Raw genomic sequence first — 144179 nt, 5'->3', positions numbered from 1 at the left:
AACCACGAGTTCTGTACCACACCGTCCAATCACGTATGGTACAGGTGCCTATAGTACTCGTAAAGTGACATTATTCCACTGTTCAGCGCCAAGCCATGCTTCAAAATAGAAGGCCTTAATACGTCAATGTTTAGCGACTGTATTGACAAAAAACAATCCAAAGGCCAGGTATAGCCCGGTCCCAAGTCATTAACCAGCTGCCTGGCCTCGGCGTATTTCTCATATAGAGATTCTTATGCTACCCTCAAGATGCCAGACATAGTCCCAAAACAAAGTATTAATCAGTACCCGGTGCCAAATCACGCATAGAGTACAGGCCAGCACCACATTAATACCCAGTGCAAATTGCACATTAAAATGGGAAGGCAGTTGTCTATAGTTGCCCAGACCCGGGTGTGCAGCCAGCAACCTTACCTTGATAAGATAAGATGCTTCCGGTCTTCAAGCATACAAAGATTCAAACAGAGCACCATGTTTGACCGTATTTAAAATGTAACTAATAATTATTTCTTGTTTGACAATCGCTGGTTCCAACAGACACAAGGGAAGGCACATGGGATCGCAATAAGCTCCAGGTTTGCTCCCTCTTATTCCTGCCTCTTTATGGAGTGGTATGAGAGGGAGCATGGCTGGGGCACAAGGGCCTACCCCTGGACTAATTACATTGTGTTCTGGGGGAGGCACATTGACGATGTTATCTGTTTGTGGTCTGGAGAGGAACAACTGCAACAATACTTCTCCTTCGTGAACAATAATGTCTTTAGAAAGGAGACAGCATGCAATGGGATCTTGCATGCTTCTAGCGCTCATCCTAGTTCCGTTGTTAGTAATATCCCCTTTGAAGGGATGACACAGGTCAGGCAATATTGTAGCGAAGAAGAGACATTCAATTCCCAGATTGCCACATCTAAAAGTAGATTTGTCAGAAGGGGATATGACCATAGGATTCTGGACAGAGCGGAATCCAGAATCCACCAGATAAACAGAGATGATACAGTCAGGGTTAAACCAGCAAGTATGATGGTCTGTACAACTAGCAACAAGGCTAGGTCTATTACCGAGTATACGACACATAGTAGCAAGATTTTCAATATCTTTTGAAAGAACTGGCATCTCCTAACAGAAATCCCTGGGCTCAGGGGTGTTATTGATGACAGATCATCAATCACGTATTGGAGGGGAATGTCACTGAGAAATTCTCTATGCCCGAGCTATGTTGTTACACCTAGAAACAGAGAAACCTTGTTAGGACAGAAGCCGAGTTTCTTCACATGTGGTATGTGCAATGTCTGCCCATGGGAAGGAACAAAACCAAGACTTTTAAATATGATTTGTCTAAGCTGTACACAATTGGTCACTTTTTAAATTACAATACCACCTATGTGGTTTATGTATTTGGCTGTAGGTGTGGTATTATCTATCTTGACAGCACAATTCGCTATCTTAAACTAAGAATACAGGAACATAGAAGGCGTTGATTAATAGGAATGAGAGATTCCCTGTTATAGATCATTACTACACTAAGCATCCGGAGGATCTTCCTTTCTCGTTTCATGCAATTGATCACGTCCCTATGAACAGAAGGGGAGGTAATAGGGAACGTTTACTGAGGCAGACTGAGTTCTAGTGTATCTGTCGTCTTAGGGCTACCCTTTTGGGACATAATACTGATGGGGAGATGCACTATTTTCTGTAAATTTGTTTACATGCTGAATTAGCTATACTGATGTGTTTACATGGTACTGCCATATCTAAGCTGAGCACATTATGGGAGAGATATATATCGGCCTCTCATCATAGTCGGTTATTATAATAACTGTCCTTCTAAATGCAGTACAAGTGTATAGCATACCTGTTATACAATCTAGGTTATTTAATTCCCTCTAGTATTTTTAATAATGGTCTCATAATTTGTCTTCATTTTCTCCACTTCTCTTTATTCTTTAAACCCTTGTTTTCTATTTGTTTTTCTTGACTTTTATTTATTTTCTTTTATCATTTTCTCATAACTAATGTGTTCAAGCTCTATGCATGAGAGTCCAACGAGTGATGCCTCACAGGGATGAGTTTGTACCATGTTCATACTGAATTTTTGGTGGCAATATAAATTAATTGTTTTCAATTGAATGCATTGCTGCTATGACTAATGGGTTGTTGTGCCTGGACAGGCTAGAGGATCCGATAGTAATCCTTCCCCTATATTAAGAGGTAGTGAGTGACTACTGAGCTGAGCCATCCCTTTAGTCCATTGCGGGTGAGAATGATCACGTAATGACAACATTCATTGTGATGCTGGCGGTGAAGTTTTGTGTCTGATTGTTTTTAATTCATGTTCCGCTGCTACGCTCAACCATAGATTTTGGTAGTGTAAGGGTGTTATTATTTATTATTTAGGAATATCACCATTATGGGGACAGGTTTTCTTTACATTTACTCACAAGGGAATTCAATATAGCATTTGAACATGCTTAAAGATGGCAACCATTCTCTCGCTGCCGCTTTAAGAATCAGCTATTTTCGTTCTACCACGTGATGACATCATGCATTGCGACGCCGTTTACGTTTTAAATACAGTCAAACATGGTACTGTGTTTGGATCGTTGTGTGCGGGAAGACCGGAAGCATCAAGGTAAGGGTGCTGGCCGCACACCCGGGTCTGGCCAACTATAGACAACTGTCTTCCCCTTTTTAATGTGCGATTGGCACTGGGTATTCATGTGGTGCTGGCCTGTATTCTATGTGTGATTTGGTGCCGGGTACTGGTTAATACTTTGTTTTGGGACTATGTCGGGCGTCTTGTGGATAGCATTAGAACCTCTATATGAGAAATACGCCAGGGCCAGGTAGCTGGCTAATGACTTGGGACTGGGCTATACTGGGCCGGTGGATTGTTTCTTGTCAATACAGGCCCTAAACATTGATGTATTAATGCCTTCTATTTTGAAGCATGGCTCGGTGCTGAACATTGGATTAATGCCGCTTTGCGATTACTATTGGCACCTGCACCATACGTGAATGCACGGTGAGGTACAGAACTTGTGGTTTGGCTATGCAGATGCAGAACGTATTGGCCTATTACTTTATTATATTTACTTTTATTATTCCTTCTTGGATATTTATGTTGGTCACTGATATGATTCCCACGATGTATGTATGGGATACATTGGTTGTTGTTTTGGTTGACAGGCCGATGTTTGCTTTTCTCGTAGTAGGTATTGTGGGATACATAAGTACATGCAACTTTTTTTTATCGCTGCAATTTGGATAATTGGGTTATTTATCCTTCTACTAGGATTGGACGGGAATTTTCTTTCCCCTATTGTGGGGTTCTAACGTAAAGAACGACACATGCAGACTAGGTACATATACTTTTTCATGCCTTACTCTTAAGGTAGGATTTCTTTCCCCCGTTTTTTGTAATCTGTCAAACACATCGATGTTGTGACTGTTTTTATATTAGGAAAATCTCTTTGGTTGACGAGTCCAATACTTGATATGCACGTTCCTTCTCCCATACATATGGCTAATATTATGCAATTTCATATATTAGGATTTTGTACGTAGTGTATTGACGCCTAATTGAGAGATTGTGGACCTTGAGCGTGGAATTAGTGCTAACATTTAAGGTGAGGATTGTGGTTATTTGTAAATTTGCTATATAGTTAACCTTTATTTTGTGATCCTCTGGGATGGGCAATTGGACTTACTGTCCTTTTTGTCTCTGATTCTGCGTTTTTGTAATTTTCCCGTCTTTTCTCTAGCATCTTTGTAATTTTTTTAATTTTTGTCTTTTGCTCTTCATGGGTTCTCTCTTTGCTTTTTACTCAGTTGATGAAAGTTTAAGGTCATTTTTGAAATAATAATATCTGTCCCACTCTGCTGTTTGTTTCATAGAAGTGTCTTCGGCTACACGTACATATTTTAATTGAATATACGTCTGAAGTACATGTCTTTCTATATATATAGTTTGTCTTAGTGAGCTGTTTTGTAATCTTGTAACATTGTATGGTGGTGTAATATAGATGTGTGTGTCATTTTACACGTTTGTTTTTAAACAGTGTTTTTTAAATGTTATTGATATGATTTATGTTATATTTTGTATATATGTTTTCAGCCCTGATGAAGTTCCCCCAGTGCAACGAAACGCGTTGGCTGATGTCCATCTTTTACTACCAACTGTAATAAAGTGATGTTTTGAATATATTGGACAAAATCGACTCTATCCTTGGAGCACCTTCCACTTTCTACAGAGGCTGTTTATCTGGTTACCAGTGGAGTTTTCCAGCGGTAAGCTCTGGAAGTGTTTGCACAGGACTCTTAATTTTCATGAAAACTGGGGTGATGTGCTGAACCTTTGGTCAGCTGTTGTTGGGAGTGTCTTTTTGTCTCATCAAAAACTGTGTCATGTTTCTATAAAGTTTTATTAATTCTTTATGATATATAAGTAAGTCTCCTACTGGCATTGTATCAATGTCAGGGTGTGGTTTGTAGGCCACTAATCCCGGCAATATTGCTCCGTCTCCTCTGAGCGGACCGAGTCTTACTCTTTTTCTTGTAGGGGGGAGCCCGCCTTTAAACCAGTATAAATGTTCCTGGTAAGTTAGTGGAATTTCAATGTCCCCATATGGACTATATGTGTTTGGTATGTCATCTTTGAAATAGAAATTAAATGTTTTAGTTTGTGGATTTGCCTGCCGGAATCTAATCCATGAATGGAATACTTCTGTTCTATACGACTGGTGTGCCTCAATCCCGAATGTCAAACCGTATGCTGCTAGTTTTAGGGTGATGCCATTTATAACATTCTCTGCAATTGTATTGCATCAGCATTGTCTTCTTCTAATGAGAAGTTTAGAGCATTTCCTTGCACATCCTGCCCAAAGTCTCCCGTTTCAGTCTTTGATTTTAGAAAGGAAAGCTTTGCAAGGGAACTGAGGTAAGGTGTTATGCACAATAGGAACAATATATCCTTCAAGCTTGATTAAACCAACAGCCAATACATAGGATTTTTACCTAGTCAGCTGTAATGGAATTTGTTCCCTCCCACTCCAATATGAGTAGGGTCTCTGAGAATAGCACGATTGAACTACTCAGTTTCGACCGTTAAATAAGTGCCTAACCAACTTTAGCAGTGCCATGTCATGTAGTTCTTATAAATCTATATAAGATCTGCACGTTTGGAGAACATACACTGCGGGCCTGGTGTCTGAACTAATTCCAGTATGTATGCCAGCTAGTTCACAGTGCCACTAAAACTCCTCTTATCAAGGAGAGAATAGTTGTTGCCAACTATCAAACATGACAACCCTGATCCCTCAGAATCGTGGAAACAGGGCAATACTTTTAGGTTAGTTACTTAGACTCAGAGATGTACACAGAATAAATGGTATGGACGTTTTCAATAAGTATTTATTGAACATTCGTCATTCTAGTGTAAAATAGGTGTGCTGAGACAATCTTCAGACAGTAACAGATATAAATGATTAGAAGCACTAGAAAAGTGAAAGGGTGGTATATCCGTTGCTATAATCATGAATACAGGCAGGTATATGAAATACATGATGATAACATGTGTACTCCTACGATGCAATCCTAACTAGATGTACCTAAGTGTACCTAGCATGTGTTTAGGTGTTAAAGCCAAGAATCCCTCTACGGTCAAGTCAACCCCATTACCTGGAGTGAGAGACTGTTGGACCCCATTTTGGTCTTGAACTGGACACCCCCAAGGGATGTTCAGACCGCTGCGAGCTAGAGTGCCTGCATGCAGGAATCTCAGCGTCTTGTGTCAGTGTCTCGGCATGAAAGTTGTGATCTACTCTGACTATCTCAGCAAGATGTGATGTTTATATACCCGAAGGTATCCCCAGGGGTTGTACCTTGATGTGCCACTGTCAGACTAAGCTAAGGATGACGTCGGGAATGAACCTAGTACATAGTTATTATGCAGGAGATGATAGTCCTGTTGAATTTCCAAGAATCTGAATCCTCATGCATAATGTATGATCCTATTGTTCAAGGAAAAAAAACATGTTCTGTAAGGAGTACTGTAACTAGGTAAAAGGTCAGTCCTAGCAGCCATTATGTATGTAATGTAGGGACAAATATAGGTGAAAGTTGTGATGTTACCTGAGACTATATTGGGGTACCTATATGGAATATAACAGGCCACTGTGGTTGAAAAGATCAGGAGCAAATCCTCAAATAAGTTATCAATCACAGTTTCTATTCAAAGTTCAATCAATAATGAGAGCTTAAGCACATTTTTAAAGGTTTTATTAACGAAAGTTGAGTAAATCATCTTTATTCGATTAGTAAAATATTCAGTTATTCAAAAGAATTAATAATAAAAAATGTGGTTTGATCAAATTATATTAAGACGCATTAAGCATGTTCCATAAAGGAAAGAATCCCTTTCTAAGAATGAGTTGAAAGGGTGTCAGTACAACCCCATAAAGAGTTCAAGGCAGAAAGAGAGTGAGAGTAAGCGTGAAGCTCATAATTATTCAAAAAGTCATTACGATCTACGCAGACCGTCTCATAAATAGAGGATCATGAAACTCTGTAGAGTCTCAAAGCAATAGGAAATAAGGATCAGAAATGTTCAGTGGGATAGCAACCGCAATCATTAAAGAATACGAGTATATCGCACAGCAAGGGTAAAATGGCAGAGAGTCAGCGTTAACCTACTCTAGGAACATGTACTATTATAAACAGTCAAAAAGAAATGTTTCACTTGATGTTGCTTCTTCTCCTCCTCTCACCCAATCGGTTTTGAGTGCTCTTCTGGGAACAGGATCACTCATTTCCTTCTCATGGGATATACAATAGACCACAGACAGTTATCTTCTAGTGTGCAACTTTCCTGTATCAGTTCAAACTACACATGAGACCTTTCAATACACACCTCCTTTCCCACGTATATGCCTACATCTCTATTCTTCAACTAATACAAATTGCATATTAGCTAACAATGGACGATATACAAATCTAAACATCTGCTGGAACGAGAGAAAGTTATAAACACAGAATCTTCTGCCAGAAATAAGACAAATGTTAAAAGAGATCAATTTTTCATTTATGCACTGCATTTCTTCTATGGTTATTTTTCATAATTCTATTTAACGATAAGTTTCACTCAAACATTTCAAAACTTCAGTGTATGAGCAGAAACATGTTTCAGAGCTATGTGAAACATTTAGTAAAGACATGAAAATTGAAATGTCAAGAATTAAACATTTTAAGCATGTTTTAGTGCATCGAGTCAAACTACCTATGAAGCAATGCTGCTTTAAGCATTTTTGAGGCCTAGTATGAATACGTATATCTGCCTAGTACACTTGCCCATTTTTAAACATATTTTTCGATTCACTATAAATTGCATGTAAATTCTTAACATAAATCTAACTCTATTATTTTGCATTTTACTAAAAATACCCTTTCACCTGTAATGCCAGCCTACTCAGGTCAAGGCTCCAAATGTTGGTTTTTCATGCTTTCCAACCCTTCTCAGCTGCCTTTTCCTTGTGATGTGCTTCCCAACTCATGGATCTTTTTTGTTGGATTTTGACAAATACCTAAAAATCGGAAATTCTAATACTTCAAAGCTATGTTGCTCCAAGGTTCTTAATTTAAATGCAGTGAAGAAAAGGGAGTCTTTACCCATGAAGGTGTAATTGTACTCTAGTTGCGTTGGTATAAAGATATCTGACTAAGTAATCAAGGCTCTGAATGAACTTCGATGATGGTGCTCTGGTGCCAACAAGTCCAGTGTATGCGTGTGGACTTTGAGAATTGAGCAGACACGCCTTCAACTATGGCAATAGCAATGAATAAAAAGAAGAGGGATGCCGGCCCGCATAACAATCGCCATAGGATTTCGTTACATTATTCCCATTATCCTCCTTGCTGCCATACTTCAGAGACAGGACAGCCATGACTCCCTTTCAAAGGAGAGAAGTATCCAAACAACCCCACCACATCTAGTCTGTCCATCTTCTCCAGTGAGGTACAGCACAGCTCATTAGTCAAATGATCTGGTTCAGTACTAGAGGTTTTGTTGTTGGACAGGTATATATTTTAGGCCAGTGCTGGTGGAACACATCTACATGTGGTGCTTGGAGGCCACCAAACTAAGTCCACGTCCTACTCTGCACAATAACTTGCTTTGTGTTGGACCCACAATGAAGCACTGATGTGCATCAAAGATCCTTGCCTAGGCACATCTATGGAGTATTCTTGCCAGGGACTTAAACCAATTAGTTGATGCCATTGTGTCCTGTTGTTTCACACACCCTGTAGCTCGTAGATCAGGGCTGGTGCCAGAAAGTGACAATTCAGAGCAGGTGGTTGCCCATTCATAAGACAGAGGCTTGGCACCCTTCTTCTGCCGAAGGTACACTCTGTGCATTGTTTCCACCTGAGGCCTACTCCATCTATGATACCTCTACACCACGTGTGCAACTTCCGTGGGTGAAAGACAGGGCACAACCTTCAGGCCAGGATTGTAGAGTACTTGTGAGAGCAGCCTGATATTCGCGTAAGAACCTGCGAACAGATTACCTTTATCAGTTCCGTTCAAGACCAAGTTTATTTGGACTCCACAGTCCTTAAACAAATAAAGATAACATAAATACAATACATACAATCATAAAAATGTTACATAAACTCAACATCTTAAAATTAAGGATTTAACATACTATACCATATTTCAGGCCTAGTAGTTCCCTTTACATAGCATAAAACAAGCCTTCCATTATTAACTCTGGTCGGGTATCATTTGATTCTATATAGACTCCCCCAGGCATCGGCAATTAATGCATCAATTTACAGTTCTAGATTAACATCCTTCAACCTTCATTTGAATCATATGTCTTTTCTCAGCTGTGCAAACAGGGGAGCATAATAATACTAGACACCTTTCAAATTTTCTTTTGCTCTTTGCATAAACCTCCCCAGGGCACAGGCTGTATCGAAATTCTTCATCTCAGTTAAAAATTCTCCTGCCTCTGGCCTATTAGTTATACTATATATTTTTTAAATTGGACATAAAATCTCCTTACGTAACTCTAAAACCTTAGAACAATCCAATAAAATATGTAAAATATCACATGTTGTCCCTAGGATACAGTTGCACTTCCCATTACCACTAATTATTAGTCTTTTTATCTCGTTATTATGATAGCAGGGGTTAACACCGATTCTCTGCCTTAAAACCTCACTTCTCTAGCGGCGACAGGGCAACCTATCAATATAGGGAAACTGAGCCGCATTTTGCCACGACAAAGCCATAAAACATACAGATTTTTTCCCCATCCTGTATCTAAGTTCCCTCCTATCAACTTCAATTCGTAGAGTCAAGGGGCTAATTTTGAGACACAACACTCTACCTGCTTTAATAATACAGTCTCTAACCCATTTTGCCCATGATAGATCACTCTTAAAGATCTCGTTTCTGCACCATTGGGAAACTTTATTTACATCTTCCAGACCCTGACGCTACCAAAATCTTACTAGGGCCATACAGGCTGTTATGCTCCATGAAGTGATACCTGTTTCGAGCCTCACTGCCTGCACCATTGATTTTTCAGGGCTTTTCCTTCCTCAACATCCCAGCAACATCTACCACTCAGATATAATAGTTCTGCCCCATACAGGAATTGGGGTGGGGCCATGGCTACATAAACCTTTAAAACTGGTCTTTCCAATTTTTCCCCATAAACTCAGTTGAATTGCTTTAGGCTACTAACCGAAGCAGATGTACGTACTTTTAATGCTTCAAAGTGGGTTGCCCAGTTCAGATTTTTCTGAAACCACATGCCCAGATACCTGTATTCATCCACTATTTCTAATTTTGTGGAGCCCAAAAACCAGTTAAACCTTGATCTCCTTCTTCCCATCTTTAGTATCTTAGTTGTATCCATGTTAACTAATAGTTTTTTAAGCATACAGTATTCGTTAAATCTTTTCAACTTTCTTTGTAAACCAATCTGAGTTTGGTCTATTATTACCAAATCATCTGCATATAAAAGGCATGCGATATGTCTCAAATCGAGCTTTGGGCGGACCCCCCTTTCTTTACTTAGCACCGAGGCTAGGTCTACAATAAATAGTGACAAAAGAAGAGGGGCCAATACGTACCCCTGTCGCAATCCATTGCCAAATTCATTCTTCTGAGATAGACTACCCTCTGTGTCCAGAATTATCTGCGTCCAATTGCGAGTATGCAGTACTTGTAACAAATTAAGTAAATCTCTAGGGATGTCGAAGCCGGTCAACGTCTCCCACAGTGTCCCCCGGTCCATCAGATCAAATGTTGTGCGGAAGTCCACAAAGCAGCAAAACAATCTTCCTCTCTGCTCAAAAGACTTTGCCGCGATGGACCAGAGCGCAAAACAGTGGTCGACCATAGAGTGACCCTCTTTAAATCCCCCCTGTTCTGGAGGCACCACGTGTTTACTTTCTGTCCACTCTTTCAGTCTCTCCAGAATTATTTTGTCAAAAACGTTTTAGAATTTATCTAGGAGATTAATTTGTCTATAATTTTTCGGGCTTGTTATGTCTCCTTTCTTATGGATGGATCTTATAACTGCACCTCTCCAGTTTTCTGGAATTACGCCTGTGTTCAGTACCCCTGGAACAGTTTTGAGAAGAAATCTGCCCACCACTAAGGCCTATTTTTTATAATCACTGCGGGGAGATTATCTGGGCCCACAGCTCGCGTCAGGGTTAAATTCGATATTATTTTTTTCACATTACTACCCCAAAAATGTACCTTAATTACTTCTCTCACTCCTGGCCACAGATTAGAGTATGAACTCTCTATATCTTTCCAATTTCCATACATTTCGCCGGGGTATGAGACCCAATCTGCTTCTGGTACCACACAAGACATAGTGCCCAGGGATTTACCTGAGCTTTCTTGAACTACTTTCCAGAGCATTTGATATCTTTGATTCTATCGCGGTTAGAATTTTAACCCAGCAGCTCTCTTTATAAGATCTTTTTTTGTTCCTTACTAACATTTTGTATATTCTCTTTTGCTTTTGGAGTTTAAGGGACAGATCAACATTATACTTAACCCTGAGTCTTCTTTCACATTGTCCAATGCTCGCTTTAGCTTTTCGACACTCTTTGTCAAACCAGTTCTTCACGTTACTTTGAGGGCGGCCTTTCTTTCCACACCCTGGCTTACAACCTTTAAAATTTACTCTTAAACAATCTACGAATTTACTGATAGAATTTTCCAACCAGGTGATATCATAAGCTGGCAGGATATTATCCACCGGGAACATCTGCTAGACTGCTAGTAATTTTCAATGCTTTCCTCCGATAAACGGGATGGGAGGGGCCTAGGGTACTTTACCTGAACCTGTAACACAGTTACTCTACATTTTCCAACTGACCCAACAATTTGTATTTTCAACGGATAGTGATCACTTCCTTCCGCACTTACCACTTCAAAGTGCTTGACTAGGTCAAAATTCCAGGCATGTAAATACATATAATCTATTTGTCATGGTTAGTGGCCTAGCTTAAAAGTGCGTTTTGCTGGTCTATCTGTGTCCAATCTTCCATTCACACGGACCAAACCCATGGCACCCAGCATTTGTCCAAGGGCCACGTCTTTTGCCGACATAGACCCCTTCGGAAATATGGCATCATTTATTTTATATGAGGCCAGCTGTTCCTTGCACCAAGTGTCGGTCCTGTAAGGATTTAACTTGTGGTTAAAATCCCCCAACACCAACAAAACATCATTCTGATACTTATCAGGGACAGATGACAGATCCTCTTTTAGTTTTTACATTTCAGCCTTATAAGTATGGTCATCCCCCCTCTGGATGTAAACATTTAGTATAATTATACCTTCGTATTGAGGGTTGGGGTTCAATAACTGCACTCTACATCCTATTACCCACTTACATTTTACATCCAACAGTGTCACCTTCTTAGCAATCTTGGTTGAGATCAACGTCAATTGTCCTCCTGAGGGTCTACCCAAGCGTTTTCTACCCGCCACATTCATTTGTTGGAAACACCCCTCAGTTACTAGGGTTTCGTTGCACAGCCAGGTCTACTGCAGACATACAATATCATTACTATCAATAACCTCTTTAAAACTCTTCTGGTACACCAAACTATTATAGCCATTAACGTTCCAGGATAGTATGGCCAGGCTGTGCGATGACCCAAGAACCTAGTCTGTCTCACTTAGGGACCCATCTCCCTCATAAGCTGGAGAAGCCAGGGCTCTAAATCTATTACCGGGTAGTAGACCTTCATCAGTTCTCTCTCTTTCCCTGCATCTTATTGTGATTTTGATGTCCCTTTTTTTTATCTCAGCAGGCCTTGATCATCCTAGCATGTCTAAGTTCCAGCCCTGCGTGGTCTGTAAGAAATGGATTCTCACACTTAATATTATGATCTTGAACAAGCCTAATTCCTTCCTTAAATAACTCGAGCTCCCCTTTTATAATTGCTGTCTTAACTAACGCAGAATACAATAAAACCTTGGTTGCTTCCATCCCCTTACAATTTACGACAAAGCCTACCTCTTTAAGGTCCTCTGTACCAATATTCCGTAGGCTAACACATTTAGATAGAGAGAAGAGCAATTGTGAACGATTTAATGGATTTAGTTTCCTCGTTCTTTTTCCTCCTTTACCCTGCGCAATTGCCTCCAAGTAAACCCACAAGATCTGTCTGCCTTTTAACTCCAGCTCTTGGGAGCCCCCCATACAGTTGTAACCTCCTCTACCTTGATGATGATGATTTCACAATAATATTAGAGTAATCTTAAAAGCTTTGGGGATGTATTTAAGAAGGAGTTTGGAGGAGATATTCCAAGACTCTATACGGACCAACTGCGATGCACACAGGAAGGAAGCACTTATTTGTCTTTAGTACTGTTGTGCACCTTTCTTGCTTACTAGAATTCAATCATACATATCAAAAGGATACACACTCAGTTAACAGGCACTGGCAAATCCAATAGGTCTGGCCTATATGAGAGCTATTGGCTTTGCCAATGTCTTGTGTCCATGTTGCACAGCGGCGTGGCTACAGTTCAGCATGGCAAAAAGTTAGTGGCGTGATACAGAGTAAATCGGAGTAGAGGAGAGTGGTGTGGAGGCAAGTCGGTAGAGTGAAATAGAGTGGAGTGGTGTGGAGTGGAGTGGCATAGGAGAGTGGCTTAGAGTATTGCGGCGTAGAGTAAAGTGGTGTAGAGTAGAGTGACGTAGAGTAGAGAGGCGTAGAGGAGAGTGGCATAGAGTAAAGTGGTGTAGAGTAGAGTGACGTAGAGTAGAGAGGCGTAGAGGAGAGTGGGATAAATTAGATTGTTATAGAGTGGAGTGCTATGAAGTAGAGTGCTGGCTGACCCACTCTACTCTTTTATCATAGAGGTCCGCAGTTGGGCACACACTCCCCACTCCTAACATAGCACTCAAACAGCGAAAAGCAGGAAACCAAACCCATGGAAAGCGCAGGAAAATGACAGATTAACGAGCAGAAGTAAGGAGAAAGATAAAACATGGATTAGCAAGCCAGTACGTTTTATAAGGAAATCCTGCAAGTTTTTTTATTTATTTTACCAAATACATGCAATATGCATTAAAAGTTTAAAATCAATAAATCGTAATAATGCAACCTTCTAAAGGATTGGTGCAAATATTCCCAAAATAAAAAAGTAAAAAAATTAACCATTGCAAAAATGCATTTAAAAAACATTAAATAAAAGCAGAGGTTGTCCCACCAGCCTTGGCACTGAAGGAGACTACTTCGACAGATGTGAAAATGTGCACGGCCGTCACTCTCTTTAATTGCAGCCTTAAAGCACTTGCTCCAATAGGTTGACCCATTGCCTGTGCCCTCTGCTGAAGTGGGAAGAACAATAATGTGAATGGCATTTGAGTAGAGCAATGGAAGAAGAGGGCTGGCCGAAAGCCCACGTATTTTTAGATAAATGTATGTATTTTATCATGATTTTGTTTTAAAACCTGAGGTTGGGGAGATATCTAACGGTGTCTTCAAGCCAGACCTCAAACACTAACCATGACTGTTAATGTATGGCAAGAGACCAGCTACCACCACACACTCACATTTTGTGGAGTGATGTAAATAAACATTGCTACAGAGTTTAGTTTGAAGGGGGCCGAATGAGGCGTTGTAAAATGATACTTAGCAGGAGTGAAAGAGGCCCGAGTGAGTCTTGAGTGAGAAAATCCTTCATTGAAACTTGAAGCCACTGAGACTTGTTGATGAGTCTCTGTCCTGACATTCCTGGTTACTGTGTTGGAAAGTTTATGTAGTTTTAGGAACATTTTCAACATTTAGGTAAAATCTGATGCTGTATCCCACAACCCTTCATAAACATAGAGACAGAAAGACACAGGATCCATGTTAGAAATGGGGGTCTCTAATTGGCAGAGGTAGGTTCCTTTGTCCAAATAGGGACCCTTGCTTCTAGTCAGGGTAAGTGAGATACATACTTTAGATAACCCCTGCTCACCCCCTGGGTAGCTTGGCACGAGCAGACAGACTTTTCCCAAAGGCAATGTGTTACGTGATAACACCACAAATGGACACCACACCAGTTTACGAAAAATAAAGTATCTTTATCTAAACTCAACAAGACCAAAACGACAGAAATAAGAATATGACTTTAAAATGGTTTCAAGCAACTGGGTGCATAAAAAAGTAAGGATGTGTGATTTCTCACAAAGTACTTGCCCAAGTGTCAAAATTCACAAGGCCAAACAACCGCAGAGATGGGAAGCATCGAGAAACAAAGAGATGCGTCAGTTCTTGAGACTATGGGGAGGCGATGCAACAGTTCTGCTGCACGCAGAAGTGATCCGTCGAGTCTGGTCTGTAGGGGGAAGTGATGCGTCGACTCCAAGACGATTCTGGTCTACAGGTGATGCGTCAGTAAAACTTGCCGCACAGTTGCAATGCATTGAAATCCAGGATGCGTCAGCGATCCATGCAGTGGCGTTGAGTGGCGCTGTGTTGGTCTCTTCAGCCGTGATCCTTCGATATATCGGTTCTTGCAGCTGCATCAGGCGCTGCGTCAGTTTTGGCAGCGGTGTGGTGATGCGTGGAGATTCTTCTCGCATAGCGGTGCTACATCGGAAAAACAACCGCAAGAAGAGCTATGCGTTGATTTCGTCAGTTCTTTGGGTTTCTTCCAGCTCCTACCATAGGCCCAGAACTGGAACAGGCACCTCCTGGCAGGACAGCACTCTCAGCAGCAGAGTTTATGGGAGCTGAAGGTGAAGTCTTTGTGTCCCTGAGACTTCAGAACAGAAAGCCAGCACACACAGGCCCTTGGAGATCTCCTTCAAGCGGGTTCAAAGCATGGTTCCAGTCTTTGTCCTCTTCTTGGCAGAACCAGCAACTGCAGGCCAAACCATACAGCACAGCACACAGCAAAGGGGCAGTACTCCTCTTCACAGCTCTTCAGCTCTTCTCCTTGGCAAAGATTTGTCTTGAGTCCAGAAGTGATCTACAGTTCTGGGGTTTTAGGGTTAATACATATGCCCCAAAATGTCTTTCTTCTCTTTGTGCAAAGAGCCCAGTCCAAACCAGTTCTGTCCTCACTGGTGCAGTATGACCACAGGGGGTGGAGACAGCAATGTGCAAGGGAGACAGGTCCTATTCAGGTGCAACAAAATCTCCTCCCACTACTCTAAATTCAGCCAATGTCTATTCAGCCCAGGTCTAAGTAATCCAGGAAGGGCCAGGCATACACCACCTCCTCCCCAGTGGCTGTCTACAGTGAATGCACATCCCCAGCCCCTGTCACTCCAAAACGAGACAGGCAATACACATTAGGCAGAGGCACACAGAATGGTTAAACAATAAAATGCCTACTAAGTGGCATTTTCAAAAACATGATTAAAAAAACCATCTTTACTAAAAGATGTGTTATTAAATTCTGAGTTCAGAGAGCCTAAACTTTATTTCTCCATCTTGTCCCAATGAGAAGGTATACTTGGAAGATATTCCAAAGCATTTCCAATTCTATCCTATGGGGCAAGATAGCCTTTCAATAGTGAAAAACGAAATTGGCAGTATTTCACTATAAGAACATGTCACACACACCAGTACATGTCCTACCTTTCACATACATTGCTCCCTGTCCAGGGGGTACCTTGGGCCTACCTTAGGGGAGCCTTACATGTAATATAAGGGAAGGTTAGGGCCTGGCAAGTGGGTGCACTTGCTAAGTCGACATGGCAGCTAACAAACCGAGCACAGACACTGCAGTTGCAGGTCTGATTTACCTGTTAGGGCTACTCATGTGGGTGGCACAATTACTGCTGCAGGCCCACTAGTAACATTTGATTTACAGGCCCTTGCAACCTTTAATGAACTTTATTAGGGACTTACCAGTAAATCAAATATGGCAATCGGGGCGAACCAATTGTAACAACAATTTACACAGGGAGCACTTGCATTATGACACTGATCAGAAGTGGCAAAATGCCCAAAGCAACGAAGCCAGCAAAAACGAAATCCAGCACAGCGTAAAAAATACAGGAGGTAGAGCAAAAAGTCAGGGGAAACCATGCCGAAGATGACAAGTCTAACAATACACTAACCGTCTCTCGCAGACCTCGTACAGTGAAACGTGAAAGTGTTTCTCTCTATTGGTCTTTTAGCATTGGACTTTCTGTTTAGGGTGGCAGAGATGAGAAAGGGTAAACAATTTGGTTGAAATTAACTGAACCGCCTTTATCAATTAGTGTCAGCTTACCTGATGCTCCAAAAGTCACTGCAGTTAATGACACCAGGAGGCCGCCCCAGGAGCACCAGAACACCAGAGTAGAGGCACAACTAAACTGGGAGACTTTCAGTGAGGCAGGACTTCACAAAAGAGCAACAGGAGGAAACTAGGCCTGGGCGGAGTACAGGGAGTTCTGCTGAGCGAAACTAAGCAAAGTGCCAAAATAACTCCGCCGCGCTCCATCGAGTTCCGTAAGTGGCGGATTGTGGTAAGTCATGAGATGCTTAAGCTGATTTTTAGTGCTGGGAGATTGTCCCACACTGTAAAATCAGTGCAAATGTCATCATGTGCAGCGCAAGAGGATGCTGCTTCTTTCAGCCACCCGAATAGATGTTCTACTCGAGCAGCAACTTCCTCAAAGCGAGCAGCATGTTTTTCAACGTGAGCGGTAGCGACCTGCCGTGACTATCTGTATTGAGAAACCTTGCCGGGAGGTGGGTTAGCGTATGATTTTCCTCGCTCGCGCGTGCCAACTTAACATTGGCAAGCCATGAAAGAGGAACTACTTGACTCTGTGCCGCTTTATAGAGTTTTTCAGAACTACAAGGAGCATGGAGTAGGCAAAACTTTGCCTTTGGAGCGGAGTTCACCACCCACCCCTAGATGAAACTGTAGTAGTGGCAAAATTGAGAGACTAAAATGGCCTGACCTTCCAACTTCTGAAGTGGTCAGAGTTCCCTTTCAATGTGCTCTCCAACCCATTACTCTTCTTTGATAGGCTGTGCAAATACCAAAGAATCTAAAATACAATTTGTTTCAAGAGTCTTGCTCCACGGCAGTGCTTAACTTTTATTAAAGTAAGTACCAAAGACCTATTCGGGAGACCCATGCAGTTTGCACCATTCATTGCCCTGCCAGCGCTGTCAATGTCAGTACCAACACAAGTACTAATCGTGGCACTCCTATTAGTGAGACAATTCAAACTATTCCAGACCAGCCAAATCTATAACAAAGAACTTGATGTATGACTCCCCATTAGTCCCCTGTCACTGCGTAGCAGTTGAAAGCAGGTGAGATGATCTGTGGACGGAGGGAGTACATAACATAAAATTATAGATGGGTAAAAAGTGAATTCTTGGGATGCTTTTTCACCTCAAGGTTCTGAGTGTCACCATAGATAACTCAAGTGTCACTCTTGTTGAGTGTTTCTTGTCATTCAGAACTCTCCAGTGAAAAACATTCCCTTAATTCACTGTTACCCATGTATAATTGTATATTTATTGTATATTAAATAATTAAATACTCTGTTCAGGGGCGTTGTGACCCCCCGGCTTTAGCAGCTACATCGGGGGTAGAGTTCTTCATAGGCCTTATCTCTCTGCAGCTCAGCAGAACAAGACTCGTAATTTACCTGAAATCATTGGTGGGTTAGCGAATGAAAGGATGGATGGATGTGTGAGTGAAAGGGTGGATGAATGGATGGCAAGATTAATGAGTGAAAGGATGGATGAGTAAAAGAATGAATGGATGTATGGATAACTGAGTGAAAGGGTGGATGAATAGCCGACAGGATGAATGGAAGGATGGATGGATGGGTGAATGCATGTATGGATGGGTGGATGGTTGAGTGAAAGGGTGGGTGGCTGAATGGATAGATGATTGGATGGGTGGGTGGATTGATGGATGAATGGATATGTGTATGGTTGAGTGAAAGGTTGTTTGGATGAGTGAAAGAGTGGATGGATGGATGACTGAAAGGGAGAATGGCTGGGTGGATTTGCAAAATGATGGATAAATGAGCGAAAAGATGGATGAGTTGTGGATGAGTGAAAACATAGATGGGTGAGTGAAAGGGTAAATGGATAGATGGATGGATGAATGGATGAGTGAATGGGTGGAAGTGAGGATGGCTAAGTGAAAGGGTGAATGCATGGGTGAAAGGGAGGATGGACGGATGGATGGAGTGAGTGAGTGAGTGAGTGAAAGGGTGGGTGGATGGATGAGCAAATGGATGAATGGATTAGTGAATGGGTGGATAGCAGCTGGATGACTGAAAGGGTGAATGGAGGGATGGATGACTGAAAGGGTGAGTGGATGGATGGATAGGTTTGATTTATAGGTTTGGTGGATAGGTTTCAATCGATCGATCAGTAGTTTGTAGAGTGCCACTTGCCACCCATGAGGAAATCCAGGTGCTGGCAGGGTTAAGTTGATTAGTGGAATAGCCAGGTCTTCAGGGACTTTCAAAACTTTGGAAGAGATTGGGAGGTCCGTAGATGAAAGGGTAGCTCGTTCCATGTCTTTGCAGTTAGGTCGGAGAAGGAGCGTCCTCCACATCTGCTACGTCAGATGTGGGGGGTCAGGGATAGAGAAAGGGATGCAGAGGGGAGGTGTCTGGTGGGCTGATGGAAGTTCGGGTATTGGTTCAAGTAGGTGGGTCTGCAGTTGGGTACGGCCTTGTATGCATGAGTCTGTAGGTTGAACTGGCCTCTTTTCTGCACAAGTAGCCTGTGGAGTTCTCTGAGGTGGGGTGATGTGGATTCACCTAGGGAGATCCAGGATGAGCTGGGCTTCAGTGTTCTGTTTGGTCTGTAGTCGTCGGAAGAGGTGAGCTGCAATCCCTGCATAGAGAGCATTGTCGTAGTCCATTCGGCCGGAGATGTGGGCCTGGGTGATAGTGCTTCCTGAGCTTTGGGGTAGCCATTTGAATATCTTATGAAGCCGGATGAAGAAGTGGGAGGAGGAGACGGAGGTGACCTGGGTCGTCATGGTTAGCTCGTTGTCCAGAATGATGCCTAGGTTCCTGGAGTGGTCAGTGGAGGTAGGAGTAGTTCTGAGTTCTGAGGGCCAAAAATATGCTCCCAATGGGGATCTTATGTTTCTGGCAGTAGTCTTTCATCCAGTTGGCGATGTCTGTCATGCAGTGGTGGAAGTTGGTCTTGGTGTTGGTGGTGTCTTCGGAGAGGGAGAGGATGAGTTGTGGGGTTGTCAGCGTGGGATATAATGTTGAGTCCATGGGTTATGGTGATGCTGGCCAGAGGTGTCACATAAGTGTTGAAGAGGGTGCTGCTGAGCGAGGATCCTTGGGGTACTCCATAGATGATTTCCTCGGGTTCTGAGGCGAAGGTGGACTTTTTGCATTCTTCCAGTGAGGAAAGAGGCTATCCATCTGAGAGTGGATCCTTTGATGCCTCTGTTGTGCAGCCTGTGATGAGTGTGAGACCATATCGAAGGCTGCCTAGAGGTCTAGGAGGATCAGAGACACAGTCTCTCCTCGGTCGAGTAGGGCCTGGTTGTTGCCAGTACCCGCGATGAGGGCTGTTTCGTGATGTGGTTGCTGCTGAATCTGTATTGGGAGATATCAAGTATGAGGTCCCGTTCCAGATGTGAGGACAGTTATTGATTGTTGGGTATTTAAAAATGTTCTGGCTACTCCCTTGACTCAGCTCACTGATAGACAAACAGCAACACCATGTGGCAGACTGTCATAAGTGCTAGTGTTGATAATTAAGTGTCAGTGCCGAGCACCAGCAAATACTGGCTCAAATTAAGCACTGCTCCAGGGTCCTTAATGTAAGTGCAGTAAAGGAAAAGAGTAGGTTTAGCCATTAAGGTGTCATTGTACTCTAGTTGAGTTGGTAACTATCAAGGTTCTGAGCAAGGAGTCAAGGCTCTAAATGAACTTTGAAGCTGCTCCAGTACCAGCGAGTCTGGTGTGTGCACGTGAAATTTGGTAATTGATGCCCCTTCACCAGTGTCTATAGCAGTCAATCATTCAATCAATCAATCAAGGAATTGTAAGCACACTACTCACCCGTAAGGGTCTCAAGGCGCTAGCAATTAATACAAATAGAGGGCCATCTGTCAATACCATATTCACAATGAGAGTTCATGACATTGTTGTCATTATGGTTCTTGCTGGCATACTTCAGAGACAGCACAGCCGGAATGAATCCCTTGCAAGGGAGAGGTGTGTATTTAAACAACCCCACCACGTCCAACTTCTCCGGCATCTCCACTGCGGCACAACACAACTCATTAGTGGAAGGTTCTGTATTAGTGGTAGAGGTTTGATGAGTGGACAGGCAGGTGTAACACATCTTAAGGGAATGCTTGGAGACCACCAAACTAAGTCCATGTTGTACACTGCGCAATAACCAGTTTTCTGTGCAATTCACAATGAAGTATTGATGTGCATCGAATAACCTTGCCTTGGCACTTCTATGCAGTATTCCTGTCAAGGACCTTGACTGATGAGTTGATGCCATTGTCCAGCATTCTTTCACATGACCTGCAGGTGCTGCACATTTTAAGTTCTTGTCAGTCCATAAGAAATAGTCTTGGCACCCTTTCTCTGCCAAAGGAACACACTGTGCCTTGTTTCTACCTGAGGCCTGCTGTCATATATGAAACCTCTATACCATGTGTGCAAATGTCTTGGGTGAAAGACAGGCTTCAGCCTTCAGTCTAGGATTGTAGAGTGCTTGTGAGAACAGCCTGACATTCACATAAGAACTTGGGATCAGATTACCTTTATAATTTTGCAACAAAAGTAGATTAGTCTCGAAAATCTTGAGTATATAATTAAGAAGGACTTGAGAGAAGACATTCCAAGACTCTATAGGGGCCAACTGTGAAGCACACATGAAGTAAGCACGTATTTGTCTTTAGCGCGGTCATCCTTGCTTACTTGAGTGCAATCAGCCAGAGAAAAAGGATCCACACTCTTTAAAGAGGCAACTCATTCCTCTAGCAGCACCACCCTGGTCACTCACTAGCACGTGCAAATCCCCTTACACAAACACCCCAGCATATATGCACTCTCACTGACATGCACTTGTGCATGCACATGTTCTTACACCCATTAGAATGCACAGACACACACCCAAATACATGCAGTCATGCACAAATGTGCATTCATGCAAGCACAAATACGCAAATAGGCACACCCACTAACATGCACTGATGCCCACACATACACGCCTTCATACACCCACACAGACACACACCACATACATGTGCACAGGCACATTGACACATAGGCAAAAACATGCACACAGATACACACACACACAATGCCACATGCCATTTTCACAACTACAGTTTGTCAATAGTTGGAAGCAGCATGTACTACTTGCGCTTGGGGTTGGCTTACCCTATACAGGTGATGGCTTGCAGTAGCCACTATGCCGTTAGAAACATATTTTCCACTTAAGAAGTAGGTGTCTGCAAAGAAAAACCACTGAGACTGGGAAGAAAGACACCTCCAATGACTCATCTCCTCTTTGCACAATGTGGTATTTCTTTTAGAAATTGGCTTGTCTGATACCTCAGAGACATGATGAAAGTGTATCTAGGTGCATGCAGTTTGAAATCTCAGTAGAGTAAAGAACAAAACAGCACAGAGAGAATACAGAGCCAAAAAGTTCCTAAACCTCAGGAGCAGGATTACACAGAAGGAATTTCTAGAGCTTCTCATTCACATGAGAAGACTCACAATCAGAGAGTAGCAAATAGGGTGCACCTAAAAACTTTGATTTCTTTTCTGAGCAGTCCTTTTATATTGTTGAACAAGAAACAGAAAGTTTGGTCACCATCTTCGACTTGTATCGTGTTAACTTCCATTAATGGCCAGTAGCCACCAGGCGATGGACTCCTGGCAAGCATTGATATTTTGGCATAGAATACATTTGCTCAACTACAAGCAAATCACCATATTGGCATCTTGCAGGAGACTCCTGCAGACATTTAAGAGCTCACCCACTTCTTGCTCGCAACCTCTGAGAATCACTGCAACAAGGGGAGGTGCTTTACTGCCCAAGCTGTCCTTCAAGAAAAGAGGAACCTGTGTGGTCTTTCCGCACTGGACCCTAGGACCTCATAAAAACCCAACATGACGTGGATTCTGTGAGGACAGTTGGAGGAGACACCAAACCTATATGCAGGTGGTTGCTGGGGTGATTGTACACAGAAAACAAAATCAGGTGGTTGTGAGATTTAAACACATCTTTACTTGTGCATGGATATACAGTGAAAAATATTTGAAAAACGTGTGAAATATGAAAAGATAAATCAAAAATACATTGTGATAACGCAAAAATGTATACATGAACTAGGCTAAAATTGCATCTTCACCAATCCAAGATTTTACAAGACCAGAGCATTGTATTCACATTAAGTGCTCTTAGTACTGGAACGTATAAAGGGTCCAGAGGTATCTAATATGGGCTTCCAATATTTTCTTTAGACAAATGAATTTATACGTCCATATTGATACTGGTTGAACTAGGATCTCCTATTGATCCAGGTCTACACGTTTAGAACCCACACTTTCTTTGGGGGTTCTCTTCAGGACCAAGGTTTGGTGAATTCTTAGGGGGCACGAATAAAGGTTTTGATTCCGACTAATCAATTGTCGAGGTTATTAGGGATTTTTACTTGTGCACCAAATCAAAGGAGCAGGACAGGCTTTACTGGATTGATCATGTTGTTCTGTGTGCCTCTGTAAGTTTTATTTGTTTACAAGCAGATAGTGGAGCCCAGTGTGATTCCTTTACAAAAGCTTGTTAGGGCTCCCTCTGGATCATGTCGTCCTCCTGCCGCATGGATAATGTCTGCTGGGGTGAAGCAGGGAAGAAGGCAAAAGTGGAGTAAAGGAGGGGAAGATATGGGCGTGGGGGGGTGGAAAAGCAATGGGTGAGAGAGCAAGTGGAGTGGGCGGGGAGAAGCACTTGGGTGAGAAAGCAATGGGGAATATATGAGGGCAAGAGCAACATGGAGGAGGGCCGGGAGAATCACATAGATGACAGGGAGCAATATGGAGTGCAAGGGTAGAGAAGTACACGAGGGACAACCAAAAAAACATACACTCTCAGTGAAAGCTTAAAAAAAGAAGAAAGTAGTGATTGAAAAGCAAACAGTAGAAGCACAGAGGCCAGCCAATCGAAAGTGATGGTAAAGAGGCACTATTCCATGGGAGGACAAACGCAATATTGACAAGCTGTACACGAACAAAAGGCAGGCAAATGAGAGTGACAGGAAAGCCAATCAATGGTAAGCAATAGACACCCAAAGTATGTTCTTAGTAAGCCCACATGTATGTCTTGCAACAGACTCTGCATTCACTGCCTTGTAGATAAGACCTACAAATTCCACAGCCTCACTCTTTCCACTGGCAATGAACCAATGAAGTGCATAGTTGGTAAGGGCGGAGTCGTAAAAGCAAATAGACTCTGCGTGCATCAGGTCTGGTCTTCCAACCCCTAGTGTTAAGTTAGATGGGTACTCTGAGTGTCAGACGTCCTGGCATGCACACATAACATTTTTCCCTATTTACAATAAAAATATCAATAAAAAATCAAAGCGAGTATAAAACTATTTGGCAAACCACATTAAAAACAGCCCATGCCTCTTATTATAAAAGTACATCTCTGCCCTGGATGGTCCAGTAAACTATCATCCAAACTGCTTAGAACTGCTATTATTGTGTAGATGGACACTTAGTTTTACACAAATTAGAAGCTAGCATTCATGTATGGTTTTATGTAATTGAAGCATATTCCTAGCTTTCAACTCTAAGAATGCCATAGCTCACTTCCTAGGAGAAAAAATAACTGCAACAAGATGTACAGTAGTCGAACATTCCCAGTTCTTCATCCTATCCAGTTTCTAAATAATCAAACATCTCTGTATTTGGTTCATATATGGTCACACACTTTTATAATAAGTAGTGGATATGGCAAGATGATTTGTTGGGTTGGGTATATTTCTACTAAGTGTGAGTAGTACCAATATATTATTGTATCTTTCAGTACCTAACTAGTGTAATGTTCTCCTTGTAAGCACAAACGTTTTTACAGTGGCCACTAAAACCTGTATATTAGAATGGGTCTTTTTATTTAAAACTTATTATTTAAAACTCTCTATAATAATTAGGGACAATGGGCTTGATGTATCAAAATTGTGGTTTGCGAATCAGTATTTGCGATATTTTGTAGTCGCAAATGCAGATTCGCAAAACGCGATGTATGTAGCTTTTAGCTAATTTTTTGCGATTTATTAAAAATCGCAAAATATTCGCAGAATAATTTGCGATTTCTTAAATAGCGAAATTCACAAATTAAGAAATCGCAAAAAACGGAAAAGGAAGTGGGAGTGATTACCTGCACCTGCTTGCCTGAGCCACACCCAGTGGCAGTTGGAAGACTGTTTGGGAGCTGAGCAGACCTGTTTTCCTTGTCATGGAGTCTCAAAATCCACAGGAGGGAATGGCAGGAGAGAAAAGGAAGAGGAAGCACAAGTTCTCTGAAAAAGAACAGGAAATTTTTGCAGCCATGAGTTGCTTTTTGGGAAAAAAGCACTGAAAGTGCCAGAGGCACGTAAAAGCAAAATTTGGATGGAAATTCAACAGAAGGTAAATTCAGTTGGTGTGACCACCCGTACCATCGAGGAGTTGCGCAAAAGATGGTACGACATGCGCCAGAGGTCCAAGGAAAGGGTTGCAGCAAGACTGAAGGAGGCCAACAAGACAGGAGGTGGGACATCTACTGCTGAGCAGCCTACTCCACATGAGGAGCTGGTGGAGGCCACTCTCTTGCCTGAGAGTGTGAGTGGTGTGGCTGAGATTGACAGCTCTGACCCTTCACAAACAGCACAAGGTAAGATGCATGTTTGTATGTTACTGAACTGTTGGGATATGCATGTGCTTTAAAACAGTGCAAGTAAACAGTGGTTTGAATGTGTAAGACCAGGTACACAGATTCACAAACAGTAAGCAATGCATCATGGGAGTTGTAGTTACCCTTTTACATGTTAATCTTCACATTAATGAAGTACAGATTAACATTGTGCTTTTGAAAGTAAGACTGAAATGCAGTAACAAAGATGTTTTATTTAAAATAGAAACACTTTATTAATTTCATAAAGCACTCCATAAAACATACTCATATTTCTCAATCTACATCCACAACACAGGGAAGCCATTCCAGGGATGAAAGTGATGGTAATCAATCACCTCAGCAAGATGTATGTGCTGCGGAAGACAGTAGCAGTGATGACACTGTGTCAACTCCCATTGTCAGGAGGAAGCGCAGATATGTGGCCCCTCTGCCTCCTTTAGAAGATGATGGAATTGAGAAGGTGGTGAGGGAGAGAGTGTTCAGGACACAGTTGTCCCTCGAGTTCCTGAAGAGCAAGCACATGCACAAAGACGGTCACGTGTATATACTGTAGAGAGATCTAGGAGCAGCAGTATTGGACATGTGGATAATCCTACTGTCTTTGCAGGGTTGGCGCAAGACATGCTACATGTGCAGCACCAACAACACAAAGCGCTCCGTTCCATCAATAGACAGCTGTGCAAGTTGAATAATAAACATGATAACTTGGGAGATGGGATGAGAGCAATGGCATCATCAATGGACAGACTGTGTTTGGCTATTGAACGCTCTGAAGAGTCACGCAACAGGGCAGCTCACAGAGCCCATGTCAGGATGCATGACTATACAAAAGCCATCAATAGATTGTGCACCGTGACATCCAATTTAACTAGACGTAGCATTACTATGCTGAGAGAGGTTACTGACTGCACAAAGAAAATAGCCAAAGGCCTAGACAAGGTCATATCTGCTGTTGAACTACTTCAGATAGCAAACTCTGGCGCCAGTGAACTATTTGAAACAGCAGACAGCGAGGAAACCTCCAGTAGGAGCAGTAGCAACCCCACTCCTACATCACAGCTAACACAGCGCAGGAGCGGTAGGAATGCCAGACATTCTGCAACCATGGGGAGCATGGAATCTGTGCAGCGCTCTGCTGAAAGCCGCCAGCGCAAAAAATGATATTTTGCTGATTCTAATTTTGTTCTTACACATTTAACTTTTTGTTTGGACAGTAATAAGATTTGAAATTTGCCCGTGCATTTACAGGTCATGTTGCCTTACATGAATATCATCAAAGATTTGAAATTAAAAACATTCACTTCAAAATCAAATACATGTTTTTGAATTCATTATTGTACCTAAAAATAATTACGTGTTATCTCAGTATGTCTCTGACGGCCAGCAGCAGCGCCTACTCCGGCAGTAGCTCTTCTAGGTGGAGGTATGTCATCATCATCAGATGTGTCTGAGTCACTCACTTCAATTTCAGTCCCTTGTCTCATAGCCATGTTATGTAGCATAGCACAGCTACTTACAATTTTACAGCATGTTCGAGGATTGTATTGTAATGCACCACCACTTTTGTGTATGCAACGAAAACAGCTTTTTAAAATTCCAAATGTCCGTTCAATGACACCACGGGTTGACCGGTGTGCCCTATTATATCTTCTTTCATGCACATTTGATGGATTCAAATATGGCGTCAGAATGAAATCACGCACAGCATAGGTACTGTCACCTGCATGATGATAGAGAAAGAATGAGTGAGTGTGTAACATCAAAGAATAATTGTTGTGTGAATGACTGTAAAATTGTGGTTCATTTACCTAGTAGATATCCCTCTCCAAACTGTCCAGCACTCAGACGTCTATGTATTCCACTATGCCGGAAGATAAAGGAATCATGAGTGCTCCCTGGATACTTAGCCACAATATCAGTGATAATGTACTTTGCATTGCACACCATTTGAATGTTCAGCGAATGAAAACTTTTCCTATTTCTGTACACATATTCTGTGGCTGCAGGTGGAGTGATGGCAATATGGGTGCCATCTATACAACCACGATTCAGAAAAGGGGGGTGGTGATGAACAGAGTGTCTGAATTAAGCAGACCACTCTTACCCAGTCCAAAGATCAGGGCTTGATCCATCACCGTTATTTAGCTCACTGCCCCATCCCAGCTCAGAACCTGGCTATATGCAAATTAGTCTGTCCCTGGCCCAGTGCATCATGGGAACAGGGCAGACCAAACTACCAAGCCAATTCTTCACCATAAAGGAGACAAGCTTCCGGGGACCGGTTTCTGGCATTTCAGCCGTCGTCGGCCCGGCTTGCTTGAATCCTGATGGAGCAGTGAGCAAGGGACTCATGTCTGAGTATACCCTGCCACACCTATAGTGGCCAAAAACGATTCAGAAAAGGGGGTGGTGATGAACAGAGTGTCTGAATTAAGCAGACCACTCTTACCCAGTCCAAAGATCAGGGCTTGATCCATCACCGTTATTTAGCTCACTGCCCCATCCCAGCTCAGAACCTGGCTATATGCAAATTAGTCTGTCCCTGGCCCAGTGCATCATGGGAACAGGGCAGACCAAAGTACCAAGCCAATTCTTCACCAGAAAGGAGACAAGCTTCCGGGGACCGGTTTCTGGCATTTCAGCCGTCGTCGGCCCGGCTTGCTTGGTTCTGAACTGGGATGGTGCAGTGAGCTAAAAAACGGTGTTGGATCTAGCCCTGATCTCTTGACTGGGTGAGAGTATTCTGCTTAATTCAGAAACTCTGTCCATCACCACCCCTTGTTGTTAAATATTTTCTCCACCCTAAGCGTGGAAGGGTATACTCAGATGTGAGTGCCTTGCTCATTGCACCATCAGGATTCAAGCAAGCCGGGCCGACGACGGCTGAAATGCCAGAAACCGGTCCCCGGAAGCTTGTTTCCTTCCCAGTGTAAGAATTGGCTTGGTAGTTTGGTGTGCCCTGTTCCCATCATGCACTGGGACAGGAACAGACTAATTTGCATATAGCCAGGTTCTGAACTGGGATGGTGCAGTGAGCTAAAAAACGGTGTTGGATCTAGCCCTGATCTCTTGACTGGGTGAGAGTATTCTGCTTAATTCAGAAACTCTGTCCATCACCACCCCTTGTTGTTAAATATTTTGTCCACCCTAAGCGTGGAAGGGTATACTCAGATGTGAGTCCCTTGCTCATTGCACCATCAGGATTCAAGCAAGCCGGGCCGACGACGGCTGAAATGCCAGAAACCGGTCCCCGGAAGCTTGTTTCCTTCCCAGTGTAAGAATTGGCTTGGTAGTTTGGTGTGCCCTGTTCCCATCATGCACTGGGACAGGAACAGACTAATTTGCATATAGCCAGGTTCTGAACTGGGATGGTGCAGTGAGCTAAAAAACGGTGTTGGATCTAGCCCTGATCTCTTGACTGGGTGAGAGTATTCTGCTTCATTCAGAAACTCTGTCCATCACCACCCCTTGTTGTTAAATATTTTGTCCACCCTAAGCGTGGAAGGGTATACTCAGATGTGAGTCCCTTGCTCATTGCACCATCAGGATTCAAGCAAGCCAGGCCGACGACGGCTGAAATGCCCGAAACCGGTCCCCGAAAGCTTGTTTCCTTCCCAGTGTAAGAATTGGCTTGGTAGTTTGGTGTGCCCTGTTTCCATCATGCACTGGGACAGGAACAGACTAATTTGCATATAGCCAGGTTCTGAACTGGGATGGTGCAGTGAGCTAAAAAACGGTGTTGGATCTAGCCCTGATCTCTTGACTGGGTGAGAGTATTCTGCTTAATTCAGAAACTCTGTCCATCACCACCCCTTGTTGTTAAATATTTTGTCCACCCTAAGCGTGGAAGGGTATACTCAGATGTGAGTCCCTTGCTCATTGCACCATCAGGATTCAAGCAAGCCGGGCCGACGACGGCTGAAATGCCAGAAACCGGTCCCCGGAAGCTTGTTTCCTTTCCAGTGTAAGAATTGGCTTGGTAGTTTGGTGTGCCCTGTTCCCATCATGCACTGGGACAGGAACAGCTTAATTTGCATATAGCCAGGTTCTGAACTGGGATGGTGCAGTGAGCTAAAAAACGGTGTTGGGTCTAGCCCTGATCTCTTGACTGGGTGAGAGTATTCTGCTTAATTCAGAAACTCTGTCCATCACCACCCCTTGTTGTTAAATATTTTGTCCACCCTAAGCGTGGAAGGGTATACTCAGATGTGAGTCCCTTGCTCATTGCACCATCAGGATTCAAGCAAGCCGGGCCGACGACGGCTGAAATGCCAGAAACCGGTCCCCGGAAGCTTGTTTCCTTCCCAGTGTAAGAATTGGCTTGGTAGTTTGGTGTGCCCTGTTCCCATCATGCACTGGGACAGGAACAGACTAATTTGCATATAGCCAGGTTCTGAACTGGGATGGTGCAGTGAGCTAAAAAACGGTGTTGGATCTAGCCCTGATCTCTTGACTGGGTGAGAGTATTCTGCTTAATTCAGAAACTCTGTCCATCACCACCCCTTGTTGTTAAATATTTTGTCCACCCTAAGCGTGGAAGGGTATACTCAGATGTGAGTCCCTTGCTCATTGCACCATCAGGATTCAAGCAAGCCGGGCCGACGACGGCTGAAATGCCAGAAACCGGTCCCCGGAAGCTTGTTTCCTTCCCAGTGTAAGAATTGGCTTGGTAGTTTGGTGTGCCCTGTTCCCATCATGCACTGGGACAGGAACAGACTAATTTGCATATAGCCAGGTTCTGAACTGGGATGGTGCAGTGAGCTAAAAAACGGTGTTGGATCTAGCCCTGATCTCTTGACTGGGTGAGAGTATTCTGCTTAATTCAGAAACTCTGTCCCTCACCACCCCTTGTTGTCAAATATTTTGTCCACCCTAAGCGTGGAAGGGTATACTCAGATGTGAGTCCCTTGCTCATTGCACCATCAGGATTCAAGCAAGCTGGGCCGACGACGGCTGAAATGCCAGAAACAGGTCCCCGGAAGCTTGTTTCCTTCCCAGTGTAAGAATTGGCTTGGTAGTTTGGCGTGCCCTGTTCCCATCATGCACTGGGACAGGAACAGACTAATTTGCATATAGCCAGGTTCTGAACTGGAATGGTGCAGTGAGCTAAAAAACGGTGTTGGATCTAGCCCTGATCTCTTGACTGGGTGAGAGTATTCTGCTTAATTCAGAAACTCTGTCCATCACCACTCCTTGTTGTTAAATATTTTGTCCACCCTAAGCGTGGAAGGGTATACTCAGATGTGAGTCCCTTGCTCATTGCACCATCAGGATTCAAGCAAGCCGGGCCGACGACGGCTGAAATGCCAGAAACCGGTCCCCGGAAGCTTGTTTCCTTCCCAGTGTAAGAATTGGCTTGGTAGTTTGGTGTGCCCTGTTCCCATCATGCACTGGGACAGGAACAGACTAATTTGCATATAGCCAGGTTCTGAACTGGGATGGTGCAGTGAGCTAAAAAACGGTGTTGGATCTAGCCCTGATCTCTTGACTGGGTGAGAGTATTCTGCTTAATTCAGAAACTCTGTTCATCACCACCCCTTGTTGTTAAATATTTTGTCCACCCTAAGCGTGGAAGGGTATACTCAGATGTGAGTCCCTTGCTCATTGCACCATCAGGATTCAAGCAAGCCGGGCCGACGACGGCTGAAATGACAGAAACCGGTCCCCGGAAGCTTGTTTCCTTCCCAGTGTAAGAATTGGCTTGGTATTGGTAGTTTGGTGTGCCCTGTTCCCATCATGCACTGGGACAGGAACAGACTAATTTGCATATAGCCAGGTTCTGAACTGGGATGGTGCAGTGAGCTAAAAAACGGTGTTGGATCTAGCCCTGATCTCTTGACTGGGTGAGAGTATTCTGCTTCATTCAGAAACTCTGTCCATCACCACCCCTTGTTGTTAAATATTTTGTCCACCCTAAGCGTGGAAGGGTATACTCAGATGTGAGTCCCTTGCTCATTGCACCATCAGGATTCAAGCAAGCCGGGCCGATGACGGCTGAAATGCCAGAAACCGGTCCCCGGAAGCTTGTTTCCTTCCCAGTGTAAGAATTGGCTTGGTAGTTTGGCGTGCCCTGTTCCCATCATGCACTGGGACAGGAACAGACTAATTTGCATATAGCCAGGTTCTGAACTGGGATGGTGCAGTGAGCTCAAAAACGGTGTTGGATCTAGCCCTGATCTCTTGACTGGGTGAGAGTATTCTGCTTAATTCGGAATCTCTGTCCATCACCACCCCTTGTTGTTAAATATTTTGTCCACCCTAAGCGTGGAAAGGTATACTCAGATGTGAGTCCCTTGCTCATTGCACCATCAGGATTCAAGCAAGCCGGGCCGACGACGGCTGAAATGCCAGAAACCGGTCCCCGGAAGCTTGTTTCCTTCCCAGTGTAAGAATTGGCTTGGTAGTTTGGTGTGCCCTGTTCCCATCATGCACTGGGACAGGAACAGACTAATTTGCATATAGCCAGGTTCTGAACTGGGATGGTGCAGTGAGCTAAAAAACGGTGTTGGATCTAGCCCTGATCTCTTGACTGGGTGAGAGTATTCTGCTTAATTCAGAAACTCTGTTCATCACCACCCCTTGTTGTTAAATATTTTGTCCACCCTAAGCGTGGAAGGGTATACTCAGATGTGAGTCCCTTGCTCATTGCACCATCAGGATTCAAGCAAGCCGGGCCGACGACGGCTGAAATGCCAGAAACCGGTCCCCGGAAGCTTGTTTCCTTCCCAGTGTAAGAATTGGCTTGGTAGTTTGGTGTGCCCTGTTCCCATCATGCACTGGGACAGGAACAGACTAATTTGCATATAGCCAGGTTCTGAACTGGGATGGTGCAGTGAGCTAAAAAACGGTGTTGGATCTAGCCCTGATCTCTTGACTGGGTGAGAGTATTCTGCTTCATTCAGAAACTCTGTCCATCACCACCCCTTGTTGTTAAATATTTTGTCCACCCTAAGCGTGGAAGGGTATACTCAGATGTGAGTCCCTTGCTCATTGCACCATCAGGATTCAAGCAAGCCGGGCCGATGACGGCTGAAATGCCAGAAACCGGTCCCCGGAAGCTTGTTTCCTTCCCAGTGTAAGAATTGGCTTGGTAGTTTGGCGTGCCCTGTTCCCATCATGCACTGGGACAGGAACAGACTAATTTGCATATAGCCAGGTTCTGAACTGGGATGGTGCAGTGAGCTCAAAAACGGTGTTGGATCTAGCCCTGATCTCTTGACTGGGTGAGAGTATTCTGCTTAATTCAGAAACTCTGTCCATCACCACCCCTTGTTGTTAAATATTTTGTCCACCCTAAGCGTGGAAAGGTATACTCAGATGTGAGTCCCTTGCTCATTGCACCATCAGGATTCAAGCAAGCCTGGCCGACGACGGCTGAAATGCCAGAAACCGGTCCCCGGAAGCTTGTTTCCTTCCCAGTGTAAGAATTGGCTTGGTAGTTTGGTGTGCCTTGTTCCCATCATGCACTGGGAGAGGAACAGACTAATTTGCATATAGCCAGGTTCTGAACTGGGATGGTGCAGTGAGCTAAAAACGGTGTTGGATCTAGCCCTGATCTCTTGACTGGGTGAGAGTATTCTGCTTAATTCAGAAACTCTGTCCATCACCACCCCTTGTTGTTAAATATTTTGTCCACCCTAAGCGTGGAAGGGTATACTCAGATGTGAGTCCCTTGCTCATTGCACCATCAGGATTCAAGCAAGCCGGGCCGACGATGGCTGAAATGCCAGAAACCGGTCCCCGGAAGCTTGTTTCCTTCCCAGTGTAAGAATTGGCTTGGTAGTTTGGTGTGCCCTGTTCCCATCATGCACTGGGACAGGAACAGACTAATTTGCATATAGCCAGGTTCTGAACTGGGATGGTGCAGTGAGCTAAAAAACGGTGTTGGATCTAGCCCTGATCTCTTGACTGGGTGAGAGTATTCTGCTTAATTCAGAAACTCTGTCCATCACCACCCCTTGTTGTTAAATCTATACAACCAATCGCATGTGGAAAACGTGCAATTTGATAAAAATCCAGTTTAGTCTCTTGTATGGCTTGTTGGGTGTTGGATAAGTAGATGTGATGTTGTAGCCTGGTCCTCATTGCATCCAGAAAGACATGAAAAAAGCGTGACAGAGCACTCTGAGACACCCCACCAACCTCTGCAATGATCCTTTGAAATGAACCAGAAGCCAAAAGGTGCAGTGAGCACAATACCTGCACATGAGTAGGAATTGATTGTGTCCTTCCTGTTTGATGCTCCAAGAAAGGTTTCAATTCAGCAATGAGGTCCAAAATAGTGTGTGGGTCAAGCCTGTATTTTTCAAAAATGTCCTCTTCTGTCTGCCGGAACAGCGTGATGCGCAGTCTGAAGGTTCTCTCCCGTCTCTGTCTCCTTTGTGCAAGGGCTTGGATACGCAGCCTCCTAGCTATCAGGTAAAGTCCCGCCATTTTGAAAGTTAACATTGCACTGTGGGTTTCTTTTTATACTTTCAAACTGGTAACCACCAGCATGTACTTAGTGGTAATTGCGATTTCTTAATTTGCGATTTTCATGTTTTCGCAATTTGCGAATTTTTCATACATCTCTTTGCGATTTCTTATTTTGCGATTTCTAGATTGCGAAATTCGCAAAAGTTGAACCATGCAAAATAAGAAATCGCAAGAATATGAGCAGATTATGTACTTTCGCAAAATAAGTAATCGCTAAAATTGCGATTACTTAATTTGCGATGCGAATTCTTACATACATCCCATTTTCCTATTTTTTAGTCGCAAACGCTGTTTTTTAGCAATTCGCAGCGTTTGCGACTAAAAATAGCTTGATACATCTGCCCCAATATGTCAACAAAGTGAGACAAGAATTCAGAGCTCAAAGTTTCTTGCATGTGACAACACGCGGTGTATCCAACCCTCTGACGTGAACACTGTGACAGGGCATATTTACTCCTCTTCTAATTTTGTCATGTGCTTGCCTGCAGATTTGTCTCTTTCTACTAGAAGGTGTGAAGTCTTAGACACAAACAGAAGTGGTAGCATCATGTTCGTCTCCTGTATAGCCTGACATATTTTTGTTGCTTATATTATGGTAAGTGCTAAAACAGTATGGATACTTACAGTTAGAGCTGATATGTTTCTCTTTTAATTATAGGGGCAGATTATCTACATGTATATTGAGATGACCCATTTAACGCAATTCTTATTTTGTCTTATTGGCATTTTAGGGTCTCCAAACGTATAAAAATGAGATAAAATCGGCGTTCATATGCTATTTAACCACAGATATCTTACCATTAATTGGAGGGCTTTGTGACGAAATTATCAAGCCAGGGGTCACTTTGATTTGCTGTGATAACCAGCCTAAGTCAGGAGCTACTCTGAAGCGTTGCAGAGAAGTGGCCTTTAGCCCGGGACTGCTTATTGTTAGTGGACAAAGGCTGCGATAGAGAATAGCTAAATATCTATGTTTTACTGTGAGATGGTGTGCTGGGCGATTCATCTTGAAAAACGTGATTTTAAGCCTCTTATTTTCTTCTTTTGCTAAGTTTTAGCATAGAGCTTAGAAGTAGAGGTAGGGTGTTAGGATGCTAGGTTTGTTCATATTGTTTTGGTTCGCCATGCCATGCATTACGGTATTTATTTTCTCATTCTGTGGGTCAGTCAAATATCTTTATTCGGTTTATGTGCAAACCATACAAGCATTCTAAAAAACAGATTATGTCAGCAACTGTAAATCCCTAATGTATAAAACCCAATCAAAGCTCATAAATACATATAAAATCAATGGATGAAAATAGTACAAGCTAATTTCATTTTAGCACAATGATAAAAATATACATGATAATAAAATATTAAGTTATTTTCCTCAGGGTTCTTACAGCTGCAGATAAAGAAATAGCAATGTTACAAGTGTCCCATACATCGGTCAGCATTTGCAAATAGAGAAGGGCAGGTCTCACTTGCATAAAACCTTTGTTAATTAAAATTGGAAAGATAAAACGTTTCCTAATGACAGTAATGTGCTCGCAGAAAAATAAGAAGTGTATGATATCCTGTCCTGAAAAGCAATCGCAGGAACAGGGCCCAAGATCATCTACCTTCTTCCAACCTTTCTGTTCACCAAGAAGAAAATGAAATTGATTAAGTCTGAATCTGATCAATAAGAAACGGTGATTGTTGTTTGTGACATAGCCTAAATATGGTTCCATGGATAGTGTTGTTTTGCATAGCTGGTGGGCCCTTACTGTCACCTTTACCAGCTCTCTCTCTTCTCTATCCGTGGTAGCTAAACTCAGGTATGTTTCCTTGGACCATTTTATATCTCCCTTCTCTAATGTTTCTGGGGAGTTATATAATTTTGGTCTACCCAGCTTAACTGATAACTTCTGAACGTATTTGAGACAGGGTATACACAACCCACGATTAGTCTGTGTGGTTATTAATCATGTTTTATTTACAACAAGGGGTGGTGATGGACAGAGTCTCTGAATTAAGCAGAGTACTCTCACCCAGTCAAGAGATCAGGGCTAGATCCAACACCGTTTTTTAGCTCATTGCACCATCCCAGTTTCAGAACCTGGCTGTATGCAAATTAGTCTGTCCCTGGCCCAGTGCATCATGGGAACAGGGCAGACCAGACTACAAAAGCCAATTCTTACACTGGGAAGGAAACAAGCTTCCGGGGACCGGTTTCTGCCATTTCAGGCGTCTTCGGCCCGGCTTGCTTGAATCCTGATGGTGCAATGAGCAAGGGACTCACATCTGAGTATACCCTTCCACGCTTAGGGTGGACAAAATTATTTACAACAAGAGGTGGTGATGGACAGAGTCTCTGAATTAAGCAGTGTACTCTCACCCAGTCAAGAGATCAGGGCTAGATCCAACACTGTTTTTTAGCTCATTGCACCATCCCAGTTTCAGAACCTGGCTGTATGCAAATTAGTCTGTCCCTGGCCCAGTGCATCATGGGAACAGGGCAGACCAGACTACAAAAGCCAATTCTTACACTGGGAAGGAAACAAGCTTCCGGGGACCGGTTTCTGCCATTTCAGGCGTCTTCGGCCCGGCTTGCTTGAATCCTGATGGTGCAATGAGCAAGGGACTCACATCTGAGTATACCCTTCCACGCTTGGGGTGGACAAAATTATTTACAACAAGGGGTGGTGATGGACAGAGTCTCTGAATTAAGCAGAGTACTCTCACCCAGTCAAGAGATCAGGGCTAGATCCAACACCGTTTTTTAGCTCATTGCACCATCCCAGTTTCAGAACCTGGCTGTATGCAAATTAGTCTGTCCCTGGCCCAGTGCATCATGGGAACAGGGCAGACCAGACTACAAAAACCAATTCTTACACTGGGAAGGAAACAAGCTTCCGGGGACCGGTTTCTGCCATTTGCATATAGCCAGGTTCTGAACTGGGATGGTGCAGTGAGCTAAAAAAACGGTGATGGATCAAGCCCTGATCTGTTGACTGGGTAGGAGTGTTCTGATTAACTCAGATACTCTGTCCATCACCACCCCCTTTTTGAAATTATTTTGGCCACCATGAGTGTGGAAGGGTTTGCTCAGACATGAGTCCCTTGCTCATTGCACCATCAGGATTCAAGCAAGCCGGGCCGAAGACGGCTGTAATGCCAGAAACCGGTCCCCGGAAGCTTGTTTCCTTTCCAGTGAAGAATTGGCTTGGTAGTTTGGTCTGCCCTGTTCCCATGATGCACTGGGCCAGGGACAGACTAATTTGCATATAGCCAGGTTCTGAACTGGGATGGTGCAGTGAGCTAAAAAAACGGTGATGGATCAAGCCCTGATCTGTTGACTGGGTAGGAGTGTTCTGATTAACTCAGATACTCTGTCCATCACCACCCCCTTTTTGAAATTATTAATCATGTTTTATGCACTAGAATTTGGTTTTAGAAATAAACATTTTAAACATTGAAACTGTGTTTCTTAGTGCTGTTTTGAGTGTGCCATTTGTTTACGAAAGATGGTTTGGAGTTCCAGTGTGTCCCTGACTAAGTTGGACTAATAGTGGCAAATAAACACTGCCCACACAGTTTTGCTCTGTGGTTTGTATAGTTCACAGTCCAACCGAATTCTCTAGTTCGCATTGGTGCATTGTACACCAACCCTTGGTGCTCTGGGCCGGGGAGGAGGGAGGGACCCCGGGGAACCCCCAGATTGTGACACCTTAACCAACACTTTCTGGGTTTGGCACGCTGAGTGCCTGCTTGGAGACCTTCAAATGGCTGATGTGAATCTTGACGGGACTGTTTTAGACTTACATCTTTCTGAAATCAATAAATTGAGTGTTTTTGTAAGTCAAACGTTTATATACATACATCTTCCGCTGTAGTGATTGCTACATTAATTGTCAATATGATTTATGGAATAAACTACCCCTCACCTTACATCCCCATGAAGAGGAAACACGGCTAAAGGCTGAGTTCCTTTATAAGTCATGGATCTTCCTTTATATGTCAATATCCTTTTATTGTACAACAGAGGGGATATTATTTCTTAAAATACATGGTCTCACATCACCTTTCCACAAACTGTGTAATCCTTGGTGTCTTGCTTTTTCATATGAAAGAGACAAGAGGAAACATTTACCACACCAAAAACAGCTAGTAGTTTCTCATAAAAAGATATGTTATGTTATGTTATGTTAAAATTTTACTTCTATAGCGCACGGCTACTCCAAAGGAGTGTCCCGGCGCTTTATCGAGGCAGCTCAGTATAAAAAACATATTAGAATCAGTTTAATGTAAGTCAGATTAAGCAACGATGTACCCTGAATGTGTGGAAATATGCAGAGGTTCTATATTTGCTGTAAAGACCTATAGTGTGGAAAAAATAAATATGCTGCCACAAATATTTCCTTTTTGCTGATCACGTTTTCTTTTTAGAAAAAATATATCAGAAGTAAAAGTCAGATCATCTTTCCCTCTCTAAACTGCAGCTATAATTATGCTCCCTAACCTGCCTTTCACCTTGGCTGCTGGCAGCAGATTTGTGATGTCAGAAGCAAACTGTAATAAGTTACAATTGATCAGCTATGGGATTTATTTATTAGGTGGTCTAGAGTCTTCACAAGTCTCCTGTCATGAGAATATTATAGATGGGCTTTTATACAGGGATTGCAGTTACCCATGTATTATAATAATATAAATGTACACAGTGGAGGACACTTCTGTCATTACTGTAAGGAAATAAGAGATTTTGGGTCTCACCATTGGCAAATTTAAGACATTCAAGCGATGACTGCAATCGATAAGTTTCAGACAGACATTCACACCATCTTTTCCAATTTTAAAATGGAGATTCAACCAAGCATTCATAGCTTGTGAGAGGTCTGTTTCATATTGCGCTTTTTAAGGAAATCTGTTGCAAATCGATACCTAAATCCATGACTCGAGGAGGCAAGCTGTAACTACAAGATCTGAAGTGCCTTCCACAATGCATTGACAACCAAAATATGTTCCTGTCCTCTTAAATGTAGTAATTGGCTCTGCATTGTAATACAGTCTTTTGATTACTAAAGCATGTTACTGTAAGAATTTGACCAAAAATATTGTAAATGTATCACTTTGTGTGTTGGACCCCTGACTTCACTGTGGGTGTGAACTCTTAAGTCTATATCTATACTCAGTTTATGAAAAGCCAACTTCTTTGTTAGTACAAACTTCCAGTTCATCATCTCTCACTGTCTTCAATGCTCATTTTTCAAAAGACACTAAAAACGTTTCATTGCACCCAATCTCATTAAGCTTTGTCTAATTTTATCTGATTCAGTTTTGTGGATTTCTCTGTAGTGCCAAGATACCCACATCCCCATCTCAGTCTCAATGGATAAACTCTAATAATCCTCTACCACTTAGTATACTTTCTCCTTCAGTACACCATCACATCCGTTCCACTACAACTGCCTTCCTTAGTTCCTTATGCTCTTTGTTATCCTTCATGGCCAACAAGCAATTATACTCCAATCCCTTCTCCAATGTCAAAGCGATACTATTGACATTGTTTCTTAATGCGCACCGTATTTAAATTTTTTATCAAAAATCAGTTTTGAAATTACTCAGTGAATGCCATGGTGTAGTTGCGCTCCCATAAATGTATTGTCATCTCAAAATCCCAGCAGACACTCAGAAAAATAAAAGTGTAGCTCTTTCCAAGGTGTTATCTGAAATCATGGATCTGGAGTCTCTTGAAACAGTAAAAATCCAAACAAGAGGGTCGGAAGGAAGTGTACTGAGAGACTTAATTAATTGTCAAGTAAGTCCATTAACAGAGCCATGCCTGTCACAGCTCACCAGGCAAAGGGCTCAACAGTACCAACAGTTCTCAAGCAATACATGGCACTGCCTTCAGAGTAGACGTTCCACTCCATTTACAGTGTCCCTCACTCATTCTATATCAATGACATATTAATTATGAAAGAAACTGGGGAGAGGAGTTGGCCTACCCGCTCGGGCGGTCGACCTTGAATCTGGGAAACTGGGTTTGAGTCTTGGTAATGACGCTGAACATCCTGTGATTCTGGGCAAATCAATTAATCTCCCTGTGCCTAACAAAAATGAATGTGTTTCCTCATGTAACGTAGGAAACACAAAATAGAGGGGGGATCTGGGAGCTCATAAAAGGTCCAGTGTCCATGCTCCATAAACTGAATATGTATCACCAGGAGGACAAAGTTCCTATGGGCAGTTGCAAAAAGTCGCCCAAGCCCTCTGAAAAAAGAAAAATAGAGAGTGAAAGAATTCCTAGTTCGAGAACCCACTTGGGTAAGTGGAAGATCACTCTATGTCCTCTGCTGCCCTCACACACCCCGAGGGGTGTCATGCTTCATCATCGGGCAGTTGCTCCTCGTAGGGCCGGCGCTGCAATTCCCTACGGGACCCCTAAGGGTCACTTTAACGGAGATCTTTTAAGGACTGCCGGATGGTTTATGTGGATGTGTGGGGAGTGGGTTCTATGTGGAGGGTAACATGGGTGCGTGCAAGTTAGTGAAAACATGAAGGGTCATCATGCAGCAAATTATATAGATGTACCCTAAGCAGAATTAGGCAGCTAAAAAAGTTGTAGCCTTGAAGGCATGCTATGCCCAGGGATCATAAAACAAAGGTCAACATGTTTTGCGCCACTTTCGCCAAACAGGTCGGTGGCGCTTCGTCAGGATCAATTTCTTAAACCAAGTGCACGTGAAAAGATGTGAAGCAAGTTAAAATACCCTCATTATTGGTCTGGGCAATCGCCTGTACACCCTCAGTATGGTTACAGGTCAATGATGAAAAATTCGCTCCAGGTCAGTATCTAGGAAAAGGAAAAAGCCCTTTTACTCTTGCATCTGGTTGGTGGCAATGTCCCACGCCATGGCCTTCTAAACTCTGAACTGGCACCCTTCAAGTAAATTCTACATTCTGTAGCATGTCTCATTCAGGGCCCAAAGTAATATGGCCACATTACCCCCATCCTGAACTCCATTGGTTCACCTTACTGGCCGCACCATCTTTAAAATCAGCTAAATTATTTACAAATCCAACATGATCTGCAACCCAGTTTATCATGCAGAGAATCTCACCATCTCTATTCCCTCTAAACACACTTGCAGTGAGGACACTATCAGATTGGATGAACTGTCAATAAAGAAAAAGAAGGCAGCAGGCATTTTCCATCTATGCACTCACAGTGCAGTAACAGTTCACAAACCAGCCACCTCTCCTTTCACTCAGTGACTGTATGCTTGCCTTTGAACAAGCAGAACATCAGACAGACTTGTGGGGGTCTGACATCAGATCAGTAAGGTCCTGTACTCTATGTTTGGGTAACTGTGAGTGGAGGCACATGACCCAATGACATTAACGGGGATCAGATCCATATTCAGCATGGCACACTGGTTTATTATTTACTTTCTGCTATTATTTTTAATGATCATTGACTTCTGTTGCAGAGTGAGAATATACTAGATTTCTGTCCTGAAGAAGGCCACACAACTCATTGTGGGGTTTTGGACTGGCAGAAACATGTCGACCTTTTCATAACTGCAGGATTAACTTCATATCTTCCTCATGTTTTAATATAAGCGTTGGGGATGTTTAATAAAGTGTTCTTTTATTCCACCAAGACATATGTTTAATCTTTGCATCACCTACACTACACTCTGCCAGACTCATCTACACCCTGTTATCTCGCATAGGGCCCTACCTGTAACAAAAAGCCTGAAGAACTCCTCCCTGAGTGGAAGTTGTAGCTCATACCACTGACATTTGGGATGTAGTGTGAGGAGGAATCCTTTGATAAAGTATGCCACCTAAGGGTCGGTGAGGGTTTCCGTTCATAAAATTGAAATTTTTCTCAAATCAAGACATTTTGCGACTTATTCAGTGTGACAAGTCCTATAGACTTGAAGCATTTCCTTTGTTGTGTTGAGAGTAATGTATCTTTGGTCTCCCACTGGATGCCCTTTGTGATGAGAAGACCCTTTTTAAAAACAGGCACTGACGATCTCCTTTAGGTTACAGGATCAGGTCACAAGGACAGGAACATTATATTTTCAAATAACTGACGGAGAATGAAAAAAACGAAATATAAATACAATATTAGGAATTAAGAGCAAGCAATACATATTTTAATTCATAGAAAACACTCCGCCTGTCTACAAATCAGTAGATAAAAAACACGCAATAAGAAATGAATCTGTTGAACATATTTATTTATTCTACTCAGGAAGTTGTAATAGGGTCATACAGTGTAAGAGGCCTAGGCAGAGAGGCTGAAGTAAAGAGATAGGTTGGTTTAATTTAAAACAATCTTGCAGCAGTGAGCGTTGGTCCAGTCAATGTTAGCGCACTGGCAGTGACAGGTCTGTTGGTCTCTGATGTCCCAGGAGCCACAGGCCATCCCACACGCACAGGCAGAAGGAGTGTAATCTGCAGATTGAAAGGACAAACCTGTTACAAAAGGCAGTCTGAAAGTGGTCAAGATATCTGGATGCTTGAAAAAACGACATAGAATGCTGAATGACAAAAGTGGAGGGTGACTTAAAAATGCTATATATTTGTAACTGCCATTTTCATGGTAGCAGGTGAGGCAGACATTTTTACATCTGACTGTTCTTGGTTTCAACAACTGCATATAGAGCGTGTTGTCTAGAGGCTTGGATGAACTGAATGGATTGCCAGATTGCCGGATAGTCTGTCATCTCGAGGACTGATTAGGCTCACAGATTAACAGAAAAACAAAAATGTTATATGCAGGGTTGGATTGGGATTGAAAATCGGCCCGGGCACGCAAAAAAAAGAAATCCCCCCATATTTGCATAAACACTCCTCAAATGACTGCTTCGGCGTAATCTTATAAAAAAAAATTAGGGGGGGGCGTATGGGGGGAGGAGAGGGGTAAAAAAAAATGTACACGTTAGTTTACACTGCTGAAATACACCTGGGAACAAGTGAGGCCACTTCTACTCAGGCCCCCGTGCCCCGCTCAGCTCAGTATGTCCATACATTAATGGGCCGGCCAGCGAGACAAAGGGAGTGCCACCTCTTGCTAAACGGAGGTGATGAGCTCCCATCCGCCTCTAGAAAGGCCACTCATATACCTACTGGTACGCTGGCTGTTCGAACAATAGAGACAGCGCCCAAATTGCCCCCAGACTGCTCAAAAAAGCAGCCCACAGCAGCACTCGGACACCGGCCCCTCGGGCATTGCCTGAATGCCCGCGTTACCAATCCGACGCTGGTTATATGACATTACAACGCATGCCGTTACCGCACATACTTTTACCACGCTTGCCTTTACCACATAGCTTTTACCACGCATGCCTTTACACCACAGATGCCTTTACCACGCATGCCTTTTCCTTGCATGATAAGTATATTTATGGAACCATTCTGTTTATTCAAAGAGATCCATAGCTTGTCAAACAGCTTAGTTCCTACAACCATTTGCGGGCAACGTATATTCACGGATGAGGTTTGACACAGCTCAGCGCCTACACCCCCGAGGTTGGCAGCGATATTATGATCATATTATACCGAAACAAAATAACCTAGGATAACAAAAGAACAACATGCCGATCATCCCCACCTCCTTCCCTCCCGTCCCCACACCAGTCACCTCTTCTCCTCTTCTTCTAAGCAGGGCCGGCCTTAGGCATGTGCAAGCTGTGCACCTGCACAGGGCCACCAAACCCCAGGGGCCACCACGCCAATATATATCCTTAATATATTAATCCTCTGAGGATGGATACATATTTGCGTGGCGGCCCCTGGCAGGGATTTGGCGGATCTGTTCCACTTCTAAACACCCTGACCCCCTCCCCTCTTTACTGGCCTCCGGGCTCCGTCCTGCCCGGACCCCCTCTTCCGGGGCCCCCTACCTACGCTCCCTGCCCAGGGCCACCATGAGCCTAGAGGCGCCCCTGTTCTAAGCCATATGAAGCATGAGTGCTGATTAAGACGTGTTGTTCTGCGGCCTCCGTAAGTGAAGTGTATTCCGTTTTTTTCTTATCCCTGGGGAGTAGTCGCAGTATTTATAAGTATTTGGGGCACGTGATCTCTCATAATTCTATTGAGAGGATCTGGAGGAAAGGAGCCCAGAGCTCGGCATAGGTCTTCCCCTTGTGTTCTGCAACTAAGGACATGCACTTCATTGTTAGTGTCCGCCAAAGTTTGTGTAGGCATGCAGTGTGGTCTGGAATATACGGGGGTTCCATCGGGCCAGAATTACTTGGCGCAATACCAACATCACTAGTGCAATCTGTCTACCTTTCAAAGAGTAAAGGGGGAAAGTCAAAGGATTTGGCAGCCCCAAAATATAAGCCACACCCCCTCCAGCATCTCACTGAGCGTCCCTTATCTCAGCTATGAATATGGGTCAGAGTAAGATACCAGTATGTTATCACTTTGTAAGCCGATTCTGTCCCTGCTGTGCTATGGGCTGTGTGGTGTGATCTGTAGTGTATGTCTGCCCATTCTTTATCTGAGAGCGCTCGTCCCAGCTCCTCCTCCCATCAAAGTTGTTGTTTGGTTCGCCCTCTCTCCGTTCTTGTGGATAGCATTGCATAAAGCACAGAGATGAGGATTTTATCCTCAGTTTTGGGCATTAGACACTTTTCAAAGATTGTAGGTGGTCTTGAGGCCGCTGCATGCTATTCTGTGGAGGTGACCGAATGACGCAATTGGAGATAATGAAATGCAACAGTCTGTGGAAGAGCATAGTCCTGCCTTAGTTGTTCAAAAGGAATAATCCCATTGGGGTCAAACAGGAAGCCAACTCATTTACACCCCTGTTCTCTCCATCTCTGGAATACTTGCGAGATGCGTCCTGGGGGGATGTATGACGTTACAACGCAGGCTATTACAACGCCTGCCTTTACAACGCGGTTTTTACATCGCAATCCATTACAACGCATAGCGCTTTGGGGTGCTGGATAGTGAAAAGTTTAATTTACTATACCAACTCCAGTCCCCGTGGACACTAGGGAAGGTTTTGAATAGTAAATTAAACTTATTCCCTATCCTAGAGCGCCCCCCAGCGCAATGCGTTGTAATGGTTTGCGTTGTAATGACCGCGTTGTAATGGTAGTGCGTTGTAAAAGTTTCGTTGTAAAGGTTGTTCACCGTCCTGGGGGAAGTCGGGATTGTCTACTATTGGGGACATCAGGGAAGGGAATGTTGTTAGCCCCTTCTTACCAGCTACTGTATCCCACACTTTTAGAGTTGATGAGGGTACCAGGGAGGAATACAATCCCCACGCTCTTTGTTTGCAAGGGAGCCAGACTTCTCACCAGATGTTAGCTCCTGCCACTGTTTAGTCTATGAAGGACCAGTATTTCTCGGATAAAGGGCAGTTCCATTCAATTATATAGTGGAGGTGTTCTGCTTGTAGATATCTGTGAACTAGTGGTAGTCCCTCTCCACTTTCACGCTTGGATTGCTTCATCTGGGTGATCGATAATCGCCGTCTTTTCCCTCCCCAAATAAATGTATTAATTGCAAGTTGTAGAGTGCGAAGAGCTTTCAGTGGCGGGTCCAACGGCAATGTTTGAAAAATGTAAAAAATGTGCAGAAGCACCATTATCTTGACCGCCGCAATCTGCCCAAACCAAGCAAGCTTCAGGCGGGTCTACCCGTTCAGTGCCTTCACCGTTTGGTCCAAGAGTGCTGCGTAGTTTAATGCCAGGGTCTGTGATATGGATGGGGCAATCAGAACACCCAGATAAGGTATGGATTGTTCCGCCCAGGCAGTGGGAATTTTCTCCGAAGACTCTGTTCATGGGCAAGGGGTACAGAGAGATTTAGGATCTGGGACTTGTTTAGGTTGACTTTGAAGCCCAATGTCTTCCCAAAGTACTCTAATTCATCCACCAACGCGGCAAATAAGTCAGTGGGTTTGTCAATGAGAGAATCACATCATCTGCATAGAGGCTGATTTGATGGGTGTCTTTCCCAAATCTGATGCCCTCAATCCGTGGGTCATCCCGGTTTCTTTGTGCCAGCAGCTCCATGTATAGAGCAAAAAGGAGGGGAGACAGCGGGCAGCTTTGTCTCGTGCCATGGGCAATCGGTAAAAGGTCAGAGAATGTCCCGTTCACTTGGACAAACGCTTGAGAGGCATGATAAATGCCACAAACCCATTTTATAAACTTTTCTCCAAACCCAAAATGACATAGCGTATCAAAGAGATATAGCCAGTGAACCCGATCAAACGCTTTTTCAGCATCAATGGACAGGAGGCGTGATCTATGGATACCATCCATGAGATGGAGGAGTCTTTTGGTATTACCACCCCCCTGGCGTATGGGTACAAAACCTGCTTGGTCTGGGTCCACAAAGCCAGCCATCAGTGGATTTAGACGGGTTGCCAGGATCCCGGCGAAGTGCTTCACATCACTTTGAGTAATAGGTTTATAGGACCCACATTCACTATCATCCTTTAAGTGCCTGAGGATCACCGATATTGAGGTTTCTGCCATGGACTCTGTGAGTGAATCTGTGTCAAGGAAGGAGTTAAACAACCGAGTCAGAAGTGGCGCCAATTCCTGGCAGAAGGCCTTATAGAATTGTGCTGGGAATCTATCAGGTCCAGGCGCTTTGTACAATTTTAAGTGAGCAATTGCTGTAACCACCTCCTCGAGTTGTATCGGCAGGTTAAATTGAGTTGCAATTGGGTTCGGGAGACGGGTATTTGGGTTGTCTTTAAGATAAGAATAGGCCCCTTGATGAAGAGAGTCAGTGTTGGAATACAAGATCTGATACAAGTTTTAAATGTTTCCACTATTTGCGAGTTGAATGCATTCTTCCCCGGAAGGCCGTCTAATCGAGGTGATCGCCGCCGCCATCACCTTGGCTCTAAGCCTTTGTGCAAGCAGCTGTCCGCAGCGGTCACGGCTCAAATAAAATTAATGACGGAGTCTGAGGAGGGCATATTCTACCCTATCTAGGTCTAAGCATTTCAGAAGGAGCCTTTTCTTTTCCAGCTCCCCCCATATTCTCAGAGCTCCAGTACATTTGTGGATGGATTCCATCTCTGCTACTTCTTTTCTAAGCCCTGGCAGTTATCTTGGCGCTCATGGTTCTCTGCTGCTGATATTGCAATAAATTCCCCTCTCACTACCAGTTTTAGGAGGGATTCCTTGTGTCATTCATATGGAGGTATTCTATTAGCTATGTGCGCATCTCTGACAGAATTGTCGGGGATTATAGGAGGCCCTCCGGCAGTCGCCATCTTGAAGGGCTTGGCTGCCCAGTCTCTGATTGTACCGTGACCATTGTGTGATCCGATCGAGATCTCGGTTCAATGGACGCGTCCCTCAATCTAGGAATGAGCGTGGTTGGTGCTAAGAAATTATCTAAACATGCATATGTTTTGTGTGCTACTGATTAAAAGGTGTTGTCTCGTACCCCTGGGTGTTTCTGGTGCCAGGTGTCCTGAAAGCCATTTCCTGCGAGCCAGCGCTTGCCATCGGCCGAAAAGGCCCCTATCTGCGTGTTCCGCAGGCATGAGTTGTCCAGCGCAGCATCCATCACCAGGCTAAAATTCTCTCCCACAAGAATTGCTGCATCAGGGGATGCCAACACATCTGAAAGGGCTTTAACAATAAAGGGTTCTTGTTGTACATTCGGGGCATATATAGTAGCTCGAGTGAAGTGTAAGGATCCCCATTGGATTCTAACTGCGAGCAGATGTCCCTTTGCCTCAGATATCATAGCGATTACTTTGCCGGTGAATTTTACTCCTATTAGGATGGTGACACCGTTCTTTTTTACAGGGCTTGAGGAACAGTATTGGTGAGGGAAGCGACGGGAGCGCATGCATGCTGTACCTGTGGACAGGAGGTGTATCTCTGGACAGGAGGTGTGTTTCTTGCAATAGGCATATGTCACCTCCCAAGTTCTCTAGCAGGGAGAGCGGATCGCTGCGCGTTTCACTGGGTGGTTAAGGTCTCGTGTATTGAGGCTTACAACCTTCAGGTCTTTACCTATGGTGTACTTTGCTGTGTGGAAGGGAAGTGCTGCAACTCAAACGGTTTGGAACTGGATAAGGAGCTCATGTGTCCACGCGTGGAGGCCTGTTTCTCTCTCTAAGTTTTGGCTGGGATTGGTGCGGGGGAAAATGAAAATGAGATCTGACCAACAATGAATACAAACCCCCAAAATCCCAAACGATTCTACACAAAAGAATCATACTAATAGCAAGAATTGACAACAGTTTGTCAAGGTGGGTGAGCCCTTGGGGGTTGTCGGCACGTGGTCGTCTGGTCACCTTCTGGGCTTCCATCCACAGAAGTATCATCACAGAGTTCTCCGTAAGTGGCCTGGAATTGAGAAAGTGCCTCCCTCTGAGCCCGCCTGGATTAAGATGACCCTCCATTGATGAAGCCCAGGTCAGGTGCAGACCAGCAGGTCAGGAGATTCAGAGAGAGAGCTAATTATCGCTTCCCTTTCTTCCGCTATAGTCTTCGAGTCTGGTTGAAGGGTGGAAGAGGGCTTCCCAATCTTATGCCAGCGATGATATTTGTTTCTGGAACTCTCTGGGCGTCTGCTCTCTACTTCCTGCACCTTTGATTCTGTGATCCCCAGGACCTCTTGGGCTTTCCTCAGGGAACGGAGCTGTCTTACTTTTCCCTCGTATCGAAAGATGATCCGGAAGGGGTGACCCCAGGAGTACGAAATCCCTTTTTCTTTAAGGTGGGACATAATTGACCTGAATTCTCTCCTTTTATAAAGTGTGGTCATGGAAAGGTCTTAGAAGATGATTGGTGAGTGCTCTCGAAAGGGTAGGCATCTTGAGCACACCGGATAATCGTTTCTTTGACTTGAAAGTCATGTACACATGCTAATATGTCTGCTGGGGGAGAGTTGCTACTTCTTGGCTGGCCTACTCAGTGCACTTGGTCCATCTGGATGTCAGAGCTGTGTTCATTGCCTAGTAGATGACGAAAGAGGGCCTTCGCATTCATCGGCTCTCCCCTAATGCGGACATTATTTCTTCTGGAGCAATTTTCCAGGTCCTCTGCCTGGGCTTGTAGTTCAAGATGCTGGTCCTTCAGTCTAATGATTTATTGCTGCATCAATTTGATCTCCTCGTCAATCCCGGAGTCGCGTTCCTCCAAGACTGTTACTTGTTTTCCCACCTCCTCCAGATCGTGCCTCATTTCCTTCAGGTCGGCCGAGAGTTGTCCCTTCATTTCTTGTAGGTCTTCATGGAGGGACGCGATCAGCGCCGTCATAAACTCTTTCGTGGCTGGGGCATCCACGCCCTCATACTACTCCTGTTGCCCTTCTCCATCTTGAGCTGCCCAGAGGTGGTGCCTCGTCCGGGCAGTTTCAAGAGCATCTCTTTCACGTAGCGCTCCTTTTTCGTCTGAGCCACCACCATGGTGTTTGTCCCTTGATTTGTTTCTTGTGGAGGAGTCCTCAACACTATTGTCAGCAGGTAACCGCTCTACTGGATGATAAGTATATTTAACGTAAGTAAAAACCCGATTTGTGTGTGTATTAATTAATGTAAGCCCCTCTTTTTTAAATTTCTCCTAACTTTTTCTCAGCACTAAACTCTAAAATTTCCTATGACTTCCTTTACAACTTACCACCCCTAAACTCTACATTTTATATTTAATTAAATTGTTTTCTTTTTTTGGGGGACACCTAAGACCCCGCTTTTTTTATTTACCCAATCTCCCTTTACCACTACCCAACCCCAAAACCCTAAAATAAATTTTACCTCCCTTTACCACTACCCACTCCAATCAATTAATTTACTCTTACCTCCCTTTATCACAACCCATCACTAAATCCTAAAATTACCCATACCTACTTTTACCACTGCCCCTAAAACCTAAAATGAACTTTACCCCCGCTACCATTGCCCACCCCTAACCCCTAAAATTACCCTTACAACCCTTTACCACTACCTACCACTAGGTTTAGTCTTGCCATTATTTGTCTAATATATATATATATATATATATATATATATATATATATATATATATATATATATATATATATATATATATATATATATCTTTCAGCAAAAGAATCTTTACACAGCACTCTCCTTGGTGTATATAATTCGCGTCGTCTTTGTTTGGAGAGTGCACATTAAAAGTTAATTGTGCCTGGACCTACCTGGTGTGCCGTTTTTCCTTTCAAACCGAATGTGGAGGTGATTGGGGAACTGCGAAAAGAATATAGTGTGGCGACTGCGGCCACCCACGGCACCAGCGTTGCGAGGCTGAGGATCGCGGAATGCAGTGATGCTTGGGAGATATGTATATATATATATATATATATATATATATATATATATATATATATATATATATGCAAACACTCCCTCCTTTCACCTTAAAGAAGGTTCACTGACACTGGCTGAGTTGCTGTAGAAATCGCTTTAATGGTGAACAGCACGAAGCAAGACGTTACCACAGCCCAACGTTTCTGCCATTACAAGCCTTGATCACGGGCGGTAACTTTCTGTATCAGCAGCCCACGTGACATTTTATCTTCAGCGCGGGCCGTATTACCCACAGAAGTGCGCGCAGGGAAAAGTACATAATTAAATGTGGGCGCCAGCGTTTCCATGTCCGAATGCTGTACTGCATGCCACATTTCTAAATAACATTTCTCCCTTAGCGCAAATTATTTCAGGTAAAGTCATTGCATAGTTCGTTTTATCATCTTTCACTCACTGATTTCTTGGAGCTTTCAGCCTGCAGGTACGGAAATTCATCCTACTGCTCCCAACTTGCCTCACTCCATAACTCCGTCACAGGGGGCAAGCAGGTCAGACTCCAACCAATTCAAATCTCACAAGTTTGCCGAGCAACCCAAGACTGAACCTTGCAGGGCGGCCAGTGAGCCTGGTGCACGGCTTCCAGGTAAAATGCAAACACTCCCTCCTTTCACCTTAAAGAAGGTTCACTGACACTGGCTGAGTTGCTGTAGAAATCGCTTTAATGGTGAACAGCACGAAGCAAGACGTTACCACAGCCCAACGTTTCTGCCATTACAAGCCTTGATCACGGGCGGTAACTTTCTGTATCAGCAGCCCACGTGACATTTTATCTTCAGGGCGGGCCGTATTACCCACAGAAGTGCGCGCAGGGAAAAGTACATAATTAAATGTGGGCGCCAGCGTTTCCATGTCCGAATGCTGTACTGCATGCCACATTTCTAAATAACATTTCTCCCTTAGCGCAAATTATTTCAGGTAAAGTCATTGCATAGTTCGTTTTATCATCTTTCACTCACTGATTTCTTGGAGCTTTCAGCCTGCAGGTACGGAAAGGGGGCAAGCAGGTCAGACTCCAACCAATTCAAATCTCACAAGTTTGCCGAGCAACCCAAGACTGAACCTTGCAGGGCGGCTAAAGCGATTTCTACAGCAACTCAGCCAGTGTCAGTGAACCTTCTTTAAGGTGAAAGGAGGGAGTGTTTGCATTTTACCTGGAAGCCGTGCACCAGGCTCACTGGCCGCCCTGCAAGGTTCAGTCTTGGGTTGCTCGGCAAACTTGTGAGATTTGAATTGGTTGGAGTCTGACCTGCTTGCCCCCTGTGACGGAGTTATGGAGTGAGGCAAGTTGGGAGCAGTAGGATGAATTTCCGTACCTGCAGGCTGAAAGCTCCAAGAAATCAGTGAGTGAAAGATGATAAAACGAACTATGCAATGACTTTACCTGAAATAATTTGCGCTAAGGGAGAAATGTTATTTAGAAATGTGGCATGCAGTACAGCATTCGGACATGGAAACGCTGGCGCCCACATTTAATTATGTACTTTTCCCTGCGCGCACTTCTGTGGGTAATACGGCCCGCGCTGAAGATAAAATGTCACGTGGGCTGCTGATACAGAAAGTTACCGCCCGTGATCAAGGCTTGTAATGGCAGAAACGTTGGGCTGTGGTAACGTCTTGCTTCGTGCTGTTCACCATTAAAGCGATTTCTACAGCAACTCAGCCAGTGTCAGTGAACCTTCTTTAAGGTGAAAGGAGGGAGTGTTTGCATTTTACCTGGAAGCCGTGCACCAGGCTCACTGGCCGCCCTGCAAGGTTCAGTCTTGGGTTGCTCGGCAAACTTGTGAGATTTGAATTGGTTGGAGTCTGACCTGCTTGCCCCCTGTGACGGAGTTATGGAGTGAGGCAAGTTGGGAGCAGTAGGATGAATTTCCGTACCTGCAGGCTGAAAGCTCCAAGAAATCAGTGAGTGAAAGATGATAAAACGAACTATGCAATGACTTTACCTGAAATAATTTGCGCTAAGGGAGAAATGTTATTTAGAAATGTGGCATGCAGTACAGCATTCGGACATGGAAACGCTGGCGCCCACATTTAATTATGTACTTTTCCCTGCGCGCACTTCTGTGGGTAATACGGCCCGCGCTGAAGATAAAATGTCACGTGGGCTGCTGATACAGAAAGTTACCGCCCGTGATCAAGGCTTGTAATGGCAGAAACGTTGGGCTGTGGTAACGTCTTGCTTCGTGCTGTTCACCATTAAAGCGATTTCTACAGCAACTCAGCCAGTGTCAGTGAACCTTCTTTAAGGTGAAAGGAGGGAGTGTTTGCATTTTACCTGGAAGCCGTGCACCAGGCTCACTGGCCGCCCTGCAAGGTTCAGTCTTGGGTTGCTCGGCAAACTTGTGAGATATATATATATATATATAGATATATGTCAATCAGTCATTATACTTATAAAGGGCGCTACTTACCCATGAGGGTCTCAAGGCGCTGAGGGGAGGGGAGCTGCTACTGCTCGAAGTGTCAGGTCTTGAGGAGTCTTCTGAAGGAGAAAAGGTCTTGAGTCTGCCGTAGGTGGGTGGGGACGGTGTTTGAGGTCTTGGCGGCGAGGAAGGAGAAGGATCTGCCGCCGGAGGTCACTTGTTGGATGCGGGGGACTGCGGCGAGGGCGAGGCTGGTGGAGCGGAGTTGGCGGGTGGGGGTGTAGAAGCTCAGTAGGTCGTTGAGGTGGGCTGGACCGGTGTTGTGGAGGGCTTTGTGTGCGTGGGTGAGAAGTTTGAAGGTGAGCCTCTTTTCCACCGGGAGCCAGTGTAGGGGTCTCAGGTGGGGGGTGATGTGGTTGCGGCGAGGGATGTTGAGGATCAGTCGGGCAGAGGCGTTTTGAATGCTTTGCAGTCGTCGCAGTTGTTTGGCCGGGTTGCCTGCTTAGAGTGCATTGCCGTAGTTTAGCCTGCTGCTGACAAGGGCCTGGGTCACAGTTCTTCTTGTTTCGGTGGGCATCCAATTGTAGATCCTGCGGAGCATGCGGAGGATGTTGTAGCGGGAGGAGGAGATGGCGCTGACCTGCTTCGACATGGTGAGGGAGGAGTCGAGGATGATTCCCAGGTTGCGTGCATGGTCTGTGGGCATCGGTGCTGTTCCCAGAGTGGACGGCCACCAGGAGTCGTCCCAGGCTGTGGGAGTGGATCCGAGGATGAGGACCTCGGTCTTGTCCGAGTTCAGCTTCAGTCGGCTGTTCCTCATCCATTCGGTGACGGCTTTCAAACGCTCGTGGAGGTTTGTTTTGGCGTAGTTCGGGTTTTTGGTGAGGGAGAGGATCAGCTGGGTGTCATCGGCTTAGGAGATGATGTTGAGGTTGTGTTAGCGGACGATGTGTGAGAGGGGGTTCATGTAGACGTTGAACAGCGTCGGGCTGAGGGATGAGCCCTGGGGTACGCCGCAGATGATGTCAGTGGCTTCGAAGCAGAAGTGGGGGTGGCGGACGCTCTGGGTTCTCCCGGAGAGGAGGGATGTGATCCAGTCCAGGGCCTTCTCTTGGATTCCGGCATCCTGGAGGCGTGTCTTTAGTCTGTGGTGGCAGACAGTGTCGAAGGTGGCTGACAGGTCCTGGAGGATGAGGGCTGATGTTTCGCCTTTGTTTAGTTGGCTCCTGATGTCATCTGTGGCTGCTATGAGGGCTGTCTCGGTGCTGTGGTTTCTTCTGAATCTGAACTGGGACGGGTCTAGGATGTTGTTGTCCTCGAGGTAGCGGGTTAGTTGCATGTTGATGACTTTCTCGATGACCTTTGCTGGGAACCGGAGCTGGGAGATGCGCCGGAAATTCTTGAGGTCCTTGGGGTCTGCCTTGGGCTTCTTGAGAAGGACGTTGATTTCGGCATGCTTCCAGCTTTACGGGAAAGTGGCTGTCTCGAGGGAGATGTTTATGACCTTCCGTAGTTGGGGGGCGATGGCGGCGTCAGCTGTGTTGAAGATATGGTGTCGGCAGGGGTCTGATGGAGATCCTGAGTGGATGGAGTTCATGATCTTGCGTGTTTCGTCGTCGTTGACGTTGCTCCAGGAGGTCAGGCGGTTGATGCAGGTGGTGTTCGCTGGGGGGGAGGAGTCTGGCATGGTGGGGGTGGTCGTGTGGTTGAAGCTGTCGTGTATGTCGGCGATTTTCCGGTGGAAGAAGGTGGCAAGGGAGTTGCATAGTTCTTGTGAGGGCGGGATGTTATTGGTGTTGGCGCTAGGGTTGGAGAGCTCCTTCACGATGCTGAAGAGCTCTTTGCTGTCATGTGCGTTGTTGTCCAAGCAGGCTTTGAAAGAAGATCTCTTGGCTAATCTGATGAGGTGGTGGTGTCTGCGGGTGGCTTCCTTGTGGGCTGCGTGGTTGTCTGACGTTCGTTCTTGTACCCATTTCTTTTCCAGTTTCCGGCATGTTCGTTTGGAGGTCTGGGGCTCTTCGGTGAACCAGGTGGCTTTCTTGCTGGTGCGGCTGTTGGAGGGTGTCTTGAGCTGGGGGAGGGTGTTGGTGCAGTCGTAGATCCATTGTCTGAGATTGCGAGCTGCGGCGTCTGGGTCTATGGGGGTCCGCTGGTGGGCTCTGGGCGAGGGTGGCTGTCAGCTGATCTTCGGTGACTTTGCTCCAGCACCGGCGGGGCGGCTGTTGGGTGCGGTGGTGTGTGGCGTGCTTCTTGTAGGTGAAGTGGACGCAACGGTGATCGGTCCAATGGAGTTTGGTGGTGTGGTCGAAGAAGACGTGTGGGCTTGTGGAGAAGATGCGTGTGGCCAGCGGCGTGGGTGGGAACAGTGACTAGTTGTCTGAGGCCGAGGTTGGCGAGGTTGTCTATCAGCGTGGTGGAGTTGGTGTCGTTGATGTTCTCGAGGTGGAAGTTCAGATCCCCGAGGAGGATATAGTCCATGGAGACGAGTGCGTGGGTGCTGGCGAGGTCGGCAATTAAGTCGCTGAACTGTGGCTGGGGTCCAGGGGTCTGTAGATGAGGGTTCCTCTGAGTGTGCTGTTGGGGTCGGTGTGGATCTGGAAGTGCAGGTGTTCGGCGGCACTGAGGGTGTCGTCCAAGTGGGAGGAGACCTTGAGGGTGGACTTGTGTACGATGGTAATTCCTCCTCCGATTCTGTTGGTGCGGTCTCTGCAGGAGATCTTGTAGCCGTCTGGGATGGCTATGGCGATGTCAGGTGCTGAGGAGTCGTTCCACCAGGTCTTGGTCAGGAAGGCTACGTCAGGGGCGGAGGTGTTGAGCAGGTCCCAGAGCTTGACGGCATGTTTGCGTGCAGAGCGTGTGTTGAGGAGTATGCAGCGGAGGTTGTTGGGTCCGGTCCTAGGTGGTTGGGTGGTTCTGTCGCAGGTGAAGCTGCAGGTGAGGCAGGAGAAAGGGCCATGGGTGCGTTTTGGGGTGGCCTGGAAGCAGGTGTGGTCTCGCTCGGTGTTGAGTTCGTGGAGAGTGCTGGCGTCGTATCGGAGTCTAGGGATGTGGGGATGTACCGGAACATTATAGTTAGGCTCAGATTTCACATATAAAAAGCCAGTGGAATTCAGCTGTTATAGTTACCTGAGCTAACTATAACTTATGCTCCCCAAAATGCACTGCTTATGACCTCACATATTACATCACTCATGACATGGTCAGTGACCTCACTCATGACATCATCCTGTAATTGTGAGTGTTAAACATATATACTAAGGTACCACAAAAGTTAAATTAGAATACTTTGTGCACTACTAATGAGTGATTCCATTTTTTAACATGTATTATGTGAGTGGGTGTGTGACTGTGTGTATCTATGTGTGAGTGTCTGTCTGGGTGTGTGAGTGGCTGTATGGTTAAAAACGTGGGTGTGTGAGAAGCTGTATGGTTAAATAAGTGGGTGTGTGAGTAGCTGTATGGGTCTGTGAGTGAGCATGTGAGTAGCTGTGTGGGTTAGTGAGTACCTGTGTGCGTGGCTATGTGGGTGGCCAAGTGGGTATGTGAGCGGCTGTATGGGTGAATAAGTGGGTGTGTAAGTAGCTGTTTGGTTGAATAAGTGGGTGTTTGAGTAGCTGTGTGTGTGAGTGAGTGGCTTTGTGAGTAGCTTTATTGGTGAATTAGTGGGTGTGAGAGTGACTGTATGTGTGAGTAGCTATATGGGTGAGTGAGTGGCTATTGGAGTGGGTGCTTGGTTAACTTAGTGGGTGTGTGAGTGGTTGTATTGGAGACTGAGTGTCTGTGTGAGTGGCTGTATGGGTGAGTGAGTAGATGTGTGAGTGCTTGTTTGGATGTGTGTATGGGTATATAAGTGCTTGTGTGGTGTGTGACTAACTGTTGGGAGGCTGTATGGGTGATTGACTTGGGTTGTGAGTAGGTCTATGGGTGAGTGAGTGGTTGTGTGGGTGAGTGAGTGGGGGTCTGAGTGGTTATATGGGTGTGTGAGTATTTGTCTGGGTGAGTGAATGGGTGTACGAGTGGTTCTGTGGATGATGTCATCAGTGATTTCATTTGAGATGTCATCAGTGATGTTATCAGTGGTGTCACTGACCATGTCATGAGTGATGTAATATTTAAGGTCATAAGCAGTGCATTGCGTGGGCACACGTTTTAGTTAGCTCAGTTAACTATAACTGCTGAATTTCATTCATTTTGTACGAGTAAAATCTCAGGTTAACTATAAGATCCCTGTAATCTTCGTGTTTTTCTCAGTGAATTTCAAAGGTTTTTTCATTCTATTTCCTAACTATTAAGTCCCTGTAACCTTTGTTTTTTTCAGTGAATTTCTAACATTTTTCATGGTATTTCATAACAATAACATCCCTGTAATCTGTGGCTTTTTGTAGTGAATTTCTACAGTTTTTTAATGATATTTCCTAACAATAACGTTCCTGTAACCTTTGTTTATTTAGTTAATGTTAAAGTTTTTTACATTTTATTTCCTAACTGTAATCTGTAACCTTTGTCAGTGAGTGTAAGAGTGGCTGTGTAAGTCGGTGAGTGGGGGTGAGAGAGTCCATGTAGGTCCATGACTGGGGGAGGGAGAGAGAGAGAGAGTGAGAGAGAGAGAGAGAGAGAGAGAGAGACAGAAAGAAAGAGAGTGAGAGAGAGAAAGAGAGAGAGAGAGAGAGAGAGGGGGGGGGGAACGAGAGAACACACACACACACTCTGTGGGGCCCGAACCCAGGTCACCACAAGGCAATGTTCTTTAAATGATAAAACATTACTTGAGGAATATCTGTGTCGATCTTTACATGTTTTTAAAATTGTCTTGTGGGGACCTGTGTTTCATAAAGTGTGTTTATATTTTTGCTCACCTCTGCACCTGTTGACAGGAGGCCATACTGCAGTCTTAAACACACTTTGCATTTAAACACATTTTGTTCACCACATGCTAGCAGAGGAAAGCACAGACATTTCAAAGGAAAAGCTGCATAACCCTGTGTTAAAAATATTTTTCATGCAAAGTACACTTTTCCCCATTCATTAAAGTCAATCTTTATTTACATAAAGCTTTTGAATTTAGGCTATTTGTGTCTTGTTAGTGGTTTTATAAATATTGCTAAAAGCAATTTGGGTCACTTTTGAATCCCAGATTACTTCACTATTTCAGTTTCATCTGTATCTGCAATTAAAGAATGATGGTGCACTACACTGTGGTACAATATAAACTGACATGATTAGTTTCTTCAATAAACTTAGAGGCATCAATGGCTATTGTTATATTTGTATGCTTCTATCAAAAATTGAAAGCCTTTGTGTTTCTTTTCCTTTGATTATATATTAATATGCACTTTGGAATACGTTCTTAAGATGATGGCTAGATGAGTGAGTGCCTAGAGTTGCATTGTGCTAACAGCTACATTCTCGCAGACATCGAACTGTAATAATGTTACACCCACTGCAGGGGGAGTTTAATTTTAACACCAAAGGCATGTTCTTAGAAAATTAGTGATGTTCCCACCCTAAATCCTAAAATACCCTTACCACCCAAATACCATATTCACCCTACCCTTATCACCCGAATACCCGAACCCACCCTAAATCCTAAAAATACCTCTGCCACTCAAATACCCTTAACCCACCCTAAACCCTAAAAACACCCTTACCACCCAAATTCCCTTAATCACCCTAAACCCTAAAAATACTGTAGCAAATACCCTCACCCAAAATATATATATATACACACACACACACACACACACTCACACTCTTACCTGGCATATACATACTACTTTGTTGTAAAGGCATGCATGCTAAAGGCATGTGTCTGGTGAAGACTTGCGTGGAATAGGCAATGCCTGGTAAAGGCATTGCACGGTAATGATGGGTGGTAAAGGCATTGCATGGTAAAGGCTGCGTTGTAAAGGTTGTTTCCCCTCAAACTGCATTGCTGTTCAAATTAATTAAATAGTGTGGCTGCTCACTCTGGGCATTTAGAACCATGTGGCAATAGAGGACAACTTATGTTCCAGGTTTGACTTATTTATGAGGCACCCAAATTAAAACTATTTAGCACATCCTACGCCATTTCCCTTGATTTTTTGATATCTTAGCCGAAATGTGCGCAATGTATTTTAAAGGTATTGAAAATGACATTGGTTTTTGAAGAAACCTAGACATGCTAACAAATCCTAATTTTTTTTTAAAGTGTTTGTGAAGAGCGTGGTTTAACTATACTATGGGAGAAGAGTGTATGACAGCGGATAAGGTAGAATGGCTTCTACTGACTACTTTTTCCACTCAGACACTTATCAACACAGGAGGTCTGAGACAAAACCCAGAATATCCTCTCCTCCCTCATTCTTAGGAGTCGCTGGTGCTGCCCCATATGTTAAAATCCTCAAGCTGCATATTGCACCATACATGTCCCTAGCCAAGGATGGAATTCAGTTGGTCCCCAGAAACATCCACCCTCTTCCCTGTGATGTCATGCCAAGCTTGAAATTATGTGATATTAGAGCATATTGATGTGACTTCCTGTGATATTTTAGGGGTTATGTCCTCAACTGAAACTTTAACAGCCAGAAGTGCCTTCATGGTGGACTTATGACCCTTGCCATTCCTCTTTTGGCACCAAATAAGAGACTACTGAGGGCTAAGTGTGGGCCAAAGAGTCATCCATTTGATGTCAACAGCAGGGTAAAGCATATTGCTTCAGTTACCATTGTCATTCAGTGAATCAAACTAAAGCATTTTGATACATGCGAAGATCATCATGGGAAGAATAGTAATTTGTGTAATTTTGGGAATATCATGTAATGCTTATGCCAAAGTCCTGAAATTATGCCATTACACCATTTCGCCTAATTACACACCATTTGCAGTAAAAATTCAAAATGAACCTGCAATTTGCATTTACTGCAAATGCATGCAAACAAGAGAATGAAAGAGCAGCTGTTGTTTGCGGTGCTTATATTTAGGCGTGTCCTCATCCCAAACATTGATGCTTTTTCGCTAACATATAGCGCAAATTGACAGATTTGGATTTTGCGTAACTTTGCATAATTTTGCTGTAATTTTGAGTAATTATGCAACATCAAATTATGCAAATTTCGCATACCACTATTCTTTTATAAACTCTAGGTCAGAGGTTAAGTAACAAAAAAGTAAAAGTTCAGTATACCGTGGGCTGAATTTATTTTCAGCAAATTGTAATGAAAGATTACTGTGCCTTGTGTCTGGTTTGTCTGTGACTGGGTCAAATTCCACAGAAACCCTGCTGTAACGTGTTATACCCTTAATTTCAGACATTAATTTGTACACAAATATATTGTGCATTAGACACACTGCACCAGAGCACACTCGATCACTATATCTGTAATCCAATGGAAATTTTTTCAAATAGCAAGAATTATGGGAACGTCTCCCTTGTGATGTATTTCCAAAAAGTCATTTGGTCCAATGTCCTAAAATTAAGGCTTCAATAAGTACTTCAGCCACACTCCAAAATCAGGTCTTGTAACTTTTATTTCCAGAATGAACGAAGACACAGCAGCAGCCGACGTGCGTTTCGCCTGCAGGGCTTTTTTCAAGGCTCCAAAACAAAAAATACTGTTGATGACTGCAATAGTTGCCGGTGAAAAGACATTCAGTTCATTGAAGAGGAAACTTCTATAACGATGTGAGTATTCAGTTTCCCATGACGAAGCAGGCAGTGTTGAGCTAGTAATGGTGCCCCGGAAACAAATGTGATAACGGGTCTGCGGACAGTGTCACGCAGCCCACAAAGGTCCAAAGTAATGCCAAACAGACCTTGATACGTCCGAAAACCTAAATGACGAGGGAACGAAGGAAACGGACATAGAGTACCATATTAATCACCATCGCGGAATTAAGCAACTCCCAGTATATCCTTAAACTCAAGGATTTTCTTTGCATATGGACAAATCTATATTCGCATTACTTGCAATAGAATCGAATATGGATTTGTCCATATGCAATCGAATATGGATTTGTCCATATGCAAAGAAACTCCTTAAGTTTAAGGATATACTGGGAGTTGCTTAATTCCACGATACTCTATGTCCATTTCCTTCATTCCCTCGTCATTTAGGTTTTTGGACGTATCAAGGTCCATTTGGCATTACTTGGGACTTTTGAGGGCTGCGTGGCACCGTCCACAGACCCGTTATCACATTTTTCTCCGGGGCACCATTACTGGCCCAACACTGCCCGCTTCATCATGGGAAACTAAATACTCACATCGCTATTGAAGTTACATCTTCAATTAACTGAATGTCTTTTCGCCTGCAACTAATGCAGTCATCAACAGGATTTTTTGTTGTGGAGTCTTGAAAAAGCCCTGCGGGCGAAATGCGCGTCGGCTGCTGCTGTGTCTTCGTTCATTCTGGAAATAAAAGTTACAAGACCTGATTTTGGAGTATGGCTGAAGTACTTATTGAAGCCTTAATTTTAGGACAGTGGACCAAGGACTTATTGGAAATACGTCACGAGGGAGAATTTCCCATAATTCTTGCTATTTGAAAACATTTCCATTGGATTACAGATATAGTGATCGAGTGTGCTCTGTTGCAGTGTGTCTAACGTTTGTTCTGGACTGTATAGGTTTCCAGATTAGTCTACACCCTGATGGGTGGGTATTAAGACGCCATTTTTGGAGCACCTCTTACTAATCGAGTTTAAAATTTCTATGTAGACTTAGAATGTCATAAGATGTGCAGACCGAACAGCAAACCCACGTCTTTACTCTCTGTATTATATATATTGTGCATAGTGAGGTCACGATTTCCTGTCCTTCTTGCAACAGAATATTGTCGTACAAACTGCAGTGCTGCGTTGCATGAAGGCCAAAAAAAACTAGCAGCCCCAAATATTGATACTGTCGCCCACAGATGATTACTTTGGTGGCACTCGTCCTAAAATGGGCTATCTGGGTGGAGCTCAGCCTTGTGCAATGTGCAAAAAGAAGCCGCCAATGGAAATTCCTACAGTTAGGCATTTACCCATGGGTCAAATATGTAAGATGTGTGCTTTAGCGTAAAGCTCATACTATATGTAATCATCTCAGTTCATATACCACTTAACCTCTTGCTTTTGCCTAGAGTCTCCTGGTGCAAAGTCAGATCAAGCTACTTGAATAGATCAGGCTTTGCACCATAATCTGTGCGCTGTGCACTATTCTGTCCCAGACATGACTCCTTGGTAGTACATTACCATGATGTTAACACAAATGGATTTTGACATTGTGGGAGGTTCGACTTCTGGCACAAAATATCTTGCTGCACTTGATTATTGCTGCTCTTTGCATTGCGCAAGTAACAGCATGAACCTTTAGTAAAGCTGGTCTCAAGAGCTTGCTGTTTGAAAATGTCTTATTAGCATATTTTGATATTTCCTACGGCAGATATGAATCATATTTTGTAAATCTGTTGGACCAGATCCTTGATCTAATCAACAACATAATGATAAGTCTGTATTCAGCTGCATAGAGGTTTGAAAGACTTTCTTAACCTTTTCGGCTAATGGTGAATTGAACAGTGATATTGAAGCCAGTGGCTGTCTTCCCAAAGTTTTTCTCTATTTCTTAGTAGTTGTTGATTAAGAACCTGTGAAAGTGCCTTGACACCGCTTCAGGTTAGTCAGTGCTATATAAATCGACTTACAATATGATACGATCAACACAGATCTGATAATGACAAATTAGGCAGTTGTAATTAATCTTGTCAACAGACAAATACGTATGTCAAACAAAGAAAGAGTGTCATGCGCAAAGGGATCTCCCACACATATCTTTTAATTATGTCTAAACTGACCAGTGATTAAAATCTTTTTGGTTGGTACAGTTTCAGACATTTTTAACATCACTTTTCACATCACTGTCACAAAATCCAGCTCCGCAGTAATCTGGCGTTGTAGCACACCAGGGAGGCATTTGGCTTCTCCTGGTGGGGCCGATGATGAAGCATGTCACCAACCAGGTTGGTGAGTGAGGGCTTCCAAAAAAACCCCTGAAGGTTTCCACTGCGTCCTTAAGAGGGTTGTTCTTTCAGTCTTTGCTTCTGTGTTTTTATACAGATCCCTTTGCGCATGACACGCTTTCTTTGTTTGACATACTTAACCTGGGGGACTAAGAGTGCCTCCAACCCTCTCTCTCTAATCGTTTCATGATAACAGGACAAATACGTTATGAATTCAGGGTACCACATGAATGTAATATTTTGGGAGGCACTGCCTGTGCAACTAAGAGCAGTGGGGCGGGGCGGGGCGAGTAAGTCGACAAACGACGGAATAGGCAAACAAAATAAAAAATAAATTAAACCTCTTACCTTGCGCTCGCCACATCGCCGACTCGCCGTTGTGGTGAGCACAAGAAAAAGGTTTTATTTTTTAACATTTTGTTTCCCTCTTCCATCTGTTGGTCTGTTGACTGGCTCCCTCCTCCCCACCCCGCCCCCACCTCACCATCTCACCGTTCTTACCTGCGCTTGATGTGCCTGTAAATTGGACAGCAGACTTGTTACAGAATAGCAATTTTTACCTGGTCTGAACTTTCTCTGATTGTACACAATAGAAATTAATATTACAAGCCACTTTTGGTTTGTTTTAGTAATATTGATTACTTATTTTGATACAAAGCCATTTTGCAACAGTAAGTGATTAATAAATATGAAAAGGAAAGACTTTACAAATACTTAATTTGATAATATCTACATCCTGTTTAAACTATCTTGAACACACTTGAGGAATTGCAGATGTTGATGAGAAACGGCAGACAATGGCCCATAGTCCAATATAAATAAAATTTACTATAGCAGGGTAAAACAGCACATTTTGTAAGTATTTTAATTAAGTGTTTAGATTTGTTCATTACATATATAGTGTAAATAAATATGCGCGTTGCCATTGTTAAGTGCGTGGATGTGAGAATCGTGAAATTGATTGCTTACTGAAACAAGCATTAAAAATGCAATAGACATCGCCTTTAATTAAGTTAAAGGCATTTGCTTTGCTACACAATACCATTAGCAAAGCAAATGACTTTAACTTAATAAAAGGCGAGACCTACAGCATTTTCAATGCTTAATCTTTCCTCTCTCGTTTACTTCCTTCCCGCCCTCTTCTGTCACGTACTTCCCCTCGCCCTTCTCACCTTGGTTTCCCTTCCTCCTCCTCCCCCATGGCCGAGTCCCCCGTTATCTCTTATCCCATCTCTGCCCCTCACGGACTGCTTCCTCTGCACTTTTCATTCAGCTTTCCTTGTGATTGTGCTGTGTGCTCTGCCAGCCGTCCGTTTGTGACGGGGAGTCTGCTGATTAATCAATGCCCATCACCCCCTCCCCACCCTTAGAACTTCCCACATCATGCGCTCTCCTTTCTGGTATCACTTCGCCCTGGGTGGGATCTTTAATACCACCAAAGGCTCGTGTCCCTCCCCCACCTCCATTCACATCTACACCCCATGCCAAATGACAAGCGCATCACCCCCACCCCAAGGGAAACCCCCCTTATTCGCTATATATCCGTGTCCCAAATACATTGTCTGGACCCCTATGTACACAGTGAGTTTAGCGGTTATTTGTCTGCACCACTGACCACACTGAGATTGGAGGTTGTGTCTAGGCGCTGGAGGTTGTGTGCCATAGCCCTCTCTGTATACACTGAGTATGGAGGTTGTGTCTGGCCCTCTCTGCACACACTGAGGCCCTCTCTGTACACACTGAGGCCGGAGGTTGTATGTGACCCTCTCTGAAGGTTGTGTCTGCAGCGCAGAGGCCGAAGGTTGTGTGTGACACACTCTACACCAGAGGTCTTCAAACTTTTGTAGGTTGAGCCCCCCCAGCTCACTTTTTTCAGCTGTTGGGCCCCCCCAAAAATTGACAGAAATTTCTGGAATCTGGTACACTACATAATTTACCACCACGCCAAATCCGGGGCCATATCCAGCATATAATGTCCAACATAATAAGAGTGTTTAGTTAAGTGCAGGTTTGTGAGTGGGTGTGCTGAAATGACAGATTATTACATAGCTCAAATCACCATTTTCCTAGATAAAATGTGCGCAAATTGTTTTTACTAGGGTGCTTTGTTTTACACATGACATCGATTGATAACACCGCCAACATAAATGTGACGGGTGTGCCCGTTTTTCGTCACAGACGCTCAATCTGTGGATGGATTTTTGAGAATGAGAAGCGAGTTGTCTGAATGCAAGGTGCATTCCAAGACACTTGAAGTAACTCAGAATGTTATTGAGGGCAGAGTAGGGTTTCAAATGTGTTAAACCATGGGTAGTCACAAATTTTCTCTCGGGGCCAAATTTACAGTGTGGTTTGTGTCCGAGGGCCGCACCGGTGGGGGCAGGGTAAGTGGGGGAGGGGGCAGGGCTAGAGCAAACAAAAAAAACTGAGGTTGAACAGAGGTCCCTGCAGCAGACGCCGTTGTCCACTGAGCCACCAGACCAGGCATACCCACATCTCTCTCTCTCTCTCTCTCTCTCTCTTTCTCTCTCTCTCTCCATCTCTCTCCCTCTCTCCCTCCCTCTCTCCCTCTGTCTCACTCAGACTGTCTCACTCCCTCTCTCTCCCTCCCTGTCTCACTCACTCTGACTGTCTCACTCCCTCTCTCTCTCTGTGTCTCCCTCTCTCTGTCTCCCTCTCTCTCTGTCTCCCTCTCTCTCTCTCTCCCTCTCTCTCTGTCTCCCTCTCTCTCCGTCTCCCTCTCTCTCTGTCTCCCTCTCTCCTTCCCTATCCCTCTCTGTCTCCCTCTCTCTCCTACCCTCCTCACTCTGTCGCCCTCCTCACTCGGTCGCCCTCCCTCCTCCCTCCCTCTGTCTGTCACCCTCTGTCTCTGTCTCCCTCTCCCTTTCTCTGTCTCCCTCTCCCTTTCTCTGTCTCCCTCCCTCTCCTTGTCTCCCTCTGTCTGTCTCCCTTTCTCTGTCTCCCTCCCTCTCCCTCTCTTTGTCTCCCTCTGTCTGTTTCCCTGTTTCCCTCCCTCTCCCTCTGTTTCCCTCCCTCTCCTTCTCTTTGTCTCCCTCTGTCTCCCTCCCTCTCCCTCTCTTTGTCTCCCTCTTTCTGTTTCAATTTCTCTGTCTCCCTCTCTCTGTCTCTCTTTCCCTCCCTCCCTCGCTCTCCCTTTGTCTGCCTCCCTCTCCCTCCCCCCTTTCCCGCCCTCCCTCGCTCTCACTCTGTCTGCCTCCCATTCCCTCCCTCCTTTCCTTCCCTCCCTCGCTCTCCCTCTGTCTGCCTTCCTTTCCCTCCATCCTTTCCCTTCCTCCCTCTCCCTCCCTCGCTCTCCCTCTGTCTGCCTCCCTTTCTCTCCCTCCCTCCCTCTCCCTCCCTTTCCCGCCCTCGCTCTCCCTCCCTTTCCCTCCCTCCCTCGCTCTCCCTCTGTTGCCTCCATTTCCCTCCATCCTTCTCCCTCCCTTTCCCTCCCTCCCTTGCTCTCTCTCTGTCTGCCTCCCTTTCCCGCTCCTCTACTTAAGCACACACAAGCAAGCATTTGCAAACATTTGTTCCAACGGAGACACTTCGGTGAATTGGAAAGCTGAAAGCCTTGCTATATTTAGTACGTAAATATACGGTAAGGTACTTTTAATATTATAATTTAAGAACCCATTCTTGTTAGCTTCCTTAACGTTTTTAAAAATATATTTGTATATTTATCAAAAGTACACTAAAAAGTACATCTATCATTGAGATGCGGGAATTGTTACAGTACTTAGCTGCAACCCTCCAAATAGAGGTGTCCTCAAGGCAGTTAAATACAGCTTTGTTATTGTGCCCATTCAAATGGTGGCCTCTCAGCTGATGCTCCTATTCTGCGAGAGTCAAGCAGCACGGAATGTGTAAATTCGCCCCTAATGCATCTGGACTAGCTTGCCTCAACAGTCAGATGTACACCTTGTAGCACTATCATGGACCCTTGACTTGCTTTAGCATTTCTCACTCTTTTAAGAATGGACTTTGCCTGAAAGCGCCTCAAGGTCATCGTCATTCGTGTGCGCTATAGCCCAGCTGACCCCTCGTAACTTCTGCCAGAGTGCATGATGGTGGTAGGAGGTAACTGAGCAGGTTCACACATCTGCTGGAGAAACGTCCTCGCAGGCTGCAGAGTGTTAGTTTGAACCCTAGCAGGGCCGGATGTGCACCGTCCTCCCACTGTCAGGAAAATTACTATCATGGAGATGCGGGAATTGTTACAGTACTTAGCCGCAACCCTCCAAATAGAGGTGTCCTCAACACAGTTAAATACAGCTTTGTTATTGTGCCCATTCAAATGGTGGCCTCTCAGCTGATGCTCCTATTCTGCGGGAGTCAAACAGCACGGAATGTGTAAATTCGCCCCTAATGCATCTGGACTAGCTTGCCTCAACAGTCAGATGTACACCTTGTAGCACTATCATGAACCCTTGGCTTGCTTTAGCATTTCTCACTCTTTTAAGATGGGACTTTGCCTGAAAGCGCCTCAAGGTCATTGTGATTCGTGTGCGCTATAGCCCAGCTCACCCCTCGTAACTTCTGCCAGAGTGCATGATGGTGGTAGGAGGTAACTGAGCGGGTTCACACATCTGCTGGAGAAACGTCCTTGCAGGCTGCAGAGTGTGAGTTTGAACCCTAGCAGGGCCGGCTGCGCACCGTCCTCCCACTGTCAGGAAAATGACTATCATGGAGATGCGGGAATTGTTACAGTACTTAGCCGCAACCCTCCAAATAGAGGTGTCCTCAAAGCAGTTAAATACAGCTTTGTTATTGTGCCCATTCAAATAGTGGCCTCTCAGCTGATGCTCCTATTGTGCGGGAGTCAAGCAGCACGGAATGTGTTAATTCACCCCTAATGCAACGTTAGAACATAGTGCTACATAAAACTATAATAAATAAAAGCACCACGGACGCTTTTAAAAACAAATAGATAAAAAAACAATGCCATTTAAAATACCAACAACTTCAAACTTTGCTAATGCGAGACCTATTGCATTGCAAATGCTTGTTCCTTCTTCCCTCTGTCTCCCTCCCTCTATCACCCTCTTCATCTCATCCTGCCTGTCTGTGCCCAGGCTGAGACAGCTTCAGGGCACACCCCGCACCCAAGCACTTCACAGGTCTTTAAAAGACCATTTGTATGTTAATGAGGCTTCTGTATTTCACCTCTGGGGACAGACAATGCCAGGCTCCATGTTAACTTTAAATGCTTCCTGTTTGCAATTGGCGCTGTTCCCATTTTTTCACAACCATAATTTGCATTTGGGCTCAGTCACCTAAAGCAGCGCCTCCCACATCACCATGGCTTCTGTGAATATCATCAGAAACCATCACAGACCTCTTTTCCTAAATTAAATGTCCTCGAAAGGCAGTTTTCGGTTTAGCAGAGGAGACTTCCTGCCTCCTTGCTGAAGCTGAATGAATTAACCCCCTCCTGGGAGGGTAAACAGAATAAAAGCATGGGCACTTCGTGCCTCGTCGATTTCCCCTCCCTCCTCCCTTGACTTGCCACAGGGAACAAAGGTGAAAATAGAGAGTAGGTGTGAAATTAGAGAGGAGAGCGCGCCCCCCCAAGGATGGTGTCGCGCCCCCCTAGGGGGGCTCGCCCCACAGTTTGAAGAACTCTGCTCTACACACACTGAGGCAGACTCTCGGGTGGGAGTGGAGTGAGTTTGTTGGGGGGTTGAGTTGAAGTAACCCCCCTCTCTGCCCCTTGGTGCAGCCTGCAATGGACACTGATTGCACAGTGCACGCCTGCACAGAAGTGTCTTCCTCCGTGCTACGATCGTGCCCGCGAGCACGTTAACATGCCCCCTGTGCACACTGGAATGTAACACCTGCCGGCGTCTTTTATTTCCAATCCCAGTGCACAGCTGGTCCCGGAATACCCCGGGGGAAGGGACTCTGGGGCCGCACCTGGTGCGCTTGAGAGGGGACTAGGTAGGGGGGGTGGCTTTAATGGCATGTTGATAGCGCACACCACAAACTGCATCGTCCTCTGGGGTTAATCGCGTTTGTCACTGCCAAACACAGCGGTGCTCACTTTATGAGCTCCCGTGGGATAAAATGCAGAGCTGGCCCGACCAAGATTAGTGTGCTTGGCCCATGAGCAGCTCTACTGTAAATGGAGGCGGGTGTGGGGGATTTTTGGGGAGAAGACTGGGGGGTCAGATGAACCCTTCGGTTCCATTCTCTTTGGGGTGGAGGGGCAAGTTTGTTTCGACAGACATGAGAGACTTCAGTGCAGCCTTACGCGAGTTACACACGCTCGCTCAATCACACTCACTAACTCACACACACTGTGTGCCTTAGAGGAGCAAGTGCATACTTGCAAAATTTCTCATGAAGCCCTCTGCCTGGAAACTGCAGCGCACACAAGTCTTTATAGCCAACTATTTGTATGCAGCAAGTGTCTAGTTTCTGCATTACTTGCCTTGCCAATAAAATACTTTATTATTGTGCTTGATGCAGGCTCGGGCAGCCCCAGAGGTGGGCTGGCTCTTCCAGAGAAGTTATTGTCGCTCGCTAGATCTGATCAGCATGATCACACAATAAACAACATCCCTCAAACAGCGGAAGTTTACTTAGCTGAGACTAAGCCTTCTTTAGCCGAGGTACGAAAAAGATACTTAACTTGAGAGTAAAAATTGGGTCAGTCAACAGTACCGCAAAGGCAGCCGCATGTTCATTTTTGCATCGCGCTTTCACTTTAAGTGAAAGCGCAATGCAAAAATAAACACACAGCTGACTTTGCCAAAGCCGAGTGAGAAGAAAAAAGTGCATGGAGACTAATGAAGGAGAAAGTGTCACACTGCCGGTAAACGATCCAATACCGATAGGCGGGGCCAAAAGGAGACAAGGCGGCAACAAGGAGGGACTAAGAAGCCTCCTTTACAATCAGAAGCCAGCGTTTTGCATGTAAGATGAACTAACCAATTAAAAAGATGGACGGGGCTTCAACTCAGCCTCTGAGAGCTTCGGAATCTGTATTGATTCCAAGAAGCCCTCATATTACGAGGGCAGCGCATGCGCTGCTTTCGCCAGGCCGAGACCTAAAAAGTTAAGCTTTGTGCTTTTCTGGTGTAGTGTGAGGGCGCACAGTGCTCTGCTTGGAATCCTCTGCTATGTTTCTCTTTAAGTTACAGAGTTTCAGAGAAGGAAGCTGAGCTGCGGCTGTGGCACGAGGAGGTGCTGATCCATAACACAGCCAGTCACAGCAGTGGAACCGGGCAGCGGCCGCCTTCGAGTGCCTTTCTCCTGCAATGGTACACATAACTCGGATAGGATTGCATTAGCATCTCTATAGCAGGTGGGCGGACGTCCCATCCCCCAAAGCAGCCCCTGTGTATTCTAGAATCCTCCCCAGAAAGGCTTTAAGAAGCAGTGTTCAGCCCCAGAGTTGCCAGCCCTGGGAAGTGAATGGTGGTAACACACAGAGGGCTCACAGGTGCGCAGTCCCCACCAATCCTTTACACTGTTTAGAAATAAAACATATTTATAAAAGAACTGCAAAGCTGCTCCTTTAATATTCTCTGCCCGATAGGCTGTTTTTCGTCCTTGGATTTCCTACTAAGTATGTTTCTAAATGGACAGAAATATTGCTATGAAATTATAACTGCTTGTTTGGTAAGATAGTTTACACAACTTCATTTTAAGTTCGCCAGTTGTGCACTTAGCAATTTAAAGAGGGCACAGAGGGCTGTCGGTAACCCCAGCAGGAGGCAACATTCTGACATTTGTGCATATTTTTGGTTTTTGTGATCATACACAAGCACTTTGCATCACATCACATTTCCATCAGCCTTGAGTTGAAACGGGATGGTGGCAGACACACTTTAAGAAAATACCTCTTAAGTGATGAGTTCAAGTCAGCATTTTACACAGATTCTCTCATTAAGGATTACTTTTTTTTTAATCCTCCATAATATAAACGCACAATAATACTGTCTCTGTGTTAACTCTATTTTTATTTATTTTACTTCTCAGAATGATCAACAGACACGATCCAGCAGCATGAAGTGTTTATATACTCTGATCGTACCATCTACTACAGCATTGTAACCTGAAGGACAGCTCTACTGTCTGTCTATATGCCCTATATTTCTAGTTTAACTGAGCCCTGCAGTCTTAAGCCGAGGGTGTGTGATGTATGTTATTGGAGGTGAAAGTATTGAAAGTGCAGAGTGCACCTTTGGGATCCTTCATGTGTCGCTGATTATTGTAATCAGTATGCTAGGCTTAGAAAATAAAAACATTACTCAAAGAGGGCAAACAACTGCACATACAGCACCTGTCTATGATGCTTTATTGATGTTACTGAGTGAACAAAACAAAATTTAAACTTTGAACTCCAGCAGGTTAAATCATGTGGCAAATACATTTTAAGTGCTGATTCTCATTTAAAAGTTCAGCTTCTATCGCTATCTGAAGGCTAGGCAATGCAAAGGCAGTGGGGCGAGGGCAAAACAAAAGTGGACCTTTCTCATAAAGAGAATGGTACCTGATTGGGTGACAACAATGACTTGCGTGAGGGCAATGTTAGTGAATCTTTCACGGCAACAGATGTTTGAATGTTTTTATTGAGATTTCAGTAAATTAACAACTTAACGAACCAGGCACCACTAAGTACTCTCAGAGGGAAACATCCTTTACAACGCAACTTTTACCACGCAGTGCCTTTACGACGCAACTTTTACAATGCAAACCATTACAACGCATTGCGCTGGGGGGCGCTCTAGGATAGGGAATAGGTTTAATTTACTATCCAACACCTTCCCTACTATCCACGGGGACTGGAGTTGGAATAGTAAATTAAACAATTCACTATAGGGCGCCCCAAAGCACTATGCGTTGTAAAGGCATGCGTTGTAAAAACCGCGTTGTAAAGGCACGCGCTGTAAAAGCATGCGTTGTAATGTCATACATCCACTCTCAGAATTACAATCATGAATTATTTGTGACAGATGTAATGTACAATAATATAAAAGTAATCAGATCTAAGGACTAGAGGGAATGGGGATACAAGACAATGTGATGGCAAATAAGACGTTACACAGACATTACATCATCTAAGTAACTCCACCATCGGTCCCAGATTTACTCATGTTTCTGTGGAGCGCTTTGTGCTTTGTAGGCCAGTTCCTCTAACTTGGCACAAAAATCCATGTCTCTGGTCCATTGACTCAGTTCTGGGGCCTCTACACGTCATCAGTGATGGGTCGCATCTCTCTTAGTGACCTGAAGGCCGATTGCAACAAAAGCATGGATTTAGTGAGGACCACCATCAGGGCCCAGATTTGCTAACATCTGATGCAACGCAATGCAGAAAGATAACTTGCAGTGTTGCGTCAAATGGAGAGAGCAGGAATGCATCATATTTACAAAGATATGGTGCTTTCCTGCTCTCTCTCTGCGCTTGCGCAATTAGTGCTGCCTAGCTCCTGTGCAGGCACTCTTGTGCCATATTGCAAGGGTGCTTGCGTTACAGGCAGGATTGTCTTTGTGCAGGAAGGGACATCTTTAGGGGCATTTTCTTCGTTCTATGTGTTCTGCAAAATGCAGCACACATAGAAAGTAGAAATAGTTAGGATAAATAAACATATTTCTCCTTGTTACGCCTATGTTCGGATGACATAGCATTTTGACACTTTCCCAGGTTTACTACCATTAGATGCTTGAGAATTCCCACTCTGAGCCCATAGAATGCCTTCCCAACACAGAGTAATACAGGGCGGCGATTTGTGCTGCCTTGAGTTACTTTGAAGTTACTAAGACACTCAAGGTGGATTTGCATGGCTTAGTAAATATCAATTAAACCCTTGCGTTGCTTTGCATCATCTTGTGTTTTGCAATGACAATGCAAGGACTTAGTGAATATAGGCCCAGGTCATCCATCTCACCCAGGTCGGGTTCCCATAACCTCCTTAGTGTCATCAATGGGTCTGGGACATTATTCTCTATCACTCATGCTGATTAGAATTAGCTTACTGCTCTAGTACCCCTTAGGTCACTTTAGCCTTGCTGGGATTAAAATCTCCCGAGTTGCGGCACCTGCTGAGTTAGAGCAGGTCTTACCTGAAGATAGTGAAAAAACTGGGATTCTTTCATAGAAAAGTGTTCCGTGAACTTTTCATAAGATTTGTGTGCTGCATCACCTGGGGAATCCATGTGCCATGCCAGAGTGGGGTGGCTGTGGCATCATGCCAATAGACTAATGGCAGTTGGGAGACTTGCTGAAATGCATGTGGTACAACATTATCATTTAAAAGAGAGAAGTGACAAAATGTATTTATGTTCTTGAGCTTAAGCCTGATGAAGGGTTCTTCCCTATTCCCAATCCGTCAGACATTAATTAGGAAAAGATTGGGATGCCCAAGCATAAAACATCTGCTATGCCCACTCCCATATTGCTGGTGGACTGAGAGTATTTAGCAAATTGCAAGCTATGCTGGGAGTTTGGCTTGCCCATAAGAATTATGAGATCGTGCCTTGTAAATCCACAATATATATTAAACAATATCCCAACTGGTATGATTAGAAGACAATTATAAAGGATATGAAGACATTATCCGGGGAGGCACAAGGAGACTCTATGCATTCATTTTCAATGCTAAAAGCATCAATTTAATTCAACATATTCAAAGATTAAAACAGGAAAGAATTATAGTTAAATATCAGCACTGCAATTGTGAATACACATTTTTCAATGACCCAAGTGTGTACAAGGTGCACGAGTGAAAGGAGTGACACTACGGCGACGCAAGTGACAGAGGGATCAGCGAGGGACGGCTTCAGCCTGTATTTAGGCGCTTCCTTCATAGCGAATTTCTATGAAAATGAAATACTAAATCAATTGTTTAAAGTGTTTTGAAATCCCTATGTTCGAAGTCACTGTAAATATTCTCACTTAACACCTTGCGCCGTCCCTCGCTGATCCCTCTGTCACTTGCGTCGCCGTAGTGTCACTCCTTTCACTCGTGCACCTTGTACACACTTGGGTCATTGAAAAATGTGTATTCACAATTGCAGTGCTGATATTTAACTGTAATTCTTTCCTGTTTTAATGTTTGAATATGTTGAATTAAATTGATGCTTTTAGCATTGAAAATGAATGCATAGAGTCACCTTGTGCCTCCCCGGATAATGTCTTCATACCCTTTATAATTGTCTTCTAATCATACCAGTTGGGATATTGTTTAATATATATAGCTTATTACCCCAATCCCGACCTGGTTGATGGGTTTTCACTCCTGTTGTTTTGAAACAAGATTGTAAATCCACAAAACATCTATGATGGCAATGGGTAGCGATCATTCTGAAGAACATGAAGAAACCATGGCAGGGATATCATTTAAATAAATCTCCTTGACTCATCATTCAGATGGGTATAGAGGCTTAAGACATCAGAATGAATTTCAGCTTTGCCAGGAGAGGGGAGATATTTAGATTCCAGCCCCTGTCGTTACTTTTGTGCAATCTCCATTGCCCTATATCTAAAATAATCACGACAATGTATATTTTGGTATCCACCAAGCGGGGAGGTATTTCCCAGCTAGGATGATGATAGGTGAACTTGCTCCAGTTTACCCTCATACTCGAAGCTTCTCCTTTGACCCGATAGATGTTAGTTAGCCTGAGAATCGAGGTATTGAGTGTACAGACGTAAAACAGAATGTCATCTGCATATAGTGGGAAGCTATCCCTGGATCCATTATCCCATTCGAATCCCAAGACGTGTTCATCCCTCGGGATCGACTCAGAGGGGGGTTTATTATTAGGTAAATAAGAGATAGGAAAGTTGGCAACGTGGGCATGTGCCACTCTCAGGTGCAAAGTGGGTCAAAAGGACTATATGGAACCGAGTCCAAGGGAAAGCATAGCGGGTCTTAATGAAGCAGAATAATCAGGGCCCAAAGTTGATTTTGGATAACATTTGGAACATGAATGGCCAATGCACACTGTCTGAGACCTTCTTTATATCCAATAGTCAATGTTGTGTCCCTTGGGAGGTACCAGACACTGAAAAGCGTAATGTTGAGGCCTCTTAGGCAGTGTTGTGTACGTCTTTAAGACATAATCCAGTTTTGATCCTCAAGTAGTAACATATCTTAGAAACTAATCTGGTAGCTAACCTTTGCTAGGGTTTTAGATTTGAGATTAAATAAAGAGAGTGGGCAGTACGAGGCACAAGAAGTGTTTAGGATTATGGGAATTACAGCGCCTCCCAGATCATAAGTTAAAGAACAAGTAGCACATGTCTTCTTAAATAGTGCCTTGAGGTGAGGGGCAAGCAAGTAGGTACATTTCTGTATAAATCCTGCCTGAATGCCATTCAGCCTAGGGGTTTTCCTGTAATGAATTGCCATTATGGCTGATCAGATCTCCTCCTCAGTAAAAGGGAGATCAAGGGTGGCTTTGTCATAGGAGACTGTGACAACTGTTCATGCAGATCCATAGAGTTTACCACGGTGTTGCCAGTGAACTATCACATTAGCAGGCAGAGTCAAGGAAGGGTGGCGGACGTAAAGTCCCCCACCACCGCAATTGTCTTTGCTCTATTTGCCAAATTATGACTTAGCTAACACATTGATTCTAAACAAAGCATGAGAGATGTTGTTTTCATGAAGTTGTTTTCATAAAGTTTCTTTCAATCCAGCCATGGACTCGGGAGATACCCTTTAGAACATGGGTTTCATTTTCAGATTACGTTGAGGGTAGAAAACAAAGGGGCCATCAGAAGGTATTTCACTGTGAGTTGGAGAATCTATACAATATAAACGGGAGGTGATGGAGTAACTTTGGGTTGAGGTGTGAATGATATGAATGCAAAAACAATGTGCCCAGTTAGGTGGGGAAAGTTAAATGGAATTTAAATATTTGCATCAAGTATATTTGTATTGCATGAACCTATATTCAAAATAATTCAATGTTAGGAATATGAAACTATAACTGCAAAGAAGTTATGGAGACGATGGTCACACCACTGGAGAACTAAAAGGTAATAGTCTATTTTTTAAACCAAAAAAGTGAGGAAAGTTGATTTTAATGAAGAAGACTTGGTGGGTCATGTGGTCCAGTTGAAAGTGAAATGCAATGGCCATTTTTTAAAGTTCCCAGTCGTTTTGTAATTACATATTTTTCAATAGGAACAATGTAAATTGAAGTTTCTTTTATTTTTGTATCTTAGAAGTGTTGCTATCTCTTTTAAATATGAGAATACACTTTAAATATGTTTATATACATACATGTATGCATATAAACATACATATAAATATGTGATTATATTTTAGATAATTGTTTTTGGCATTTATGTTTAACTATTTGAAATAACTGGGTTTAATTTATCGTTATTTCCTATGGGGTTTTATTTACACCCCTGTCTCCATTATTTATATGGAAGGGTGTTATCGTATCTGTAAACAACAAGTGTGCCCTCCAACATTTTTATTGGATTCCTTCAAACAAAGTTAGCAGATTCCAACAAGAGGGGGCCCCAATAAACTAAAATGCATTCCACACAAAGTATGTTCCCAGTTCGATGCTTTATTGTTCTTATTTTTTCATTATTCATATTAACAATGATTTTAGCCAACAAGTGTTTCTTTCTATAGAGGCATAGGAGCATAGGGGTCCCCCACAGAACAGTACCCTTGCCTGAGAGTTCCCGACTGAGTCTGAAGGGTCAGTCCCTCCATGTAGTTCGCAGAGGGGCTCCCTCACACTTTGTTACGCTAGTGGGTGGACGCTACAACTGGCAATGATAGAGGGGATAAGTAACCCAAAGAACAACCGTGCTCTCCCAGAGAGTTTACCATGGTCCAGGCCGACTGATGGTGTGGGACACGTGTGGCTGTCAAAGCACGGAATCAACACTTCATGCATGTGGAGTCAAAGTGCAGATCCAGCTGCTGTGAAGCAGTTGAAGATTACGAAAACAGTGCACAGATCAACACCTAGGCCATACATGAAGGTACTGCGCTGCCACGCAAGATAGAATTGTACATTATACGGAGCTTAACGCTGAAGGCAGATTCAACCGGATGGAGGAAAATACAAATTGATGTTCCAAAAAAAAGAAGTAAATGACTTTCTTTAAAGAGAGTCAATCATACCACAGCAAGCAGTGAAGTGGCTCAGGGAGAAGTGCCTTGGGTTGTGCTTATGGAGCTGTCCATACCCAAAGTGGGTGTCCACAAAGGTGCTGAATGGGGCTCAGAACAACTTCATAGGTCTTAAAGGAATCAAAAGTAATACGACCTTAGTGACAGGTGCTGTAACCCAGAGCCAGCATGAGTTGTATTTGACAGCTGCATGACTACCCTCATAGCTTTTGATTTTGCTGAAATAGGGAAAGATTGTTTCTCCAATGGAGACCAAGAAGAAAGTCACGTTTCCGGTCATTGTCATGTATGATCCTGAAACCAGTACGTCGCAAGGTTTTTGCTCATCTAAATCATCGTCAAAGTGTTCATCTGCTTCCACATCGATTGAAAGTGAAGGAGATGGTTGTGCCATGTTGATGTTTACCTCAGTGAAACGTGTGCATGTTCGACTGACCACATGTGAGATCAGAGGTCAGTCACATACAAATCGACATGGTAAAGCACCAAAGTTATATAAACATTGAACAAAGATTACATTGAAAATAAATGGATGTTCAATACCTTTTATCATCGACAGTAATGCCCCAATAAACATAATGCCTGAAGAGAAATATAATGAACTGTCTCCATTACCCCGACTCACGCCATCCAAAACAAAAATGAATAAATGAGCAGCATTAATTCCCATAAAAATTCAAGGTTCTTTTTTTGCTATGATGAGACACAAGAAAAGGAAGGAGCAAGCACCCATCCATGTGCATCAAGGTACAGCGTTAAGTGTCTGCCTACTCAATTTCAGCACAGCTACTGATATGGGACTGATTTAAAAGAATTCCAATATGAATGCTAATCGCAAAATAGTAAGGCAATTCCCTTCATTGTTTTATGGGTTAGGAAAGCTTAAGACTATTAAAGTCAAATTGCAAATTAATGAAGATATCCATCCTGTTGCTCAGATACATAGACAGAGAGCGTTCCACTTACAAGAAGCTGTTGAAAAAGAGAATTGTTACTAAAGCTTGACATTATCGGGCGTTCTACTGGTCGGATGGCATGGGTTTCTCCTATTGGGGAAGTGCCTAAAAAGGCCAGTGAAGGAGCGGTATGCATATGCGTTGACTAGCGTCAGGCAAACAAGGTAATTGAAAGAGAACGACATCCAGGTCCAATTATTACTGACATGATAACCCAGCTAAACGGTGCAAAAGTGTTCTCTCTCCTTGCTTTAAATAAAGGTTATCATTAGTTGGAACTCAAAGAAGATTGCAGGTGCATTACGACATTTTATACACATGTTGGCCTGTTTCAATACAAGAGACTCAGTTTTATTTTGTCATTGGCTGCAGACCCTTTCCAAGACATAATTTGACGCATCATTCAACCTGTTGTGAGTGCATTCAATTAAAGCGATGACATATTAGTTTTCAGAGTTACACAGAAGGAGCACGATAAAGCTCTCACACAACTATCTCTTTACTTACTGAGGTTTGACATTAAATGCAGACAAATGTGAGTTCCACAAGATGCAGTTAAAATTCTTCGGCCATATATTTTCAGATGCATGGCATGACACCTGATCCTGCAAAATTCTAGGCACTATCAAATGCTGATCCCCACAAGATGTTTCTGTGCTATGTTAGTTTCTTGTCATGGGCATTTACTGTTCATGATACATAAGAGACTTTGCTACTGCAAGTGCTCCATTATCAGAGTTGACAAATAAAAATGATTACATTGAGTGGTTGCAAGAATGTGCAAAAAGTTTTAAGAAAATTAAAGAAGCCATTGAACGTGCTGCTGAAATGGCCTACTTCAAAGCGAAACATCATACAGAGGTTGTTGTTGATGCGGGCCCTGCCAGGTTAGGCGCTATTCTTGCACAGCACAGTGGACATCCAAATGCACGGAGGCACATTATTGCATATGCCAGTAGAAGTTTGTCCCAATCAGAGTGTGCATACTCACAACCTGAGACAGAGCGTGCTTACTCACAACCTGAGAACAAGAGTTTAGCTGTGGTATGGGCTTGTGAATATTTTCATGTGTTCCTGTATGGAAAACCTTTTACATTGGTAAGTGGTCATCAAGCTTTACTGACTATATTTGGCAAACCAGAAGCCATGATGCCTCCTCGCATTGAAAGATGGGGATTTCGATTGCAAGAGTACAATTATACCATTGTGCATCATCCAGGAAAGGATCCGAATCCTGCTGACTATTTTTCAAGAGTGCCTATAGAAGGTCAAAGTAATCCATCCAAGACGGCTGAGGCCTATATCAATTTCATTGTCAAAACAAATACACCTGCTGCCATATCATTAGCCCAGATTAATAATGCCACAAGTCATGGTAGTGACATGCTGAAATTGAAAGATATAATTAATTACGCCCCTGTTATGGAACCTACACACTCTACCCTTCACCAGTGATGGTGAATAGCAAAAATACAAGAACGTTCAAAATGGACTGTCAATAACATAGGAAAGAGTCATGCTACAAGAGTCCTAATTCCGGAGAGTCTGTGACTAAGAATGATTGAAGTTGTTCATGAAAGACATTGTGGTATAGTTGCCACAAAGAGAGCTCTTTGAGTTCGAATTTGGTTCCCATACCTAGATGAGCGAGTCAAAAAGGCACTTGAGGCTTGACACTTATGCAACTGCCTTTCTTCAAACGTGGCTCAACATACGTTGAATATGTCAGAACTCCATAAGCATGCCTGGGAGAGAATAGCCATTGATTTATTTGATCCACTTGATAATGGACATCATTTGCTAGTAATTGAGGATGAATATTCCTGCTTCCTGCTCATAGAATATCAGTCACCCATTACTCTTGAATGAGTCATTGAGCAACTGTACAACATCTGTGCGACCTGGGGCATTTCAGCTATTGTGAAGTCTGATAATGGCTGGCCCTTTCATAGTCTGGAATTCAAGTATTTCCTGCAGCATCTGAACATAAAGCACCATAATAGTACATCTTTGTGGCCGCAGGGCAACTGACTCGTTGAGCGATTTATGAGTACGCTAAAGAAACCGGTACAAGAGGCAATTCTAGAAGGACTCAAGTTAAAAACTCTACTGAATTCTATCCTACAAGCCTATCGTTCAACACCGCATTCGACCACCAGTGAAAGTCATGCGACTTTCATGTTCACGAGAGCAATAACAACCAAGTTACCTCAATGGACCAACCAAGGAGAAAGTAGTGAAAATACCACTTGCGTAAAGGACTTGGTTAACAAGCAGAAAGTGAAAACCTATGCAGACAAGAGGGGACGGCAAAGAACCTCATCTGTCTCCTGTATCCAGAGACTCTTCTCACTTTAGGTGTTTAACTCATTAGTCTCCTGATCAAAGTAGTGAATGAAAGACTGAGTCTGAAAAACCAATGACTGTTGTTTCTTCACCGTCTTTGAAGGTCTCTGACTCTAAAGACAACAGCTCGCAGCAACCAGATCAAGTCGTATAATGAAAGCGTCAAATGAAATACTTGAAGAGATATAAATGTATGTGTGTGTATATATATGCTGATTTGTAAAGAAATACAATGTGTAGGTTTTTATTTAACAGACTGGGAGATGTGGAGTGTTATGAGTTTTTTAATGGAGCCTTTTTGGTTGCTACCAGACTCCATTGAGCTGTGGCGTAGGTGTTAAAGCGAAATGCACTCAAAGCTTGGTTTAGAATGTTGAGTTTGCAGTTACACGCAGATGAATAAAGACGTGTAATATGAAGATCTGTGTGTGGTGTAGTCATAGGGGGATACCCAAGTTGAGGTGGACGCTACAGATAACATGCTAAACCATGTAGAAAGAATTGCTTGGACGTGTTTTGTCTTTGTTTTGATCCTGTGTGGGAAGTGTTTCCATGTTGTGCATGAGGAACACCAATGTGCAGTTATCATGTTAAGAGATGCAGCACTTAGAACTGTGAGGGATGAAGGATTGTGAGAGAGTTTATGGTTGTACCTTTGCTAGCAGATTCGAACAGCTCTGTGGGATGCTTTACTATATTTCTTATGCCCCTAGTCCATTCTGAGATGTTTGTTTAAATTGTATTGTTCTGAGCAGCCATAGGTTAAACAGAGAAATGGAGAGATCTGCTGTGATGGACTTTGCTAATATAATTCCATATCTGATTCTGATTCTCATTGTGAGATTGGATATTGCCCTGTAAATCTGCTTCACCGCATACTTCATTGGGGAATTCCCCAAATCGCCTGGCTATGTAGAGACTCAAATTTCTCCACGGTTTGGTTTGGTGAACTGTGTCCTCAGAATACCCTGATTGTGCTCAAACGGTGTATGAAATTAACACAATAAGGAGGAATATCCAGTTTCTATTAAAATTGGTAATAGAGAATGTAAGAAGGGGCGATCCCCGAGGGTCAGGTTGTGCTCACCCGACCACACCCGGACCCACCTCTCCCACAGAACTTGCCGAGTCTTGATTGTGAGGTCCTCACCGGGGAGGACTTCGGGTCTAGGATCGTACACACTGAGCTCACACCACACTACGAACAGACACCACACCGGTGGGTTGTAGTAACAAGATCTTTATATAAGCAAATAGCGAGGTAGCACTCTTATATACACAGGGGTCAAGGGACCCCAAAGTCTTGGAGGATTCGGGAAGGGGGAAGCGGGACAGTCTTTTAGTCTCTGGGACAGTACGAGGCGTACCCTACGCACAGCTCTCAATCCTCGAGCCGGGGGGTACGGGATGATGGTCGTACTGGCTGCTTCACCTCCGTCGAGTCGGCTCGGTCGTGAAGGTGCTCTCGATGGTCCAGCCGGACCAGAGTACTCCTCGAGCCGCGACGAGGTCAGCAGAACTCGATCTGGAGAAGTTCGTGCGGAGCCGCGACAGCGTCAGCAGGGCTCCGATGGTCTTAGAGGTCGAGCCGCGACAGCGTCAGCAGGGCTCCGATGGTTCAGTTCAGCTTGGGCCGCGACAGCGTCCGCAGGGCTCCGATGGTTACAAGAGGACGAGCCGCGACAGCGTCAGCAGGGCTCCGATGGTTACAAGTTCAGCTCGAGCCGCGACAGCGTCAGCAGGGCTCCAATGGTTACCAGTACAGCTCAAGCCGCGACAGCGTCAGCAGGGCTCAGAGGTTCAGGATGAGTCTTCTTAGGGTCAGCCGCGATCAGATCAGCAGGGCTTCAGGTCCAAGATACAACTGCCCGCTAGTTGTCGGGCGGGCCCAGTTATAGTCCTTCTGCTCTTTGATCTCCGGACCCTCGCAGGCGGAGGTCTCAAGCCCTGGGGGCTGGTCGTTGGCGAGGTCCGGCGGTTGGCTCTTTGATCCCTTTGAAAGATGGGTCCGGGAATTCCCAGACGCCCAGCGGGTCTGGAGCCAGCCCTCGGGGAGGCCAGAGGGGTGATCGAAACTGGCCCACAGGGGAGGACCAAAGGTGTGACAGATACCAGCCCCTCAGGGGAGGCCGGAGGTGCCATCGAAACTCCCTGGCTTATCTCACTCGGGAGCCCTTTACCCCCCAGCCGGGACTGGCGCGCCTTTGGAGGCTGGGTTTCACTGGGGCCGGGGTCACGCTAGGCCCAGGGAGACAGGGATGTCGGGAAGGGAAGATGGCGTCCGTGCCTTGTGGGGCACGCAATGTTAGGCGCTCGGAGCCGGGAGCGGGACGGGGACATGCGGCCTGGTCGTGGGTTTACGGGGGTTCGGGCTCATCGGGGGTGAGACGACCAGGCTGCTGGGGGCAGGCTATTCTTGCGGGGACGCTGTGCAGGGGCTCAGGGTGCAGGCCTACGCTCGCAGGGTTCTGAGGGACAGAGACGGGCCACGCCACGAGGCCGGGTCCAACACGCGTCCCCCCCAGCTGAAGGCGGGGAGAACTACCCATCCTCTTGGGGGTTCTCTTCGCTGAGGTGGAAGAATCGGGACAGGCCGTCTGCGTTGGCGTGGTCAACACCAGGCCGGTGCTCAACAGTGAAGTCCATCCCCTGGAGTGAGATGGACCAGCGCAGCAATTTGGGATTCTCCCCTCTCATCTGCATTAGCCACCGGAGGGGTCGGTGGTCGGTCTGGACCCGGAAGTGAGTACCGAACAGGTAGGGCCTCAGCTTCTTCAGGGCCCAAACCACCGCGAAGGCCTCCCGCTCGATGGTGCTCCACCTTTGTTCTTGAGGGAGTAGCCTCCGGCTAATGAATGCTACGGGTTGGTCTAGGCCGCTCTCGTTCTCCTGGGACAGGACCGCTCCGATGCCATGCTCAGACGCGTCCGTCTGGACTACAAACTCTCGTGAGTAGTCGGGGGCCTGTAGGATGGGGCGGAGCACATGGCGTCCTTCAGCGTTTCGAACGCCTCCTGGCAGGCGGAGGTCCAGCTGACTTTCTTCGGCTGGTTCTTGGAGGTTAGCTCCGTGAGGGGGGTTACGATGCTGCCATGACTCTTGATGAACCGGCGGTAGTACCCCGTGAGCCCTAGAAACGCCCGCACTTCCGTCTGGGTCGTGGGGGCCTCCCAGGCCACGATGGCATCGATCTTGGGCTGGAGGGGGGCTACGAGGCCGCTCCCGACCTGGTGCCCAAGGTAGATTACGGACCCTTGTCCGATCTGGCACTTGCTTGCCTTAATGGTGAGACCTGCCCCCCCTCAGGGCGGTCAGCACCGCCTGGAGGTGCTGGAGGTGCTCGGGCCAGTGGGAACTGTACACCGCGATATCGTCCAGATACGCAGCGCTGAACTCTTCCAACCCCGCCAGGACCTGGTTCACCACCCTCTGGAAGGTGGCGGGGGCGTTCTTCATCCCGAAGGGCATCACCCGGAAATGGTAGTGACCATCCGGGGTGGAAAAAGCGGACCTTTCCTTAGCTCCCTCGGTGAGGGCGATCTGCCAGTATCCACTGGTCAGGTCGAATGTGCTAAGGAAGCGAGCAGCCCCGAGGCGATCGATAAGCTCGTCGGCTCGGGGGATGGGATGAGCATCGGTTCTGGTGACTGCGTTGAGCCCGCGGTAGTCAACGCAGAACCTCAGCTCAGGAACAGCACCGGGGGCGGCTGCCTTTGGAACCAGGACCACGGGGCTAGCCCATGGGCTGTCAGAGGCTTCGACCACCCCGAGGGCCAACATCTTCGATACCTCGGCCTTGATACAGGCCCGGACTCGGTCAGGGACGCGGTAGGCTCTGTGCCGTACCGGAGGGCTGTCCCCGGTGTCCACGTCGTGAACGCACCAGTTGGTGACGCCGGGGGTGAGGGAGAAGAGGTCTGAGAACTGTCCCAACAACTGGCGACAGTCCTCACGCTGCTCTGGAGAGAGGGAGGAGGAGAGATTCACTCCCTCTACGGAGCCATCTTTCTCTTTCGTGGACAGGAGATCGGGGAGAGGCTCCGTTTCTTCTTCTTCCCCATCGTCCGTGGCGAGGAGCAAACTCAACTCGGACCGGGCGAAGTGGGGCTTGAGGCGGTTCACGTGAAGGACCCGCAAGGGGTTCCTGGGGGACTCTACATCGATGAGGTAGGTCACTTGACTCTTGCGTTCGATCACCTTGAAGGGCCCTGTCCACTTGTCTTGCAGGGCACAGGGCTCTACGGGGGCCATCACCCAGACCCGCTGTCCGGGCTGGAACTCGACCAGAGTGGCATTCTGGTCATACCACCGTCTCATTTCTTCTTGACTGGCCTCGAGGTTTGCCTCGGCCAGCTCTCGGAACTTCCTCGTCTGGTTCCGGAGGGCCAAGATGTATCGAAACACATCGGGAGGGGGCTCTGGGGCCGCCGCCTCCCACCCCTCCTTGACCAGGGTGAGGGGTCCCCAGACGGGGTGCCCGTAGAGCAGTTCGAAGGGGCTGAACCCCAGGGACTTCTGGGGGACTTCGCGGTACGTGAAGAGGAGACAGGGGAGGAGGACGTCCCACTTATGTCTCAGGGGCTCTTCGAGACCCATGATCATCCCTTTGAGGGTCCGGTTGAAGCGTTCCACCAGACCGTTCCCCTGGGGGTGATATGGGGTGGTGAACTTGTAGGTCACCCCACATTGCTGCCAGAGGGACTTCATGTATTTTGAGATGAAGTTTGTCCCTCGGTCGCTGACGACTTCCCGGGGGAATCCCACCCGGGAGAAGATGGCCATGAGGGCCCGCCCCACCACGGGGACCGTCACCGTCCGGAGGGGAATGGCTTCGGGGTAGCGGGTGGCATGGTCCACCAGCACTAGGATAAAGCGGTGCCCCAAGGAGGTCTGGGGGGTCGAGGGGGCCCACGATGTCGATTCCCACCCTCTCAAAGGGGGTACTGACCACGGGGAAGGGTTGGAGAGGAGCCTTGCGCTTCCCTCCGCTCTTTCCGCTGGACTGACACGTGGGGCAGGACTTGCAGTGGCCTTCTACATCGGAGCGCATGCCCGGCCAGTAGAAGTGGGTGACCAGGCGATGGTACGTTTTGTCTTGTCGCAAGTGTCCCGCCAGGGGTACGTCATGGGCCAGGTTCAGGAGAAAGCCGCGGAAGCGTAGGGGGACCACCAGCACTCGGCCGGACCCTAGTTCGGCGGACTTTTGTTCGCTATACAATAGGCCGTTTTCCCAATAGACAAAGTGGGAGCCGGACTGGTCACCGGCGGCCTGGGCGGCGGCCTGCTGCCACGGCCCAACCAAGGATGGACAGGAGGTCTGCTCTAGGCAGAATTCTTCACGAGACGGTCCCCCTTCCTGGCGCCACTGGGCCAGCTCAGGAAGGTCGTCCAGACTCGGGGTCGACTCGACGCTAGGGCCGAGGGGAGATGCGTCGGAGGGGAAGCTCTCCCCGGGGAACAGTTTAGGGGCTTCGGAGGGTTCAGGGACCTCGGGGTCCTCAGGGGTCGTTGGGGCCGCCTCTAAGGTCGCCCCTGCGGGGGTGATTCTTCGGGCGGTCATTGACCGGGTACTCACACAGGCCCATTCGGGCAGGCCCACCATCTCCAGGTGGGTCCTCTTCTCAACCCGCTGCCATGGGGAGCTCTCTAGGTCGTTGCCGAGCAGGCAGTCCACGGGCATGTCAGAGCGGACTGCCACTCGTAACTCCCCAGAGACGCCCCCCCACTCGAACGGGACTTGAGCTATCCGGCAGGTGCGGACGGAGTTATCGGCTGCGATCACCCTGCAGGAGATGTGGGGGACAATCTGGGCTTCGGTTACTAGATGCCGTTTCACAGCAGTGATACTGGCCCCCATGTCTCGGAGCGCCCCTATGTGGTGGCCATTGACAGTCACCTGCTGTCGATACTTCTCGGTATTGTCGGGTAGGGGGGCTCCTGGGACCATCTCCCTATCACCCAGGGATACTAACATCATGGCTGCGGGGTCAGCTCCCCCGAACTCCTCTTCTCCCTCCTCTTCTTCTAGGGCTACTGAGGTGATGTGGCGTGCTGTGGGGCCTGCAGCGGCAGGCTTTTTGAACAACGGGCAGCGGGGGTCATTGGCATAGTGCCCTGGTTGCTGGCAATGGTAGCAGGCTTGGCTGGCTCGGGGCCCTGGCTTAGCTGGGGGAAACCCTGCGCGCGCTGTGGGAGGCGAGGTGCCGGGCTGGTTTCTGGGGGGACTACGCGGGGACCCTACCTGGGAACCCCTCTGTCTATTCTGGTTCCCTCCTCCCCTCTGGCGGGAGGACCCCTGTTCATTTCGGCCAGAGTCTCCCCCGGGCCCCCGGGGTACTCTGGTGCTCACCCAGCGATCGGCCTCGACGGCCAGCTTCCGGGGGTCAGCCAACTTGCTGTCCAGGAGGTGCTGCCGGAGTTCCACAAAGCAATTCAGGGACAAATGTTCGTAGGCAATGAGGTCGATGAGCCCCTCGAAGGTGGATACTTTGCTGCCCTTGATCCACCCTTCCAGGGCCCGGCTGTAGAAATTGACATATTCTACCCAGGTGGTGCCGGAGATCTTCTTGCAGTCTCGGAAGCGTTGGCGGTACATTTCTGGGGTGAGCCCGTACCTTGTGAGGAGGGCCTCTTTCATGTGGCTGTAGGAGGTCTGTTCGGCAGACGGTAGGTCGAGTAGGGTGTCTCTCCCCTCACTCAGGAATCGACCCCACAGCCCGGCTCCCCAATCTTTCTGCGGAACTCGGTGGGAGGTCATGGCGACCTCATAGGCCTTGAACCATTGCTGGATGTCATCGTTTTTACAATATTCTTTGACCACGTCCTTGGGGATGTGGACCTTGGGTTCCACCGGGGGAATGGCCTCTCGGGTCGCTGCTGTTTTGCTGCCTTCGTTCCGGGCTTTTAGTTCTATTTCCAATATGCTGCGCTCGTGATCCAGCAGGAGCTTCTTTCCGTCATGTTCTCGTTGGAGCTTCTTCTCCTCCAGTTCTCCTTGCAGCCGCAACTGCTCGATGGCTAGCTTTTTCTCGGCCAGCTTGAGTTCTCCCTCCATCTTCAAACGGGCTAGTTCTAGCTCGTGGCTTCGGTTGCGTTCTCGGTCGGCCATCTCTTCTGGAGATAGACCTCTCTCCGTGCTGGGGGTCCGCGTCGGGGACTCTGTTCTTTCTTGCTCTGGAGCGTGGGTTTCGGTCAGAGGGGCTCCCCCCCCATCGGCTTCTGTCGGTGCTGGAGGTTGTGCTCCGGCCTCCACCCAGGCTGTTAGAGCTTGTTGGAAGTCCTCTTTGGTGTTTAATCCCGTTGACGGGATACGGAGATCCTTGCAGAATTGTTTGAGCTCACGGTGCGAATAGTCTCCCAGAAGCTCCATCTGGAAGGTGGTCTTGTCGGCTGTGACGCTCATGGCTGCTTCTTCGTTCGGGTAGTGTGTCAGTACTGTACGATCCCTAGACGTAGGTTCTTATCGAGACGCTGCCACCAACGTAAGAAGGGGCGATCCCCGAGGGTCAGGTTGTGCTCACCCGACCACACCCGGACCCACCTCTCCCACAGAACTTGCCGAGTCTTGATTGTGAGGTCCTCACCGGGGAGGACTTCGGGTCTAGGATCGTACACACTGAGCTCACACCACACTACGAACAGACACCACACCGGTGGGTTGTAGTAACAAGATCTTTATATAAGCAAATAGCGAGGTAGCACTCTTATATACACAGGGGTCAAGGGACCACAAAGTCTTGGAGGATTCGGGAAGGGGGAAGCAGGACAGTCTTTTAGTCTCTGGGACAGTACGAGGCGTACCCTATGCACAGCTCTCAATCCTCGAGCCGGGGGGTACGGGATGATGGTCGTACTGGCTGCTTCACCTCCGTCGAGTCGGCTCGGTCGTGATGGTGCTCTCGATGGTCCAGCCGGACCAGAGTACTCCTCGAGCCGCGACGAGGTCAGCAGGACTCGATCTGGAGAAGTTCGTGCGGAGCCGCGACAGCGTCAGCAGGGCTCCGATGGTCTTAGAGGTCGAGCCGCGACAGCGTCAGCAGGGCTCCGATGGTTCAGTTCAGCTTGGGCCGCGACAGCGTCCGCAGGTCTCCGATGGTTACAAGAGGACGAGCCGCGACAGCGTCAGCAGGGCTCCGATGGTTACAAGTTCAGCTCGAGCCGCGACAGCGTCAGCAGGGCTCCGATGGTTACCAGTACAGCTCGAGCCGCGACAGCGTCAGCAGGGCTCAGAGGTTCAGGATGAGTCTTCTTAGGGTCAGCCGCGATCAGATCAGCAGGGCTTCAGGTCCAAGATACAACTGCCCGCTAGTTGTCGGGCGGGCCCAGTTATAGTCCTTCTGCTCTTTGATCTCCGGACCCTCGCAGGCGGAGGTCTCAAGCCCTGGGGGCTGGTCGTTGGCGAGGTCCGGCGGTTGGCTCTTTGATCCCTTTGAAAGATGGGTCCGGGAATTCCCAGACGCCCAGCGGGTCTGGAGCCAGCCCTCGGGGAGGCCAGAGGGGTGATCGAAACTGGCCCACAGGGGAGGGCCAAAGGTGTGACAGATACCAGCCCCTCAGGGGAGGCCGGAGGTGCCATCGAAACTCCCTGGCTTATCTCACTCGGGAGCCCTTTACCCCCCAGCCGGGACTGGCGCGCCTTTGGAGGCTGGGTTTCACTGGGGCCGGGGTCACGCTAGGCCCAGGGAGACAGGGATGTCGGGAAGGGAAGATGGCGTCCGGGCCTTGTGGGGCATGCAATGTTAGGCGCTCGGAGCCGGGAGCGGGACGGGGACATGCGGCCTGGTCGTGGGTTTACGGGGGTTCGGGCTCATCGGGGGTGAGACGACCAGGCTGCTGGGGGCAGGCTATTCTTGCGGGGACGCTGCGCAGGGGCTCAGGGTGCAGGCCTACGCTCGCAGGGTTCTGAGGGACAGAGACTGGCCACACCACGAGGCCGGGTCCAACAGAGAACTACTCAGAATAGGGGCATGAAAGGGAGATTTGTAACTCACCAAGAGTAAAACAGGTCAATGTTTACCAAGCAAAATGTTAGTTTACTTTTGCCTATAGTACATAATAAAGTATTTTTAGCAACTGGGTAAGCAATTTTGAAAAAAAAAAGCTGAAATAAGTTTAAACGGATAGGCAATCACCCATCATTATATCTGAGTTAACCTAGCCCCAAATAGGGGGAGGAGCCAAGATGGCGACCGGGTCGGACGTGTAGTCCCTCGGCTCCGAGGACCATCTCCTTCTTCGCGAATATCCTGCCGGTGATCCTGCGTTCAGAGGGCACATTGAGGTAGCTGTTATGCTCCGACGGCCCGTGGGGAACTCCTGAAGCTCGGGCCTCCTTGCAACCTGGAGAAATGTTCGACTGAAGTCTGGGGCCCGCAGCGGCCATGAGCCCGGGGCCTCGAGTGGACACCGGAGCCGGCCGCGGAGCGAACAACATCGGGCGTCAGCAGCTGTACTGCACCGGTCGGACCCTCTATGGAGGGTGCGGCCGAATTTGAACCGCCCGCCTCACTTGACTACAGGTACAGAGCTGATTGTGCCGGGTGCGTGTATTTGAAGTTCTTCTGCGGCTGCGGGAACCCTTCATGTGGATTGCCGAGTGACTGCCGGTGTGCTGGCCCGCTGCCAGCGGGAGGTTCCCGAACTATCCGCCCCACTGACTTCAAACGGGACGGCTGGTTTTGAGACACTGCCTGCGGCCGCTCCGGGGCCTTCTATCGCCTGCCACGACCGTGGGGGCTTCCATTTGAGACCGCGAAGTGCATAATGGCGCATAGCCTTGAGGAGCTGGAGCCATGGAGTGGTCACGGATGTGTGGCGCAGAGGGACACGAGTGGCGGGGAGCGTGGATGTGTTCATGGCTACGGCGATTTATTGGCGGCTATCGCCTCCCTTCACCACGAAATGGTTAACTCTGCGCAAACCCTGATCAGCAAGGTTGACGAACTATTGTTTGCACAGGGGTGCTCTAAAATGGCGGACCTGCCGGACCACTGTGCTTCTTCTCGCCCCGCGCCTGTCTCATGCAAGATGGCGGCCTCGTGCACTGGTGGTGGCTGTGGGACTCCAGGATTCGAACCGGTCCTTGCAACGGACGATGTCTGCCTTGACCGAGGTACGACCCACGGATTGCGCTCACGACGGGAATCTTTTCCCCATGTCTTCCCCCCTGATACCCCGGGATCGCTCCAGAAGGGGCTGGACATCGAGACTTTTTCCTTTGGCTCGGATCCGCTTGATGCTTCGAGGGTTGTGTATTTCTGGCTCAACAAGGGAACGTTGTACTCCAGTGTTCTTGACTTGCTTGTGTGTTTGGTGCAAAGTGCCCCTTTTGGATTACAGTTCGCGCCCTTTTGGGCTCTTTCTGTTAGTGGTGGGGGAAGAGTAAAGACGGGTCAGGGGTGAACGCTTCTTGTCGCTGTCTTATGGTTCTCCTCGTTGCAGACCGGACTGGGTGTGGGGCGTGTTGATTTCTTGGATGCCGCAGTGTGCCAACTCTGTGACTTTTATATTGTAAGCTAGTAATGCTGCTATTCACCGGGCGGTACATCCTGAGTTGCTGTTGAACTATGGGAAAAGAGACGCCGGGGGCTACTGGTGGGCTCCTCCTCCGTTTCTCTTCTTTTATTATAGCTTTATATGTTTCCTTTCTTTCTTCCTTTTCTTTCTGCATCTGTATTTCGGGTACTCTTTTTTGGGCGACAGACACTGCTAGGGGGGGGGTAGGCCGTAGCCTCTGCATGCGTGTTGGGTGGGGGGTTGGGGGGGGGACCTCTTTGTTCGTTTCAGTTTCTATGGGCCTTATTTTTCTCTTTATTCTTATACTTTTCCTTTTTCTGTTTCTGCCTTGGGTCAGTAGGGTGGTTCTGTGGGAGGGGGGCAGCGACTGGCATGCAATATACTGTGTTATTGTTTATCCTGTTGTATCATCCCTATGCCGCTACTCGGACTATGTTTTTTGCTTGTTGGATCTCTTCTGGTGGACATTGCCCTCTCATGCCTTCGGTGGACTGGTTGGCCTCTGATCCTTCTTAGTTCTTATATTTTGACCCATATCCTTTAAAAACTTTAAAAACTAACCTTAACTTCTCCTGTTCTCGGTAGTGCGCAGATATCCAGTGTGACCCAGGCTGATTGCTAATTTGTATTGAGGTGCTACCGAGTCGCAGTATAGTTTGCCACGTTGCTTAACTGTTGTCGTGGCCGGCCGGACGGTTGTGGGCCCGTATTTGTTTTGCTGTAACTGTGCAATAAAGGTTTTTCAACAAAAAACAAAAAAAAAAAAAAACCTAGCCCCAAATAAAAAATGTATGTGTAATTATGTACATACTTTCCTATGTTGCTCAATTGTCACCTTGCCTATGCTGCTAAACATAACAAGGAGTCAGCATCCAACCTATTTACTTCCATGGGACTCTGGTAAATGGGCATACCTATATTTGCAAATGCTCTATTCTAAACACTTAGGGGCGTATTTACGAGGGGCTTGAGTCATGCTTGCACCATGCTATGTGGTACATGCATGTCACAAAAATCCTAGTCATATCTGTGAAGTCACACAAAGCCATTTTGCGTGGCTTTGAATGGCTTCATAAATATGGAGTAATGTAATGCAGCGTAAATCGCTGTATTGCATTCCCAGATTTACAGTCTGCAGCACATATAGAAAGAGGAAAATGCCTCTATGGGTTGATTTTGTGGAGGACGGTGCACCTTCCTGTTTGAAAACAATAGTGCCTGCAACATAGGCACCCTTGTACCATGGTGCAAGAGGGCCTTCAATGGTGCTAGCCTGCCGAAATGCTGCCAGCACAGGGGGAAAGAACAGAAATGCACTGTATTGAATAAATACAGTGCCTTCCTGTCATTTCCGTGTGACACAGGGCAGCGTAGCAAGGTAACTGACTGTGCAGCTTTGCACCACAATTCCCATACATATGCCCCTTTTTAGATATGATTTAAAATAAATAAAACAATCTACACATAGAAATCATCATACCCTTTTCTCTATACATTAAAAAAGATGCTTGGAGATTTTCAATTAATCAATGGATTCGGAGCAAAGCCACAAATGCATTCAAAATCATGACTCTAGCAAACTTGGTATATTTGTTTTTAGGTTGTGCGATTGCTGTAACTACTACTCATTTTTTCCTACTAAAATAAGGAGCAACTTTGATTAGGAAAACAAATTTGATATTGGAAACTGCCAAGGTTTTTCACTTTTGTTTCCTAGAATAATTATTTGTAACTTAATTATGTTCACAAGACCGCATTTTCTGCAACAAACCTTTTGCCTTCCGGTTACAGCTCCAGTAGGCTAATTCAAAGTTAATGTGTTTGAATTTCAGATGACAGGGGACTCCCGGTCCTCTGCCTCCACCCTTAACTATTGAGCCTTTCAAGGATCCTTCCTCAGCCCCATGCTCTTCAACATCTGCATTGTCCTGCTCGCTACCATCGTCGTATGCCATGGGCTCAACATAGTATCCTACACAGGCGATACCCAGCTTATTCTCTCCCTCTCTGACAAGACCTCCAATGACCCAACTGTAGTTCACCAACTGCATGTCAGAAGTCATAAACTGGATGAGGACCTACTAAATGAAACTCAACTCCGACAAGACAGAAGTGGCCCTTTTAGGAATAGACACCTTCCTCTTGTCTTTAGCTTAGTGGGGACTTGAAAATCACTATGATCACATCGTATACCTGTAGGTCTTGGAACACCACTATAACCAAACACTATCTATGTGGAGATTAGAACATGCCAATATAACTACATTACCTCTCGATATATACATCGTTATTTTCACACACTATCTGTGTGTGGAATTGAACCTTGCCTTTACACAAGATTCCATTGAGGATGAGAACACCGTTTTTTTCACACACTATCACTATGGGGAATTAAAATTCACAAAAAACAGAAATTATCACTGTGAGTGCTTCAAAATCACTATATTCGCACACTATGTCTGTGGGGTCTTGGACATCACTATGTTCACACATTGTCTTTGTAGGGACTTGAACATCACTCTAACCACCCATTGTCTTTGGGGACTTGAACACCACTATAATCACACAGAGTGGGGGCTGATAGGGAATTGAAAAAGGGGGCATGTGGGAATGGGGATTAGAAAATAAAAAATAAGAAAGAAAATGTACCTGTGTTTGCGTCGCAGCCGCCACCTCTCCTCTGCCTCAGGAAGCACCTGGGCTCTCCTAAGCCAATCACAACGCTACAATGTAGCGTTGTGATTGGTTTTCCCAAGCCAGTCACAAAGCTGCCCAGCAGTGTTGTGATTGGTCTGAGCGCCATGGTTCAGCTCTCAAATGGGGACAGGGTGCATGTTCCTCACCAGGCTGTGTATTACAGCCTGGTGGGGAAGAAGCAAAGGGCGCAGGCCTGTTTGGCCAAAACAGTCCTGCGCACTTTTGCGTAAAAACCACTCCGCCCCTGGCTCCTGCTCTGGCCAGCCCCACCCCTTCCCCGTACCTAGGAATGGAAAAATAAAATAATAAGAACTTTCAGTTATTATCATTTTATTATTCCTCTTCACTGCTCTCAAATCAGTGGGGCTCGCTCCTCTGCCTTAGCAGAGAAGCCGCCACTGATCACACAGTATCTGTGTGGGGAATTAAACATCACTATAATTGTTTACTGTTTTTGTGGGAACTTGATCATGATTACCTCTACACACTAGCCCTGTGTGGACTTGAATATTCATATACTGACACACAATCTATTTTTGGACATGAGCATCATAATCTTCAGAGACTTCATGTGTGGATTGAACATTGTCAGTACACACTATTTCAGGGGGGACGTGAACACAATTGTCTTCACAAACTATCTGCATTGGGAGTCAAAAATCACAATAATCACAAACTATTTTTGTGAGGACATGAACATCACTATAATCGCACACTAGCTCTTTGGGGATATGAACATCACTACAATCAAACACTGTCTTTGTGGAAATTTGAAAATCTCTATAATCCCACACTATCTCTGTGGTGACTTAAGCATCACTATATTCTGACACTATCTCTGTGGGGATTTAAACATCACTATAATCACACTCTATCTATATGGGGACTTGAACATCACTATAATCCAACACTATCTTTGTGGTGACCTCAACTTTCCTATAATCACATACAATTTGTGTGTGGGCTTGAACAGTCTTATCCTCACATTCTACCTGTTTGGAGTCTTGAACATTGTCTTTATAAACTATTTTATTGGGAACTTGAATAAGATTATCCCTAAACACTATCTCTGTGGGGAATTGAATATTCCTATCATCAGCACAATCTGTGTTTGGTCATAAACATCCTAATCTTCACACACTTCTTTTGTGGAGTGAACATTGTCTTAACACACTATTTCAGAGGGAAATGAACACTATTGTCTTCATTCACTATCAATTCGATTTTTGTCTTTATTCAATAATTTTTCAATCATAAAAGACACATATAAGAACTGTTAGACCTGGCACCATTGGTGTGGGTCTCCTTTCCATTTTTGCTGTTGCCTCATGTGTTTTTCTGGTGTTAGATGCTTTGGGCACTGTGCCACTGCTATCCAGTGCCACAGTGTGAGTGCTCCCTACTGTAAATTGATGTATTGATTAGTGGTTCCATGATTGGATGTTTGGGTTACTGTCAGACCGTAGTACAGTGCACTGAGTGTGCCCAGGGGGTGTAAATCTAAATGCTGCTAGTGGGCTTGCAGCACTGGATGTGCCACCCACAGAAGCGGCCTTGTAAAATGTGTCTAAGGTCTGCCATTGCAGAGCCTGCGTGCCGTCTGGTACTGTCATGCTGACTGGGCAAGTGCACCCACTTGCCAGTCCCTAAACCTTCCCTTTTCTTCATATTAGTCACCCCTAAAGTAGGTCCCAGGGCAGGGTGCATTGTAAGTATAAGGTAGGACAAGCCCTGATGTGTGAGGCATGTCCCAATAGTGAATTACAACCATTTTCGTTTTTCACAATTGCAAGGCTACCTCTTCTCCATAGGCTAGAATGGGCTGCTGGATTGTTACATGTTTATATTCCTAGCAGACTCAGAGAACATGGTAGAAAGTCAAGTTTAGTATGCCTGGACTCAGAATAATAAAAATACATCTTTTAGTAAAGTTTATTTTAATATTCTGTGTTTGCAAATACCACTTTTAAAAAGTAGGTATTTGTTTGCCTAACCATTTGAGCCTGCCTCTGCGAGGTTGTGTATTCCTTGTCTGGGTTTGTGTGTGACAGTGCTGGGGAATTCCAGGAGACAAGCTGGGGTAGTCCGGTGGTGAATAGGGAGATCTGCATCTAGATGGGAGGGAGGAATTGCACCTGGGACCTGTATAGGGCTAGGTTTTCCCTCTACAATGATGGCTCCCCCCCTGTGGTGTGTCTGATGTCTCTGCCCTGCACACTGAAAGAAGAGAACGAAGACTGTCAACACAGTGCTCCTGGACTGTACTTGCCTTCCACAATGCTGGCTCCACCTCCTGTGGGGCGTCTGATGTGCCTGCCCTGCGTGGTGAAATGCAAGGAGAAGTCTGGTAAACAGAGTACTTCAGAACTGGCTTGCACTGGGCACAGGCCCCTCTCCCCTCAGAGAACAAAGGATTTAGGGGTATAAGTATTGGGACCCTTATCCCATGAAATTAGATCACTTCTGGACTTACAAGACAAAACCTCCGCTGAGGAGAAGGAACCTGAAGAAACTGAGGAGAGACTATTCCCAAGCTGAAGTGCTGCTTGGGGGAGTGGCCTGCAGTGGTTGCCTTGCTGCCAAAGGGAGGAGAAAGACTTTGTGGACTTTTCTTTTCAACTTGTGCAAAGATCTCCAAGGGCTTGGAAGAGAGCTTGCCCCCTGACTGAAGTCCCAGGACCAGTGGACTTCAACAGCCTTTGTGAATTGCTGCTGGAAACAAGTGGCTACAGAGGCAGGGAGCTGTGACCGAGTCTCACGACCGGCCAGGTGTCCTGTAGGCACCGCACCAAGCAACGTCCACCTTGAACAAGGCAAGCTCTGCGCTTACCGACTCCGTCAACGAATCGTAGCCTGCACCGTGACTGGAAGGACACCGCGACGTGTAACGCCTCGCTACACCGAATCCAACTGGTCTGACTGACGCGGTCACTGCTGATGCCTTCGAGTCCTGTGACCGCCTCGCACGCTTTGCGACACACCGCCCAACTCGCACCGCTGTCCGGACTGATCGACGCCAGCTCCCGAACTCCGGCTCGTTCGCCGCATCGCAAGCTGCAAGCACCGCGTCGAAGCACCGTCTCGCCCTGCAACGCACTTCTTGGATCCACGACTCTGACAACGGGCCGCTGCCTGCACCGCATCGAAGGACAATGCGTCCTGCAACGCTTCCTTTCTGCAATGCGACGATCACCGGAACCGGCTCGCACATCCGTGCTGGCCGCCTCAAGGAAAAGGTACTGTGACTGAGTCTGTTGAGTCTTGAGTGGGCCCGGACTGCCGCGGTCCGCTGGATTTGTTAGACTCTGTGTTCTTTTCAGCATCTCTGTAGCCGTACAAGGCTACTGACTCGCACAGAACCTTGAATTAAGCCTTTTTAACCTGAACTCGGGAAAGATAATAGTACTGTGGATTATTTTTGTTGTTTATTGGTCTTGTGAAAACTCTATATAAAGTATACTTATTTTTTATATAAAAGCTTGTGTGGTGTCCATTTGTAGTGTTGTCACTGGGTTACTTTATGTGGTCACCAATGCTTAACTTACATCGCCTCTGAAATAAGCCTTGACTGCTCGCGCCACGCCGCCTAGAGGGTGAGCAGAGGTTATTTTAAGAGGGTAATTCCCTTGCCCTGACTAGAGGAGAGGGTCCCTGCTTGTCACAAGTACCTACCTGTGCCAACCAGAGACCCCCAATTCTAACAAGAACATTATATAAAACCAAGTGTGCCACACTTTATAGAATACAATTATTATTAACAAAATAAATTAGTTATATTAAAAAAACAAGTAAAATGTACATTCATTGCAAAGCATCATTATGTCAGGAGGGAGCCACATAAAAAGAAGAAACAATAATCCCACATAGCCATCAGAGAAAAAAAACATCAAGCACAATCCTCTTCATTAAGGCAAAATGGAGCCTGCATAATCTTTCAAACTACCCCTTCTAAGGGCCCATGACCAGCTCAAGAATTTTGCCATAACTATGACTACAGGTTACCTTGTGTCTGTCTTTAAGATACGCAATGCTGTTTGGGATGATCTTGTACCAATATTGTGTCAGATCGGCTTAATCCGTTTATTACGGGGACCCTTATACACAGGGCACATAAACAATACATGGAGTATGGACTCATCCTGAGATGTACACACACTGCATTTTGTATCGCCATCTCCTCATTCTGCCGTAAAGGTTTTCAAGGGGAGGGTACCCACTCTAAATTGGTGATACAGTTTCCTGTCACCAGGTCTCGTGATGACGTCCCAATAGGCCTCCAAACTACATTCATACTTTTGATCTAAAAAGAGGCCGGTCAGGGAAGCACTATCCATCAGTGTCAGGGACTTAAGACAAACCATGTCCCAATAAAGAGATTTAAAATAATTTTTAGATGGGAACTGATTTCCTTCTGGGTCCTCCCACAATGCCTAAGCCCCATGTCGACCAACATGCCCTTAATTTTGTTCAGCCAAGTAATTTTTGAAGACATATCAGCTTCTCTGATATGCTTAACTGCTTAGGCATATGGTACTAACTCGGGGGTTGTCCAAAGTCGTCTCCAATACGCAAGGGGTCCAAAGCCCACTGCCTCCTCAATAGAAATACAACCTAGATCTAAAAGTAGGGGTTTCAGGGAGGACGATTGGGGAAGGCCAGTCAAAGATCTCAGAAACTTGTTTTGAGCCAGGACTAAGGGGCCTAGGCTATCGAAGCCCCAGAGTTCTGCACCATACATTATGGAGGCCCTGATTTTCCCACAGTATATGGCAAGTGCTGGACCTACCGGTTTAGTATAGGACAGTTGGTACTCTTTTTAAAGGGCACCTGCTAATTGATTATGCCTGAGGGCTAGCAAATCTATCTGAGGCTTCCAATTCATCCTCTTGCCCATTGTTACGCCCAGGTACATAGAGGTGTCAGTTTGCTCCAACGGTGCGTTATTCATTACAACTCTGCCTTTCACTTTTTTGTGCTTGTGCAGCACCATGAACTTAGTCTTATCAACATTAGCTATAAGCTCATGGTCATTACAAAATAAAGTGAATCTATCGAGGGATCATTGCAGACCTGATTGTGTTTTGGATAAAATTAGGGTGTCATCTGCAAACATTAAAAGTGAAACCCTCATGCCAGCAAGAGTAGGAGCATCAGTTGGATATTCAGAGTAGTACGAGATAACATTATTTATGAACAGAGAAAAGAGGGTGGGGCCAAAACACAACCCTGCCATACCCGCTTGGTCACAGGAAACCGATCTGTTATCTCTCCCTGTTGGCCCCACCGAACCCGAGCATAATTAGACTCATGAAGTTTAATGATGAAATTTAAAATCGCAGGGGGCATCCCTACTTCCTTAAGTGAATCCCACAACTTAGAGTGGGGCACCAGATCAAATGCTGACTTTATATCTATAAATGCAGCATAGAGTCGCCCCCTGTTAAAACCACAGTATTCCAATAAATCATCATGAATCTAAAAACTTGGTCGATAGTGCTGACATGAGGGCGGAAGCCAGCTTGGAAAGCGGATAGAATTTCTTGGTCATCTATCCAAGTATTTACCCTACTCAGCACAAGTCTGGCCACAATCTTTTGCATGGTATCTATGAGACGTATAGGCCTGTAGTTACTTGGGCTGGCACGATCCCCTTTTTGGTAGATTGGGATCATCTCTGCCCCGCGCCAGGATTCTGGCAAGGGAGCACCTCTTGCTAGTCCATTGACCATATGATGTATATATTTGAGCCAGTTTTTCTTGTCACATTTGAAAATGTCCGCTGGGATACAGTCCGGACCCGCAGCCCTACCTGTGGCCACGCCATCCAGTGCTCTCTCAATTTCCCCATGTCAAAGGTTAACACAGTGTCACACATTACTTGTGGGTAATGGCTTGGACTACTAATCGTTGAGGCAAACTGGGTCTGATAGTGCATGACCCATGCTTCAGGAGGGACATTATTAGTTGGTGAGGGCCCTGTATTCCCACCGGCCCATTTCACTGTTTGCCAGAACCACACCCAATTTTTCCCATTACTTGCATTTAGTAAATCCTGCCATCTTTTCTCATCGAAGGTCTTCTTTACCCTTCGCTGGGTTTCCTTATATGCAACCCTAGCTTCCCTAACTTCTTGCGGCAAACCTGACCTAATAGATTGGGAGAGGTGACTAAAAGCAGCCCTGCATGCCCCATCATACCATTTTGCAGATTTCTGCATGACCAGCTTAGAACTCCTTTTATTTTTTGTAAAAAAGATTTTCAACTTTATGAATAGCTCCTCATGAACCTTTGTAAGGGCAGGAAGAGAAGCCTCATGCGAATCAAGCTGTGAGAGAACTAATAGGGTATCTTCAAGGATTAACTTTATCAGGTCTATAGTACCTTCATAGCTGCCAAGGTTTCAGATTGCTATGAGGGACATTTTCATAATTTCTGTGTAATTAGGAGTGACATTCCAACGACTATGAGTGACACTTTTCAGCAAGCAAAATGAAGCAGTGAAGACGATGGAATCATACAAATGTCAGAAATTACACTCATTTGAGCATAGCTGCTAATGTTTCAAATTGCTTATGTGTGAAATTTCATAGATTCAGTGGATTTACGAAACGAAAGACATTTAACAACTAAATGTATGACAGTTAGAGCTACACTTTCTTGTGGCCAAAATCATGCAATGAAGTCCATGAAAACAGACACATTTCGGAAATCACACTGATTTGAGCAATAAGAACGTCCAACTCAGTAGCATGTGCTTTTAAAGCAATTATTTAATTTTTAAATAATCAGCACACACCACCCCAATCTCAGCTTTAGGTGTGGCTGAACCACAAAAATCAAAGGGTTCTCTGTGACAAAAGAATTAACCCACTGAGCTATCTACATATAATACAGTTCAATAATACAATATGCTGGTAACTTTCTTTGCAGTATGCATATAAACTCTCTGCTCTACTTAATAGTGAGTGAAAACAGCCATGAGCCAAAAGTCTGACACAGACAGCTCTCCAGCGCGGATATTAATCATCTGCCTTATCTCTGACTAAGCAAGTCTCATGCTGCTTGTAGTACCACTGTCAAGCAAAGATATTAAACCCTTTAACTAAACTAGCAGTTTTGAATATTTATTAGTGCAGACAAAACTCGGAGATGGCCTGTATTTACAGCACAGACAACTTTAGTGTACTGATTTACAAGGCGCTATGCTGGGCTGGAGCCCCCTCGCCATTTTCTTAAGAACATTTTGAATTTCAGGAGCGGATTATTAAATTAATATCTGACTTACCTGGTGTGGTCTCTGGATAGAATGATCCAATGAGAGGAGCTGCCTGCGTGTCACAGCGAGATCGTTAGCCTGTCTCTTAAGAGTCAGACAGCGAGCTGTCCTACACTGTATCCTTAATCTGTGCCACCTGCTCTCACTACGTGACTCACGCTTGCATGGTGAGTCCGGGCACTAGTTGGGCTCTGACTGCTTGGGCAGGGCACAGCAACAGTGTCGAGGTCATGAGGTGATGATCGATTCTCAAGCACCGGCTGCAGAGGAACAGCTATTAATTCCTTGGTGCCTTGGGGCCCGGCTGGCGGGCAGGAAACTGAAACATCCTGTCACAGCCTGGGACAACGGAAGGAGGACCTGATAACACCAACCCACTGTAAAGGCCATATCTTAGACCAGGTTTGGTCCAACTCCTCGCTAGTCACAACCCCGGCAACTATCCCTTGCCTATGGTCTGACCATCTCCTTCTTAAATTCAATCTTGTCTACTCTTCCACCAAGTCAACCGCTACAGCAGCGAGAGGTCAAGCGAGAAAATGGAATACTTCACTGGCCAATTCTATCCCATCCCCCCACCCTGACATCAATTTATCCGAATCCAACCTTTCCGGCTGGCTTCAAGCAGCTAGTGACACCCACGCCCTTTACAAAAAAGTCAAACTGGCTCGGCGCGCTGACGCCCAAAGATGGTTCTCGCCAAAGCTAAAAATAAAGAAACTGGCCTTGCGCCAACTTGAGCGTCAATGGCGTCACAACTATGCCCCCGATTTAAAGATCAGATTTACTACGGCCAGGAAAGATTACATGAAGGCCATTCTCACTACCAAAGCTGCCTACTTCTCCTCTCGCATTCTCAGTTCGACAAACAGGTCAAAGGATATCTTCTCCATACTCAATGAGCTAACAAATTTAGACAGTGTCCGCCCCAACTTAACACCGACCCAGACCTTCTGCGACTCACTCAATGTTTATTTTATTGAGAAAATCGCGGATATTAAAGCTAGTATCCCACAATCCCTGAATCCTACCATCCCCTAATAATACTAGCATACTTAGCAGTTTCCCTCCCATTACTCCAGACCAATTTCAGGAGCTGCTAGTAAGAATTAAATCTGGTGCCCCGTCGGACATATGTCCACCTCATATCTTAAAAGACTGTTTCTCTGCCCTTTCTGCCCCTGCCCGCACTCTCCTGAAAGACTCCTTAACCTCTGGACTAGTGCCCCTTGCCTTTAAGGAAGCGACGGTTATACCGCTCGTTAAGAAACCCGGGGCTGATCCAACATGAAATGCAAACTATCGTCCCATTTCCTTGCTCCCCTTTCTGGCTAAGGTAATGGAGGCCCACGTAGCCAAATGCCTGTCCAATTTCATGGAGGAATCAAACTGCCTTGAACTCCACCAGGCATGGTTCCGCCCCGCCCATTCTACGGAGGCGGTGGTAATTATAGTATTAGATACTTTCCGGGATTGCGCAGACAAACGCTCCCCCCAGGCCTTGGTGCTCCTGGACCTGTCGGCCGCGTTTGACACATTCAACCATACCATCTTGATCGACCTTGTTATCCAGGCCGGCGTCCGGGGCACAGCGGTTAGCTGGCTGAAGTCCTTCCTGGAGAACCGATCTCAGGCAGTCCGGCTCGGAGACCTAGTTGGCACCAAACAGACCCTCACATGCGGAGTACCTCAGGGCTCCTCCTTGTCACCCCACTTGTTTAACCTCTATATCCGTCCCTTAATCCAGGCTCTCAGAAATAAACAAGTGACAGTGTTCAATTATGCAGACGACCTGCAATTGCTCTTTACAATAGACAACTCGGAAACATCCATCTTCAATTTTCAGTCGACTATGAGGTACATCCAAACATGGATGGACCAAAATCACCTGAAATGAAATCCGGGAATAACCGAGCTAGTTCTCACAGGAGACAGTGTCAAACACTGGGGTCCGCACAACTGGCCGCCAGACATGGGGCAAGCCCCGACTCCTTTCTCTTCGGCAAAGACACTTGGAGTCACCTTGAATAGTGATCTGTCACTGAAAACTCAAGTGGGCCAGGTGGTCTCCAAGTGTTTTTTTCAACTAAGGAAAATTCGTAAGGTGCGGCGCCTCCTCACCCCGGAGGCCATTATCCAGGTGGTGATCGCCACTGTGCTATCGCACCTGGATTACGCGAATGCTATCTATATGGGCCTACCCCTTTACCTGTTGAAACGCCTTCAGATGGTACAGAATTACGCTGCTAGGCTGATCCTGAGCCAACCTAGATGGCAACCGGCCACCCCATTGCTTATGAAACTCCACTGGCTCCCAGTGGCCCAACGCTGCACCTTTAAGACAGGCTGCACGATTTTTAAATCCCTACATTGTAAAAGTCCCAAATTTATCAACAAACTTATCACAAAGTATGTCCCATCTCGTAATCTGCGCTCAGCTCATCTGGGCTTCTTACAGATTCCTTCTATCAAACGCAAGCGGTTAGGCGGCTGCAGATTTGCAACATTGGCCCCCCGCCTGTGGAATGCTTTTCCCCTTGAGATCCGGATATGCCCTGACCTCATGTCATTTAGGAAAGCACTAAAGACCTGGCTTTATAAACAAGCATATCAATAATCCTGCACGCGCAAAAAATCCCTGGTCACGTCCTCTGTTGTTCGATAGCGCCAGGAAACCAATCGGTGTCAGTGCGCTTAATAAATCATTATTAACATAACATAACATAACACCCAGGAACTTCTACAAAAAGTTGGTTTGGCGCTAGTTTATTTTAAATAGCTTCTTTGGCATTAGAAAGCCTTCATTCCAAAGACCAATTAACGCATTTGGTAAGTATGTGCCCCTGCAGAGTTAGTGGAGTTAGAGACGAGCAGCAGTAGCTGCATCTCCTCAATCCTTTCTCCGTGCACCGACCCTCCCCGAATGGCGCAGTGTGAGGAAGTTTCCAAGAAGAGATCTCTAAAAGATCCTCGGCATGGCAGGAGTAGAGCCTGGGGGGCAGTGGGGCTTACCGTGTCGCCTGAGGGAGCAGCACGTTCTGTGCTCACCGTGAACCATGGCTGTCGGTGTTCACAGGGCGGGCCAGAGATGAGTGAGCCCTCGAGTTGGACTCTGAGGCCCTGTGTCTTTTCAAGGCAACAGGTGGGATGGGCAAGCACTGGCATGAGAGAGACTGTCTCGTGAGCAGGCTGCACTCTCACAGATTCTCCCGCCGCTTCCTGGTCCTCCGGACGTGACGGCACTCTACCGCCGCACATCCAAATTTAATCCCGGCCCCCTGGTGTCTACTGCCGTATTCTACTCAGAGGGCAGCCTGGCCCCCCTGCAGTGTATGATGATGAGTCTGTCTTGGAGTAGCCGCGCGCCACGCACTGGCGCCGTAATTGGGCATTCTTGTTTCCAGGGCAGCCGCAACACACAGCAGACAGCCTCTCCTGCTAGAGTGCAGAGAGATACTGTTTATGAACTCGAAGCAGGTGCACCTCGGAGCAGCAGAGAGAGCCCAGGCACAGCCTGGCGCCGCTGATGGCGCGCCTGGCAGCAGGTGGCAAAATGCGTGACAATGCATTTCAGTGCGGTGAAGCGGATCACCCCACTGAAATGCGTGAGCGTCACACCTATTGCGTGAAGATTGGCAGGACTGCTTCATCCTCTGAGACCAGTGCCCACTTTAATCTATGGCAATCATTGGACATAGTCCCTTCAGCTGTGGCTAATTCAATACCTGCCCTTGCCGTGGAATGACCAATTGTTTTAAGAGTTAAAATTAAGGGGTCATGATCACTCTCCGGTCTACTCTGGACCTTCATATCTTCTAGCCTTACCCACAGCCTGATTTCAACCTTCCGTTTGCAGCCCTCTGGCCTAATTCCAGAGGTAACATTTTCAGCTGGAGGACTGCCTCTGACAATTTGTTAATCGGGGTGAGCTCCAGCAGTGGTATACCCCAGGTGGCATCTTCATCCCTGGACAGGCTTCTATCTACTATGTGGTTTGCTCCATTCAATGGTTTGATGAATAGATCAAGTTTAGAGATAGTAGGAGAGGCTTTCCCTCCCGCTATCCCTCTTGCATAAACTATTACCAAAGAATGTTCAGGAGTACGTGCAGACGCTGTAACGCCCAAGAATGATCGTTTAGACAATTGGGGATCAAGGGATAGGCGGCGCTCGGTCAGCGTTATCTCATGGGCAAGGATCGAGCTGGTTCTAATTAAAAGCTGGTCCAAAGTCTCCACCACACTTCCTGAGGGCAGCCCAAATCTCCCCTTACCCTCTTGCAGGTTCATCCTCAGATGAAAATTTAGATGGAATGAGGAGTAGAATTAAAACAAAAACACAGCAGACTTCCTCTGTGTACTCCACTAATTAACAACAGTATGCTGACGAGGAGTAACCTTACGAGGTGAGCCATCTCAGAGGGTGGGCCCGGCCTTGTCCGGTCTCTAACGGGCTCAAACGGGCCCCCCTTGGCCCGGACTTCGCCCGGTGCTCACCCGCCCGCGCCCTGTGAAGTGGGAGCGGCGAGCTGTGAAATAGAGTGTGACAGGCACAGGTGCGGACAACCAGCAGCAGGCCCCTCGGGACTTGCAGTCCTTCTCTGACACACAGCAACCTCCTCCAAACATGAAGCGGCTCCCGCAAACCGGGAGCGGCGAGCTGTGAAATAGGGTGTGACAGGCTCAGGTGCAGGCAATAAGCAGCAGGCCCCCTGGGACTTGCAGTCCTTCTCTGACACACAGCAACCTCCTCCAAACACGAAGCGGAAGTTGAAAATCATAATAACCACACAGTATCTTTGTGAAGACTTGAACATCATTATAATCATTCCTATAATTACATACGATATCTGCAGGGACTTGAACTACCCTATAATTACACACTATCTCTTGGGACTTGAACATCACTATTACCACACATTATCTTTGTGGGGACCTGAACATCCCTATAATAACATAAAATTTTTGTACAAGCGTGAACATCCTCATCCTCATAGTCTTCTTGTTTGGAGGATTGAACTTTGTCTTTAGACACTATTCCAGTTGGGACTTGAACAAGATTACCTTTATGTATTATCTTTGTGGGGATTTGAGCATCACAGTAACCAAACACTACCTCTGGGGGACCTTGAACCACTATGCTTATACCTTATCCATGTGGGATCATTCCTATAGTCACACACAACCTCAGTATGGACTTGATCATCCTCATCATCTTTACACTGTATGTGTGGATATTTGAACTTTGTCTTTACACACTATTATATCACTATTATATTTGGAACTTGAACAAGATTATCTTCACACACTACCTGTGTGGGGACTTGAACATCACTATCATAAAACCCTATGTTTGCAGGTACACAAACAAGTTTAATTTCACATGCCATCTCCGTGAGGGCTGTAACAGTCCTATAATATCAAACTGTCTTTGTGGAGGCTTGAACATCATTATCGTCACACCCTCTTGGTGTGGGGACTTGAGCAATGTCTTTATACAGTATTACAGTGGGATTTAAACACAATCATCTTCACATAATATTTCTATGGAGACATGAACATTGTTTTACTCACACAATATCTTTTTGGGGCTTGGACTTGATTACCTTCATTCACCATTTCTGTAAGAACTGTAACTTTCCTATAATTATACACTATCTCTGTGGTGACTTGAGTATCATTAGCTTTACACTTTACCTCTGTGGGTACTTTCATCAAGATTGTAGACAGAATCTCTGCAGAAAGTCTATTGCGATATTGTAATCACAAATCACCTTTATGGGCATTATCACAACCCATCCCTGTGCAGACATTGCCATTACATGCCATTCCTAGAAGATGTAGTCTAATAACTAGTCTGATAAAATTGTAAGCTACTATTTAAAAATTGGGTTCCAATTGACCACTGCTTCATTCCATTTATTATTTCTCTATGTGTTAGTTCCCTTATCTTCTAAGATTTTGAGCACTTCCAAATTAATGAAATTCTGTTTTAAGTGTAATTTTTTGTAATCGTGACATATTTTCTGACACATTTTTAGCATTATTAATTTTTGTGTAACCCTAGAATATGTGCAGCACACATATATGAATGTTATTTCTGTATTGTGCTGATAAAATAAACATTTAGTCATGTGCCTTTGACCGTATTATAGGGGTGGGCGGAAGTTGCGTAATCGCGTTACGAAAATCTCTGCGAAACTGTAAAAATCTCCAACTTTCACAAACACGTGGAATTGCTTGTTCGCGATGCTTTTTTACTGTTCGCAATCGCTGTTTGCGTATTCGGGGGGAAATATCTTGTGAACACGCATTTTGAGAACGCAAACAGGCAAAAATTTCGCAAACTTGCGGATCGTAGAATTTTGGGCAATTTCGCGTTCTCCACGGAACGCAAAATTACCCAAATTCCGCAAATTCCCGAACGGAATATACCGCCCAGGCCTAGTATTCAACCACTAATATTAATTATTGAGTAGGTCCTCACAAAGATGGTATCACATGTTCAAATGCCCACAAGGATGGCTCTGTGTGCGATTAAATAACAATATATTTGCAAATTTGAAGCTGGATCCTGTATCATGAATTTCTTCTTAAATTTTTTTAGTCATTAGTATATTTTCAAAACATTGGGATAGGTTAGTCCTCACAAGGTAGGTATCGACACATAGTCCCCACAAGGATGGTAACACGTGCATGTGTGTGTGTGTGCGATATGTCAGTTAAAACATGCCATTTTAAATTGACAAAACCACTAAAATTCACGAGTCATAGTAATCTCAAATAACCATAACTAGTACCTTAAAGTAGCTATAACTTGCTCCCCTGTCATGCACTACTAATTACCCTATCTATTACATCCCACATGACATGATCTATAACATCACTGGTAACATCACTGCAACATCTGAAATTACATTGTTGGTAAAAACACTGTGCATGACAGGGCAGGAGGGAGTTACAGGGGCCATGGTCGTTTTGCCCCCCATCTGAAGCCCCCAATAATTTATCTGCTGTGGGTGTCCCTGGTAAGAACCGAAGAACCAATGAAAATATAAGGCCAGGCTCCTGCCAGCTCTCACTATGGGTGCTTGCTGGAAAGCTGGTAGGGGCTGTGGGGGCCTTGGGGCACCACTGCATCCTCCAACTTTAAAAAAAAAAAATTGGCACACTAGCTATTAGGAATCTCCATTGATCTGAAGTGATGCCAATGTTTATCACAATCCTAGAAAAGTTTGAAAAACAATTCTGGTGCGATTGTAGACGCTTCATTCTAAAGTAAACATGAGCTGGGTTCATCACACAGAACATGAGCATTTTCTCTGAATGAACTGAGGAACATGAGAAGGAAATATACCTCCCCACACCAGCTGTAGCGGCGTAGCAAGGAAGCATTGGCCCCGCGGCAAGCAATGAACATGAACTCCTATTCACTGATTAGATAGTATAATTAAGCCATAACTTGGTTGAAGTGGATACCTACTGCCCAAGGCTCAGTGCCACTACACCTTCTGCACTATTGGTAACCTTGCTCCTAATCATAAGGTATTTATGTAAAATTAAGGAATGTGCAATGTTGTTATTCCATAAGCAACGTTGCATGTAGTTCATCGCTGTCTAATCGTACCTGGAGAGTATCTGCGTTTTCTATATCTACCCCATGATGTAGATATTCCAACATTTTGTCACAATTTCTAGTTGCCGCTTAAAATGAGTCTGTTTTCTTGTCTCGTTTAAATCTCATATTCTTCCTGTCGCCTTTTTATGGGCCAATATTGTCCCTCAGCGTAATTAACAATCATATAGTCCCTTGAGTGAGCTCCATGTTTTTCACCAGCAGAGCACAAGCATCTTACTCCTGTCCCTGAACCCATACAAAGGCTGGCTCCTGCTCCATCACCACCACCACAGAGACAGCGATGCAACTGTAGAGAGGGACATTGAACTTTCATCTGTATCTTTGGTAGACGAACTCTACAACCTTCTCAACGTAAAATCCACTCAATCCCCATCATTGGAATCTGCCATGTGCCCCTGCATGTATGTGATGAGTTGTGACATATCATACTTACAAGCCCGCCTGTCCAGATCGGGTCTCGGTTGTTTCCCTGGAGGTTGGACTGGTGGGGGGGCATTTTCTTTTATCATGGCCGGGTTTGTAGCAGTGGAGCAGTTTTTTTTAGTTTTGTTTTACCTCATTTGCCTTCTTCCACCCTTCTTCCAACTTAACCGATCCTGGATTCCATACTGGACAGTGTTAGAATTGGGTGTCTCTGGTTGGCGCAAGTATTCACTTGTGACAAGCAGGGACCCTCTCCTCTAAGTCAGGGCGAAGGATGAACCCTTAGAATTACCCTTGCTCACCCTCTTGGTGCGTGGCATGAGCAGCCAAGGCTATTCTCCAGGCGTTTCTGAGTTAAGCATTTGCAGTCACACACACAGTAAATATACCAATCCCCCCACAAATGGACACCAGGCTGTACTTATATAAAAATACGGTTCCTTTATATAAAAATATATATGTTCAGGCAAGACTTATCACAAGACCAATATAACGATTTTTCTTAGGCCACAGTTTGTAAATATAATGGCAAGTTCTCTTCTGAATTCTAAGCTGCTTCCTTCTAATCTTGTTCACTTAAAATAGTTCTTTTTGTGGCAGTTCAGTTACTCTTTTAACCGAAGGATGGTGCCACAGTTCTTGTTATGCAATATTCTTGGAAGGTATGGCGCTCCCAAGCGCCTCTGTGGGCTTCGCAGCGCTCCTCTGTGCTCCACACGGAAGAAAACCCCGGGCCCTACCAATGATCACGCATCTAGCGTTGCGGGTTGAATGGAGATCAGAGAGAGGCCTCGAGAAACCCTGGGCCTTTTCCGGAGGTGGGGGCTGAGCTGCAGAGCAGCAAGCAGGCGATGAGAGGAGCCTCGAGGAACCCCGGGCCTTTTCCGGAGGTGGGGCCTCTCGGCTGCAGTGAGGAGCAGCAAGCAGGCGATGAGAGGAGCCTCTTGGGCCAAGGCACAGGGAAGGCCTTAGTACACAGTTACAGGCTGACGGGGAAATAAAACGTTGCAGGCCCCGAGCCCGATTTGAATTCCTTTCTTTGGGGTATCCTCGGGTCTTTAAAATTCGGCAGGTGCATACACACAGGCAGGCGCGGCCCACGACCCCGGTACAGATGGTACTGGGGTCTCCCAACCAGGGGGGCGGCGCGGCCTGTAAAGTCTTTGGGTCGGCGAGCGGGGACAGCAGGACACGTAACCACGTGCGGGCTGCAGTCTCGGCTTAGGTCACTGGCCGCAAAGGAATTCCGGCGGGAGGGACGAGTGAGCGCTCAGCGCGCTCCAGTGGCAGGCAGAGGCAGAGGAGCAGGCAGCCTGACCCGGGGGCAGAGAGCGACTCCAAGGAGCGAGGCTCTCACGGTAAATGGCAGGCGAGCTCCCGAGTGCCACAGCCCTAGGAGGGGGCGATGAGGGGCGCAGTCTTACTCCGGCGGAGGCACACACGGCTCGAAGGTCAAAACGAGCGAAGACACCATGAACCCACTAGTCATGGGGTTCAGATCAGGGGGCAAGCTCAGACAAACCCTTGGAGAAAGTTTCAGCACAAGTCTACAAAGTCTTTTCAGCAAGTCTTTTCCTCTCCTTCCTCAGCAAGGCAAGCAGCAGGCCAGTCCTTCCAGCGTCGTCTTCTCCTTCTAGTTGGGCAGAGGTTCTTTGTGGGAAACAGGATTCTGATTTACAAGGAGCAGGGCTCCTACTTTTATACAGCATTTTCTTTGTTCTTGCAGGCCAGGGGGGCCTCTGCATAACTTAATTCAGTCTCTGAGTACTTTGTTGGGTGTACTCTGGCTTCTGCTTTCAGTGTGAGGGGCAGGCACATCAGACGCTCCCAGGAGGTGGAGCCAGTATTGTGTGGACAGGGGCAGCCAGGGGTACCTTGTTGACAGTGCTTCGCCCTTCCTGGGCCAGGTGCCGGCTGAGTCATCAATCGCTCCCCAGGGGGCGGAGCCAGCATTGTGGTGGCAGAGCACAGCCCTATTCAGAGTCCAGGGGCACTCCCACCTCCCACTAAGGTGTAATCCTTGCATTCACCACCTGTCATCCCCCAGCCCTGTCACTCACATAACTCAGACAGTCAGATATACATCCTAGCAGAGGCGGGCTGAAATGATTAGGCAAGCAAATGCTAACTTTCTAAAAGTAGCATTTGCAAACACAGGATATCAAAATAAACTTTACTAAAGGAAGTATTTTATTATTCTGAGTTCAGGCATACTAAACTTTATTTTCGACCATGTTCCCTGAGCCTGCTGGGATTATAGAGTGTAATAATTCCAGCAGCCCATCTTAGCCTAAGAGAACAGGTAGCCTTACAATAGTGAAAAACGAATTTGGCAATAATTCACTATTAGGACATGCCACACACATCAGAGCATTTGCTACCTTACACTTACAATGCACCCTGCACTTGGACCTACCATAGGGGTGACTAATATGAAGGTAAGGGAAGGTTTAGGGGCTGGCAAGTGTGTGCACTTGCCCAGCCAGCATGACAGTACCAGACTGCACGCAGGTTCTGCAATGGCAGACCCTAGACACATTTTACAAGGCTGCTTCTGAGGGTGGCGCAACCAGCGCTGCAGGCCCACTAGCAGCATTGGCATTCACAAGCCCTGGCACTCCTGGTGCACTTTACTGGGGACTGACAGTAAATCCAAAGAACTAATCATGGACATCAGTCACATATACATTTTACATAGGGAGAGCATATGAACTTTAGCACTGGTCAGCTGTGGTAAAGTGCCCAGAGCCATTAAACCAACAAAAACAGGTCAGAGAGAATATTGGCGGAAGGCCAAAAGTTCAGGGATGACCCTGCCAAGAGGGCCAAGTCCAACACAACCCCCTTCCAGCCAAAACGCAGGGTAGACCAATCACCACTGTGATGGACTTCCCGGCTTTGGGCGATAGAACATGGACCTGGCCCGCAACAGCAGGGGCACATTCCAGTTCTACACCAATCTGAGCCTATTTCAAATCCTCTATCCATACTCTCAGGGTCCACCCAGCTAATCCATGGGGCACCCTTCTCTTCCTCTGTGGACACCACCTGTGCAGCATCTAACCTTAACTTGCTCACAGGTGTGTCCCAACAGATAGTCATCAAATCACAGTGGCCACTGACAGTAGTCAGGGCTGAGACCCAGGCCTCATGCCTCTCAGGGCTCTCAAACCTCCGTAGCCTCAGAGAGCGGGGGGCAGTAGCCCCAGGTGCTTGGCACCTTTTGTCCATTCTCTCTCCTGTCAGTCCAGGTATGACATCCTGGCACTGACCCACCAGCCCCAGGCCTGTACCTGGCGGCTGGACCAAAGACTGGGGTGGCCTCTCCCACACCCAGTCCTCCTCCTTGGGGCTCTGTACCCTCCCACCTGGAGTGGTACCCACTTCCAGAATTGTCAAGGCACCTGTGGCAGGTGACCTGCACAATTCGCCCACCAGTTCAGGGGTGCTATCCTGCAACTGGGGTACCAGGTCAGGGGGGACACCCTGCACCTGGCCCTCTATCCTAGGGTCTAAACCCTCAAACTGCACCAGGGTCAGAGGGGAGGACTCCCTCCCTCTGCACCCCCTTCCAGAGTACTGCCCGCTCCCCACTGGAGTGGTACCCCTAGAAGTGACATGGGTCAGGACACTGATTACAGTGGTCCCACCCTCCAGGTCAGACAACACCTGAACCTGGCTCTCCAACTCAGGGACCCAGCCCTGCAGTTGAACAATTGCCTGGCGCACCAGGACTTCCCGGGGAGCACGCATGCCCCCCTGAGGGTGGCACATAGCTCATGTGTCGTGCGACAGTCTGCCTGGCGCAGACCTCCCAACCCCTGTCCCTCTGACAGTGCGGGAAGAACCCCCAGGACTGAAGTGGTGGCCCCATGGTCATTCACTGGGGACGCAGCCCTGCTGGCTGGCCCCTGACCCACTGGTTCTTCCACTGGGGACTCTTTCCTCCTCTCACCACTCTTTCTGGACTTCTGCACCCTCCCAACTGGAGGGGTACTGCCAGACACCAGAACTACTAGAGCTCTGTTTACAGAGCCTCCCTGTTCTCTAGCCACTGGGGGATCCCCCTCAGAGGGTGACTCATCCGGACAGCCTAGGCTCCCCACCTGGTGTTCCCTTAAAGAACCATCCAGGCTCTGAGACTGAGGTTAGGCACTACCGGGACAAAACCCATTCTCACTCCTTCCCCTTAAGGACAGGACGTGAGGCCCTACACCCCTCTCACTACTACAGGACCTAGCTGGGCTACTCTGCGCCACTTCCACCACTCTGGGCTAGACGATAACTGAGCCACTCCCCACAGGATCACACCCCAATGCCTCTCCAGACCCTCTGGAATCCACCACAAGGTCTGCCTCCGATGTGAGCTCCCTGGGGTCAGAGAACTCACTCTCAAACAGGTGTTGGCATAGCTCTGGAAAACTGGGACTTAAAGTATGCTCTTCCATCATTGGATTACACAGCCCCCTAGCAGGGTTAACCAAACTATCCTTCACCTCTCCATCCAGTGCCTCACACACATACTCCACACCATTCTTCTGAGACTGGCCAGACAGTAGCGGACTGTCTCTGTCACACAACCCACACTCTTCTGGGCGGTCTTTACACTCACCCACCAGGACCTCAACCATGGGGGAATCCCTCCCACCACTAGGACCATGAACTCCTACGCCAGCTACCCTATTCCCTTCAGGGACTACTGGAGCTACCTCAAGCCCTTGAACCTCCTGGTGTAAGTTAACCCCCTCCAAGTTAGGTGTCATATCTCTAGGTATGCGCACTATGCTGTCAGCACTAGATACCTGCATGTTGCTGCCACCAGCTGAGTGGGACTCCACCTCCAACTCAGCAAAGCTCAGTCTCTGAGCTATACATATCTCTTGTTGCTGGGCTGAAGCCCTCCTGGCTTCAAGCTCCAAATCAAGTTCTCTCATCCTCAAGTAGTGAGCTCTTTGGCGTTTTTGCGCTTCCATTGCCAATTTTTGCTTTTCCAATTCTATTTGTCCAGCTAACTTTGCCATCTCCATTGCATGTGCCCTGTCTGCGGTCCTGTCTGCCAGCTCCTCTGGCGACAGACATCTGGTTGCTGCTTTTTCCATCCTCACTGAACCAGGCATGACGTCTTCAGAAACACATGGAGATCTCCCAGCAAAATTATAAAACAATAAAATCTGTGGCTGCGTTATAGGTCTGCTATCACTATGTGGTGATCAATAATTCACTGTATGTAAACTACAAATGCAAATTCGCAAATCCTCACCGCTGCGTCCAATGTTAGACTTGGGTGTCTCTGGTTGGCGCAAGTATTCACTAGTGACAAGCAGGGACCCTCTCCTCTAAGTCAGGGCGAAGGATGACCCCTTAGAATTACCCTTGCTCACCCTCTAGGTGCGTGGCATGAGCAGCCAAGGCTATTCTCCAGGCGTTTCTGAGTTAAGCATTTGCAGTCACACACACAGTAAATATACCAATCCCCCCACAAATGGACACCAGGCTGTACTTATATAAAAATAATGTTCCTTTATATAAAAATATATATGTACAGGCAAGACTTATCACAAGACCAATATAACGATTTTTCTTAGGCCACAGCTTGTAAATATAATGGCAAGTTCTCTTCTGAATTCTAAGCTGCTTCCTTCTAATCTTGTTCACTTAAAATAGTTCTTTTTGTGGCAGTTCAGTTACTCTTTTAACCGAAGGATGGTGCCACAGTTCTTGTTATGCAATATTTGGGGCCTCTTGCCCCGTTCCTGGAAGGTATGGCGCTCCCAAGCGCCTCTGTGGGCTTCGCAGCGCTCCTCTGTGCTCCACACGGAAGAAAACCCCGAGCCCTACCAATGCTCACGCATCTAGCGGTGCAGGTTGAATGGAGACCAGAGAGGGGCCTCGAGAAACCCTGGGCCTTTTCCGGAGGTGGGGGCTGAGCTCCGGAGCAGCAAGCAGGCGATGAGAGGAGCCTCGAGGAACCCCGGGCCTTTTCCGGAGGTGGGGGCTCTCGGCTGCAGTGAGGAGCAGCAAGCAGGCGATGAGAGGAGCCTCTTGGGCCAAGGCACAGGGAAGGCCTTAGTACACAGTTACAGGCTGACGGGGAAATAAAACGTTGCGGGCCCCGAGCCCGATTTGAATTCCTTTCTTGGGGGTATCCTCGGATCTTTGCAATTCGGCAGGTGCATACACACAGACAGGCGCGGCCCACGACCCCGGTACAGATGGTACTGGGGTCTCCCAACCAGGGGGGCGGCGCGGCCTGTAAAGTCTTTGGGTCGGCGAGCGGGGACAGCAGGACACGTGACCACGTGCGGGCTACAGTCTCGGGTTAGGTCACTGGCCGCAAAGGAATTCCGGCGGGAGGGGCGAGTAAGCGCTCAGCGCGCTCCAGTGGCAGGCAGGGGCAGAGGAGCAGGCAGCCTGACCCGGGGGCAGAGAGCGACTCCAAGGAGCAAGTCTCTCACGGTAAAGGGCAGGCGAGCTCCCGAGTGCCACAGCCCTAGGAGGGGGCGATGAGGGGCGCAGTCTTACTCCGGTGGGAGGCACACATGGCTCGAAGGTCAAAATGAGCGAAGACACCATGAACCCACTAGTCCTGGGGTTCAGATCAGGGGGCAAGCTCAGACAAGCCCTTGGAGAAAGTTTCAGCACACGTCTACAAAGTCTTTTCAGCAAGTCTTTTCCTCTCCTTCCTCAGCAAGGCAAGCAGCAGGCCAGTCCTTCCAGCGTCTTCTTCTCCTTCTAGTTGGGCAGAGGTTCTTTGTGGGAAACAGGATTCTGATTTACAAGGAGCAGGGCTCCTACTTTTATACAGCAATTTCTTTGTTCTTGCAGGCCAGGGGGGCCTCTGCATAACTTCATTCAGTCTCTGAGTACTTTGTTGGGTGTACTCTGGCTTCTGCTTTCAGTGTGAGGGGCAGGCACATCAGACGCTCCACAGGAGGTGGAGCCAGTATTGTGTGAACTGGGGCAGCCAGGAGTACCTTGTTGACAGTGCTTCGCCCTTCCTGGGCCAGGTGCCGGCTGAGTCTTCAATCGCTCCCCAGGGGGCGGAGCCAGCATTGTGGTGGCAGAGCACAGCCCTATTCAGAGTCCAGGGGCACTCCCACCTCCCACTAAGATGTAATCCTTGCATTCACCACCTGTCATCCCCCAGCCCTGTCACTCACATAGCAGAGGTGGGATGAAATGGTTAGGCAAGCAAATGCTAACTTTCTAAAAGTAGCATTTGCAAACACAGGATATTAAAATAAACTTTACTAAAAGAAGTATTTTATTATTCTGAGTTCAGGCATACTAAACTTTATTTTCTACCATGTTCCCTGAGCCTGCTGGGATTATAGAGTGTAATAATTCCAGCAGCCCATCTTGGCCTAAGAGAACAGGTAGCCTTACAATAGTGAAAAACGAATTTGGCAGTAATTCACTATTAGGACATGCCACACACATCAGAGCATTTCCTACCTTACACTTACAAAGCACCCTGCCTTTGGACCTTCCATAGGGGTGACTAATATGAAGGTAAGGGAAGGTTTAGGGGCTGGCAAGTGTGTGCACTTGCCCAGCCAGCATGACAGTACCAGACTGCACGCAGGTTCTGCAATGGCAGACCCTAGACACATTTTACAAGGCTGCTTCTGAGGGTGGCGCAACCAGCGCTGCAGGCCCACTAGCAGCATTGGCATTCACAAGCCCAGGCACTCCTGGTGCACTTTACTGGGGACTGACAGTAAATCCAAAGAACCAATCATGGACATCAATCACATATACATTTTACATAGGGAGAGCATATGCACTTTAGCACTGGTCAGCAGTGGTAAAGTGCCCAGAGTCATTAAACCAACAAAAACAGGTCAGAGAGAATATTGGAGGAAGGCCAAAAGTTCAGGGATGACCCTGCCAAGAGGGCCAAGTCCAACAGACAGGAATGGAGAAATGGCACAAAGTGAGGCCCCCCACCAAGACGCCCTCGTATTCCTTTAGGAAGACCTCATGCTCTGTTTAACCGTGAACCAATTCCCAAGTCCATCTGCTTACGCAGAGAAGACTAAAAACCAGCCGTGGTGGATGAAAAGCTTAATCATTGAACAGTGCAGCAGTTTTGAAAGAACTTAAAAGTTAGTTCTATTTTCAACAGTTTTTAGACAACAACAAAAGTGTCGTGTGGTGGCCGTTTTGACTCATCTAAGGTAGCCAGTGGTTAATATATCTTCTGCAAAGAAAGTGTACCATGCATATCAAAGAACAATATTTTATGTGCATAGCTCTGTGGGTTACTGCTTTTGTCACAGCCTTTCTTTGGTTACTATGCAGTTCATAAGTTACAATGGTAATCTAGCGCAGTGAGCTATGAACTGCCATCAAAGAACTGCATGCAAGCTGCATGGTAAAGGTTAGAAAGTAATGTTTTTTCCCAGTCTTTCATTACCCTAATGTTGCTAAAAAGGGTTTGTTTGGGTAGAAATAAATTCTTATTGTTAAAATCAACCCTAACCACCCTTATTTTGTTCTGAATACCGAGTTTGTGGTTCTCCACGCCAAACACAGTACAGCGCATGTAGTTCACGTTGGAGGTTTCCTTTCATGTTGGGTTGTGGACATGGTATTCTCTCCGCTGCCTTAGCTTGGTTTGTGGTGTAGAAATACCACATACATACTTTCCCCAAGTACGTTCCCGTGCAAAAATCAGTAGCTCATATGGAAGGGGTGTGAGAATCCAATGTCAGTTTCGCTAAGTTAATGATGGAGAAATAAGGAAAGGCCAAAACCAGTTTGACTGCTTTTGGCGGCTATCCCTGCAGAACTGCCACGCATCAGGCTGATCCATAATAGTTTTGGGCCCATATCTCCTCCAATTCACATCCCCGGCCATCCATGGCCTTTCTCTTTTGACGTGGATTGTGAGATGTCTGTGAATCACAGACACTATTCTCAGGATGCCTACTGTTCACCCTTGGAATATGCATTCAAGTGACTGGCAGTTAGTCCTTTGTGGATAACTTATCGAATAAATACATATTTATATGTCCTAACAATATAAACCCCAAATTATCATTTGTCAAACGTTAGCAGCCCCACTGGCTAGTATAGGAATACATTCTGACAACTCAGCTGTGCTAACTTCTGATTGGGTCTACTAACGTTGATACTTCAAGGTATCAAAATGATTGTTGCATTAACCTCAATTTGATGCCCAAGTTACATTTAATGTAACTGTGTACGAAATGCAACTAGAAAGTTGCCACTCTTTTGCCCCGATAATTCCTGTGGACACTCACAGGTGTTGGCCACAAGATCTAGAAAGAAAGTGCTTATAAATGTGTTCTATAGCTTCCTGATCCATGCCTGATAGTTAGGCAATGGTAGCAAAGGCATATCAAAAGGGAATAAGGACAATTTCTTATAAAGTCATATTTAAGTATCATGCCCAGGCCTTTGCAGCATCTTAAAATAATTGACAGGTGTTTTTCTCTGGGAAAAAGAGGCAATCCTACTCATGATGCATGGTACAGAATAGAAAGTAATGTTTTTTTCCAGTCTTTCATTACCCTAATGTTGCTAAATAGGGGTTTGTTTGGGTATTTATTTATTTTTATTTATTTATAAAGTTTTATATAGCGCGAACAAGATCCCGAAGGATATCAAAGCGCTTTACAAAAGGATGAAGGAAGGTAATAAATGCAATTTTGACATAAAAAAGCATAATAAACATGAATAATTACAGTACAAAGGGGTCAAAGGAGAAAAATACAATAACTAATACACATCGGGCTAAGAGGAGGGCAGGAGATGAGGTAAAGAAGAGTTGCATCAAATGAAGTTTGTAGGTGGTGTAGTAAAGTCACCACTGAGGAAGCAGCGGCAGGAAGTCCAGCCACCTTCAATGGTGGTGGACTAAATGAATTCTTATTGTTAAAGTCAATCCTAACCACCCTTGTTCATGTTCTGAATCCCGAGTTTGTGGTTCTCCAGGCCAAACTCAGTACAGCACATGTAGTTCACGTTGGAGGTTCCCTTTCATGTTGGCTTGTGGACATGGTATTCTCTCCGCTGCCTTAGCTAGGTTTGTAGTTTAGAAATACCACATACATACGTTCCCCATGTACGTTCCCTTGCAAAACTCAGTAGCTCATATGGAAGGGGTGTGAGAATTCAATGTCAGTTTTGCTAAGTTAATGATGGACAAATAACGAAAGACCAACACCAGTTTGACTGCTTTTGGCAGCTATCCCTGCAGAACTGCCACGCATCAGGCTGACCCATGATAGGTTTGGCCCATCTCTCCTCCAATTCACATCCACTGGCCATCCATGGCCTTTCTCTTTTGATGTGGATTCTGAGATGTCTGTATATCACAGACACTATTCTCATGATGCCTACTGTTCACCCTTGGAATATGCATTCAAGTGACTGGTAGTTAGTCCTCTGTGGAATAACATGAAATAAATACATATTTATATGTTCTAACAGTATAAACCCCAAATTGTCATTTGTCAAACGTTAGCAGCCCCACTGGCTAGTATAGGAATACTTACTGACAACTCAGCTGTGCTAACGTCTGATTGGGACTACTAAAGTTGATACTTCAAGGTATCAAAATGATTGTTGCATTAACCTCAATTTGATGCCCAAGTCAAATTTAATGTAACTTTGTACGAAATGCAACTTTTAGAAAGATGCCACTCTGTTGCCCCAATAATTCCTGTGGGCACTGACAGGTGTTGGTCACAAGACCTAGGAAGAAAGTGCTTAAAAATATGTTCTATAGCTTCCTGATTCATGCCTGATAGTTAGGCAATGGTAGCAAAGGCATATCAAAAGTGAATATGGACAATTTCGTATAAAGTCATATTTAAGTATCATGCCCAGGCCTTTGAAGCATCTTAAAACAATTGGCAGGTGTTTTTCTCTGGGAAAAGTGGCTATCCTACTCATGATAAGCTGTGACTTATTTTCCTTTCAAAACAGAATCTCAATGAAAACGTTTGCCGCAACAAAATGCGCAATATAACATTATCTGGCAGTGGCAATAGTGAGGTGTGGAGTCACAGTTTGTGAAGAAACCTACCAGTATTCCACTGAAGTTGGTAATGATAACACATAGTGTTAGAAACAGCAGGAGCTTAGTATCTATAAAAACACGTTATTATAGTTCACGAATAAGGTAGTTCCCCATGTCCAAATAAATGGACATTCTTCATTGATATGTGCAGTGTGGCAGACTTCTGGCTCCCTAACACCAAAGCAGACACCCTTGTGCCACAATGCAAGGGTGTCTGCATTGTGGTCAGAACTGTTTATATTACTATGCGTTAAATCACCGTCATCTGTGAACTGCCTGGCCTTTAGACTTCAGTTCACTAATGCAAATGGCAGCTTATTTGCTGAGCCACTATTTCGTTCTTCTGGGGAATGGGAACAGGGATCTGAGGGAGTGGATGCGCTGTACAAAAATGAACTTATTTTAATAAATATGGTTGGTCTCATGTTCTTTCTTTCTTCATAATACTAAGGCTCTCAGGTAGGGATGCCTATACATGAGAAATGTGATACCAAGATGTACTATTTGTGAATCAATAATATCTAGTTATAAGCTTAATGCACGAATCCTTCTAAATAATTGTAAACAGGGCACTTTCACACCATGCAGTGAGAATTGAACACTAAATGTGGGCATTTCAATATTTTTCACCAAATTATTTTCAAATATGTCACCCCAAATCGCAACACACATGTGTCACCTCATTCGTTGTGTGAGACAAGCATCATGACGCTGGCCGTGAGACAGGGTTGTGCAATTGGTCATGAGACGAGATTGAGTAATCGGTCGTGAACACAAATCCTGTTTTCCTGCTAGTGTTCATAAGGAACCCAATAGAAATGTTCAGGGTGTTCCAGGCTTTGTGGGATGAAAAATATCATTTTGTGGAATGTCCAAAAGAGAACTCTACTTGTCCCCTTTGCAGTGAAATTGTTAATGTTCTCAAAAGATAGAACGTAGAGAGGCATTACAAAATCTGGCATTCTGACTTCACACAAAAAAATCACAATGTCCTCAAAACTGCATTCTGTGAAAGTGGCATCACTGAAGCAAGCCCTTATATTCCAGCAAAAGCTCTTTCTGTGCCAGATGAGAGAATGTGAGGCTATAACTGAGGCATCTTTCAAAGTATGCTACTTGCTTGCAAAACATAAAAAAACATTTACAGAGAAAGAGATGGTTAAGAAATGTCTTCTTTTGGCAGCAGACATTTAAATGTCCAACTGTTCCAATAAATCTAACATTATGAAGGAAAAGGGGGCATAACAACTGTCTGATTCCACATGTGCATGTAGAATTAAGTCAGTGGGTGACAATGTACTAGAACAGGTCATTAATGCAGTCAAAGTGCCCCCTTTCTTTGGCATTGCTGTTGAAAAGTCAACAGATATACTCGCCGTTTTCTGTCAACACTCTTCTTGTTCAGCTTCAGAGCGGCGGCCGCCATTTTAGGACGACTGTGGTCTAGCTCTTTTGTGTGATTTGCATAAATAGAAAGCCTGAGACCGACGCACTGCACACAGACTAGTCCAGAAGCACCTCCCTTATAACTACATGTCTAAATGTCTCCTCACTGAGGTTGTGACTGTGTTTATTGCATCTATGATCATGCCAGCACCCTACCTAAGATTGAATGGCAGTTTAATTCTATTTTAAATTTCAGTTCTTGCATATTTTTAGCCCAGCTGGTATACACGCTACATCTACTCACTGTTTTCTCTCAGCACTCTGTTTCTTGTGCTCCCTGGTCCAACACAGAACTGTTCATTGATGATTGTGTGGAGGGAGCTGAGGGGGATTTTTCTTGTGCAGTTTCACCATGGCTGTGCCATTTTCGGAAGGCTGCAGTCTAGCTGTTTTGTTTGATTCACAAAAATAGAGAGCCTGACGCTAAGACGCAGTGGACGGACTCAGTGGGCGTGCCGCTGCCACACCAAAGTCATGTCAAAGGCAAGCACATCTGCCCCGGTCTGCGCCCGAACATTGCCAGGTGCCAGGAACCCTACATTTATGCCCCCACGAGGTAAGCCTCCTATTAAGGAATTGTTATGTCAGCAATGAAATCAAGAAACTTAGGACCAGTTGTATGCACTGTTCCTCCCAGCATTCACTCTGTCTGGAAGGGCCATTTTTCTTGCCATAAATGTAAATTCTCCTCTTCAATTGGTCTGGCAACCTTGCCTTCTGGCCACAGAGAGAGCTCTATCTCTCCTGACTTGTGGCCTAACATTCCCACTATTTCTGCCTCTCGAACGAATGGCTCATCTATTGTGCCGCAGTCTAGTCCTGCCGCAGTCTAGTCTTCCTGCATTAAGTAGTCTCTACTGTAACGCTAGGCCCATTACTAAACATTCAATAGAAATATGGGACTTACTTATACACCTACAACCTGACATGCTTTATTAAGGAAACATGGCTCTATTCTCTAGCACTTCCTTGCATTCCCATTGCATTTCCTGATAATTAGAAACTGGTCAGACTGGCCAGGGAATCAAAGCCAGGAGGTGGAGTATCTATTGATTTTCAGGATCCCCTTAAAGTGGAAATCATTGACTCTGCACTTACCGACTGGGCGGAGAGATGGGTATTTAAACTTGGAACCCCCCACGGCAACATATGTAAAGGAGCTTTAGTATATCGCCCCACTAAGCCCCGAGAAAGATTTTAGTTTAAAGCTAACAGAAAAAATAGCACCTCACATGCCATCCATGCAGAACTTCCTTTTGATAAGGGATTTCAATTATCATGTAGACATAGCCACTGACTCTGACATATCCATCTTGCTGTCCAACCTTGAACTATAGGATCCTTCAGGCTGAAAATTCTGAACCTTTAAGCTGGACCAATCATTTTCTGATCAACTTTCAGATCCCTACTAGGGCCACCTTTAAAATACCTAAAATGGTAAATTATTTGACATCCAGACCATGGAAGCAGGTCACTTTGGAAGGTTTTCAATCTGCTTCCCAATCTCCCAATGTGGATAACTCACATGACATTAACTCTGCATTAGCCATGTTTCAAGATTCTTTTTTCCAGGCTCTTGAGATAATTGCTCCTTATAGATTACACACTACCAAGTCCTCCCGACCCAATGCTCCTTGGTACACAACTAAATTGAGATCTGACAAATCAAACTGCTATGGACTGGAATGTAAATGGAGGATCTCAAAAGATGACTTGGACAAACTTCAGTACATTAGCACTAGGAGCTTTTAATAGGAAAATTAGTACAGCACGTAGACTCCACGCAATCAGTAGAATTGATCAAATGGGGAATTCCACAAAATAATTATTTAAGGTTCTAAATGACTTTGCTTAACAATGTGCCTGTACTCAACCACCCCTGCCTTCAGACACTGCGATACTTTAGCATCCCACTTCAAAACTAAAATAGAGAATATCTATTATAGTTTCCATACCAATTCTACTTAGCCAACTTATGCCTGTCCTACATACCCTTTCCATAACTACTCTTCGGCAGTGTTTGAAAGGTTTGAGACCATTTCCCAAAGCCATCTGCTAGACTTGCTAGCAAGAATCAAATTTGGTTCGCCCTCCAATCTGTGTCCCCTGCATGTTATAGCTACCCTTTCCATCCTTCTTGCCCCAACCTTTACATCTTTGTGCAACTAATCTCTGACTTTAGAGGCTGTTCCTCATGAATGAAAAACTGCCCATGTTATACCTATTTTTTCTTAAAACTCATGCTGTTCCTAATTAGCCGGAAAACTATCACCCTATACCTCTCCTCCCTCTGATAGGCAACATTTTAGAGTCCTAAATTGACAAACAGCTATCCTTCTATTTGGAGAACCACCATCTGCTGGAAACCTCTAAATCGGGCTTACAACCCTCCCATAGTACTGAGACTGTCCTTTTAGTGGTAGTACACTCACTCAGTCTATCTTTGGATGCTGGAAAGCCAGCTATACTGGTTCTTGACCTGTCAAAAGGATTTTTCAGTGGCTTCGGCTGAGCTCTCAAAAACTCCTTAAACAAGCTTTGATACTCAGTCGCCTTGATTATGGAAATTCTCTCGGTATACTGTCTAACGAGTCCCTTCTAAACAAAATACAGGTGGTTCAAAACACTGCAGCTCATTTAGCTAATAAACTGCCACCTGGCACACCTTTAGTCCCATTGCTCAGAGCCCTTCACTGGCTCCCCATAAGGAAAAGAGCATTGTTCCAAATACTCTGCCCGACTCATAAAGCCTTGTGAGGCAATCAACCCAAATATTTTCAGGATAACCTCATCCTTTATCTCCTCATAAGAAATCTTACATCAAAGAATCAACTTCTTCTGTGTCCTCAGTGTATTAGACCGTCCAGGTACAGTGGCTGAGCCTTTTCGTATCGTGCTTGCTACCACTGGAACAGGCTCCTCTTGTTGATTCAGGCATGCACGGACTGGTTTTAAAAACATCTCAAGACCTGGATGTTCTAATGGCTGCTTCTCCATCTGTCTGGCGTCTCAGTGCCAAGAGGCCCCTCTGGAGGCTATGTCAAGAATTTATTTACATAAATTAACTGAACAAGTGGCTCAATTAATGGGTTGGGTGAAGTATTCGGAACAAGCAATCATTCAATAGGAGGATCTCCACTGCCTTTTGCAATTGAATGGTCACACAGGAGGAGATTATGTATTGAACATCGTGTGTAATTTCTTTGAATCTTATCACCTTATATTTAACAATCTTGTAAGTGTCTTTACAGATGGAGCACCCGCCATAATTGGACATGAGAGGGGCTTTGTATCTCTGTTAAGGAAAATCTTCCATCGTCCATTTTTATTGACTATCATCGCATAATCCATCAGGAAGTACTGAGCACAAATAAAAACAAGAACAGCCAAATGATGTTATGAAGCAAGTGGTAAAAACTGTCAATGTTATTTAAGCAAACACACTCACCCACAGACTCTTAAAATGATTGCTGCAGGTTGTAGAAACTGAATGCAGACCTGTTGTTGCATATTGAAGTAAGGTGGTTGAGCAAAGGTAGAGTTCTGGAGAGGTTTATAACTTTGCTTCCAGAATTTGAACATTTTTTAATCAGTTGAGGACAGTCCTCAGAATGGTATGACTTGCAATGGCTCACCATGCTCCATTTTCTATGTGACATTTTCTCGGTGAACAACCATTACAACGCAACTATTACAACAACATACCATTACCACGCAACTATTACAACGCAAGTCATTACAACGACTTGCGCTGGGGGGTGCTCTAGGATAGGGAATAGTTTAATTTACTATCCAACACCTTCCCTACTATCCACGGGGACTGGAGTTGGAATAGTAAATTAAATTACTCACTATCCAACACCCCCCAACGCAAGTCGTTGTAACGACTTGCGTTGTAAAACGTGCGTGGTAAAGGCATGCGTTGTGAAAGCATGCATTGTAATGACATACATCCCATTTTCTCACATTTCAACACTCTCAATCTGGCACTTCAAGGTAGACAGAAACTTGTCTCCTCAATGGTGAGTGCCATATATTCTTTGGAAAGTAGCGTGACTTGTTCTGACAGTGGCTGGAAGATGGTGATCTAACAGACTTTCCTAATTTGCAGGCTGTAACCCGGAGACTTGAAAAAGCTCCAGAAAGGTTGTTGGGCCTCAATCTGTGTGCTTATCCGGAGGAAATTTATGGGTACATTAAGAGGCGATAATTTCTCAGTTTAGAGTTCTCACCCCACTTTTCAGACTTGTGAAAATTCATTGGAGGGTTAGTGCAAGGATTCCTGGAGCTGTTGAACTTCTTGGTTTGAGAAGGGCACAAGCTGGGATGGAACAAATTGACATGCAATACAGCTCTGTGTTTTCTGGCCAAAGTGTGCCCTCTGAAAAATGCCTCTTCTTTACACTTTGGCACAGAAAACTACAGTGTCCGTTGGCTCAACATCTGTAACTGAGTGTTCCTTTTTCACAATGGGCATTCTAAAAAATAAACTAAGAAACACACTGACTGATGCACATCTGGATCACCTCTTGAGACTTGCACTTTCTGAAAAAGTTCCAGAGTACAGGAAATTAATTGCAGACCTGAAGTGTAAAATTATCTCATAAACTCTGTGCTTTGGAAAAGACTTTCCTGCATCCTATTTGCCTTTGTACTTACTTGTTCTACATTCACTAAGTAGCCTCCAAATCAGAATAACATTAGTTGACCAGCATCAAGATTGGGAGACTTGCATTGCAACCCTTGCACACTGAAAAACACTCTGAATGTCTTCCTCACTGAATCTATTCATGTGTGATATGAAAGAACCAGTTATACCTCAGCTACTTTCCATCTTTGTCTTTAAACATTCATTTAATTGACATTTCCACAACATTGTAAGTGATTCTTAATAATCAGACTGCATTAAGTACCTAATCTGAATTCTACTCTTTTATCAGAATAAAACACATTTTAAAAAGTGTTAGGTTGAATGTACTTTCAAATCAAGGAGCTTATAATTCTTACATGAATATGTGTGATTATACCCTAATGTGCAAATTTTCTATGAATTAGTTGAACATCCTTTGAATGGTTACATTTCAAACCTATCTGTGTTTGTTTCAAAATGCATCATTCTCTTAATATTTTGAACAGTTTATTTAAAGAAGTAATTTGTGAGTGCCATGCAAGGTTTTACTCCCCCGTGGTAGAATTTGTCCACCAAACTCCCCACCATGCCATGCCATGTCCGCCCATCTTAGCTCGGCCCTAAATCATCCAGTCCCCCACCCACACAATCACAAGGCTATCTGTCCGGCCCCTGGTGATACACCAGACTGTGTATTTTGGCCCTTGAGTAAATGTTTGTGAGCACCCGTAATATATTGCTAGTCTCTTCAGCTACATTTATCTCCTAACTTCCTCTGCAACCTCATCAGCTAGCCTTCTTGGCCAGCCTCCCTTGCTAGCCTTCTTGGCCAGCCTCTTCTGCTAGCCTTCTTGGCCAGCCTCCCCTGCCAGCCTTCTTCGCCAGCTTCCTCTGCTAGCCTCTTCTGAGCGAAGAGGCTTAAACTAATAGGTTGTGGAGGAATACCACCTTCTCTAGGACTAAGTACTACTATTGTCTACAGGAAAGCTCTGGGATCTTGGTCAGGATGCTGACATACTAGGCCATTAGTGCACCCTGTGAAGTGAAAGGGGAGAGGGGTACAATCCCAGGCATGTGGCATATAAATGCTTCGGAAACAAAGCAGGACTTCTCACCTGAAGGGCAGGATGCGATGGCTCCACGGGCACCAATTTCAATATATTCTATTTCGGCTTGTTGCAAAAGGGCAGACACTAAAATTAAAAACATGAAAAACATCGGAATCACAGAAGATAAAGTAAAGTTTGTATGTACTTTATTCGATAAAATTTTATCATAAAAGTATGCACATCCTTTTACAGAAAAAGAACCACCAATCCATTCTTACATACAACTGTAATTCATAAATACAAAAATATTTTCTTTAAAAATAAGTATATACAATAAAACAGGAGTACAGATCACATAAAAACAGCATAACATAAATCAAAATAAAAGCATCTATGGGGGGATTTGCTTTATCCTTCGCAAGCGTGTCTGCCATGCACTGCCCAAATATTTTGCTACCCCACAGACCATGACTAGGGAAGACGTATCAGTGGAAAGAACCCGCATGGCCATCTTATGACACCTAAGGCCCAGCTCTTTGCATGTTGGTTTTAACCATGTCTTCCTTGCACCCCTGTATGCTGGACATGCAAAGAGGAAATGAGCCACAGACTCCTTAGGGGCTGCACACCCAGGGCAAGATGTTACAGGAGAACTTAACTTTTTCCACACTGCAGTAATTTCATTCACCGGGAGGGTCCAGAACCTTAATTTTAAATAGAGTGATCTGTCCAGGGGTTTTTGTATAAAATCAAGGAAGGGTTTGAGTTTCCTTACAGGTTTGAACTCTAAAAACTGCTCTGTAAGGATACCCCCTTTGCCTCTACACATGTCCTCCTCCTGTACCCAGTCCCAATATAGTTTCTTCATTACTTGCTAAGGGGGTGGCGTGTGACGAGCCCATATTTCATTCAAACCTAGTTTTAAAACCAGCTGTCTAAGGTTACTCAGCCACTTAATCTTATTGCCCGAGTTGAGTGTGATTAGTTCATCCAGAACAGCCGCGTAGTTTGACAGTTCTGGGGTCCTTCTAAGGCGTACCCAGAAGAGTAGCGGGCGGAGACAGACTATGTCTTTCAATGAACGCCTACCCATATCTTGTCGTACGGGTTTTACCGGGGTGGAGATGGGGAGTGAAACCAATTCTCTCAGGAACTTATTTTCTGATCTCACTAAATCAGTGGTATTCTCGAACCCCCACAGCTCGGATCCATAGACTGCCGAGGGCAATGCTTGACCTTCGTACACAGCAAGGGCCGGGGCTACAGGTTTGCTCATAGACTCTCAGTGTTCCCGTAGGATCGCTCCTGAAACTTGTTTGTGGTTTTAAAGCATTTTGGCCATATGGGCCTTCCAATTCATCCGACTATTAACCCATACCCCCAAATAGTCGAATGAGTCTACCAACTCCAATGGAGTACCATTAAGGGAGACATTATTCTTAAATCTCTTTGAAGGTGCGATGGCCATAAGCTTTGTCTTGGTACTATTGATAGTAAGACCTCTATCCTCACAAAACGAGCTAAAGCGATCCAGCAGCTTTTGGAGGCCAGAAGGGGTTTTAGAGATCAGGAGGGTGTTGTCAGCAAAGAGCAGGGTAGGTGTTTTTCCCCCGCCAGGGATGGGGCGTCGGCTGGGTCCTCTCTCAAATGGTCCACCACCCCATTCTCAAAGAGAGAGAACAGAGTCGGCGCCATTACACATCCCTGGCGGACTCCTCTCATCACGGCCACCCTCTCTGTCAGCTGGCCCTGAGTACCCCATCTAATCTTCGCATAATTCCCCTCGTGTAATTTCTTAATAAATTCAAGAAGGGTAATGGGGAGGCCCATCTCTTGTAATACATACCATAATCTAGAGCGTGGCACTAAATCGAAGGCCGTTTTAAGATCTATAAACGCCAAATAAAGGCTGCCTTTCCCGATGGTCAAGGACTTCCAGTATACAGCAAAAAATCGGAAGACCTGATCCATCGTGCCCACCTTCTGCCTAAATCCCGCTTGGAAATGGGAAAGGATGCTCTCCTCTTCTATCCATGACCCTACCCTAGAGATAATGACCCTGCCAACCACCTTCTGGACCACGTCTATCAGACTGATCGGTCTGTAGTTGGCAGGGTCATCTCTCGGCCCTTTTTTATACACTGTTACCACCTCCGCCCCTTTCCAAGAGTCCGGGACTGGGTGGCCCCTTGAGATCAGATTCATTATTAGGGAGATGAGGTTTGCCAAGGTGCAGGGTCATTTAGGAGGAGATCCCCAGGGAGCCCATCGGGGCCTGCCGCCTTTCCCGGGGTCAGATGTTTAATAGCCGTTTTTACCTCGGTGATGGAAAAAGGGTCTTCAAGAACTGTAAGTACTCTACCATCACTGTCAGGTACTAAAAGTGGGGGACATGGCTCATCTGCACCACAATACAGATCATGAAAATGTGAGTGCCATTTTTGTTCCGTTATATGATTAGTGACTGGTTCCGTTCCCCTTCTCCTAGCTTTATTGATTAAGTCCCAGAATAGGGTGGAGTCCTTCCTCTGAGATGCAGATTTAAGATCCTGTCAATATTGTTCTTCCCATTTGCGTTTAGCTAGCACTAATGACCTAGCATAATCCTTCCTAGCCGCTCTAACTAGTGATGGATTCTTTTTGAGCAAAGCTGCAGTAAGCGCCTTCCTTTTACCCCTACAGTGAGCCGTATACCAGGGGTTACTTGATTTTACCTGTGGCTGGTTCTGTCTGCTGCTACCCTGGATAATAAAATATTGACCCACTTTCTCTATTGCGTTTTTATAAACTAAGGGAAAGGAAACGCCCTAAGAACTTTCTGTTACAACTGCAAGTTGCTCAATCGTCTGTGCTAAGTGCTCACTAATCTTACTTAGATTCCCTTCCTGGGATTGAACCCTATCCCATTTCAACTGGCGGATGCAATTGAAAGGAACAACCTCCTTAGTTTGCATTAAAGGAGCCTTGGTTCTATTTTCGTTTTTTGTTCCCCACCTTAGCTTCATGCACAAGGGGTTGTGATCGCTATCCTGGGACGGTATTACCTCCATATCAATTAAATCTCGCCACAGGTTGATGTCCAATAAGATATAATCTATTCGTGATGGGCCATTAAGCCTATTAAAGGTATTGGCCCCGTCTGGATCAGAACTTGTCCTGCCATTTAGCGCTCTCAGGTTGTGTTCCAGAGTCAGGGCATTGATCTGAATTGCGCTCGGAGACCATTTTCTAATAGGTGCCAACGAACGACAAGGCAGGTATGGACCATCTAATGTCTTCCTCCTCTATTCCCAGGAAGTCTTCCCTACTTAGAGGTTCAAAGGTGCAATTAAGATCACCTGCTACGATGGTTTTGGAAAGCGGGGGACTATTAGCTATTTCTAGCTCTAGGGCTGCTATTGTGTTGGACATTTGGGCCCCAGCATACCCTCTTGCATAAACATAATATAGGTCTATCTTGCTGTCCTTTTGTTGCCCATGGATTGTAAGACGTAAAATGTCCTCTGTCAACGAATTATGGGCGGTGATGTCCCAGTTTAATGCAATCTTGATCCAAACGTGGAGGCCCCCTGCTGGTCTGAACTTCCTGGAACTTGTTGCGGGGGTATAAAAAGTAGAGTACCCAGATTTTGTATATGGGAAGCGTGCTCCAAGTCTCTTGTAACAAGCAGACGTCAAATTTGTTGAAATTATTCCAATCTGGTATGGCCAATTCTTTTTGTAGTCCAGCTATGTTCCAAGAGAGCAATTTTATCACCTTCTGGTTCACTACCGGGGCAGCTGTCGTAACTCCCTTGTTCCCACTCTTCCCATCCCTCCTACAAGAGTTTAGCTCTGCACTGTCTACGCTAATACTACTCTCACCATCCCTGGCCCTCTGGGTACCTGTCAGATGGGGCCTAAGGGGAGTCTCGTCCAGTCAATCCACAGTGTTGAGGTCTGGATTGTTCGGCTCCCTGGCTGTGGACCAAAGAGACAAACGCCTAATTTGATTATCAGAATGTGTCGGGGGGAGGTTCAATATTCCAAGGCCACTAGATTCTCCGCCAATTCTGCATTGATTAACTGAAGCTCAATGCAATCTGTCCTGGAACTGAACAGGGAAACCCTTTTTACCCCTACCATATCCTCCCTTAAAATAGACCTGCAGCCCCTAACGTGCCGTAGCCAATGTATTGCTTTATTATGAATGGCCTCAGCACTTTCATATCCCGAGGAACTGCCTAGTTTTTGGACTTTAGTCATATAGACTATTGTAGCAGAATTTCTTACAGGGGCCCCAAACTTATTCGTTCCCACTTGCCTATATATTCCAGTGGATGCATTTTGGTGCGCTGTCTTGAAGGGGGTGGGATCCAGTTGCTTAGCACCAGCACCCTGGCTTCTACCAATGGGGCCTGCACACGATCTATTTAGGTCCAATAAAGGCGACAATGGCCGGGGTCCCTTCAACATATTATCTTCCACCCTTGTTCCCCCTAACCCTTTCACTGTAGATGGTGCTATATGCTCTGGCGGAGCCTTGCATGCTTCCATAGTGGGTAAAGGTACAGGGCTGGTACTACCCCTCGTTGATCCCGATTTACTGATTAATTCGGCCATCATCTCCTTTATCAGGGCTATCTCTTCCCCAAGCATATTCATTCTTTGCAACAACAACATATTGTTGTTACTGCAACTGGAGCATGATCGAGGGGCACCATTTGGGGACTCTACTACCCTATTTACCCTCAGTAGATCTTCTTCTAGGTCCCCGGATAGCCTTTCTAACACCGCAAATCTATTTGAACAGGGAATGCTATCCCCGATGCTATCCCCCATAAGGGTCACATCCTCCAGGCCCTCTGCTTCTTTGTTAGGGGTATTCAACAAGGGGTTTACTTCACCTAGCCCTTCAGCTGGGCTGTGGACCTCACAGATGGGGAGGCTAGCAATTCCTTTTCTATTAAACATAGCAGGGATTGCCCTTTTCCTACCCTGAGTCACCTGCTCTACAGTTAGGGGAGCAACACTGGCCGCTATATTACTATCTGCGTCCCCCACTAATACTTCAACACATTCATCCACAATGGCTTCTATTCGGGTAAGCACACAATTAGATGCTGCATGTGCTGTTTTTTTGGCTTTTTTCCCCTTTTTCATGGAAGTTGTTGCCACCCCACCCTCCATGGTTTTCCTTTTGCCCATTTTAAATGACTTTTTAGCACACGCACAATAATTTAGAACCCCTTCTTGCTACCTAGCCCACCTCGGGACCCTATTACCTTCTGCCTGTAACGCTTGCAAGGTGTTAGGGGGGTGGCCCGACCCGACCTCGTCCGACCCCGGACGGCCCGCCCTTTGCCCGGGCTTAGCCCGGCGCCGCCCGCACGCGTCCCGCGCTGCGGGAGAGTGAAGATGGCTAAGTAATTGAAGGGGGAGGAGCGGGATGTCAGGTACTGCCCCCACAGGCTCCTGGGTGCTGAAGTCTCCTGCGCTGCCCCCAGGTACCGTCAACCAACACCGGCGATGCATCTCCCGTGAAGCGGGAGGCGCAAGAAGTTTTTAGGCTCCTGGTGGGAGGGGCGGGATGTCAGGTACTGCCCCCACAGGCTCCTGGGCGCTGAAGTCTCCTGCGCTGCCCCCAGGTACCGGCAACCAACACCGGCGATGCGTCTCCCGCGAAGCGGGAGGCGTGAGAAGTATTTAGGCTCCTGGTGGGAGGGGCCGGATGTCAGGTACTGCCCCCACAGGCTCCTGGGCGCTGAAGTCTCCTGCGCTGCCCCCAGGTACCGGCAACCAACACTGGCGATGCGTCTCCCGCAAAGCGGGAGGCGCGAGAAGTATTTAGGCTCCTGGTGGGAGGGGCGGGATGTCAGGTACTGCCCCCACAGGCTCCTGGGCGCTGAAGTCTCCTGCACCGCCCCCAGGTACCGGCAACCAACACCGGCGATGCGTCTCCCGCGAAGCGGGAGGCGTGAGAAGTATTTAGGCTCCTGGTGGGAGGGGCCGGATGTCAGGTACTGCCCCCACAGGCTCCTGGGCGCTGAAGTCTCCTGCGCTGCCCCCAGGTACCGGCAACCAACACTGGCGATGCGTCTCCCGCAAAGCGGGAGGCGCGAGAAGTATTTAGGCTCCTGGTGGGAGGGGCGGGATGTCAGGTACTGCCCCCACAGGCTCCTGGGCGCTGAAGTCTCCTGCGCTGCCCCCAGGTACCGGCAACCAACACCGGCAATGCGTCTCCCGCGAAGCGGGAGGCGTGAGAAGTATTTAGGGAAAACTGTGCTGAACAATGTACCATTGTCCTCATGTTTTTCTAAATGCACCATCCCTAATTTACTCCCCCCAACTTTCAAAGTTCCTTAGCTATCACGAGTAGGAGCCGAACACAGTGGAGTGTGTGAAAAAGTGTAAAGGTTATAGGCTTGGTGTACAAGTTCTAGATGTAGTGGAGAAGGAGTTTCTTTAAGATTTTTCTTTTGCTGAAGGTTGAAATCTGATGACATGCACTGAGGCAGGCATGCTTGAGTAGGTGCAGAGGGTGTTGCTCAGTGTGCTTGGTCTGGCAGGGTGCGTGAGTGCAGTGATGTTGCATCACTAAGTGCAGTGTAGATAGATAATTGAGTCCAGGCTGATGACGAGTGAATGCATCATGGATAAAGAGAGGGAAGTAAAGTCCTGCATTAACAGAGCATGGGTGAATGAATGAAGGTTGACAGGTAATTTGTTTGAGTACAGAAACAAGGAGAGTAATCTATGTGCATAGTGTGTGAAGAAGTGACTGCAGTGAGCCTAGTGTTTTTGTGAGAAAGGTGTGAGAAAAGCTATTGTTGAGATGAACAATGTTTTAATGTCTAAGTTGCATTTGAATGGATGCTGGTGGTGTGGGCCAGGGTGAGGGAGGCGGCGTGGAGTTCCCTGGTGGGACGATGGAACGTCCAGCATTTGCTGATGTAGTTGAGGAGGGCTTTGTAGGTGTGAGTATGGAGCTTGAAGAGGTATCGTTTCTGTACTGAGAGCCAGTAGAGGGCTCTGAGGTGGAGGGTGGTGCTCTTTCTCTTGGGGATGTTAAGGATGAGTCTTGTTACAGATTTCTGGATGGTCTGGAGGTGGCTGAGTAGCTGCTTGGTCGTTCTGGCGGAGAGGGTGTTGCCCTAGTCGAGGCAGCTGGAGATGAGAGCTTGGGTGACTGTTTTCCTAGTGGATATGGGGATCCATCAGAAGACTTTGTGGAGCATGCAAAGGGTGTGGAAGCAGGAGGAGTAGACGGTGTTGACGTGGCTCTTCAGGGTTAGTTGGCTGTCCAGGATGTTTCTGAGGTTGTGTGCATGGTTGGAGGGGGCGGGAGCAGGTCAGAGTGTGGTGGGCCACCAGGAGTCGTCCCAGGGGAGATGTTGTTTCTGAAGACAAGTACCTCCTTTTCACCAAGTTGAGCTTCAGGCAGTTGGCCTTCGTCTAGTTGGCAATGTTGGATAAGGTATTCTGGAAGTTGACTCTGGTGGTGTCGGTGTCTTCTGTGAGGGAAAGGAATAGCCATGTGTCATCGTTGTATGAGATGATGTTAAGTCCGTGGATGATGTCTGCTAGAGGTGTCATGTTGGTGTTGAAGAAGAGTCCTGGGGGACACCGCAGATGATGTTCTTGGGTTTGGAGGGAAAAGGTGGTAGGTGAATCCTATGTGTTTGGCTGGAGAAGAAGGAGGCAATCCAGTTGAGAGAGTTGCCTTGGATACCGAAGGGGTGGAGTCTGGTGATGAGGGTGTGATAGGAGACTGTGCTGAATGCTGTCAAGAGGCCAAGAAGGATGAGGGCTGCCATTTACCCTTGGCAGAGGAGTCATCTAATGTTGCCCTTAGTTGTGACCAGGGTGGTCTCTGTGTTGTGGTTGGCCCGGAATCTTGACTGTGAGGCGTCGAGAAGGTTGTGCACTTCAAGGTACTCTGTGAGCTGGTAGTTGATGCCCTTCTTCCAAATCTTAATTGGGAAGGGGAGTAGCGATATGGGTCAAAAGTTATTGAGAATGCTGGTGTCAGCAGAGGGTATTTTTAGGAAAGGCTTGAACTCTGCATGTTTCCATGCGGCAGGGACATTGGCTGTTGTGATGGAAGAATTTCTGTGAGGGTGATGCGGATTTCTTCTCTCCCTAGGTTGTAGATGTGGTGCGGGCAAGGTTTAAGGGAGCGACAAATTGAATTGAGTTCATGATGGTGGTGGTATCTTGGATCGAGAGCTGCTTCCAGTCGCATAGTCGGTGTGTGTGTCGGTGGCATTAGTTAGGGTGTGGTGGTGTTGAAGGTTGGTGGGTTGGAGGTCAAAGTTGCTGTAGATGTCTGCTATCTTCTGGTGGAAGTAGTCCGCTAGATTGTCGCAGAGGGCTTGGGAGAGGTGAATCGAGTTTTTGGTGGCAGCTGGGCTGGAGAACTCTCTGACGATGGTAAGAGCTCTCTGACATGGTTGGCGCTTGCCTCAATGCGGTTGTTGAGGGTATTCTTCTTAGTCTCCCCAAGGTGATGGTGGTGGTAGTTGTTGAGGGTGGATATGAATGAGCTGAGATTAGAGGGGTACCTGCTAGAGCGCCAGCGTCTCTCTAGTTTCTTGCAGATGCCTTTGAGGGTCTGTAGTTTGGGGTGAACGAGCTGGTGTACTTTGCTGGTCTGTTGCAGGGGGTGTACGTCATGGGGGCGATGGTGTCCGGGGTAGTGGCTGAGGTCCAGTTCGAGAAGTTTCGGACTTTAAGATTAAGGTTGTTGGAGTGGTCAAGCCTGAAGGTTTTGAGGGCTGAGGTCAATAGGGGTTTTGTGACTCTGCTCCACCTTCGGCGGGACGGGTGGGTGATCTGGATGGTGGTTCTGGGTAGCTGGTGAGGGTGAAGTGGATGATGCTGTGGTCTGTCCAGGTCGGTTAGGTAATGTGGGGGAACTTGGATACTCTCACTGAAGGAGAAGATAGGGTCCAGAGTGTGTCCTGCGATGTGAGTGGTGGTGAAGACCAACTGAGAGAGGCTGATGTTCCTCATGTTCTACAAGAGGGTTGTGGAGTTGGTGTCTTTGGGGTCTTCAATGTGGAAATGTAGGTCTCCTAGGAAGATGTAGTGGTTGGAGGCGATTGTCAGGGGGGCGATGAAGTTGGGGATGGCATTGCATAATCTTGGGGGTGGGCCCAGAGGTCTGTATGTGAGGGTTCTTCTGATTGTGGTTTTTGCATCTAGTTTGACCTGAAAGTTGAGGTGTTCCATGATAAGCGTGCTGTCGTCGTTAAAGGTGGTGCCTTGGAGGGTGTCTTTGTGGATGATGTCTGCCGGCCTGGTCGTGGTAGCAGCTTGTAGCCGGGTGGTGGGGGCATTGCGGTGGTTGATGTCAGGCACTGATGAGGGGTGTGCCAGGTTTCTGTGATTCTCTTACCATTCCAGGTGAGATCGGGTAGCCAGAGGTCTTTCCTTATGTTTAGCTATGGGCAAGAAGTATGATCTGTGGGAGACACTGTAAAAGGCAGACACCAAATGAGGTGGAGTGGCATTGATTTTAAAACTGCCTGCTTGCTATTAAGTCCGTGTTGGGAATTATTCATGACTGTGATGAGGAAGAGTAGGTATTGGATTTATCTGGTCCCTTGCTCACTGTGCCATTGGATTCAAGCTAGCCTGGCTGATGAGGGGTAATACACCAAACAAAGTCCCAGGATGCTTGTTTCCGGTCCAGGGAGGCCATGGCTTGGCAGTTTGGTCTGGACTGTTCCCATGAGGCACAGGGTCAACCCTGATTTGCATATGGATGGGTCTAAACTGGGGTGGATTGGTAAGCAAAAGAATGATGGATTTAACCCAGATCTCTTGACTGGGGTTGAATGTATGAGTCATTCATCATGCTGTCTGTCATTTGTTTGCGTAGCACTTTTCGCCCTTAGTGGGATGGGTATGCCCAAACGTGGGTCCCTTGCTCACTGTGCCACTGCATTCAAGCTAGCCTGGCTTATGAGGGGTAATACGCTGAAACCGGTTCCTGGATGCTTCTTTCCGGTCCAAGGAGGACCTGGCTTGGCAGTTTCCATGAGGCACAGGGTCAAGACTGATTTTCATTTGGCTGGGTCTAAACTGGGGTGGCATGGTGAGCAAAAGAACAATGGATTTAACCCAGATCTCTTGACTGGGGTTGAATGTATGATTCATTCATCATTCTGTCCATCACTTTTTTGCATAATACTATCTAATAGTGGAATTTTCAAATATACAATTTAAAAACCATCTCCCTAAAAAGATGTGTTATTAAATCCTGAGCTCAGAGAGCCTAAACTCCATTTCTCGATCTTGTCCCTATGGAAAGTTATACGTGTTAGAGGTTACAAAGTAACTCCCATGTTAGCCTGTGGGACAGATAGTCTTTCAATAGTGAAAAACAAAATACACTTTATTTTACTCTCAGGACACATGACACACACTAGTGCATGTCCTACTTTTCACATACACTGCACCCTGCCCTTGGGGGTACCTTGGGCCTACCTGGGGGGTATCTTACATGCAAGAAAAAGGAAGGTTTGGGCCTGGCAAGTGGGGGCTCTTGCCAAGTTGACATGGTAGTTAAAAACTGAGCATGCAGACACTGCAGTGGCAGGTCTGAGTCACATTTGAAAATGCTACTTGTGTGGGTGGTACAATCAGTGCTGCAAGCCCACTAGTAGCATTTGATATTACAGGCCTGGCACACTCAGTGCACCTTAATAAGGACTTACCAGTAAATTCAATATGCCCATCATGAACCAATCATGATAACAATTTTACACAGGGAGCTTGTGCACTTTGACACTGATAAGCAGTGGCAATGTGCTCAAAGCATCTAAGCCAGCAAAAACAGAAAAACAGCACAGCAACAAAAATACAGGAGATAGAGGGAAAAAGTCAGAGAAACCACACCAAGAATGCTAAGTCTAACACTGTTCAGAAATGGTCATTAAATGGAATGGAGTTAGTCCATGTCCCATGCAAACCAATAGTAGGATGAGATAACCTGGTTAGGGTGAAGGAGGCAAAGCAATGCGTGGTGAAAAGGACCCAGGAAGTATATTGTACACATGACAATTACAGGAATAACACAGAATTGCTAACATCAGTGGAGGTTCTTCTGGGTGTCGCAGTGTGTTTTTTAAAATGGCTACTGTGTGTTAGTTAGTCGGCTAGTGACATTAGAGTACAGATGGCTAGTCTAGTTTCTGTGCGAATAGGCAAGTTGTAGGTAACATCGCAGTGGAGCTAACCATGGACTACTGCTACGAAGAGCTATGCAAGCATAATAACTTAATAAAAAAAGGAGTGGGGTCACTCAATGGCTTTGAGATTGAAAACACTGAGCTGCTGGAACGAATGAGGATATTGAATGGAAATAAATGGGTAGGGCCAATAGACAAAAGTGACAATAGAAGCCACACCCACTCCTTAATTTGCTTATTCACTCACTGAAGTTGATGCATAGATGTGCAGAAGTTCAAATTTCCTCACCTATATTTTTAATGTAGTTGTTAAATGTCATGAGATCATTGAGTGTGCAACTTCCCGGAGGCGCGCCGAGCAAGCCAGGCACAAGAAGGACAACGGTCAGGAAGTGGGCCAACATGATAGTTTAAGAAGTCTTGTTTCTGCAAGAGAAGAATATGAAATGCGTGATCACAGGTCAATTCTGCCTTTACATTATACAGGATGCGTCAGATGGCTCTAAAAATGAAAAGGGTGTTGGTAGGCACTTGCATAGACTGAGATGCAGGCTTCAGGGGTTCTACCACTGGAATGGGATGAGGTGAGTCCTTGTGATCTTTGCACTATAAAGGGATAAGGTGCATCCCTGGAGGATCTTGAAATTAAATGGTATGTGATGCGGACCTCGGGCCATATAAAACAAAGTGCCCTGGGGGCGCAACACACAGTTGTACCCGCTTTGGTCACCCCCGGGCACTTTGGGATTACAGAAGGGGCTGCAGACACTTGTGCTTCTGTAATACCGATAGCATTGGTGCACATAAAGCGCCAGCCCCATCTTCAGGGAGCATTCCCTCATTTGCATGGGGGCGTGCCCCCAGGCTTCCCCCTGCAGACAGGTACAATCACTGCCTGCAAGGGAACCTCTAATTCCCTTTAAAAGTGCAGGCGAGTTGCCACCTGCACTGTGAAGCACGCCGCAGCTTCAAAGCAGTAGCTCCGTTTTTCAATTTTATGCGCTACCCCCAGGGCAGTGAGAGTTCACAGCTACCCTGCGGGCAGCGCCTTCATCATAATACAGCACATTTTCCTTCATTGCCCTGGGTGCACCATGCGCAATGAAGGAAAAAGCGTTGAATTTATAATGCGGCCCCTGGTACCCTTTCACTGTATTGGGATGAAGTGCAGGGTTGGGGGCCCTTGAACTAGAGTAAGGTGAGATGCAGATTCAGATCTAGGTGTCCTAGTACAGTGCAAGGGTAGGGACATGTCTGGGGATCCTAGTATTGAGTATGATGTGGTGGAAGTCTAGGCGGGTTAGCACTGGAATAGCATGGTGTTATGAACTAGGAACCCCAGCACCGCAGCGGTAGCCTTAGCAACGGAACAAGTCAGGGCCCATGGCCCAAGTATTAGAGAGGGATGGGGTGCATATATGAGTGTCTTATTTCTGGAATAAGAGGGGGAGCAGGTCTGGTGACCTGAATCAGTGGAATTACATAGAGGGGGGAGATTTACTACATTTGAGCGCAATGTATCGTAGCACCCATTTATTCCACGGGGCATTGAGCAAAGGAAAAAACACACCCCGGAGTCATATCAGTTAAGATTGGCCTCCTGCATTGACGCCCTTGAGGCGGCCTTACGCCAAGCGCAGCTTTGCAGAGGTGAGGGTGCACTGTCTCACATAGGATTTATATTGGGAGCAGGTCTTTAAGTGGGCCGGGTCTCACTGGCGCTGAGCACTGGCAGTTCTTTAAAGGGGGCCTCAAAACGGGTCTCTATCGGGCTCTGTTTTGTGCCCTGGCACAGGCGGTCCATTTTTTCCTGGACTGCAGTGACAGCAGGCCCATCGATGTGTGCATGCTCTCACTGCTCACTTCTCACTAGTGAAGAAGTTATGGCATGACCTCATGCCAGGTGAGCATTGTAGGGGAAGGGAAATCCTTTAAAGAGAGTCATTTTCTCTGGATTTCCCTTCTCTTTTTGAAACTCAGGAGCAGCAACACTGTGGTGGTGTCACCAGGGCTTTAAGTGGAAGCTTTTTCAATATTGTATGTAACACATCAAAGTTGGTGTTTGTTTATCTCATGCAACTAACAACCATTGACAAAGCCAATAGTCCTGACTTCTTGTAGTTATGATGTTACTTGTATCATATACCTGGCTGCAACGACAGAAACAGCAAAATACAAGTTGGGCGGCACTCTATGCTAAGCACAGATGTTTAGCTTACGTGTTTTAAGCCGCGCCCTTCAATACATTGGCCATACCCCTTGAGAGACCCATCATTTTTTCACCCTACTTAAAGCTCTGATTGGGAGCATTCTCTTCTAGCAAAAATTCCCAGGTATACATAAACATAGCAGGCTCCTACACTGAACGTGTGCTGTAAACGTCCGCACACGTGCAATGCGTGTTATTTTTTAGACATTAAATAATTTCTCCATGTTGGTGCCCGCTTCAAGGAGGCGTTCGTTTTTTTTTTTCATAACCGTAAAGGAGGCGTTAGTTTTTGATACAAAGTTTGGTCTGGCTATCTTAGCAGATCTGGCTTTGCATTAAAAAGTATGGCTGTTTGTAAATTGTACCGTAATGTCCCAGTAACAGCCCCGTGAGGCAAAACCCTGCAAAGCTGGGCAAAGCACTTTTTGAGCCGAAGAAAGAGCACCTTCAGTGCATAATTCCCTTTGCTGCTCTGCATCACCTTGGGGAGGCGAACGTTTTACTAAACATGGGCCACGGTGCCTCGGCTGCATCCAGGCTACACAGTGGCGTAAACAAACTTGAGGGGGCCCCCCTACAAACTACATGGAGGGGGGCCCCCTCCCATCCTCCGTGCCAGTCTAGAGGTCTCAGGCCAGCGACCCGCCATGCTGCAGGGGATGCGGGGCGATTGTTACGCCACTGTCACCAATCCAGCCGTTATAAGTAACACTGGCTGGTGGAGTTAAAGGTTGGGCTTAGTCTGCCAGCAGGCTATCATAAGTGGTGGTCCATTCATTACAGGGTCCCTGCCATCAGTACGCCAGGGAAGTTTGCCCAATTTTAGGTGGGTTTCCTGATGCAGACTGCTGTCATGATATACAACATCGGGCCCACTCATCATCTTTTGACAAAAGTACATCCACTGCTCCTTCTCGTTTCCTGCTTCAATGCAGTATTTCAAAAGCAGATGTAACTACAAAGAGCAAATTTTGATAATACATTTTTATTAGTAGACAATAGCAATCTTAAGAGGCATTGCATAGCTTCATACACACTGTGACCCCAATTCCATCAAAGTCTCTCTCTCTCTCTCGCTCTCTCTCTCTCTCTCTCTCTCTCTCTCTCTCTCTCAGTGAGTCAGTCTCTCTCTCTGAGACAGTCAGTCTCTCTCTCTGTAATTCAGTCTCTCTCAGTCAGTCAGTCTCTCTCAGTCAGTCAGTCAGTCAGTCTCTCTCTCTCTCTCTCTGTCAGTCTGTCGGTCTCTCTCTCTCTGTCAGTCTCTCTAGCTCTCTCTTTCTGTCAGTCAGTTAGTCAGTCTCTCTCTCTCAGTCAGTCAGTCTCTCTCTCTCTCTCTCAGTCAGTTTCTCAGCCAGTCAGTCTCTCGGTCAGTCAGTATTCAGTCTCTGAGTCAGTCAGTCTCTACTCTCGCTCCACTCTATCTCTCTCTCCATTCTCTCTCTCAACTCTCTCCACTCTCTCTCCACTCTCTCTCCACTGTCTCTCTCGCCACTGTCTCTCTCTCCACTGTCTCTCTCTCCACTCTCTCCCTCCACTCTCTCCCTCCACTCTCTCTCTCCACTCTTTCTCTCCATTGTCTCTCCACTGTCTCTCTCTCCACCCTCTCTCTCTACTCACTCTACTTACTCTACTCTAAACAGAAGGGAGGTGGTATCGCCATTATTCATAAATTGGCTCTAGCATGTACTTTAGAGATAGTGTCTATTAAGGAATGTGAGGCGGCTCTCTTTACCATAAAATACCACCCTAACAAGGCCATCAATGGCTACCTGATCTATCGTCCACCAGGTAGGACGCTGTCTTTTCTGGACAGTTTGATAGAAGTAATCGCCCATCCTGCACTACGATATAATAAGTTTATGATTTTGGGCGATCTTAATTTCCATATTGATAATGAATATGATAAAGAAGCGCAAAGTCTACTAGCATCCTTAAAAATGTTGCATCTTAACATTCAATCTCTGACTCCTACACATAAAGCAGGTCACCTTTTGGACCCGATCTTCGCCAACTGGGAGGGGGTGGTGGTTCAACCCCCCAGTGAGGTATTATGGTCAGACCATTTTTTGGTGGAATTCACCATCCGTGGGGAGTCTAAACGACTGTTGAGTACTAAATCGATGGCATATAAACGTAGGCAATGGGGGAAAATTAAGCAGGAAGAACTAGAACTGGCTTTAATAAGATGTAGCCCCTCACTTAAAGACAACATAGATGAAGCCTGGTCAGACTATGAAAAATGGCTGTCAGGAGCGTTAGATGAAACTGCCCCGTGGACTACTAAGCCCCCAACGAGGTGCTCGAGAACTGCCCAGTGGTTTAATGCTGAGTTAAAGAATTGTAAAAAGGAATGTAAAAAGCTGGAACGCATATGGCGCAATAAATATGACGACTCGGCTAGACTCAACTATAAAAAGAGCATAAAGAGTTACCATAAACTGATTAGGTCCACCAAACGTCAATTTCTAAAGAATAGAATTGAGCTGGCGGAGCACTCTACAAAGGAGCTCTTTGTTATCTACAAGGAGCTCACCTCATTGGAGAGAACTATAACTCCTGACCTGCACTCAACAGATATGTGTGAAGCTATCGCCGACTTTTTTGTGCAGAAAGTGGACACCATCTATGAAACCTTTCCAGAGGCTTTGGTAGAATGCACTAGAAATATCTCCACCAGTAGTGAGATGGCTAGCAACGGGGGTTTAAACCAGTTCACGGTACCCAATACCACGGAGTTGCTGAATATCATTCGTAGTATCAAATCAGGCTCTCCCAGGGATGTGGCTCGTCCCAACGTTCTTAGGAATCAAGTTGAGCTTCTGGCAACTCATATAGGCCACATGGCAAAACTGTCTTTTCTAACAAGCCAGATCCCTCAAGAATGGAAAGTAGCGCAAGTCATCCCTTTAAAGAAAAAACCTAACTTGAGGGCTGCGCAGCTGGATAATTATCGACCTATATCGCTACTTCCTTTCTGCGCCAAGGTGGTTGAAAAAATAGTCAATAAGCAGCTTTCTGAATATTTGGAAAGGGGATCACATCTGCATCCCTCGCAGTCAGGATTTAGAGCACTCCACTCGACTGAATCAGCCCTCCTTTTTTCCACGGAACTATTAAGGAGTAGAGTTGACGAGGGGAAGACAGCCGCGCTCCTTTTGTTAGATCTGAGCGCGGCATTTGACACCGTCTCCCACCCACTGTTACTCTCTCGTCTTAGCGAGGTTGGTATTGAGGGGCTGGCTTACGAGTGGATGCGTGCATTCCTGGCGAACAGACAATTTCAAGTCTGCTGTCCACCTTTTAAATCTAAGGTGCGTTCACTCAAACATGGGGTGCCTCAGGGCTCTATTTTGAGCCCGACTTTGTTTAACCTTTATATGGCGCCCCTAGCCAAGTTGGTTGCTACATATGGGGTTGAGATAGTGTCATACGCTGATGACAGCCAGCTGGTAGTGACACTGTCTCAGCCCCCAGAAGAAGCTGCAGCCAACTTTACAGCCTGTATGAGTGGACTAGCGGGATGGATGAACACTAATTGTTTACGCCTCAACGCCAATAAAACCGAACTTCTGGTGTTGGGCAAAATCCCCATCCATCTGGTCGTCAGCGTGGTGGCCCAAAGAACTTGGTACTGCTCCCAAACCATTGGAACAGGTCAAGAATTTGGGGGTCAAACTGGACGAGACCCTATCCTTTGAACACCACACTAGAGGGATAGCAGGGAAATGCTATGGGATCCTTAAGACCCTTCGCAAGACCCTGGACCTGCTCCCTGCAGTAAATAGAAAAACGCTAATTCACACCCTGGTGACGCCCCATCTCAACTATAGTAACGCTTTGTACTTAGGTTTGAGTAAGAAGGCTCTTCACAGGCTCCAGTGCGTTCAAAACGCAGCAGCTAGACTGGCTCTTAAACTCCCTAGAAGATCTTCAGGGAAACAAGCCTTGATGCACCTCCACTGGCTTCCCATGCGTGAGCGCATTATATTTAAAAGCATGTGTATAACCCACCGCATTGCCTATGACAGAGGTCCTGTATATCTTCAAAAATTACTCACCAAGTACTTCCCTAGCCGCTATCTACGATCTCAGGGCTGTATGCTC

This window comes from Lissotriton helveticus, chromosome 1_1 (genome assembly GCF_964261635.1).
Source record: "Lissotriton helveticus chromosome 1_1, aLisHel1.1, whole genome shotgun sequence".
NCBI classification, from domain to species: domain Eukaryota; kingdom Metazoa; phylum Chordata; class Amphibia; order Caudata; family Salamandridae; genus Lissotriton; species Lissotriton helveticus.
The sequence above is the reverse complement of the archived record's forward strand: the minus strand, read 5'-3'. Positions refer to the sequence as shown.